The sequence below is a fragment of the Dermacentor variabilis genome, chromosome 4 (genome assembly GCF_050947875.1).
Source record: "Dermacentor variabilis isolate Ectoservices chromosome 4, ASM5094787v1, whole genome shotgun sequence".
NCBI classification, from domain to species: Eukaryota; Metazoa; Arthropoda; class Arachnida; order Ixodida; family Ixodidae; genus Dermacentor; species Dermacentor variabilis.
The window spans coordinates 177842036-177969680 of NC_134571.1; the positions used below are offsets into that span (position 1 = coordinate 177842036).

Below are 127645 nucleotides of genomic sequence, written 5' to 3' on the forward strand. Positions count from 1 at the left end.
TATCAATTTTACTATTTGGCGAATGGATACAGCATGTACGCTGCATAACTCGCTTGTGCATACTGCATACGTGAGTCGAGTATGCTCTTGGTATAAAATAACTTGTATGCTTTAGGTAGTACGATTGTTTGCAGTTTGGGAAATGTGTCGGAATGTACGCTGTGCGACCTTCGCGCTTTACGGCGGCCTGCCGAGTTCGTGCGGGTGCCATGTGTGCGCATGGAGTTCGCGAAGCGCCCTCGCAGTTTTTTTTAAATATATATATACATGTGTTCTGTTCGCGCGCTTCGCACAACAGGGCATGTCGCAGTTCTTTGTCCTTCTGCAACACATTTTCCTAGCGTACGTCTGTGTATTATTTGGTACCGGTTTCACACGGGGCTCTTTTAGCCGCTATCCAGTCCGTTACAAATCGAATTTCTCGGTCGTGATGGCTCCTCTGCGCAAGCTACGAGAGTGAGCCAGTCGCATCGATAATTTCGATCCGGATCGGGCTTGATCGCGATCGAGAGTGGTCGTGTGACACCGGTTTTACACATGGCTCCCACATAGGGAACACTTTAAGTTCAATGCTACTGAGTGAAGAGCAAGTGCATATATATGCCAGTGGTGGTATGTGGGCAAGTCTTTCTGGTGAAGCCAATACTTGTGCATTCAAAATATTTCAATTACCAGCGTAGTGCATCAATGTGTCTACTTCGACAAAATGGAAGTGCAGATATCTGAGCATACCTGTCCAGGGCAGCAAGTACGTGTGTCTACATTGAAACCACTACCAGCATGTGCGGCAGTTCTATTTTCAGAAGCGGGACTGCACAATAATCAGTAGGATGCTCTCAAGCTGTTTATCTATGAAGCTCTGCCTGGACTGTGTGCCAAATATTTTTGGACGTGAAAGTGGGGGTGAATTGGTAAACATCAGTGGAACTGTGCCTGGACTTTGTGGCAAATGTTTTTGGATGTGAAAGTGTGAGTGAACAGGCAAAGAATTTGCTCTGGGCTACATGTGTTAAACGTTTTTCTCATTCAGAGTGCTTTTTTTTACTTTAGGAGACTGGAGATGTGCGCAAAGTGGGACATGTCAGTGTGCTAATTATTGTATTTGCTGGCTTGCAAATTATTCGTTGCAACTTTGTTTTTGCCAGAGAGGTACAACTTTGCCTCTTGTAAAGGGCTTTTTAGATAAAACACTTACTATTTATTATGACCATTGCTTCCTTTGTTACACAAATGCAGCTTCCAGTGCATTCCAGTTTATTTCCATGTTTATGTAAGTTTCTAATATGAGGCTTGCATATTCATTTCTCACGTTCTGGAGTGGCAAGATGCAGCATTACTGTCTCATCGTTCGCTGTACTACAGTAGTGTTCACTTAATTGTTACACTGAATCCCTCGTTTAAGTATTCTGTACTAATTTCACTTGATTGCTTTTTTGTTGTATGGTTATTTTTTTCTCGCCATTACCTTCTTTGATATATCCTAAAGGCAATATTTCCAATTTTGCATTGTTCCCATTTTTTTTTATTTCTGTCACAGGATTGTTTTATGATGGTATGCGGTGGTATTTCTTTTTGTGCTCTTTTCAAGCTTCTAGATGATTGGTAACATTGCTTGGAGGCAGTCACCATCCAATTCATACTCTTGCATTTTTCAGTCTACTTCTTCCATTTGCTCCGATGTCACTTCTGCATAACTCTAGTCCATCTAATAGCACGCGCACTTTACTATGATAAATTATACACTTTAGTACACTCCAGGTTTTTCTGTTCATTTTTGTATGTGTACTTGGAATTTTGTTTATGTGCTAGTGAATGTTCACTTTCGAGTTCATTACGAATCCTTTCTGCGACTTTTGTCATTGTTGATGTAGTTTTATTTCTATTTGCATTTCTCACACAGTTTGTTCGAACCTTGCATAAGCATTACATTTTAATAAAGTGTTCTTGCTTTGTCACAATGTTCTCATTTCATGCACTCTTGGCATGAAGGGCTTGGTCTGGCCACCTGCCAAGACGTGGCCATTTGTTCTTTGCAGGATGTCATTCCCATTGTGGTTGTAAGCATCGTAGGTTACTAAAGGCGGTATTAAGGACTTCTTATTCCTAACAGGCTCATTTTCGTGCGACTTGGTAGACGATGCGCCGGCCATGCGGGGAACAGTGCTTGGCACTGCGCCATGGCTCTTACAGTCAACACGGACGCTTCTACTCATCTGGGGCGCGATTGGAGATCGTTGTTCGAAACACCCGATCAGTTTCACCTCACGCGATTGGCCTAGGCCGTGCCAACGGGTGCGGCTGACGACGTCTGCGCGGCATAGGCCAGTCGCGTGAGGCGAAACTAAACGCGTGTTTTGAACAACGATGTCTCATCGCGCCCGTCACCCGCGAAAATTAGCTTCAGATGATCGTAACCCTTTCAAGAACGCTTCTAGACCAGCTTTTTGATAACGTCCTAAAAACGTTTAGAAATTGGTTACGAATAGTTTTGGCAAAGGGATTACTTGTGTCTTTCCCAATCCTATTTCTAGACCAGCTTTTCGAATACGTCTTGCAGACCTGTTCTAGATCGTCTCAAGAAAGCAATTAAGCCGGACATTAGCAGAGATATCCGACGTTTTCCCGCCGAAGTTCTCTCATTCGTGCCTTCTTTAACCCGTTTTTATCGTCTTGGATAAACGCTACGAAAACGTTACGTATCTCTTTTGTGCTACCTGGGAGGTAGAGGGGTAGAATACCACCAGTACCACTGGCGCTGCCGTAAAGCAGCCGCCAGATGATGACGGCGGTCGTGCCCTTTGACCTGGCGTGACCACAAAATAGAAACAGCTAACCAATAAAAAAAGCAACTAATAAGAAAACAAACGTAATAACAAAATTCTGGCACAGGGCAAAATTTTGAGCACAAAAAGGCGTTTTTCTCTCGCGCTCCCCCCCCCCTCGACCGTGGCGCTGCTGTTGTAGCTTCGATAAAGCCTTTAGCTTCGACGGTAGCTTCGACGCTTGAGCCAATGCCTTCTTAAGCATGGTGGCAATGCGCAGTTGCCACCATGATGGCGGCAACTGCCATCACCCCGTTTCAAAGGGGACGCTCCTACCTTCCATCCATCTATCCATCCATCCATCGAGTGTAGCAGACGTCCTTTTGCAGAGTGAATGCACGCCTAGCAAAGCGGTGCCTTAAGGGCATAGAGTTTCTCTCTATAACACATTGTGAGAAACTCTATGCTTAAGGGCAACTCCGGCGATTTTTCGATGTCCACTGATCCTAAAAAAAATTTTTGAATATACATTCTCTTTTGCACTCTGATTATATGTGCCTAACAATATGGCTGCAAGTCATTTAGTTTTCCTGAAAATGAATTTCAAAGATTGGTTGTGTTCCCGACTCATGACTTTTTACTGGCCACCCTGTGTTTGTGACATCAGAGACTACACCGCCGCTGTCGCTGAAATCGCCGCTGCCTAGTTAGGAAAATCTGTAAAAGCTGCTTGTGCCATCAGGAGACATCAGCTTCGCTTCTATCGCTTCTTTGGCATTAGCACCACGTGTACTGCTTGTTTACATTATCGTAGTGCAGGATATCTGCATGACGTCATCAACTCGTTGTGACGTCACACGAAGCAACTGCTCATAACAAACTACTACAAGCAAAAAGGCGAATCTACCCGCCTCCAAACGCAAGCCTCACGCGAGCGCAAGCCTCGATCCTGCGTCGAATCCAAACTAAGTCGTTCCCCAGCCCACATTGGCTGGCCATAAATACCAACGGGCAATGGACCCCCCCCCCCCCCCAATATGTCAAAACTGCACAAATCAAACATTGGCTACCCAAAATCACATTCTTTGGGGTGCGAGGGCTTACCCCCTCCCAGGTCGCTCCTGCCAGCTCCCTCAGAACAGATGTGGGACGAGCTGCTCATAACGCCGGATGAAAAACTACAAAAAGCCCTGGTTGCCTGGGCCGAAAGGGTCGCTCCTCGTGAGGGGCCATCCTAGGACTCGGGCCTGCCAGATCATAACTGAGCAGAATCTCCATAAAGTTACGACCACCACCACCCCATCTCGTTTATGGTTATTTCAAATTATTGATGAATTTTTAAGCCTACTGATGACAGGACTGTCAATGCCATTTGAAAATGACACTATCCTAATATGGTTAAAGATATGGTTAAGATAGTTTCCCTTTAATTAACTAGCTCCGAGTAAATTCAGGTACAGCATAGAATTTCTTAGGGAGGGTTATACAAATTCAATGATGGCAGCTTTCTTTTTTCCTGTTTCGATAGCTATTTTTAAAATGTATCTAAACGAGCGCCATGACGACTCCAAATGTATTGCGTGTGCTACAATTAGGTATGCAACAATTGTCATGCGCGTGTCACAAGATCTTGTTGTGAATGGTTGTAAATAACACATTTATGATCGTATACCAATATCCTAGCCTCCAGCAAGGCTTCATTAACCTAAATACACCATGCCGTCCTTACCTCATACTTATATATATGAAATACCTTACTTATATATGTGAATTCGTGGCACGTATCAGCTATGACGCACAAAGGCTGGCTGGGGGTATGATCACTGCTCTGAAGGTTTGATAGAGTATTACAAGCTACAGTACTGCCAATGTGCGTGCTTGCCAATCTTCTAAGCACACGTAAGGGTCAGGGGTGGGTGCTGGCGCTATTATGTTTCTCGTGCCTCAAAGTCGAAAATACACTTGACCGATCATCCGAGTCGGGACTCTGTGTACATAAAAAATGTCAGGTTTTTAGTATTTGCTTGCGAAGCGAGGACGTGGTAACAGCGCTTCATTCAAGCAAAAGCACAATGAGCTTGTGGCGACGAGCGACCACGTAGACCGTTAAAGTCTCGGGTTCTCGCAGGAGAGGAAGAGCCGACAGTCCGTCTCTTAGCGTAGCATTCTTTTTTAATGATCTCTTTCGGAACGCTAGCCCGTGCCGGAACGCCAGCCGCTCGAGCCTCGTGTAGACGCGAGCGTCTACGTCATCCCTCGTGCGACGCCGATGCTGCTGCCGCTACAGAGGGCTCCCCCCCTAGAGAGGAGGAAAGTTCGACGAACGATGGAAAGTCCACGTGACGCGGCGTGTCTTGGCGTTGGTCTTGGGTGTCACGTGCACTGGCGGTGGCGAAGGATGCAGCAGGGTCGCGTCGCATACTGGTGGAGCTGATGGCGTGGGTGCTTCTATGTAGGCGGGTTTGAGACGTTCCAGGGCAATTGTGTCTGATCGGCCGTTGACATTCACAACAAACGTCGTCGGACGACGCTCTAGAACACAATATGGCCCGGAGTAGTGTGGTTGCAAAGGCTTCCGCACGGCACAGTTACGCACGAAAACGTGGGTAGCAGAGCTGAGTGCGGGAGAAACGTACGGGGACCTTGCTTCTTGTGAACGTGTAGGCACGGGGCGCATCTGGCTGAAGAAAGCTTGCAGTTCGGCAACGTAGTCTGCAGGTGATGGCATAGGCGTTTGGGGGGTGGCGACAAAAATCGCACGGAAGGCGTAGGTGGGTGCCGTAGACTAGCTGAGCACAGGAGCAACCCAGGTCACGCTTGAGTGCGGCTCTGATGCCAAGTAAGACAAGGGGCAAATGTAGGACCACTTCTGCGGTGATTCATGTGCCATAAGGGAGGCCTTGAGATGCCGGTGAAAACGTTCAACTAGTCCATTGGACTGAGGGTGGTAAGCAGTTGTGCGAAAACGTGTCGTTCCGAGTAGTTTGAGTAGCTCGTTGAAAAGTGCTGAGTCAAACTGCCGACCCCGATCTGTGATTATTGTGGATGGGCAGCCGAACCTTGCGATCCACGTAGACATGACAGCTGCTGCAACAGTGGGCGCTGAGATGTCAGATATAGGTGTAGCTTCTGGCCACCGTGTATTACGGTCGATGCATGTCAGTATGTAGCAGTAGCCTTTCGAGGGTGGGAGAGGGCCGACGAGGTCCAGGTGTACGGTGTCAAAACGAGCATCCGGTGGAAGAAAAGACTTGGCAGGCGGAATGGGGTGACGCTGGATCTTCGAGCGTTGACACGACAAACAGCAGCGAACCCAATCGCGAACTTGCGCGTTTAGCCGAGGCCAAACGAAACGACTGGAAAGGAGCTTCTGTGTCGCGCGTATGCCAGGGTGCGACAGGTTGTGCACGGTTTCGAATAGACGTCTGCGAAGGGATGCCGGAATGTGTGGTCTAGGTTTGTCGGTAGAAGTGTCGCAGACGACGGACGTACCATCTGGGGTCACAACGACGTCTTCCAATTTCAGGGACGTTGACGAATTCCGGAGTGTACGAAGTTCAGTGTCGTCACACTGTTGACTGGCGAGTAAGTCGGCCTCGATGATGAAAGGTTCCGATGTCAACGTGGAAACGACATTGACACGACTGAGGACGTCGGCTGGAACGTTGTCGGTGCCCTTGATGTGGCGGAACGTTGTTGCAAACTCGGAAATGTAGGAAAGGTGGCGAACCTCGCGGGGCGAGTAACAGGACGCCGAACGATTCATTGTGTGCACAAGGGGCTTGTGGTCCGTCAAGACAGTGAATGCACGGCCTTCGAGGAAATGGCGAAAATGCTTGATAGCCAGGTAAACAGCGAGTAATTCACGGCCGAACACGCTGTAGCGGGACTGCGCAGGCTTCAGTTTCTTGGAGAAAAAAGCGAGTGGATGCCATGCATTGTCGATGAATTGTTGCAGAACGGCACCAACGGTGTTGTTGGAAGCGTCGGTCATGATGGCAGTGGGTGCGTCTGGCTTTGGGTGTCTAAGCAGCGTGGCGTCGGCGAGGGCAGACTTGACTCTTGTGAAAGCGTCGGTGGCCTCTTCAGTCCACTGAAGCACTTGTTGGCGTTTGTTTACCAGGAGGGCGTCTAGCGGAGCCATAAGTCGTGCGCACTCGGGAATGAATCGGCGGTAGAAATTGACGAAACCGAGAAATTGGCGAAGCTTGGTGAGTGTGGTCGGTCGGGGAAGGTTTTCGATGACGCGAATCTTGGAAGGCAGTGGTCGAATGCCGTTAGCGTCGACGATATGACCGAGGAACTCGAGTTCAGGTTGACCGAATTCACTCTTGGCGGCGTTGATGGCAATTCCTTTACTGGCAAGGCGTGAAAACAACAACCGCAAGTGGTGAAGATGTTCTTCTGCCGAAGAGCTTGCGACGAGAAGGTCGTCAATGTATGCAAAAACGAAAGGCAAACCTCGGGTGACGGAATCGATGACACGCTGAAAGGATTGGCCCGCGTTCCGTAAACCGAAAGGCATGCGGAGAAATTCGAAAAGACCGAAGGGTGCGGTGATGGCGGTCTTGGGAATGTCTTCTTCAGCGACCGGTAGTTGATGGTAGGCGCGAACGAGATCGATCTTAGAAAAGATCGTCGCACCGTGCAACGCTACCGTGAAGTCCTGAATGTTCGGTAGAGGGTAGCGATCAGGAACGGTGACGTTGTTTAGTGCCCGGTAATCACCGCATGGGCGCCAGTCTCCCGTCTTCTTAGGCACCATGTGAAGTGGTGATGCCCAGTTACTGGAGGAAGGGCGGATGATGCCAAGTTGCAGCATGTGTTCGAACTCCGCGCGAGCGATCTTGAGTTTCTCCGGGGACAAACGCCGGGGTCGGAAGTAGACCGGTGGGCCGGAGGTGACGATGTGATGGCACACGTCATGTTGTACCGGTTGCGTCCAGTCCGGCAGGCGCGTCAAAGTGGGAAACTCGCGTAGGAGCGCGGCGAAAGGTTTGTCCAACATGGCAGAAATAGGCGCTATGGGCGATGTGCCTGATGATGGGACGCCGGGAACGGATAGCTGGGTCACGGAGTCGATGAGGCGGCGTCGTTGGATGTCCACAAGGAGTCCGTAGTTATGCAAGAAGTCTGCTCCAATGACTGCATGACGGACGTCTGCAACCAGGAAGATCCAGCGGAATGCTCGTCGAAGGCCAAGGTTTAGCATGATGGAGCGTGACGAGAAAACTGGAATCCTGGTGCCGTTGACGGCTTGCAAAAACGACACAGGAGTCGCTTTTCGGTCGGAGCGCTGGGCGGGGAGAATGCTGACGTCAGCACCTGTGTCGACTAAGAATCGTTGTCCCGTAACTCTGTCCGTCACGTAGAAAAGGCGACTTGTGTGTTGGGCCGGACCACTCGTCGCCGTTAGAGGTCGGCCGGCCTGTTTCCCTGCCAAGCGCAGGGACGCCGACAGTGACGAGCGTTGTTTCCAAAACGGCGGTGGTAGTAGCAAACGCCAGGCGTTGTAGTTGAGGTTTCATTTTGGGTGTCCGTGCGTCTCGATCTGCTGGAACTACGGCTGCGTGGGCGACGAGACGCGCGGCGATGTTCCGCTCCACAGATGATGCGTTCCAGGCGTTCACCCAAGGAGTCGAGCGGAGATTGCACTGTGGAAGAGCAGGGAAGAGTTTGCAGAGCGGTTGTATTGTCACCCGGAGACGGTGACGTGGCTGCGATGGTTGGGGTGGCTACTTCCATGACTTTGTCGGCCAAAGCGGCAAGTCCGGTAAGGTCCATGGTAGAGGCTGTCGCCAGGACCATCTGCACGTTAGCCGGGAGTCGTTGCAAAAACAGTTCGCGCAACAGCGTGTCGTCGATGGATCTCGCGTTGTTTCCGAGCAGCTGGCTCATTCGGCGAAGAAGTTGACTAGGGCGTCAGTCGCCGAGTTCTTCAGCGGACAGAAGCTGCTGGATGCGAGAACGTTGTGAAGCTGCTGTGCGCTGTAGCAGTGCTGCCTTGAGATCGTCATAGGCGGCGGCAGACAATGGGGAGTTCAGCAAATCTGCCACCTCGTCAATGGCGGCGGGCGATAGCGCTGCGACGGCGTAATGGAACTTCGAGGCTTGAGAGCGGATACCAGCGACTTGAAATTGCGCTTCGGCCTGAAGAAACCACGCCGAAGGATGCTGGTCTCAGTACTGTGGGAGGCGGACAGCGATGGCGGAACAGGAGGGCTCACCGCGTTCCTCGGATGGGTTCTGGCCTTGAGCTCTCGTAGCGTCGGTCTGGTCCATGGTCGTCTCTACCACAGGAGCGTATGGCAGTATCACGTCCGGAGTCACCAAACTGTGGCGACGAGCGACCACGTAGACCGTTAAAGTCTCGGGTTCTCGCAGGAGAGGAAGAACCGACAGTCCGTCTCTTAGCGTAGCATTCTTTTTTAATGATCTCTTTCGGAACGCTAGCCCGTGCCGGAGCGCCAGCCGCTCGAGCCTCGTGTAGACGCGAGCGTCTACGTCATCCCTCGTGCGACGCCGATGCTGCTGCCGCTACAAGCTTATGTTGAGTAAATTGTTTTTTCAGCTTAGTTGCTCATCACGAATAACATTCCATCTTGCGTTAGCTAGCTCGTGCGTTCACGAAGTGACGTACTTGTCATGAACAAAGTTGCACTAAGGTGCACATACCTAGTCAATTACTTGTTCCTTTCATGTACGTGGTGTTTGAGTGAGCACCATATTCAGTGATAACTCTGTGGTGCCTTTAATGAACAACTGGTTGCCATCGTACTCTATATTGTCCCCTTCTTGTGGTGCCTGAATAAAACATTTTTAGTGTGCATAATTTTTGCATTCTTCCGTCTTCCGAAAGATTCAGGCCATTGCCCTCTCTTTCGAACATGTTGCATAATTGCAAAGTAGCACAGTATGCAAAGACAAACCGGCTAAATAGTGCACAGTGCTAATTAGCCATTGTAGCCACTTGAAACCATTAGAATGGTGTGGCAAAAGTGAATGGTATATTTACATGTGAAGGCATGCTTAGGCATCCTATTTTTTAGGGTTGTGCAGCACAGGCAAGTGCTATAGTAGAGTGCAATATACTCTACTAGTAATCATATTATGATTGTACTCAGGAATGCAATACAATATAATGCAATTGCTGAAAATTTTTATTCATCAATGTAGACCAGCTCAGCTTGTTCTGGGATGGCCATTCTGTTCAAGCAGGGAAATAGATGTTAAAAAAAATTATGTTCCCGTATATTTGGATCTGGATTTACTGCACGAAACGCATGGACTGAACTGCAATGAAGCCATGCTATCCCCTTCAGATGCCAATTATTTCCACTGAAAATTCTGTATCACCACATTTTTTGCATCTCCAGAATCACGAAAAGTGTACTGCTGCAGAATGATTTAGGAAGTTTGGATTATTCGATGAGTTTCGCCAAGTTTACAAACGGGAATGCTGGTAAAACCTCTCCACAAGAACGTCAACTATGTGCTTGGAAGGCACATATCAAGCCACTTGAACAATATGCCTGATGTGAAATATTGTGAAAAACAATGAAAGAAGTAAAACTGGTCGCATGACATGCTGATAATGAGTGCAAACACGCAGCCACCTACCTTCCAACAAAACACAAATTTCTGTTATTCTTTACGCATGAAGAAAAAGAAGAAAGTCTGTCTTGCCGGTGTGGTGCAGTTTACATAGTACATCTGATTTTGCTGTGTCATGGCAAATCAGGTGTAGGCCACAGTGGCCGTTGTATCAACACGTGTTCCTGCTGGTGCATCAGCCAACACCTACGGCCATCAGCATTCTCTCACATCATTAGTTCCAAACTTTCACCCCACTGGCCACATATTCTTGCGCATGTGGGTGCACCACCATACTAATTGACACTGCAGTATTCTGTCGAGACATAATTACACGCTAACATATGTACGGTATATACGTTGTCAATGTCATGCAAGTTTTCGACTGTATAGAAAATGTTTCATGAAAACCAATAACTATAATGGCGTTTTTCACTGGTCGATCTGGAGCGGCCGCCGAAATCCTCGAGCGAGCGCTCGGGTTTCACAAATCCGAATCGGCCAGCGGAGCGCAAAAACGCTCCGCGGCGGATCACGCAGGAAGTCTGCGTACACGTCGCACGAACCGGTTCCGAAAACCATGCCCTACTTCCGTTCTGTACGTTTCCACGGCAACCAAACTCGCCGTCCCCCGTGTGTAATTTGACCGTGGCAGTCGCATAGTCCGTCATTTCCATGTCGCGCCCGCAAGGATTGTGCATGGACAACGTGCATAGAAGTCTTCGTGCAGCACCTGCGTCACTTCGTAATCGCTGTCGTCCGCGCTCTCATCGCTAAACGCGAGCGCTGCAGCAGCACCGAACGCAGCCATTTTGCGAAGCAACACAATGTTGTGCGTACCATAGAGTTGGTGCGTACCAACCGGGTACCGATTTCGCTTGAAAACGGAAGTGACGCGAGCTATTTCCGCCCGAATCCGCGTCTCGGCGGCGGAGCAAGTGAGAGCGATCCGGCGCGGAGCGAGTTGATCCGAAACGACCAGTGGAACGCGCGAACCCGCTCCAGATCGACCAGTGAAATTCGGATTCGTTGCCACGGAGCAAGAAGTTCTGCTCCGAATCGACCAGTGAAAAACGCCATAAGTAACGGCCAGAGAAAGAAGAATTGCGCTGACAGGGTATATCAGAGGCCTTGTAACGTAATGAGCACATATACCTATTTGCCAGCTCACTCGTCCTGCGCCAGAAACCGATTCTGCACAGATTTCCTAAGCACATCTTCAAGCTCTAGCCGTCTACCAATTCAAATCTGGCTTCACAGCATTGGCATGCTGCGACTTGAAGCTAGCCATGGAGGAAGGAAGAAATTTTCCTTCTTCCATGCAGCTGGCAAAGGGATGCACTGCCTCGAAGGTCGACAAAAAGCGCGCCAAAAAATAAATAAAAAAATCATACTATTATAAAGACACTGCTATGCTTTACAGTTGAAGTGAAAATTATATCTCAGTAGCGCATCGCTGGTACTGTGCTTCGTACGAATAACCTTGGGTGAAGTGTGGGCCATAGAGTTGTGTCAGTGCCTCTTCTACGATGGTTACGTGTGCAAGTGGTTCTTTTGACCGTACTGGCGCATGGTAGGATGGTTAGAATAGCATAGAAGTTCCCCATGTCTGCCTGGTATAAAGCTACGGGGGCTGCCGCTGCAGATACGTAATCGCAAAATTAAACGAGGACGGTTCTTGCTTGGTTGTTACTGTTTTTTTTCCACAACCAGCAGCCATTCCGCTGACGCGGCTAGGGTGGCTAGAAGGGGAGGTGTGAATACCGGCGGCGCAAACGTGACCCCACAGCGCACCGATGCCGCGGGGTGGCGCTGTTGACCAAGGCGGGGTAAGCACGCAGCCGAAATGAGCGCCTCGCCAGCCTCGCGTCAGCTGCATCTCTACCACCGAAGGGAAAGGGAGCCCGTTTCGGGTATCGCGCGCTTTCTGCGAGCGTCAAAGAATTAATCTTTATCATGACAACAATGTTATGTCAGCCCACATCGTTACACCTGCGAAATTTTACGGGCCCAGTTCGCACTGTATCGAGATTCAAACGCGTTTCGTCTGTGCGCATTTCGTGAGCTGGCTTTGGGTGTTAGGGGCTAGTGGGGGCTTCGAAATAATTTCGACCACTTCGGCTTCTTTAACGCGCACTGACATCATACGGGCCACGGCGGCCGCATTTCGATGGTCGCGAAATGCGAAAACACCCGTGTACTTAGATTTAGGTGCACGTTAAAGAACCCCAGGTGGTCCAAATTTCCGGAGTCCCCCACTACGGCGTGTCTCATAATCAGAAAGTGGTTTTGGCACGTAAAACCCCATAATTTTTTTTTGACATCATACGGCGCACAGGCGCCTTGCTTATCGCCTCCCTGAAAATGCGACCGTCGTCCTCGTGATTAGCAGTCAATCACCCTATGCGTGCCGTAAGACCTGTAAACTGCAGACATTACCTGATAACGTCTGGACGTGTTTACAAACCACTTTTTGTCTGCGCTTGCAGACCTGTAGCATGTCATTTTGACGCTCATATAAGCAATTTACTATGATTGCAGACGGTGAAGCAACAGATCTGGTCATGAAATCGTTTATTTACAAGTGAGGCAAAAAATTTACAACACACAAGGTTTCAGTGTTTTCCGTTTCTTCTCACTGCTCTGCTGATTGACACCTTTAAGCAAAAAGTGAATCTTTGTGAGGCAATAAAAACGTATAACTGAGGCTGTCAGGGTAGCAGAATGGTCTAGGCAACCAATCTTTGATGTTTAACCAATTGACTGCAAAATCTCGGCCACAGCTTTGGCATGCCAGCGTGTTACACTGAATTAAAAATTATGGGGTTCTACGTGCCAAAACCATTTTCTGATTATGGGGCACGCCGTAGTGGAGGGCTCCGGAAATTTTGACCACCTGGAATTCTTTAACGTGCACGTAGATCTAAGGACACGGGTGTTTTCGCATTTCGCCCCCATCAAAATGCGGCCGCCGTGGCCGGGATGCGATCCCACGACCTCGTGCTCAGCAGCCCAACACCATAGCCACTGAGCAACCACGGCGGGTGTTATACTGAATAAACGAGTGAGTTTGTTTTCAAGGGCATTGTCCAGCTTATAGAACGATTCTGAGGGATATAAAAGGCCCTCAAGGTGCCACTCTTTGGTTGCCTCTGATGGAAGTTCTCTGGGGATATTGCCTTTATCACTAAGACATGCTGCTTTGCAGTCTTCACAATGTGTGGGCAAAACACGCCTTCTCGCCCCATAACCTGCAATGTAATAAACTTTAAGCCGTGCGTCGCTGTGGTGCTCTACATAACTTTTGTGGTCCACAGCCACTTGCACGGCATCTGTTGGCACAGCCTCCACGCTGTCTTCACTGTGGCTTTCATGTTCAGCCAGCACCTCTCCAACAGATAACTCCAGGACATCCGACGACACATTGCCGTCCTTGGGGCTCCTTGTGAGGTTCTAGAAACTAAGACATCTGGATGTGCGCAAGCAACATTTGTTACTTAAGCATGCCGAACTTCTGTAAAACATTGGTACTATTTACCAAGCTTGCACGTATACACAACTTATGACTAGAATGAATTGAGGTGGGGTAGGATGATTGTTTGCCCCACTCGCTTGTCTTACAACGCCAAAACATTGCTCTAGGCGGTCTTGGCTCAGTATCGAAGTCATCATGTACATGATGTCAGCATTGTCGGTAAGGTACTTTAGAAGGTGTTTTGTTGAATGGATAGTCATCGTCAGCCCCTCAGAAGTACTGCTAAGAAAGCCGAGCCCATTGGAGTGAGCCTCCCATTCATCAACGGAAGAGTTTCACCAAGGGTGGCCTCTTTCTTGCTGCCCCATCTGAAATACCAAAGAGAACAATCATGCACCATTTTGAGAGAAAAACTATGTTAAAATAACCTCATGACTTCTGCAGGGAACCTCGACGTCATAGCATCAATGAGCCTGGCCTGACCATTGGGACCACTCGATCCCGTTTGGCAAATGCTTGTTTGCAGGCAGGGGCACGGAAGAGATACCTTTTCTGAGGTCTTCTTGCACCCAGTATCACATCCGGGCACAAAGCTCCGTCTTCTTTTTCGCTGCCGACTGCATCTCGCCCTCGAATTACGGATTGTCGCGAGGAACACTCCAAAAGGGGCGCCGAGACCAACTGACCGCGGAGGCGCAGGCCAGCACGGCTACGAGTCCCCCGCCGCGAGCGGCAGCGCCACATTCCCCCTGGTGGCATCGGTGCGCAAGGGGGTCACGCGCGCCCGAAGGAAAGCGCCACCGGTATTCACACCTCCCCTTCTAGCCACCCTAACGCGGCTGCTGGGCTGCGTGTTTACAAACAAGGAAGGGTGTATCGCCAGTGCCATCAAGGCATGGCCGCTTCTACCGTGGTCTGTTTCCCGCGTTCTGCTAATGTTTTTCGCCCGCGCTACGTTTACCGAACTTCACTAAAGTAAGTACGCTGCTGCTCCCGGCTTCCTGATTTTGTAGCATTGCTCTCGCGAACGACTTTCACTTGCGGCTGGGCTGCCAATAGCTTAGCGCTCTTGGGTAATGAGAGACGCCCCGTTATTTTGTACAACCCGCCAATGTTTACTCCCGGTGACTGCTCGTTTGTGTTCAAGGACGTTATTGTTTGCTTCGCTGTTAGCTGGTTGTCTGTCAACGTGAAGCTTTGCCCTTTAAGGGCCGAGTGACGCGAAGTTTTATATTTTCATTCACAACGACTTTGTCGTCTGGCATTGTGTTCGCTGCCCAGAGTTTCCTTGTTTATTTCCGCTGGTACTGACGTCTTTTGAAGTTGGGCAACGTAGCTATCTGACTGGGTTTTATTCGCTTAAATCAAGTAAACGATCGAGTGGCAGGATAAGACACACGCCAAGCTTGCAACTGCGGAGTGCATGTTTACTTGCCAGCCCCGTTAAACGGGACACATCACGATAGAAAATGTTTTTGCCGCCTTGGTGTGTGGTCCACGTACGCTCATTGGCTTGTTTCGCTAAACGTGAAATCCGCTGTTAGCGTAAAAGTTTACATGAGATGTAGTCCATATTTACGATAGTTCCGCAGCGCAGACCAGCGCCTCCTTTACTGACGTAAACATTACGCGGCAATGCCATTCATCGTCACTGAGCTCGTTGGACAGCATTTAGGTAAGCCGAAACAATACTAAACTTGTTTTGCTCGCTACGCCGTTGTACAAAAGTACCGATTATCGGAGAAAAAAAAATTCACCGACGATTACGATACTACTTAATGCGAAATCGAGCGCATATACTGGCTGGCGCGGGCAATCACTCTCGTGCAGCCCGTTGCAAAACGAGTAACCATCAAGCACAACGATAGCGGCAAGCAGAGTCGACGATCGCCGAGAGTCTGATTAGCTCCTCGGCTTTTATACATAGCTCATCGAATGTCTGTTCCCACATAATCTTAGGTCATCTGAGCAGCTTGTAAATCGCAAACGAACGACATACAAGTGGTCGTGACAATTAAATTAATTAAACTGCATGCACGTAGACATCTCGGTTCGTTGTAATTTAATGTGCACCTGATTGAATATGGCACTGCAAATGGCCGAGTCAAGTACCACAGATCATTTCAGTGAGGCGGCAGTGGTGGTGTTTACTGAGGAAGCAAAACCTAATTTCACATAAATAAATGGAACATGTGTGCTACAATGCAAAAAACAGGGCTGCCGTGTGTTGTTCGCTCCTGGAACAGGCAGCTGCCCTCCCTGAAATGCTGCTTTCTGCAGCTGATGGCAGGTGGCGAAACAAGTTTATGCTTCAGCTGTCGCGGTAGCAGCTCATATCCCCATAAGCGCATGCAAATTCGGACTTTTTTTTCTTAAAAACCAGGCAATTAACTGTGCCGAATGCTATACGTAATGAATTAGACACCAAAATGCGATCATTGTGCAAAATTTGAGCAAGGACAGTGCCGTGGTGAGTGCACAACCTTTTTTCGAGCATGCGCAGTGAAGTATTCAGGACCCTGTATGTATGTGTGTGTGTTGTGTACGTGTGTGTATACAAGACAGGCCGCCATTGGAATCTGAACCTGGCAACGTTTAACATTAGAACGTTATCTGGTGAGGCGAGTCTAGCAGTGTTATTGGAGGAATTAGAGGGTAGTAAATGGGATATAATAAGGCTCAGTGAGGTTAGGAGGACAAAAGAAGCATATACAGTGCTAAAAAGCGGGCACGTCCTGTGCTACCAGGGCTTAGCGGAGAGACGAGAACTAGGAGTCAGATTCCTGATTAATAAGGCTATAGCTGGTAACATACAGGAATTCTGTAGCATTAACGAGAGGGTGGCAGGTCTTGTTGTGAAACTTAATAAGAGGTACAAATTGAAGGTCATACAGATCTACGCCCCTACTCCAGTCATGATGACCAGAAAGTTGAAAGCTTCTATGAAGACGTGGAATCGGCGATGGGTAAAGTCAAAACAAAATACACTATACTGATGGGCGACTTCAATGCCAGGGTAGGCAAGAAGCAGGCTGGAGACAAGTCAGTGGGAGAATGTGGCATAGGCTCTAGGAATAGCAGGGGAGAGTTATTAGTAGAGTTTGCGGAACAGAATAATATGAGGATAATGAATACCTTCTTCCGCAAGTGGGATAGCCGAAAGTGGACATGGAGTAGCCCGAATGGCGAGACTAGAAATGAAATAGACTTCATACTCTGCGCTAACCCTGGCATCATACAAGATGTGGATGTGATCGGCAAGGTGCGCTGCAGGGACCATAGGATGGTAAGAACTCGAATTAGCCTAGACTTGAGGAGGGAACGGAAGAAACTGGTACATAAGAAGCCAATCAATGAGTTAGTGGTAAGAGGGAAACTAGAGGAATTCCGGATCAAGCTACAGAACAGGTATCCGGCTTTAACTCAGGAAGAGGATCTTAGTGTTGAAGCAATGAACAACAATCTTATGGGCATCATTAAGGAGTGTGCAATAGAAGTCTGTGGTAACTCCGTTAGACAGGATACCAGTAAGCTATCACAGGAGATGAAAGATCTGATGAAGAAACACCAATTTATGAAAGCCTCTAACCCTACAGCTAGAAGAGAACTGGCAGAACTTTCTAAGTTAACCAACAAACGTAAGACAGCTGACATAAGGAATTATAATATGGATAGAATTGAACATGCTCTCAGGAACGGAGGAAGCCTAAAAGCAGTGAAGAAGAAACTAGGAATAGGCAAGAATCAGATGTATGCGTTAAGAGACAAAGCCGGCAATATCATTACTAATATGGATGAGATAGTTCAAGTGGCGGAGGAGTTCTATAGAGATTTATACAGTACCAGTGGCACCCATGACGATAAGGTGAGAGAGAATAGTCTAGAGGAACATGAAATCCCACAAGTAATGCCGGAAGAGATAAAGAATAAAGAACGCCTTGGAAGCTATGCAAAGGGGGAAGGCAGCTGGGGAGGATCAGGTAACAGCAGATTTGTTGCAGGATGGTGGGAACATTGTTCTAGAAGGACTGGCCACCCTATATACACAGTGCCTCATGACCTCGAGCGAACCAGAATCTTGGAAGAACGCTAACATAATCCTAATCCTTAAGAAAGGGGACGCCAAAGACTTTAAAAATTACAGACCAATCAGCTGACTGCCCGTTGCCTTCAGAGTATTTACTAAGGTAATCGCAAATAGAATCAGGAACACCTAAGACTTCTGTCAACCAAAGGACCCGGCAGGGTTCCGTAATGGCTACTCAGCAATAGACTATATTCACACTATCAATCAGGTAATAGAGAAATGTGCGGAATATAACCGACCCATATATATAGGTTTAATTGATTACGAGGAAGCGTTTGATTCAGTTGAAACCTCAGCAGTCATGGAGGCATTACGGAATCAGGGTGTAGACGAGCCACATGTAAAAATACTGAAAGATATCTATAGCGGCTCCACAGCCACCGTAGTCCTCCACAGAGAAAGCAACAAAATCCCAATAAAGAAATACGTCAGGCAGAGAGATATGATCTCTCCATTGCTATTCACAGCGTGTTTACAGGAGGTATTCAGAGACCCGGAGTGGGAAGAATTGGGGATAAAAGTTGATGGAGAATACCTTAGTAACTTCGGATTCGCTGATTATATTGCATTGCTTAGTAACTCAGGAGACCAATTGCAATGCATGCTTACTGACCTGGAGAGGCAAAGCAGAAGGGTGGGTCTAAAAATTATTCTGCAGAAAACTAAAGTAATGTTTAATAGTCCCGGAAGAGAACAGCAGTTTACGATAGGTAGCGAGGCACTGGAAGTGGTAAGGGAATACATCTACTTAGGGCAGGTAGTGACCGCGGATCCAGATCATGAGACTGAAATAATCAGAAGAATAAGAATGGGCTGGGGTGCGTTTGGTAGGCATTCTCAAATCATGAACAGCAGGTTGCCACTATTCCTCAAGAGAAAAGTATATAACAGCTGTGTCTTACCAGTACTCATGTATGGGGCAGAAACCTGGAGGCTCACGAAAAGGGTTCTGCTTAAATTGAGGACGACGCAACGAGCTATGGAAAGAAGAATGACAGGTGTAACGTTAAGGGATAAGAAAAGAGCAGATTGGGTGAGGGAACAAACGCGAGTAAATGACATCTTAGTTGAAATCAAGAAAAAGAAATGGGGGGCATGGGCAGGACATGTAATGAGGAGGGAAGATAACTGATGGTCATTAAGGGTTGCGGACTGGATTCCAAGAGAGGACGACGCAACGAGCTATGGAAAGAAGAATGACTAGTGTAACGTTAAGGGATAAGAAAAGAGCAGATTGTGTGAGGGAACAAACGCGAGTAAATGTCATCTTAGTTAAAATCAAGAAAAAGAAATGGGGGGGGGGGGCATGGGCAGGACATGTAATGAGGAGGGAAGATAACTGATGGTCATTAAGGGTTGCGGACTGGATTCCAAGAGAAGGGAAGCGTAGCAGGGGGTGGCAGAAAGTTAGGTGGGTGGATGAGATTAAGAAGTTTGTTGACCACAAAATTTTAGGACTATGGAATCTTACAGGACATTGAATTTCTGAGAAGCCTGAACAGTAGCCAGTAAAACTGTGCACCACAATGGTGTTCGAATATACTGGTAAAGGCTGGAAATGTGAATACCAAGTGGTGTTGTAAGGCTGGGGAGACAAAAATGCTAGAATAAATACCATGTATAGCATACCTGATCATATCAAGCAGGCTATGTGACTGTTTCTTACCGCCCCGCTTTATACACCGTTTTTTCGTAGGCGCCGCCATATTGTGAACACAGTGGCGCCGCCTATGAGCAGCGCCATACTGGCTTGGGTGAAAGCGGTGTTTTGCGTGGCAGGTATATACGCTTGGCGGTAGGTTATGGGGTCTGTTTTCACAGTTGTGCGGTCTGTTTAGTATGACGTGTATCTTCTACATGGTAAACGGTTCTGTGAGACATGTTGAAGTGGTTTAAGGCGTCATGGCGTTTCTGCTGGCGTTGAGGTGGACGGAACACGCAGCGTGATGTGTGCGCATATTTGAGCCTACAATCAGCCTCGGAGATCAGTTGTGTATTTCTGAATGTTCCATTCACTAATGTGACCTTATTGCAGTATTATCCTCTATTTCTAAGCTGCGATTAAGGAGCCATGATGCATATGCGACGGTCGTAACAGCGTGAGTACTGATCTGCTACGATAGGAGCTGTGATGTTTGACAAGCGTTCAAACTGTTTGCTGCAGGTTACATTGTGTGACTACTTGGTTCGATGGATGAGTTTTCCGCCCCTGAATAAAATAGTTTTGGCTAGTAATAGCAGCATACCTTACAGTCTGAATTAAGCTTGTCCAACAAAGGGACTGTTTACGAACTGCGCGAGCGTTTTAAGTGGTGGTAAGTACTGGATTACAGATATCTTTGTTCTATATACCGCATGGTCCAAGCCAATGTCCAAGCATACAGCATGAGCGGTTATTTATCTATAAACGTTGTGCGGCGTGACCATGCGAGGTCGTATTGTGGCGTTAGCCCGTTTTCTCTTGTTTTTTCGAGAAAGAGGATGATAACCGAAATTTTTTTTTTGGTTGTGTTCGTTCTGTTCTCTACGACGCACTCACACATATTACGGAAATTATGTCCTCAAAAATAGCCATCGCATTCTTTTTATGTGATCCCTGTCATTTATTATGGCTGTATACAGGCCAAAAGGGCAATTCCGAAGCACACAGCTTATATATGTATCGTGCTGGTTCACCAACTGCAGTGAATGCTGTGTTGACCAGCGCCATCGGCCTCCTGCAGGGGGGCTAGCTTAGACATATAGTAATTTTAAGCCTACTTGACTTGAAATGCGTGAGAATGATGCTGGTGCATCACAAATATTTGATAGCGCCTGCCGCTTAGATGTTTCGTGGTTGCCTTAGGTTGGCTGTGCACTAGCATGCGCTTTTATGCTTTATGTTTTACTCTCTATGCCAAGCGATCAGACAGTGAGCTGATTTACCATTTAATGCTGGTAATACAGAGACACCGGTTTTCTTTGTTGAATTAAAAGCGATATAAGCAAAATAGTTCACAACACATACACTCACCGCGACTGATAATGTGCATACACCGCGGCTGATAAAGCGCGCCACATTTTTGCGCCCCCAAGACATATTTCTGCCTACTGTAGAGACCGATGCACTCAAAGGCTTCCGTGACGACCTTACATGAACGGACGTGGCGTAAATATAACAAAGTTCGATCTAAAACATTGCAAGATCGTTCAGCAGCAAGCGACAGCAATACTTTCAGGCACCGCCGCGCCGGATCGCCCAAGCCAGAGAGGCTTGCTGTGCGCCCTATCCTCCTTGCCCGATGAAAAGGTCTGTAGGTGATGCCAATAGATCATCATCATCATCATAATCGTATTAAGATTCTTTTTCCAGATCCAGCGGTTCATAAGATTTTGTCGGCAACTGTACATTCAGGTGGGCAGTGCATAATTGAGTGATAAATAAGAGGTCTGTGCAGTTTGTGCTTACAACAATGGAAGTGGATGCAGCTGGAGGCAGATAAGAAATATCTGTGAAAATGTATCATGAAGGTCTGTAGAGCAGTGACTGCCGTAAAGGAACTGAGGACCATTACGGCACTAATGTAGTAAACATAGTGCATACATGAGTGGCTCACATGAAGGGATGTTGTTTTGGGCACAAAAATGAATGTACATAAATAAGTGCAGTATAGCAACTCTGCCATATGCTCTTCTGTAGTTGATGGCCACTTGTGCACTTTGATTTGATGTCATCAAGACGAAAAAGAAGAACTGCGTAAAAGTTCAGTGTGTTGGTATTCCATTTTTGTTGTGGTTGAAGTGCAAACCATCTCAGCCACGTCCAGTGAATACTTGGCTGACACTTAATTTTGCACATGCGATTAAAGCTGCAATTGTGACATTCCTGCTGAGGAACCTGTATTAAAAACGATGCTGATCAGTGTCAGTCAACCTTGAAAGTGCATTTGTGACCAGTGCTGAAAACAGAGTCAACAGTGACCAGTCAGCCAAATACCCCATGGGCCACAGTAAAAGAAAGACGCATAGTCTTGTGTTTCCTTGATATTGTGCCTGTATTTAATCACATGTGCTTGGCTATTACGCTATTAAGGGGTAGCGTGTCCTACTTCGGTTGCTGAGCTCAAGTTAATAGGTTCAATTTCCGGCTAGGACGGCTTCGTTTTGATGGGGACAAAATGCAAAAATGCTCGTGTTGCGTGCTTTGGGTGCGCATTTAAGTAGCTCCTCATTACCACCACCACTATCACGTCTCTCACAACCACTTTGTTGCTATAGAATGTGATAGTATACTACTACTACTACTACTACTACTACTACTACTACTACTACTACTACTACTACTACTACTACTACTACTACTACTACTAATAACCTTTATTTTCATTTCTGAACATTATTATGGAGGGCATGAACAAAATTATTAATGCTTGACGCGTTCCCACCCCTGTACAGCAGGCAGTGGATACAAAGGAATAGACCTTGTCACACTTTGGTGCACAATAATAATTAAAATCATTAATAACATGCTAGAAACAGGCAGAAAAGAAACAACTGGAACTGTAAATATAGTTGCTTGTCAGCAGAGGTCACTGGTTACAGACAAATTACAATAAGTACGATGTAATGCAAAGCAAATTAGAGTGAAGATATGGATGCTTGATGGAGCATTATAAAACTGAAATGAAAATAGTGGGATATTAATGACAAAATGTTAATAAAAATAATTCTGAACCCCGGTCCATCACTCACATCACCTTGTGTGGTTGAGGAAAAAGAAAGTGAACTTTTAATTGTGACCATATGGCGAGCGTTGTCGACCAGCGTGTATCTAGAATTTGATCTAATTTAGGACCCTAATCTTCAGGCCCTTCCTCTTGTGTCATCTGCCTTGGCAATATTGAGCTATTGATTGTGTGGTTGAGTATAATGCTGTAATATTGTGTGGGGATGTTGATGGCAATGGCAAAGCATGCTGTTAGCCCTTAAAAATGACGCAGATAATTGAACACGTCTTTGTGTCTAAAGAAGCAATCGTCACACATTACTACCATGCAGGACCCAGCACTGAGGTGAGAGTCGCCATGGTCCGCAGCCGCAAATCCACCAAGCAGGTCAACATAGGGCCGCTCCTTGTGCGAACGGCCAACGAGTCACCTGACCCGCTGCAAGCAGCAATTGCCGAGCCAGCCGTGTACACCAGGGATGACCTCAGGGTCCGTGCCTTGCTCTGTGTTTTGTGTTCCCTTCTTGAGCTGATCTGTATAACACGAACTGCTGTTGCTAATCGGAAGGTAATGACTTTAAGGAAAATCCAGTTCCCATTGACAAAATACGCTTTAAAGTCTATTTTGATTTTGTTGACTGAAAACATTTGTTTTCTAGTGAAGAAAATTACGGTTAAACTTGGTTCATCTGTATTTTGGACCCAATTTCAGTGCTAAGATGTCAGTGTGACAGTACGTATTTTCTTTTATTTGGGCTGTGTTGCCCAAACGTAATTAGCAGTGCAAGCCCCAGATTTTTTACTTACAAAAGAACCAGGAGCCTGTTTTCCTTGCAAAGCTGTGGAGAAAGCAGTCCATGAAAAGTGGGGGCAAGGTCTCAAGGAGGCAAGAATTTATATTTTTTTTTTACATTGCAAGTATCAGTGGCCTATTTTACATACACTGCAGCAAGAAGGCCTCTTCCAGCAGTCTCCATTTACCCGTCTTACATCAGCATTACACTGCCTTGTTCCTGCCATCTTCGACTGTGTGTCCCTTTCCTTGGCACCCTTTTGTAACTCTAATGGCGCACCAGTTATCTGTCCTATGTTTTAATTACATGGCCATCCGAGCTCCATTCTTTTCTTTTAATGTCAGCTAAAATATTGGCTATCCTCTTTTGCTTGCTTATCCACAGCACTCTCTTCCTGTCTCTTAACGTTGCCCCTAACATTTCTGGTTCCATCGCTCTTTGTGCGGTCCTTAACTTGTTCTCAAGCTTGTTTGTTAACTTCCAAGTTTCTGCCCCATATGTTAGTGCCAGTAGAATGGAATGATCGTACACTTTATTTTCAGGGATAGTCGTAAGCTGTCAGTTGTGATTTGGCAATGCCTCCCATATGCGTTCTAACTCATTTTTATTCTTCTATAACTTTCCTTCTGATGACCAGGTAGCAAGCATAATTGTTCCAGAACCTATTTGTGATTGCAATCATGATTGCAAGCATTTTGATATTTTCAGTTTTATTGCAGTAGCGATTATACAGATGCTCCAGGCGAATGTCCACTGTCACCGTGAGGCTCTGCATAAAATCCCAGTGCGATAAGGTCACGGCAGCCTGTCGTGTGCTGTAGGTGCGAGGGAAAGCATGTGAGGGTGAGGGGTGAGGCGAGAAGGGTGGTGTCTTCTCGCATGGGCAAGTGGGAGGGGGCAGGTTAGCACGCATCTCCTGATCTACTCTGCTCGCGGCTGCACGCAGCATCGTTGAGCGCGGTGGCGCATGCCCTACCTTGGAGGTAATCTGGAGTGGGTGCGAAGGCTAGGTGACCCGAGAAGCCTGATAGCTTTGTGTGCGCAGCATTCTCGCGCACCTAGTTTGCGTTAAAGCGAGAGGCAGCACAGAGGGCAATTCGCTCTCTGCGGCTGCCACTCTGCATCATGCCAGCGTTCTGACAGCGAATGTCTGCAGTCATCGAGCGAGTTTGTCTGCGTGGGCGGACGTGCCACTGTGCTTGTTAATTTTGTTATTAAGTAAACGCTTACAGCAGCTTGTGCGGCCGATTAAACTACTGACTTTGCTTCGTATAGGTGTCTAATATAACTTGCTATCGCAGTTGATGCTTCGCCTTTGGCAAAACTGCAACTCTTTTTGCAAGAACTGCTACTTTCACTTCTCAGTGCTTAACATTCCTCAAAAAGATAGTTTGCGATGCCTCACTCCTACATGTCTCTTTCAGTGAACGAATATTTCTCTGCTCCTTTGAGGCACGTTTAAATAAATTGGACTGCAGGTACGGGTGAGCTGCGTCCGTGCCACAGCAGCCCCCAATGACCTTCGTGAGTGGGCCTTTGACCTGGTGTCGCGCAACATGCGTGACCTCTACGAGGCCAGCCAGTGGGGCTGGAGCGAGAATGCCAAGCGCAAGGAGCTGGGCCACCGAGACGCCTGGTACCTGGTGGCACGCCTAGAGGAGGACGACTCGCCGGTTGGCTTCATCCACTTTCGGTGAGTTCTGGTGCTGTAGTGACTGCAGGAACTGTTTTCTTGGCACATCACACTTTTGGTGCATGTTGATTGTCCATTGATGAAAGTGGAACTCACAGAAGGAATGAGACTGCTCGCCAAGCTCTTTTCGGCTTTAAACAAGTACTGACAGATATTTTTGAAGCTGTAGAAAACTCTAGTGCGCACTTCTCACTTGTAGAAAAATCATGTTTAGCTAGTAAGAAGGTTGGATAAGACTTGTCAGACATCTTTATTTGATATTAAAGTTGATCTCTGAATACTGGACCTGGCATTATTGCTGCATGATGACATGGAGGGATATTTGCCAACATTATGTAGCAATAAGACTAAGTATGATGACACTAATTATTAAAAAGATATAATAAACAAGAGTGCTGTGTCTGTTTCTTCTGGCTGTACTTGTGGCAGTAGCTGTGATTGTGAGAACAGAACGAGCGAGTGTACCATGACGTGATGACGCAGCTACCTTCTGGGCACCAGAACTAAACTGGATTGTAGAAACAAATCTTATAGTAACTTATGTAAAGTACTCTGGCACTTGCCAGTACTTCCTTTTTAGGATTTGTGGGGCTTTGACTTTAATAAAAAAAAAAAGACAAGTAGGAAAAGTAGCTACACTGACATTATGTGGCATCGTGCTGAATGTTTGCATTCGGATATGGAAGTACAGTAAAAGCTTGTTAATCGATCTTCGTTAATTCGGAGTCGTCCTCCGGTCTTGGCAGGCATATGCATAATTGAATTTCCTCAAATTCTCGTTAATTTGGACGTATTTGGCCGCAAACTGGTTACTTCGGACAACCCTCGGAGTGAGGTGGCCTTGGAGCATTGCAAATGTGTGACTCAAGAGAGCAGGAGTGGTGCTAGCGTCCAATCGAAATGAAGCACCAGAGTCCGCATTGTCATAGTCATCAGCTCAAACCGTATGGCAACACCAGGAACTCATGCTTCGTGCTCGTTTGTGCCTTCGATAGCCTTTATTCTTGCATTTATCACCGTGCGTGACACCACGTTGACCGTGTGCCCTCAAACTGCTAGTTGCCACATCCATGATCGTGTCGATAGCGACCACAGTTTTGCCCATAGTGGTTGAGGCTTTCCTTTAGACTCGGTGTGCGTTGGCCATGCACGCCTTCAGTTGTTGCAATCCATGATTCGTCGGCAGCGACCACAATGTCATCTGCGGCAGTTACGGCAAACAGTAGCTTCAGTGTGACTCGGTGTGCGTGTGCCTTCAGAACTGCGTGGTCATTATCCACAATTGCATCGATAGCAATGGCAGTTTCGTCCACAGTGCTTGCGGCAAACAGTAACTTCGTTTTGACTCTGTGCAATGCGCGCAGAATGTCAAATATTGCGGAAGCTTTCAAGGATAATGAGCGATTCTACAGTGGCCCGGACGCTGGTGTCAAAATTGGTGGCTGTGATGCGATGCTGTTGCTGAGGAGCTCACTGGTGAAAAAATATTTGGGATGTATGCGTGGTAGTGAAAAGTATATCTTGGATGAAGACACAGGTCTTTTACTGCAGCTGTATTGCGTAGGAAGTCGCGAGACTTTTGTACCTGCGACACGACGACAATTGCAGCACCTGCACTGCTTTTGGTAAAAGTAGGAACCGAATTGGCTGATTCATTCAGCAAATATAAGTGTGTTGATGTAATAAGCATTTGCTTCTTGTTCTCTTGGTACCCTCAATAATTCGGCATTCAGTTAATTTGGATATTCTTTTGGGTTCCGTCAAGCCCGAACAAGGTCTTACTGTATTACTCAAAAGTGATCAATCTGGAAAATGGCTTCGGGGGTCTGCTGTTTGAAAATGGTGCCCAAGCAGAGACTCCTTTTTCAACGATTGTGCCCGTAACGTTCGCAGCCACAGAAACGAGGATGTTTCTAGTTTTTACAGTATAGGTGACCAACATATGAGGTCACTTATATTGGTCTTGCATAGAAGAGTACAGGTACAGGTAATTGTCACAAGTAAAGGAAAGAAGAGTCAACAACCATAGAAATCAGTATACTTTGAACTTTACGTGAGATGCAGTGTTGAAGATCGTGTGGCCGGCAGAGTTTTGGAGGCACGGCACACTGAAATCGTAAAGGAACCTGCTGCACAGGATGGCTGCAGGGTGAACTGCGTGACATCTCGCGATGTGGTGCTTGTGGTCCCTGACTGAACTATGTTCATATGTTTCTTTGGGCGAGTGAAACCACCTGTTTAGTTAGCAAGCAAATGTTCACTGTAGTTCGTTCTGCCCATAAAGCTATGACCCTTGCTTTGTGTAATGCATATTCTAACAGTCTGCTGTTCCTGCCAATGCTTTGCCTTTCAGGCGAAACCAAATCTTTTTATCCAGCCATTAGTTAGCTTCCACTAGTTCAGAGTTCTTTTGCTCAGACAAAGAAAAAAGAAAATTGTATGATAGTCCATCACTTGCTGTGGCCGATGTGCTTAGGCACGCACACTCCTGGTAAAAAGTCGAATTTGGCCAAGTCTTACCAAGGGCTAGGGATGGATGAGGACAAGAATCTGAAGTAGAGCGAGGGAAACCAAAAAAACGAAGGTGTCCACCTCTGTTACTGGCACCTTGTGTGACACGGTTGAACATTTTTTTCATTTGCAAGTTGGCTTATGTGTATGTTATTTGTGTTGTATATCGGAGTTGGAGGCAACCCATGTATGAAGAAAGTTCAACAGGTTACCTGCAGTGGTGACTCAGTGGCAGTAGCATTCAGCTACAGGGTATGATGTTGGGGATTCCGCTTATAGCTGCATTCCAGTGGGGGAAGAATCTAAAAGAACCTTCGAGTACTTAGGTTTAAGTGCATGTTAATGAACCCCAGTGGTTCGAAATGAATCCAGAGCACCAGCCCACATTGCGACACCTCTTACACAGTGTGTCACTTTTGGACATTAAATCTCAGCATTTGATTTGATCTAGCTTGCACACAGAATTCGTACACCTCCTTGAAATCCTTGAAAAATCCTTGAATTTACAAAATATAGATTTAAGGGTTATTGAAAATAAATGTGCTCCTTGATTTCTTTGAAAAGTTGCGTTGGGGGTGACTTCTGAACTTTCAGAGTAACAAACTCTGCATCGGCAACACTGTCTGTTGGGAAAAGATCCTGTACATTCTTTTTTGATAGTTCTGCAAAGCAGTTGCAGTCTGCCATGTCCCCAGCCACTGGCGACAGTCTTGTTTAAATCGCCATTGCCACCGTGGTGCTAGACGAAGCCGTATAAAGTGACCAAGCTGTACCGTCATATTTGTTGTATCGCTATTTGATGTACATTGCAGCGGTCATGGCTCTGTTTTTCGAGGCCTGTGCTCTAGAAATGCCTGGATGAAAGTAATACCCATGCCACATGGACGAGGTTAATGCCATTAAAAATGTAAGGCCTTAAGTTTCTTCATGTCATGTATATAATGTGTAATGTAATAATAATATGTATAATGCTGCTATGTATAGTATGCACATGCTTAATGACATTGAATAAACATTGTGATGGCGATAGCTGTAGTGAAATAGTCCAGGTTGCTTGCCAATCGTAATGCAGTTAAAAAAAATTATTTTGGGAGCGAACATTTAAGAAATGGTGTGAAACACATTATTAGGCGTATTTTATGTAGTTTACTTCAGGAATGTCATTTTTGCACCCAGCCACAAACTGTTTGAAGCCAAAGCTTTCCATGCATTCGATGGCCAAGTGGGTTGTGATGGTTGTGAGAATGCACTATGCCGTGAGAAAAGAGCTCTTTTTAAGAGAAAGTGATGAACATATTGATTGTTTTTCACTACACATTCGTCTAGTAATGTCTGAATGCGAAGACATTGGGAGCGAGAGCACGCATTTGATGGCCAAGTGAGTTATGAGTGGGCACTACTCTGCGAATGGCATTAAGCTTTAATGTCACCAAGCATGTCCGTGGGGCACCTCACAATTGGCACTAAAATTTAAGGCATTGGCAAAAGCGTGGCAGTTTGGGCGAGTTGGTATGTCATAACTGTTTAAGGCTATTAGCGCAGCTCAGGACGAGCAAAAAAGGAAAGAGGTAGGGGTAATCAAAGGGAGCGGAAAACAGGGTGGCAAGTTAATGCCAAGTTAATGTTAATTAATTGGCAAGTTAATTGGCAAGTGGCAAGTTAATTGGCAAGTTAATGCCATTTTCTGTGCCCATGTGGCACAGGCATAAGTTTCAGCCATTTAGCTTGAACGTGACGAGTATGCTTGGTTGAAGCCAGGCACTACTAACTCTCATTCGAGTGACGTTTGTGATGTGCCACAAAGCCATTGACATTGGCACTATGGCAAAGTCGACTTCAAAAAGCCACCTGAAGAGCAATTCAAGTGGCTGCTTAACTCTAAAGAAATGCAGCTCAGAAGTAGGAGATATGAATATTGTTCAGCTTATGTGTATGACTGAAGTTTGATCCAGCCTCCTTGAATCTTGGGCAACCTGGAAATCCTTGAATTGTTCTTGAATTTTGTGTTGGACGTTCTGTACAGTCCCTGTACAGGCCACACCTCAAAGTGGGTGTTTTGCCATTTCTGCCTTTGCAACTAGTATGCCCATCTCGTTCTGTGCATTGCAGTTTTGACATGGATGGCGGCATGTCAGTGCTGTACTGCTACGAACTGCAACTGGAGTTGCAGGTGCAGCGGCGGGGCCTGGGCTCACACCTGATGCGCCAGCTGGACCATCTGGCGGCCCACTTCCGCATGTGCAAGACCGTGCTCACCGTCTTCAAGAACAACACGGGGGCGCTGGCCTTCTACCAGAAAGCCCTCGGCTATCGCACCGACGAGACCAATCCGTCGGGGGATGCAGCCGACTACGTCATCCTCAGTCGCCGCACTGGGGTTCCCGCCAAGCGCTGACAGATGTCGCACGTCCATCACGATCATCCTTGTGCGCTTATCGGTTTTCACGGTGCAGGCCTCGACTGGAGAGCACTTGGTTAAGACTGCTAGCCCTCTGCTAGAAAATGCTCGGTTGTTATGTTGACAATATCCTGCCTGTTGGACAGCCTGGTCACCTGTCGCCCTAAATCATCGCAACATTCCTGCCATTGTTCAATGCAATTACATGACACCTTCATCATCTCGCACCTTTTACACGGAGCTGAAGCACGGAAAAGGTGATGGAGTGACCGTCTGGCTCATTGAGACTTTTTCATCATTCATTGTGTTTCCCAGCGATTGTGCGTAAGTGCAACAAGTCATGTCTTCACTGGCTGTACCATTGCTCTGAAAGACGCAGCTTCCAGTTACGGATTTGAAGCAGGCTGTGACCCAAGCTGTCTGTGTACGACTCCTATGCTCATTGAGCTCACTGTAACTTCTCACTTCTGCATATGCACATCACCGTTCAAAGAAAAGTGTGTGACATTGTGCATGTTTTGCGAGGAAGCACTTGGCTACAGCTGCAGTGGGTGTGGCCTGCTGGCTAATGGATTTTACTGTGTCATTAGCGGAAACTTCTGAATTTCACTATTCATTACAGCCAGCTTTCTTTGCTTGTGGCTCTCAAGTGCTGATCCTCGAAACCTATGAGTTGCCTGTGAAGGCAGTCCTAAAGACTTCGAAGCCCATGCCTTTTATATAGGCCTCTGTGACAGTGTGTGTACAGGTAATGTCCGTTTTGCATTGTACCTGTCGTGTCTCTGCACATCCAGAGACGACTTTTCAGAAGATTCCTGCAGGCAGGGCAGTTGTGGTAATGAGGTCAGAATTTTGCATTGTCAGGGGAGTCCTATATTCTTTGAAAAATATTGATGAAAAGTGGTTTGATGTCCCAGAGCAATGCAGGGGGCTACGAAAGACGCTCCTGTGAAGGGCTCCGGGGTAATAAGGGCTGTGTGAAACACTAGAACTACATTTCTGCACACTATTGGGCCACCCTACACAAGGTGGCCAACCTCCTGCTTCGTGGCACCATTGAGCCGACGGTAGGCTTTGCAAACAGCGAGAATGTAGCAGTAAAGAGATGGTGGTGATGATAGCAACACCAACTTGTGCGGTCCTGAATTATTTCCAGTCCTAGGGCTATGTCTACCATCGTGTGGGGGGAAGTACACTTGTGGAACTTGGCATGTTCCTCACTACGACCACCTGGACCGCTCTAAAGAGAGATATGATTTCAGCCGTATTTGGAGGTAACCCTTTTACAGCACCAGAGCAGTCGCTCTCACCATGAGAAGACGCTTGGTAAGCCAGAAGAGGTGCAAAAAAGAAAAAAACTGGTGATGCCTTGCAGCAACTCATCATGACATCATGCATTTTGACAGTATCTGCTAGGATGTAGCTACCGTAATTGTTTCTTGGTAAAAATACACTGCATTTTGCCCTAAAGGAGTGGGAGATTGAATCTGGCAAGTTTCAGAAACTTTTACTAGGCCAACGCGGCCCAAATACGAAGAAATGCTTTAAAAACCGTAACAGCATGCTGGCATGGCGGCTCTGGGATTTTGGCACGAAAGTCGGACAGTAGAACTTTGCCCTTAATTTTCTTTTCTAATAACCAGCCTGTTACGGCAAAGTTAATGAAAATGCAGTTTTAAAAGAATGCATTGTTTGCCTAAACTGATTTAGTGTTTACGTTTAGGTGTAATCAAAGCAGGGTGCACACAAGTGCCTTTTCATTCCATCCGCAACGTGGCCATTGTGGCTAGGAATTGAAACCACGAGCTTGTGGTCAGCAGCGAAAACCATACTTGCCAAGCCATTGTGGCAGGTCAGAGAGATAGTAGGTGGTTGGGTGCGCAATAGGTACAGAATATGCGAATAGGACAGAGTAAGCTCTAGCTGCTCGCGCAGTATTTGATGTGTGCTGCCTCAAAGGTCTGCAAGGATTCTAATGGCCAGTCAACAGGGTCGTGAAACCTTAACACGAATCAATGATTCTTCTCCTGATGCTTGGCACGTTTCAATTACTAATTCAGCTTTGCAATGCCGTGTGAATTAATTGGTGAATCTTAACGGAACAGTGATGCAAAGTACTGTGGATGGCTACTTTGTGCATGCTGCTACACTTGCAAATGACTTTTCCTTGTTATGAATGCAAAGGTATAGGGCCATAGTCGTGCATATAGTAATGCACTAATCATTTCGAGTGAGCTTGGCAGTAGTTTTAGTTTCTTTGAGGTTGCTACAGTTGACCGTGACTCCCGCACTTGACCCTTTAAAGACGGAAGACTAGCTGAACTCGTTAAGCACATTCCTGAAACAGCTCGTCCAGTGTTTTTTTTGTGTCGTTTTTTCACACAGGCCTGAAGATGATTTCAGCTCTTGTGTTGCTTTGTGCTTCTTCCAGATAGCGTGTGTTTATTTTGGGCTTGTTGTAAATAACATCAGGTTGCACAAGGAGCTGCTGAAGAGCAAAGCTAGGAGCTTAAACTCACTTGTGCGCACTCGAGCCCACCTTTGTTACAGTGCAAAAAAAAAAAAAATTCCTACTAAACTTCATCTCCCTGACAAATGTTTTGCATGGTCTTACTTTACATGATCATCAGAATTCCTTGTGTGAGAAGTTGGGAGCATAGACTCAATTTGAGTTCAGTGAAGCTACCTTTGTTAGTGTAAAAAAATTGCTCGCCCTAGTGAAATTCACCTTTGTGACAAAACATTTTGGCACGGAAGACCATGCAAGAACATGCGACCTTGCTTTGTACAATCGTAAGAATTGTTAGCATGCAGAAAGAATTGGGTCTTTTTGGCAAGTTCTTTTCATTTTTTTCACCATCCTTCAACAGGGTTCGTTAACTTGAAAAAATGAAAAAGGAAATTCAAGGACCCCATGGGGAATTTTCAAGGCCCTGTATTGGGTGCTTCAGCCCATACCTATAGGTAGAAGCTCAAAAATTGTTATTCAGTTTGAAAACATGCATACTGTTGATAAAGATGAAAAGAAGGCAATAGGGAGAAGGGAAGAAAAATAAGGATGACAGATCGCAAGGGCTTAAGCATAACAAAAACAAATAAAAGAGAGCGGCAAAGAGGACCAGAAGAATTTCTTATATTTAGTGCAGGTTGCACCAACTACAAAAGAATGCTAAAACAGATTTTTCACTTGCGAAGAAAAAGTGCATACAAATGAGAAATCAAGTCTCGCAGCGTGATGAGCGTGGTGACTTCAAAAAAGAATGCTGCAAGAAAGTCTAAGGCATTTTTATTGCACAAAGAGAACAAGCAACAAAATTACATATATTGCACGGATAAAACAAAAAATAGTACTACAAAACTGTTCATATTGCACTAGACCCTCGCGCAGTATTGTCCAATACTGCTTTAACTTCGCAAAGCTGCAAAAAAGCTTGCTTGCCAAGCTCATCATGGAAACTTCAGGGGAGCTCCAATAGCTTTTGCCAAGTTTGGTGCTTAATAGAGTAGAGCTGATCAGTCTTGGCTTTCGCAGTCGTTCTGAGGTTGTTTGAGTTGACGATGTGTGTCAAATAAGTTTCTGCTAATTCAGCATAGGCATCTGCTGAAGCCACGAGTTTGGCCATTGTTAATTCAGGCTTCTTTTTCTTTTTTTCATCGAGTCAATATCTTGTCCAATGAAGCGTCTCTATCCCTGCTTTGTAGCTTCCAGCTGCTGTTTTCTCTGAGTTTCCAAGTACACTGAACTTTCTGCCGATGCTGCAAACCTCAGTCGTTTGGTGATCGAAATACTTGGAACACGACCAGCCTTGTCAGCCGCGTTGCACAAAAGCCACTGTGTTCCTTCAGATTCTCTACACAGACCTGTTGATTCGCACTGAATCCTCATTCTACAGTTGCCTGGCCATGGCTGAGGACAATCAAAAGCTTAAGAACCTTCTACAACTCGGTGTACAATGGATTGAATTCAAATGAGCTCAGGGTAAGACTCATCCACTCTATCAGTACCCTTGTCAAATCGTCGATGCTGGTGTTTTTGTTCCTCCAAGAGCTTCGTGTACTCGGACAGTACTGTGTCCTGCACGTGATCTGCCATACTATGTACTTGCAGTGATGTGAGTGCCCAATACTTTTCTAAAGCTTGCAAGGCATTTGTCTCGCTTTGCAGACATCTGTCACAGGTCTAGTGAGGAAAGGCCTCTAGCTAAAGGAAACCTCAAAGGGCTTCTCTCCAGGACTTTTTTGTTGTATTCAACAAGAACTATTTAACTCCATCTGAAACTGAAAGATATCCTTTGGGCTCACTTTGTAATAGTATTTCATTATTTGTTGTGCCTTTTCCCTTTTTCCACTACTTCAAGTGATCTGTGATTCTCTGCATTCTCAATGTCTACTTTCAGTAGGTCCAAGGTTCCTTTTGCAGACAGGACTGAACATTGCAAAAACTTGGTCAGATGCTTCCCGCCAACAGTTTCCAAATCCTTGGCAAGAAAAAAAGCCGTTCGTTTATATCTGGTACTCTGTCAGGAAAGGCTTCAGTACCATTGCTACGCCAAGTGCAAAATTCAACTTTGCTGGTGGCAGCAAAGCGTCGCTGTATTCACACAAGTTGTTTAATGATCCACATTTTGGCAGTCGTCTTCCTTTGTTCTAGTGGCCTCATTGTACGTTTCTATGCAACGCCACAACAACTCTCTCAATTACAGGAACATATTCCACCTACCGGTGAGTGACAAACATGAGAGGAAAGCATTCTTGGCCTGGAACTGTTGGAAAGTCTTCTCTTTGCTGTGGAGCATCTTCAAATAGAGGACTCAAGAACAGCCAATCAAGTCCCCACTTGCGTGCTGCAATGCCTTCCCTGTAGGCATAATGTGGAGGCCACACGTGCCCAAGTGTACGCACTGAACTTGGTGGTTTTGTTGCAAATGTTCTTGGGAGGCCCTTAAAGAACTTAACATTGGGACCATCCATGGATATCTGAAGAGCGCTTGCAAGAGATAAAGGTTCGGGGGCACCCAACAGCTTTTCAGTGCCCCATAAACACAGAGGCATACCCGGTCCCCATTTTGCGGACCGAGTTCCAGCACTATACGTGCACGTCCATTTGCTTATGTTGCCGACAGTCGTTCGCCGATTCATCAAAAAGCACGACATAGATCTGAAACTGCTTCATCTTTCGACACAATACCGAGAGGAAGAAAGGCCCAAGACCATGACATATCACATATGCGCATTTCGTCTCCCCACAAGAAAGTGACTTCGGCACTTCACTGTCCGGGAACATGCATTGAAATAACTGATCTGCGTGTTATGATGGTAGGTACGAAAGGTGGGATGTCATGACTTTTATAGCCAATAAAATTTCAGTGCCTGTAGCAAGCCTGTGCTTTTTCCAAATGTAGCTTATGCTCGGCGACTGAAACGAAGCTGGAGTTGTGGCTTGGTCAACTGCGATTGGCGTCAGGTAGCTTCTCACTGAGCTTCCTGCTGCTATCTTCACACCAATATGCTTGGTGCTTTTGATATGACTTTTCAATGCCGATTCACCCATGGCAGCAATATTGAATGTTTTACTGCAAGGCTTGCACTTCGCCCCATTTGGATTTGCCGCGTTTGACATGTTCCACTCCATGGTGTCTAGCAAGTTGACATTTCCAACGTATAATGGTTTCCAGCAAGTACGGACGCGAGCACAGGAAGTAGAAACAGACGGGACAACGCTGGACTTACAGTTGTAAGTCCAGCATTGTCCTGTCTGTTTCTACTTCTTGTGCTCGCGTCCGTACTTGCTGGAAACCATTATACGTTCACCATGCACCAACTGGCCCAGCAAACTACTCTACTAAATTGACATTTCCAAATTCCCAGAGTTTTTCCAGGTTTTCCCCGAGTGCCTTTGCGAAATTCCCTGAGTGATGCAGAACTATGTTTTATGTCAAGACGGGCTGAAACCATATCGCCCAATGCTGTCACTCTCTAGTAAGCATATGAAAAAAAAAAGCCTATTTAATCCATATTGAATACTAAGGAGCATTGTTTGTTAATCAAAAAAAGAATAGAAGGGAGGGGTTAGTAAAATGCACTGCAAATAAAATGTCTTAAAAAAAATCGCAAATCGAGTCGGACATCCCCAAATACAAATAAAAAGGAGATGCATACAGAAGCAAATATTTTCGAATATGAGCTATATCTATCAACTGATAGCAAGCTCAGTGGTATGAGGCCCGAACTTGGTGAGATTCTCTCTCAGCAGCTTATAAGTCAACGTCAACTGTCCTGACATGCTCTCAGCCCGCGCAAGACGACTTAGTGTTGTGTTTCACTGCTTCATACGAGTTTATTTTGGTCTGCATGAGGGACACCTGCATCTCGGCATCAGCCAACGCTTTGTTTCTTGAGCTCAAGTTCCTTCAAAACAGCGGCAGCTCGCTTCCTTTCCCTTTCATTCCTCAATGCGTAGGCCCTTTCTGTTCTCGTCTTCCTTTTTGCCGCTCGTTCGCCCCATGGACCTTTTGAAGCATCTTTTTGGTCAGTTGTACAGTCAACATAAGATTTTTCGAACTCCCTATGCGCCAAGAAAATGTCTGAAAAATCGGCCAGTTGGAAAAGAATGCATGTCTTTACTGCCCTTGAGGACTCAAACCACCACAGGCACACCCGAAAAAGCCCTCGAGGCTTGCCAGTACATGTATTAGGCATATCGGTGCTTATACTGTGACAGGAGATACCGGGTGCACGCGTGTATAATTAAGGAATACATACTGTGTCCCGTGACAACAGCCCCTTCACATGCTTGTTATGCTTCACCGCAACACTTTTGCGTATGCTTTACAAAGTAACATTTCTGTACACAGGCCAAGCTGACTTTCGGAAACTGGCATTATGCAACGCACCGTCTTTTCCGAGCTTCGAAGCCAATCGCGAGGACCACAAATGCGGAGTCGGTGCCATTGCTGACAGCGGCTAATTCTTTCAATAAAAAACACGGCACCCAACAGCAAGAAGCTTCATAGCGAATGTCGAAGCAGTTAAGCCTAGCGTTGCCGCAGTAGTGGCTACGGCTGCCACCGGATCTGCGTGCGCTGTCATGGCAAAACGACTGTAAAATAAGATGGCGAAGAGTTCTTGCATCCGAAATTTCAGACGTTCTGGTACATTGACTCTATGGGGTACATGGTGGTGCCGCGAAGCTGTCCAAATTATCGGGAATGCGCAAAGTCGGTCGTTTTTGACTGTACACTGGCAACTCCTCCAGCCGACGACAGGATGTCAAATACGATTCATAATGATACCTGTCTGTTACTCGAGCCAGCGTTACCGCGGCTTTCGACCCTTGAAATAATATAACAGCTAATTTTCCCTGATAGAGGCACTAATTCCCTGAGATTTTACAGACTACTCAAAATCCCTGAGAATTCCCAGTTTTCCCGGTTGATGGACACCCTGCGTGACTCTTGTATAGTCCTCATGGTGGAGCCACACACCTTGAAACATGCCTTTTCCAGGCATTTCATCGTCTTTCCACACATAACTCAGACAGTCAAACAGAAAAAGCCGGACTCATTGCAGAAATCACTGACGGAGAAAATGAGAATGCTAGAATCGCTGCATGGAAACAGTGTCTGCATTACTCGGTGATGGCTACGGGATGGCCAGCATGTGGCCAGGCCAGAAGTAGCAATTCTAGTGTAGCCAGCCGTCTACCAAAAATTGGTTAAATTGATTCATATTGGTACCCAGATGTCAAACACTCAAGGGAAAAAAAATAAATCGCAGGTTCTCATGAAAAGAAATAGCCATTCTAGATTTGGTTTTCAAAACAAGAATTTTCAAGCATCAGTACATAAATCCAGGACTTTCAAGGGCCTTGAAAACAAACTTTTCGAATTTGAGATAGCAGCAGCTTATGTTGCGCCCTGTTCAAGGGTTAACCTTGTATTCTACAATGTACCTCGACTCGAAAAAGTGGATCGCAGTGCCAAACCTCGACAGGAGTGGTCACTGCGCTTCTATGACGACAATTCTTGAGAAGCGTAGCATTTTCTTCAGCCGAGTGGGTAACTGTGCTCAACTTGGTGAAGTGAAGGAAGAGCGTCGAGTGGACTCATTGTAATGTTGGAAACTTGCCGTACATACAAATAAAGTGAAAAGCATGGCGAGTTATGGCTAATGGAATGCTTGACGTCGCAAAGCTATGTAATATGCAACTGGTCACTAAATGTGATGTAGCATGGAAGGTTTAGTACAAGTTATTGTTTGCCCCAACTTGTTCAAAGTTTGCAGTTAGTGCTGATTATCTGTACAAAGTTCTGCAGTGTTCATGTTGCAGCATGTATTGCACCTATGTTTACTGGCTTTTTTTTTCCTTCTGTAAACATGTTTGCCAAAGCATTCAACATAAAAGTGCATTGCAACATTCTTGAGCTTGTTTGTGTGTCACGTCACACATTTATGATTCCATTGCACCGGCCCTGCAACAACCATGAGTGCCAGTGTGATGGAAATTGTGTTGTCTGAAAATTGCGAGACAATCGGAGAGCTACTGTTCTAGACCACAGACATGGTTGTTTTGGCTGTAATCAGTCGGCACAAGAATCGCACCTCTCTCATTGACTCATCTTCCATTTTGTCGCCATTTTCTGTAGCAGTGCCAGCCTTGCCATTAACAGTCTTTAACAAAGATAGCAGAGTGCTTCCATTATTTATTGCCAGCCAAAATGCATCCTGTACAAAAATAGTGCGCTATAACCAGTGAGCAACAGCTGCGTTTGTGTGTAAATGGAGTTTTGGTACGACTATGTTCACTAACATTGTCATGATGCTCTTGCGAGAGTCTCTCAAAACCAGGTATTATGGGTGAGCAAAGCTGCACTTGTGTGTGAATGAAGGACTTTTGGTGAAACATGCATGTGTTTGACGATGTTCACTAACATTGTCGTCGTGATCCCTCTTGCGAGAATCTCTTGTAAAGCGAGGTATCATGGAAGAGAAATTGCCATCTGACTAACAAAATGCTACAAGTGGTTCCTCATGTTGGAGGAAAAAAAAAAAGAAATCTCATTCCAGGAATCAAGCCTGGTGCCAGGGCAATTGCTCTACAGTCTGAGCAAATTATATGGCAGTGCAAGGCTGAATTAAGGTAAAACCTTGAAGCACTGGAAGTGTGGATGAGTGCATCATCTAAATAAGCTTTGCAGAAACTGTCTGCCTGGCTGCATTGCAATATAAGTAGTGTATACCACTGCATCACTGGCAAAGTTGCAGAGCAGTGCACCTAAGCAATGTGCTCTCTCCCAGAGAGCAATTGTAAGACAGGATTTTTCTAAATGCAGTAAAGAAAAACTTAAGCTGGAACGGCAGTGTGGTTGCATAAATCAGTGGTTATCACATGCATCTATTACTGCATGTGCACACAATAAATAAAAGCTCTCGCTCTGTATGTGCTGCACTGCCGAGACACTTGTACTCCATTTAATAAATAGTAGGCAGTGACGAAGAAGCAACACCAACCAGGGAGGCCATAGAACTTCCTGTGCACTTTGCATTAGTTTTGAATCTGCAATGCTTTCTACGTAATAACCACTTCATATGTTACAACTTGTAGAAATAAGGTTGTGAAATCGCATGTGTACTTTTGGGCTTTACATGTGGGCAGGGCACTGGTTATTTGGTGCATGTTAAAGAACCCCAGATGGTCTGAATTATCCTGCCATGGCATGCCTCATAATCATGTCGTGGTTTTCACACAAAATGCCTGAATTAAGCTTCTAAATTTAAACTAGGCCACTGATGGTAGAAACGTATCACTCTGCCCATTTGGTGATAAATTTCATCTGCAACACCTTCAATGTCATAATTTCATCAAATATTGCAACAGAAAATATGCAGCTTAATGTTACACTGAAATACATGGTGTAACATGTTCATGTGTGACAAACACAATTTACCAACACAAGTCTGTCTAGCCATCATGGCGTTCCCTGCTATGTATGAAGCTTTTATATAGCACTCGCATGAGCTACTAGGCTTATCTAATAACACTTATGAAAGGTACCCGTGCTTTCCCCCACCTTTCTTTAATTAAAGGAAGGCTGTTGAATGTGCTCAACAGACCTTGTGAAAAGAAACACCACCACCATAGTTACAATGAGCCAAGTTCGAGCACTTTACTTCCAATCAAGACAATCCAGGTGGCGTCACCGACGTGATGAGAGGGACGCATGATGATAAGACGATCACACAGCAAACTCCCCGGCACTTGGCCACTCTGGGCACCTCCTTACAGCTTGAGCTTGGTACGGCGCCAGTGACGCCTCTTGGCGTTGTAGCTGCAAGGATGCAAGAAAGCTTTAAATTGGAAGCTCACATGGAAGCCATTCGGCATTTACAGCCCAGTGCATAACTTTGTCAACCTGTGAAGCGATTTGCAATTCTACGAACAAGGCACCCAAAAGTGAAACGGGGGAACAGTAGCACGCTTTAAGAAGAAAAAAAATTTGCCTAGAGCGCACGTTTCTGGAATACATGCTTCATTAATGATGATTTACCTTACGACGAAGAGCACAAACGTAAGTGAACTTTTAACAGCACAAACTGACAAGCAACATACTGCAACTGTGCTGTTGCCAACTTCAGAAAAGCTTGCTCAAAGCAGACAGCCTACTGGTGTTCTTTCAACATCAGAGGACTTTCAGGGGTATTGGTAAGATACTGAGGAGCGATGCTTTATTCATATTTTTCATTAGCTTTACCAAAAATCTGGGAATTTGTGGTTATGCCAATGCCGCCAAGCTTAAATTAATGGGCATTGCATGAGCGTAAACAAGCATATACTATGCCGCTGGGTGATGCCAGGCATGGAGCTCCCTACAAAAAATTACTAGAGGGAATGCAAGTGTGCATGGGGGATGGCAGTTCAGTCAGCACGGTGAGTAGTACATACATTTGCCTAAACTCCCCTTCTGGCTTGAAAGAGCTTTGAGCCTTACAGCTTTCAGTGAACGTACGTATGCAACATAATGTTTTCAATGCGTTACGGTTGAATAAAGCCATGACACAATGTTCATCATGGGGCTTCATAGTGCTACTTCCAATCAAGCAGCCAGAATACAGGGTAGCAAAGTGCCAAGGGTTGATGAATACACACACAGTCGGAACGCCTTTCAAACAAAGTGCTTGGGGCCTTCAAAAACCATTCATCGTACAGGTCACATTATTGTAAAGGCTACATGCCGCACAGCCTGCAATATAACCAGGACAGAATTATTCCTTCATTATACAGGTCACTTCGTTGTAGAGGCGCTTTACTGTAGATTACTAAAGTAAAAAGGCAGGAGAAACCTAGCCATAACAAAACAGTGTGCTATAGGGGTAGGACAAGTATAAAGTGTGTTGTAGGAAGGAGTCGTTTTTGGGCATGTTCTGAAACTTAATGTTGTGTTAAAAATCTCAAGTGCAAGAAATCAGTCGATGGTCAGTTGGAAAGCTAGCTTTAGATGCACAATGTGTAACTAGAAATGCATCAGTACAGGGGAACACCGAGCTGTCCTTTAAGTGCAAAAGCAGCTTCGACATCATTTGATCAGTGGGCAGCTACGGCATCAATACCTGCTTTAGGTAGAATGACAGTAAAAAAAATGGCCAGGTACACTAATCTATTCCATATGTATAACGCATTAATGGTGTTTAAGACACGCAGAAACAGCGTTGCGAGTATGCTGGCACGTAGGCGATCGCTCGGTTTATTGAATGATGTGGAAAAAGCACGCAGGTAACCGTGCCCCTGGTTTCATTGACTGCAGCCCTTCCATCACTCGCACTGACAATTAGTATACAGGGCAGCATGCCGTCGTATTGAAGGTCACAATGAAACATGCAACCAGAACGCGTGGTATTTGACAGGCTGCAAAGAAGGGCTAGGGATCGCGATGAGCCTAGCTCCAAGTATCGAACCAGTCTTGGTTTACAGCATGGTGCTCACCACCAGCATCACGTATCCGCCAATGAGACCTTTGCCGACAAGCAAAGGTATCGGAGTCTCCACAGGCGTCGACACGATAAACAAACGTAAAAGTAAGACATTTTAAAGAACTTACCGGATGGTGTTGCCGGTCTTCATCCTGATCCACTGTGGAATCGGCCGGTTCTGTTTGAGCTTCTTGGCGAGCTTCTGTTTTATCCGGAACGTCTTGTGGGCAGCCTGGAAATATCAAACCGCTGGGTTAGTCATCAATGGTCGTAACAGCAAAAACAACAAAGAATAACATCTCATTTCCCTCAATCTAATAATATTTGTGGTGTACCGCGCGTGCACAATTATTAAATATGAATCAAAACACCTCAACATACCATGTCGCCGTTCGCAAGATGGCTTGAAAAAGAGGAAAAGGAAGTGAGTATCGATAGTTTTTGTGGAACTGCTTCAGCCTCAGTTGCGAATTCCTCAATTACTAAACAAACTTACCCAATAATTTTAATATTACAGATTTATGAAGAATTAAAATAGATTTATTATTTATTGTTATTATGTGTAGTGTAATTGCCACTAGCTTTAGAATTAACAAAAAGAGAGCTATACACGCTGATCCAAGCGTATCCAAGTCTATCCGTTCGCGTCTTCGGGTGATTTGGCGCGTGATTTTGTGTGAGACGAACTTGTGCGTGCTAACGGGTTGAACAAATATGACGTGACAGCGCCAGCAGCAATGGAGCTTTTCGATGCCTCATCGCCTGGTCGTCATGGAGGCCAGAACTGTGGTCACTCGTCCATCAAAGAACTGCTGCAGCAGGTGTACAGCGCACACATTGGCGTAACTCAAGGTACGGCAGTGCCGCTGGGGCCTGTCATGCGAAACTATAACGCTTCAACCATTCTTCTATCATTTCTATTCTCTTTATATGTATTTTGCGCTCGCGCCATACGATTGCCATGGAAGTAATCTCGGCGCAGCTGATCGCATTGCATGGGGAAAGCGCCAGCGCAGTGGGTGACCGGGAAGTTACTCCATTTTCTCTGCGTAAGAACATGTGATTTGTATCTCTGGTCAAACTGAAACATGCACCTTTGTGTCTGCCAAACGAAAGCAGCTCAGAGCTTTAAGGCTGAACGAAATGCTCTGTCCCTCGACACAGTGCGCGTCTGTAGGCATTTGTCCGGACGTCCACCTTAAATGCTAGAAACGTAGAAACTTTCAAGAATGCGACAGTGTAACCGCTGTTATCAGAACACGAGTGGTGGCTATTCAAGTTACCTTTTGGGACTGGTGCACTCATGTCCAGCACTGAACGCACCGCTAGCCAATGCGGTTCTTATAACTTCGTTACGTCTTGTCGCTGGTTAGTGAAACTGTTAATTGCTGAACGGATTCGAGTTTTGCGATGAGTTGCCCTTCGAAACAAGCACATTTTCGAATTTGCTAGAGCATGTTTAAAATGGGATTGTTGCGAAAAACGCTCATCGCGCTGACTTCCAACTAATGTTAATTGAAAGACTATGGAAATAGGTACACATGGAACTCGACGCCCGTGTACTCGATGAAGCAATGTACTTAATCTGAATGAAATCTACACTTTGTCGGCACCCTTCTCTTCAGCTTCATTAATGCATGGCTTCAAGTCAGCTTCCTGCCAGGCGGTGTTTGTAGGACCATCTAGATTATACTCAACAGGAAACTGCACTGAAAAAAGGAAAACGGCTATTCATTCAGCTGTCGTTTACAATAACCATCCGATTAAACCATCTAGTGAGACAAAATTTCATATTATCGATAACCATTTAAAATTCCGCCTTCATGTGCGTTCCGTAGTTCAAAAGGCTTCATATGACTTGCATGTGCTGTCGAAATGTCGAAACTATTTCCCTGCCCACATACTTATCAATCTTTACTACGCATTTGTTCACTCTCACATTAGTTACTGCTTAGCGAGCTGGGGTTTCACATACAAAACTCATCTGTCACCAGTGTTTACACTTCAAAAAAGAGCTCTTCGCAATATAGCACCCAACAGTATGCATATTAAAAGTGAAGATTTATTTAAAACCCTCAACATCCTCAACATTTACGATTTAACAACATACAACATCGCCTCCGTCATGCATCAAATAGTTGAGGAAAAACTGGCCTTGACAACAGTCTCGCTCCATCCCTCACTTCGCCATGTTGGAAACGCATCTCGCTGTCGTTTTTTATTGCCTAAGGTAAATACTAATTACGGTCGCTCTACACTACAGTTTACAGGCACCTCAGTTTGCAATAAGCTTGATAGTGACCTAACCACTCTAAGAACATTGCATACATTTCTTAAACAATTAAAACTCTCACTTATTAACAATGCGTAACACTGCACATGCTTGCACATGCCCTCACTTTTAATTTTTTTTTCTTTTCCTGTGCCGATGTTTTTGATGACGTAAAAAAAAAATTGTTAGAAAAATGTATCTCATTTGTGAAATGTTCCCTACTGCTGTATTTTCTTGTTTTACTTATTCAGCTATCTCAGTTTTATGTGATTTTGCCGTATAAAAAAAACAAAAACAGCTGCCATAGAAGTGTTTTTTTTCCTAATAGCAATCGGTAGGGACCCTTTAACAAATTTGTTGGGTCCCAACAGTGTGTACTTTGCAATTGTATACGTTCATTATGTTAAATAAACTTTAAAACTTTCAAAAAATAATTCGTGAGCATTCACTTCATTTTCCATTCTTTTGCTATTATCACTCGCACCAAATGGTGCATTGTGGTGATGAGGTCGGTTCGGTGCTATTTGAGCTAATGACTTTGGACCAAGAGAATGGAAAATTAAACTGATCATTGGGTTCATATGGATGGCTACAATGCTTTCTTTGAAGAATGCAATGACACATGATTGGCATTTAAGTTTGGTGCAGTCAACAAAATTTCCTGGGTATCAAGTGAAGGGGACCAAGGTATTGTTTCTTGTGGTGTAGCAGTTCATGTGAACACTGGTGGTATAGCCAGCTGTTTCTTCTCCTTCTGCTTAAAACATTTAAATTTGAGCTCTAGAAGCGAAATGGTGCATTAGTGACTATACGATGTGTGTAATAAATCTAAAAAATGATGTAGGTTATTTACCTATCATGTATATATATAAAGGTTACTGTAATGTTCCTTTAATAAGGGTGGCTGGCCAAGTCTAGCAGAATTTGGCAGTTACCATCACTGAATGAGACAGCTACAGTCATCAGCAGGCTTGCTGATTCATTGCCGCTAAAATGTTTCGTGTTATACTAATGTTGAAGGCTGGGCTAGTTGGTAGCTGTCGTTGTGATGCATGTTTACAGTGCTAGGGAAGAAGAAGACATATACATGTCCCTGTGGCAATCATTTAGTGGTAATGCCATTACGTTGCTGAACTTAAATTTGCAGGTTCCATACTGGCTGCGGCGGCCACATTCTGATGGGGGCAGAATTACAAAGGTGCTTGTGTTCATTAGTTGTATGTTAGGTGTCAGGTGCATGCTAAAGGACCTCAGGCTGTTAAAATTAAACCGGAGACCCCACATGGCATGGTTGATAATCACATTGTGGTTTTGCCGTGCAAAATCCCAGAGTTGACGGATACATGAGGTGCACAGGATGGGTGCTGGCTTTACTGTGCCAAGGTTACACATGCACGAAAGACACACTCGCATGAAAATTCGAGAGCACATATATATTTCAACTCTCCCATCAAATCAATCTTCCGAATTGCCCATCAGGCACGTGTGCTAAGGTTGCAGTGAACATTAATGAATGCCATGTGGTCAGAGTTAATTCAGAGCACTCCTCTAGAGCTCCTCACATATAGCTAATGTGTTGCTCTGTGACATTAAAGGAACACTAGATAGAAACTCTATACCAATTTATACTCATAAAGAGATCTTTCACAATTATCTCCATTAATTTTGCATTAATAGGTTGGTTAAATAATTGTGGCAGATGCCATTGATGAAGGTTGTCAATGGCACCGGTAGCTTTCGTGTGTGACCTGCTGCATATTCCCATGCCACTTGTGTATAATGAAACCTTATTGGCACTTCGGCAGATGCATGAAATGGCAATCTCACTGCACAAAATGCCAAATGATATCACAACAGGGCGTATCTTGTTGCAGTCACAGCATCCCAGTTGAAATCCTATAGCAACCTCCACTATCCCTGGAATCTGGGCTGCAAACTTGTTGTAATGACTGCCCATCATGTAGCCACGCTTGTCGCAAAGCTGCCTGTTGTGGATGGGGGGCTAACGATTTAATATGTTTCGGGCTGCATATCCCTTGTGTCACCTTGGCACATCCATTACGGAGGATGGGCCGAGAATGAGCACATACGGATATAGCACGTGCACTACTGAAGTTGTCTATTTGGGCATGTACCCAGCGACCCAAGCTGTCTGTTCAGGTGCTTACCCAGCGATGGGTGGCCCATGTCGCCTACTTGGCAGAACAGCAGCCTACACTGAGAGGCCCAAGCTGACTCCACTCCTTTGAAAAGGTGGAAACAGACAAACCGCAAAGTGGGGGGGAGAGCCGAAGAAAGCTATCACTTAAAGTAGTGAAAGTCTAGGTCCTGCTTTTTGAATTTCACGTTGAGGGCTCATTGCTGGTACATCAGTTAGGACTTTCATACCCCTGTCACACGGACGCGGCTGAAGTCCTTTTAACTCCCTTCAACCAAGGATGCCTTTATCTCGAGGGAGATGCGCGCCGTGTCACACGGCAGTCCTTTAGCAAAGGAAGTTTAAGGAAGTTCCTAGCGAAAGGAGATGGAAGATCTCCCTTGGAGACTGAAGGGAGTACTCTTGTTCCCAGCGTGCTTGAATTTCGCGTCAAGAAATCACCCCCATTTTTTAAAATTTCACTTTTACCAGCAATTATAACTGTTTTTATTGCATATAATATAGTATTTGAGCACTGACAAAGATATTTAAGTTCAGCAGCTACATTCGACTCTCGAACCGGGCGTTCTCGGAATGGCTGCTGCGTTTGCCCTGACTGCGCCATTCTTTGTTGTTTTGGTCAACGTGATCACACATCTCGCGCATGCGGGATGAGTGATTCACGTCTTTCCCAAGAGGAGCAAACATTTTTAGCAATATATAACGTGTTTCTTTCATGACTGTGTACAAGGCGAGCAGCGCCTAATGGGCCCCCAGCGGCAGCTTTCAAAAGCTCGCTTATAGGCCGTGTGACACGGAGCTAACTCCTTTGAGGTGAAACTCCCTTGCGGTCCTTTAGGGAAGGAAGTTTGAAGGAGATCCGAGTTGCTCGTGTGACACGGGTATCAGACTGACTCCAGCCAAATAAATGAATTTTATTAGCCCGATGTTTTGGAGCCTGTTTGGCTCCTTCTTCAGGGTATATCAGTGTGACATCGTGGATTTCAATGTATTTTTTCGTCATTCTGGCTTAGTAAAAGCTCTTGAAACCTGTTATAGTCATGGCACTCTTTGGCTTGAGACGTCTTCATGTGAATCAGCTCCATTAAAAAAAAAAAAACTATGAAGTTTAGTGTCTAGTTTTTTTTTAAAGTACAGTGTAGTTCATCTCTGCCAATGAAAAATTAGCTAGGCTAGAGCAGACACATCAAAATGCATCATGTCCTGATTAGGCGGTGTGGGAACGTTGAAGCGGCGTTGCCACCCACCTTCTTTTTTCGCACTTGTTCTGGTTAATGCTGCAATAAGAGTGACTTTTTTTTTTGTATTGAGGAAAGGTAAGTTACTAACGGAGCTGAAACAACTTTTCTCTATAGTGTCCTTTTATATTAAGCTCCATCTATCAATCGTCCATCTATGTGATGTTTGTGTCATTAACTAGGCAGTGCATGACTTGTGGTGCTTACTTTGTTCTGACCATTTTCAGGCCTGCAGAAGCAAGTCTCGTCGTTGACTTCACTCCTCTGCGAAAAGGATCGAGAGTGAGTTGCCATTGATGAATGTTGCTCCACCTGTGTTTTTTTCTGTGTGTATCTTTCTTTGTTCTTTGTTATTACACACTGACATGCACAAGGGTGCCTGCAGTTTGAAAATTCATGCACTTCGAAGTACAAGTGCCTTCTTTTCAAGGAGTAAAGTCAATTTCAACTTTATTTTTGCTTTTGTCTTGAACGAAGGTCCAAATACGATAAAGCCTAGAATAAATAGTGGCAAGCATCAGCGCGGCCTAAATTATTTACTATAATTTCATGTTTCTACTAACCAGTTTCGCCCAGGAGGTAGGCGTGTCATGAGCATTACATAATATTACATGCTGACTCAGTCCAGTCTCGTGATAGCTGTGGCTACTACACGAATGCAGCCACAAGAAACATGCACATTAGTCTTGCTTATATACTAAAGAGAAAAGTTAGTTGAGCAGTATATTTGGAAATTGTGCTTCCGCAATATAAAAAGAAAAAAGTCGCAGTTTCGCCCGAAATGCGAAGCATCGACTGCAATAGCAAATTAGAAATGCGAAGCATCGATTGCGATAGCAAATTACTAGACAGCTATACGAAGTGAAGATACTAGTTTTATTGGCCATATAAACTTGGAAACATAAGTTCACAAGCTAAATTAACAAGCATGGTGTCAGTGCGCACAGGCAAACATGAACACTTCACACTCGATGACCACAGCGCTTGCTGGCAAAGTGCTGGCGTGCAGAAGTGCAGTAGCAGCAGCGAGCAAAGTGACCTTCATGCTGTCTGTTGCTTCAACACAAACTGAGCGGCGAGAACACAGCGTGCACAAAGGTATGCAGGTCGCTTTCAAGATAGGGCGTGCACGGTTGCGCAAAGTATGCATTTGCTGCCAAAGTAGAACGCTACCCGCCCTCCATCCTGCGCTGCCTCCCTGCTTTGCCATGCCATGCTTTGCAAGATTAAGCCATGGTCGTCGGTTCCCCTTGCACGCGGTCGCAAAATATGCAGTTGCTGCCAAAGCACACTGCCCCCCCCCCTTCCTCCCTCTCATCCCCCCACGGCCTTTGCGCCACGGAAGACGGTGCGTTTTCTCTCAGCTTTCCCCCCTTGTGTGTGCCAGATTGAGCCGTGATCATCAACTCCTCTCATGAGCTTTCACTCACACGTACAGCATACGCTGCGCAGCGACGGTGTTATTGCCCCTGGACTTTATACGGAACATCACGGCGATGTTGATGGCAAGAATGCGCTTGGAGTGTCCATATATTAATCCGCATAGACATAGGAAAGAATGCTTTATCAGTCTAAACTGACTGCGAAACTGAAGCGAGACTGAGAATGAGGTAGCAGGTTTTGATTTCCAGTCATGGCAGCCGCATTTTCATGGAAGTGCAATGCAAAAATGCTCATGTTCTTATTAGATTTCGGTGCTCAAGAAAAAGAACTCTGTGTGGTTCATATTCATGCCTAGCCTCCACACTATGGTGGCTCTCATAGTCTCAGTTTTGCTTTGGAATGTTGAAGCACATATTATTGCGTTAGCATTACAGGGTGTCAAAGTGGGAAAAAGTGTGTGTGTATTGTGAGAAGCTGGTCTTGTGGTAGTGAGGGGATGAGACAGCTTTGAAGAGAATGTGTGTATGTGCATTTGCGTGTGTGAATCTGTGTGTACATTTATAAAGGTGTCGAAGGAAGTTCACCTTAGCAATTTCAAGAACTTTTGCTGGACTAGCATGGCCTAGCATGCATACATACTGTGGGATCTCTCCTCCCGTACTCTTGGGACAAAGGAACGACAACACAGTAGTGCAAACAATCACAAGGGCATTTATTGCACCTTTCATAGATCAATGCCTGCTAGCCGAGTTGCTATCCACAAAACATGCCGATGGGCGCGCGACAAATCTAGAAGTCCGACTTACTGTGACCGCATAGCGAGCGAATAGGTTCGCCCCATGCTGGATCCTAACGCCTGGTCGTTCGCGTGTACGGTCACGCCAACGGTGGCGCATTCCAAGGCGGCCACGCGAGACGGTCTCACAGAAGCGTGGGTCGGCGCACGCGCAGCACGGCACGTCCGTCCCGCTTGCTTCCCGAATCCAAAGAGAGAGCGCCTTCCGCTCCCGCACCCAAGTAACCCCGCCGGTAGCAGCGCAACACTCGCGCCATCTCTCGCGATGCGCTTCAACCACATCGACCGCCGCGGGCGTCACGCAGGTCACGCGGCGAAGCGGGATTGCAGGAGATGGGGGAAAACAAGATATCTGGGGACGCGCGTGAGTCGCGCATCCCCACAATACATACACACAATACATACAATACATACATACATACATACATACATACATACATACATACATACATACATACATACATACATACATACATACATACATACATACATACATACATACATACATACATACATCACTCATGTATAATCACGTGCCTGCTCTTCTAAATTCACCTGTTACATGACGCAATCGGACAAAAAAGAATGTTCCACATCCTCCTGCCATGGCTCTGAGTGGTGCTGGCTAACACTCCCACGGCTAGAACTAGTACACGTAAATACCCAAGTTAGGACGGACTGATGGCCGTCGCTGTAGCACAATTGGTAGTGCAACGCACACATAATAGAGAGGTTGTCGGTTTGTCTCCCATCGCTGACGAGTTATGTGTTCATCCACTTTCATTTTCCCTTTTCTCATTATTTTCTACATTTCAATCTCAACCACAGCTAATTACCTTTATGCTTTCCTTGACTTTATTGCCTGTCAGCTTTGGCTTTATGTGGTCGTAATATATATATTGTAATGAAGAAGAAGAGCACAAGAAACAAGGACAGCCAGATCGTCCCTCCCATGCCTGCAGTGCAACCAGTGGGCCAGCTGGATTGCCAGTGCTTAGCACGACTGTGAGCCGTTCGGGCTACCAGCTGTTCCTGCTCTGCGTCACCTGCCTTCTCGGTTACGAACACTCGCTACCTGTTCAGTACACCCATTACAATAGATATATATATATATATATATATATATATATATATATATATATATATATATATATATATCATATCATATCATAAGAAGCCAACAAAGACATCAAGGACAACATAGCACAAATTGCTTGTACTTACTAATTTAATTAAAGAAACTATAAATTAATGCCAATGAAAGTGGATGAAGAAACAACTTACCACAGGTGGAGAACGATCCCACGTATTCACATTACGCGTGCGATGCTCTAACCAATTGATGTTTCCCTATCCACTGTCTTAGGTATTTATGTTTTTGCTACTAGAACTAACCTTTGGAGTGTTAGCCAGCGCCACCACTCACAAACCTTGGTGGCGGATGTGGAACATCCTTTCTGCCGCAGGTGTCACAAGTACGTGATTTTATTGGGTGAAGGCAACTGGTCAATAAACCCACACATGCTACCTGAAGGCATCAATATTGCCGGATTTGATACCCTCGATCGTTATGTAATGAACGAGAGGAAAGGGGGTTAACCAAGGGGCCCGATTTTTATTCATCATATCATAAAAAGCCAACAAACAAAGACACAAAGGACAACATAGCAGAAATTACTTGTACTTACTAATTTAATTAAACAAATTATAAATTAATGGCAATGAAAGTGGCTGAAAAAGCAACTTGCTGCAGGTGGGGAACAATCCCATGTCTTTGCATTACACGTGCGATGCTCTAACCAATTGAGCTACTGTGGTGCCGTTTCCCCATCCACTTTCTTGGGTATTTATGTTTATACTACTAGAACTAACCTTGGGAGTGTTAGCCAGTGCCGCCACACACACACACACACACACACACACACACACACACACACACACACACACACGCACGCACGCACGCACGCACACACGCACGCACGCACGCACACACACACACACACACACACACACACACACATGTGAGGGCGAATCAGAAAGTCTTTGCCCTTATGTTTTATTAGCCAAAATAAGGTGCATACAAGTAATTACACATATACATACTATTCTACGTACCTTACACTATTTTTCCACATAGTCCCCACACCGGTTCAGACATTTGTCCCATCGCAGCACTAAATTTGAGATGCCCCTGTCGTCAGCGACGCACGTGGCTCCCCCGAAAGCTCATTGTCATGCGAGTTTTCACTGCCTTTGCGAACTCACATCACCACCTCATGCTTCTCAAAGTGAAACACCTTTCCCTATATGTGGGCTGCATTTCCCCTTGGATTTCGATGGGCGGTCGTCCCTTCCTCCATAGGAAACGAATCACACTTTGTTGTTCATACACCGTGGACGTCTGAAGCGCAACGGCCATCTTCAACAACTGACAGCAGTGCCGTGCCAGGGAGCTACCAGCAGATACGGCTGGGTTGGTCCAAGAAAGATCTACCGCTGGGAAAGGATATGTTGACTTCACAGTTGAAGCTGTAATTTGGCTTAAAATATATAGGCAAAGACTTTCTGATTTGCCTTCATATACTATATAGTGTGACTGACAGTGGTCTGCCCCTTGGAGACGGAGGACATGCGCCAAGTGATCTCCTGAACAACACTTTGCAAAGTGGTGGACGTCGAATTAATCATGGTTCAGAGACCTCGCAGAGGTGTGACGTAATGCAAACAAATTTTTCCCGCATTTACCACTAAATTGTCACTTAATTTTTTTAATGTAAGTGTCCTTTTAACAATACAAGCTGTTTGCCTGCGGGGCTTAGAGTTATGTATAAGGTTATAACTGTAATGGAGATAATTTCAGCATTGAGGTTCCACTTCTACTGCCCTTTGCCCATTAACATGCATTAAATATTTGCCCATTAAATGGCAATGAGATACATTTTGTAACATATACATTAATAATATTACACATACGCAAACATTTAATAATAGCTCAGTGGGAGTGGCTGTTCAGTGTTCTGCTGCTGACTTGTGGTGGTACTTTCTTTTGAATAGGCTGCGCAATGCTTCCTGCCAACATTGTGCGTCTGTCAAGGACACCTTTGAGCGCTACAAGGCCAGCTACCAGCAGATCATCGAGAAGCTTGAGACCAAGATTAGCCTGCTTGGTACGTCTGATTGACTGTGTGGGGTTACCTGACATGGCTGGATTTGTTCTGATTGTGGGAGGATATCTTGGAGTGCATTGAAATAAGCATGGAAGCACATGACATTGCAATTTTGGAAGCTTACTGGCATCCTTGTAAAGTCTATGATCTGTGCCTTGTGCCAACGGTAATGTAATGCTCTGGAACTTAAAGGACAACAAAGAAACTTGAAAGGAGCCTAAGGGCATCACTATGAGCTGTAGGATAAAAACTGACAGGTAGGGTTAAGAAATGCAGACAAACGAACTTATAACGAACATGATAATTCTGCAATAAAAGTGGTCATTTTAGAAAGAGGACAGTGTGTATCACATAAGAGATGACCTAGCCGAGATCAAGGGGAAGAAATGAAATTTGGCAGGTCCTGTATTGAGTAGAACAGATAACTGGTACAGCAAAATGCATTGATTGGTCAGTTGGTACATGCTATTCACAAAAAATTTTAGTGCAGACAGGATGACATTAAGAAGCAGACAGAACAAGACACTGCTCTCAACTGACATCTTCATTATGTCACAGCCCTACTTATAAGAAAACAGACCTAAGCACCGCACACAGAGAAGACATTATGATAGACAGATCAAGAGAACAAATCATACAAAGGATTCTAAAAAAAAAAAAAAAAAATCCGTGTTGTACAGAGTAATAACATAAGCAGCACTTACATATTTCAAGTGATCTCAAAAAATGCTTCTCATAATTCTCGAGCGTTGGTATCCCAGCTCCTTCTCGATATCACGGTCTTGGTGAAAAGAGCTTGACACGGGCACAATTTGCATTCTCATGCTAAATGTGAGCTGGTTCCTGTTGGCAAAGACGGCTGATGCTCTCGTGGGTGCTCGATACAGCAGCCAGTCTGGCCGGCGTATGCTATGCCACACGTCAAGGGAATCTACATGGAGACAATTTAGTAGGGAATTGACATGTGTCAGTTGAGGGTAGCACCTCGTCCTGTGTCCTTCTTGTGTCATCCTGTTTGCGCTAAAATTTATTGTGAAGGTTTATTTGAAGAGGGTACGCAGCTGCATGGCACTGGACAGTGCAGTGAACTACACCATGGGTGGCATGTCAAGTTGATGACACTCCTCAGTAGAGATGCCTTACACAGCACAATCAGCATTTTCCCCTGTGATTTTAAAAAGCTTAAAGCTCCGTTTGTGCTTTGATGAGGGAAAAGACTGACATCCACCAAACCGATTGCAGGCTTACAACATCAAGGTGTGTGACCGAAGCATTGACATTACAACATCAAGGTGTGCGACATTGACATTGGAAACTTTCAGAGCATCGCCTGTTTGGTGATTTATGCAACTGGATCTGTCTTTAAGTAACCCAGCCTTGCAGTGCTTTATCTCGATGTGCCTTCAGGAGCAGCAGCCTGTGGCCGTTTGCCGCTTTCCGCTGGCTGTGGGTTTACTACATTTCAGTCGCATTGTGAATGCTTTTGTAACAGCGTTCATTGGTTGGCTATGTCTTCATGGGCACAAAAGTCAACAGTAAGCCTGCACATTACTATCCATTGTTTCAAATACTCGTTGTTTTGCCTGAGTGCCTGATTCACTGTTGGCAAGGTTTGTTCAACTACACCAACTTACCTGAGATAGTTTTGTTTCTCCGTGATGTTTCACTGGTATGTTATGTTCCTTCCTGCTGTCATGGTTCTGTTGATAATCTGCTTGCCTGTTCCACATTCTGATCTTTTTTTTTTTTTTTGCTTCATCACTGTGACCATGGGTATTTTAGTCATTGTGGACTCACACAACCCTTTGAAGAATCGTTTAGTGCGCTCTTTACAACCAGTTGGTTAATCCTTCTGTGGTTCTTATCTATCCCAGTGTTCATCCAGCTCAGTTGGATGTCATTTTGGTTCTGTGTATTTTAGAAGAATTGCTGTGCTCTGTGTGTTCGTGCCAATCAACTAAAGAATAAAGATTAAAGTTCTCAATTACTTTGATATCGCCAGGGGCACACGAGGAGGATGCTAATGGCAGTGCTGTTATGATTTGATGCTTGCTGTGGCTTTGGAGTCTCTTCTGCTCGCTTACCTGCTCTTGTTCTGTTTGCAGAGGGAAAGGTTTCTTCACAAGAGAAAGAGCTTCGTGAAAGGTAGGAATTCATTCCTTGCTTTGGCTCTATTTTCATTCTTTTCAAGAACATCTGCATTTTTTCAAGGACCCCTAGACCATCACTGATAATTTTGAAAACAATCATAGCATGCTCCTCTCTAAGCACTTCTGGTCTTCACGCATTGTGGCACCAATTGGTTCATATTTATTTATTTTATTTACGTGTCCTGTAAGCCTTGCTCAGGCTCATGCAGGAAATGTGTACAGATAACGTCTAGGCTGTGCAGAAAATCTCAACACATTCTATAAAGAAAAGGCAAGGAGAAGAAAAAAAAACGCTGAAACCGTGAACATGTGGGAATAAGCATGCCATAAAACCAACACCATTTATCAAGCAGCGATTAAATGAATGATTCACCTTTGTGAACGAACACATCAGCGTTAGTGGAATTCGCATCAGTATTTGGCAGTATACTCCACACTTCTATTGTGATAGGAAAAAAAAGAAGAATGCTTGAAAGTGTCGTACTATGCTATAAATAGCCGGATGCAATTGTGGTTATTTCTACCAGAATGCTGGTATGATGGCTTCAGGTAGACCTTCTTCTCAATCTTTATGTTTCTATGATAAAGTAAGGAAATAATCATTACAGCGTCATCCTGCCGAAGGGACAAAGTCGGGATGCGTGCTTGGATGCGCAAAGCAGTTACATTAATGTGACACGAGCATTTAGTGTAGATAAACTTGAATGCCTTATTCTGCACCTTTTTCGAAATTTTCAACTAGGTAAACTTGGTTAGGATCCCCGCTTATGCTTGTATACTCAAGAATAGGCTTTACTTAAGTTTTATAAGTGTTTAGTTTCACTTGTGGTGGTGACAAGTGAAAGTATGACAAGTGACAAGTATCCAGTGAAGAAACCCAGCTGCTTCAATGCCTTAGTCCATGTAGTCTTAACATGCGCTACCCATTCTGTGCAATTGTGACACTCACCTACTTCAGTTGTGCTAGGTGTGTGTGGCACAAAAACAGTCAGTTGATTCGTATACGAGGGACACCAGTTCCTATCGGTCTTCTAGCAGGCCCTTGCCATGAAGTCGCATGCCTGCTCTTTCTCCTTCTCTTGCTTGCCTGTTGTGCGCACAGTCAGATGATTTAACTTCGTGTCGAGTGTTTTGCACTGCACGTGTGACGGCAATGGCGTGTCGCGTAAAAGTGCGAAGTGCTGTGATAAGTGGAAGTTGATGCGTTTTTCAAGCAAGAGTGCTTCTCTAGAAGACACATGTAGTTTCCATGTGTCTTCTAGAGGAGCATGTGGTGAGGAAGAGAGTGGCCATGGGGAGAGCAGCGAAGGCAAGAGAGAAATTTCTGTGTTGCCTTTATGCTCAAAGTGGTTTAGGGGCCTTCTAATGCTTTTCTAGAGCAAGACTTGTGTGCTGTTTGTGGGAAAAGAGAAGGGAGAGAGAGAAAGACAACAGACTTTTGCTCACTTTTGTAGTGTTTGCAATTTATAATTCATAAAGTTTTTTAGGAGAGTGATGCAGTTTCTACTATGGTTGCACTAGACTGCAACTTTGTGATGGAAAATTCAAGTAATTTGCATCCTGCCTGCATCAGGACCTTGCTCCTGTTGTCTTTCAAAAATGAGAATTGGATCTTGAGGCATAAACAGTGCAATGAGATGCAGGCAACAATAACCTATGCACACATGACTGGCGCTGTGATATCAACTGAAAGTCTTAAAGGGCCCTTACTAGGTTTAGCCATTTTAAACAAACAAGCATAGTGCATACTTATGCACTGACACTCATGCCTGAATAGTATTACACTGCTGCAACTGTGAAAACACCTGAAATTGCAAACCAAACGCTGCATGCCCTCTTTCTTGAGGGAGCCCCTCTCTAAGTTGAAGAGTCGCAGTCAGACGCACAGGTGCATCTGCGTAATTTGCATTGCTGAAACATCACTAACCATGACACATGACTTCGAGAATTATTCAAGGCTACAGCAGTTATTTGTTCTGTTGCTTCGGTGGGCAATTAAACATTTAGGGAAAAAGTAAGACCTATAGATTTAATGTCCGCAAGTTCTTGTTTTACTCAACGCAATAGCAACACAGATATACTTCCACTTCATCTGCTTGTTCCCATGTCGTGCAATCACCCATACGGAAAGCAGAACTCTCCAATTGTGCACACATCGAGGGATCCATTTCAGTGCCTTGCAGAAGCAGCGAGACAACAATACACATGTTCTCGTGCCCAGCTTGCAAAATTGTGCACAGTGTGAAATGAGAAAAATGCAACAGTTTGCATGTTAGACTGTCACGTGAAGTGCGTGCGGCAAAAGTGCGAGAGAAAAAAAAATAGAGAGAAAGGCAGGGCTCGTGACATATATGTGATGCAATCCTTTGACTCCAATGTGGAGAATGCAGGGAAGTAATTTCGCTTGCGAAGGCTGGACAGGGGCGAGTCGAGAAAGTGTGTATGTCGGCAGTGAAGCTCGCTTCCAGACTTGGCGGGTTTGCTACACTTCCAATATTTATATCTCTGCCATTAATGAAACAGTCTGAAAAATTCTTGCAGTAGAAAACTCCCTGCAGGGCACATAATGACTTCCAGCATGTAACCAAAATTTGCTTTAGTGCCTGGTGAGGGGCCTTTGAAGACCAATGTCTGACATGTTTGCAACTCCTAAGGCATGACTGTCGTAAATGAGCAGGAGAATATGCCACAGGAAGGTGGAGTCTAATCAACTAATCTCAGCATGCTTAGAGCATATGCTCTGTGGCCTTGCCTGTGCCTTCGTAATTGTAGCCCTTGCCACTTTTCCACTGCACTTGGTTTCAAGGCAACCTTGCAGGCAATGGTGAGGACAGGAATTGTAGTGGGAAGTTGGGGCATGCGTCTGCTCAACCTCAATCTTATTGGACAATCTTTTTATTCTCGCTTCCCTGCTTTTTAATCTCAAGAGCTAAGGGGGTTGGTCATGGTGCAAACACAGAGCGTTTTCTTGTCACGGTTGTCCTTCAGCCCGCTAAGAACTAGTACCATTGACATGCTTTGCACCTTTGGTGGCGGGGCAAAACTTGTCATGGAGCCAGTCTCTTGATCGGCAGTGGACAAATAAAGGGAGTCAGGGCAGAGCCAGTGCTTCAACAAGAGGACAAGATTTCGTCAGGGCAATAGTCGTTGAACACAGCAAGAAAAAGCTGTTGTCCTGATAAAGACGAACCCCCTTTTTATTGCATTGGCTCCGAGCTGAGATTTCTCTCGTTCGTCCTCTGTTGATTATTCTCTTGACACACGGAGTGAGACCTAAAAAAGTTGAAGAGCACCAATACAACAGCACGCAGCTGCGTTACGCTGTCTGTCCAACCAGGGATAATGCCGGCATGCCTCATAAAGTGCAGTTCAATATAGCAGTATAGCATATAATGATATATCGCTTATAACAATGAGCCGACTTAAGAGTGTCAGCTTATACATTAGGGCTATGAGAAAATAAAGCATATATAACATGTTATTCACTCCATATTGGATATAATGATCAAAAGTCTGCCTTCTGGATGGCATTTTCCATGCAGAATAATCGTGAAATTTGCATTCCTAAGTTTCCTGTAAATGAATGATGGCGAGATGGGGCGATGCGTTTGCCTATGTGCGTTTTTATCTGCCACCATTAACCGTGCAGTGCGTTCTGACTGCGCGGTACAAGATGGCGTGAGCCATCTTGAGTTTCCGTTGTCCATGATCGACCCACGTGTGAGGAGAGAAAAGAAATACTCAGTGCCCTTCCGCTTTGTGAAGAAGGATGACCAGCGAAGCTGTGTAATGTGGGCCCCTTAATGGCGAACTGCACCTCTGCCGCGCGTCGGCCCGACATTGCACTATCATCGGGATCAGTGCATGTATAGGGAGTGCTTAATGTCTGCTTCACCTCCGCTGCGGCTTGGCCCGGTATTGCACCATCTTTGGGACCGGCCCATGTAATAATGCTTTATTCTAGTAGGGCCGCGTCGATCACAGCGCGTACTTGACGGCACGAACGCAGGTGGCGTCTGACGTGGGTGCTGGAGAAGAAGGCTCGAGTTTTGTGTTGACACAGGGACGCGATCCTGGAGGAACTAGCTCAGTATGAAGCGAAGTTGCACCCGCCCTTTGCCCCCCTCCCAGCATGCATGAAAATTCACCACGGAAGCAGAAGTGGACAGTCCGGTTGATAGAAGACGTCGCCAACAAAGTGTAATATTGTATCGCTTGAGATGAAGCTGCAAATTTTGCAAGGCCCAAAGTGTAAGCCCATGCAGAAGTGTTGCGACCATGGCGGCTGTGATCAGGGGCCATGGCTATCAACGGAAAAGGCGGGTTTTGTGCGCCTGGGCGAAACCCCTGGATCCTACAAGGTGGAAGCCACTGACATTACGGAGCTGTGGAAGCACGTCGCTACTGACGAGACACGTGGTGCTTCGATGGAGGAGTTTCTGAGTGCAGATAGTGCTGCCTCTTTATGTGAAGAGATCGCCGACGGGGCGATCATTGTTGCGACAGACAGTGACATTGTGCGACGGGGGCGACAGGATTGACAATAACTCATCTTTGACACCGACTCCGATGTTCACATGAAGTGCACTGTCGTCGATCGAATCGCTCATTGATTTCGTGCACGCTTGATTATTGCCGCTAGTGTTCGTGCAGCAGCTGGACACCGCAGTTGTGAACCTGAAACTCCCTCGAAAGCAAGTGCGGATATCTGACTATTTCAGCGTGCCTAACGCTTGATATGCTGTTTAGAGGTATAAATAAGCATTTTATTTTTCACAGGCTTCTTTATAAAGGTCCATCTTTTAGCGCAAGTGACAAATTTGGTTTCAGAGCTGCAAAGGTATGTTTGGCAGCTTTCTTTTACGGCGGTCCAGATATAGTGATGATCGGTTATAACAGTTTTACTTTTTGTTCCTTTTGATATCGTTATAAGTGGACTGCACTGTATTCAGATCATAGTTCTGGCACTTAAAACCCCAGAATTTAATTTTAATTAGGGATAATGCACTTGTCTTTCATGTGTTGATGTAGAAAAATGGCTGATTCACTTTTATTTTTCGAGAGAGAAAAAGGTAGTGCTACTACTAATACTGACAAGTGTGTATGTCCATTGTGCGCAGTTGGTAAAACTTGGGTTGTCAGTAATCACTTGTTCCTTTATTTTCTGTCGTCCTTCCTGATTGCATTTTTCAGAACTTGTAAACTTGGCCATCTTTTCTGTGAATAATGTAGGGTCATGCATGTGCTTGGGTTCCCATCCTGAGAACAGCTGTACGCACGTCCCCTAAAAGTAAAATATTAGATAAGAGACACTGAATAAAGTGATACAGTAGATGAGTTCATGTTGATAGAGCACTTCTTCAGAGCTATTTGTTAATATTTCAGAGCTATTTGCTATTTGCAGAGCTAATTGGACGAAGCTCGAATGCCAGCAAGGAAAATGAAAACCAAGCCTTCCTTCCTTGTAGTGCATGCCAAAATTACAATGCTAGTGTGTCAGTGTGATGTCACCGATTTGCCTTTCCTTCCCTTTCCATATTCAGCTACTTTGCCACAAAAAAAGTTTCCATGACATGCTAAGTTGAGTTGTTGGTACCTTTGCAATGTAGGGCACTAATCCTTCTTTATTGAAAAGAAAATGAGCTAGTACTGAGCAAACACTCAAAATTCACCAATTGCAGTAGCATATTGGCTATGGCATTCTCCTTTTCAGAACAAGGAGGCGGGCTTGATCCTTGGCCGTATTGGCGGCATCTTAAAGGGGGCGGTGTGTAAAAGTGCCCGTGTTGCGCTCTTTAGGTGTTCATATTTAAGAAAATTGCAAGCAGTGCGAAAAGATCAAGACAAAGGGCAGAGAAGACAGACCGGAAAAGCTCTGTCCTTTGTCTGCGTCTTTTCGTGGTGCTTGGAACTTTCTCAAATATGAATGCACACCAACTGACCCAACTTTCGGTACTTCTTTAGATGCACATTTCAAGATTCCTAGCTGGTCAATATGACGGTGATGTTAAACGCCATCAGTTCACCTATTGTCATGATTTGGGATTTAAATTAAATTAAATTAAATTTATTATTGCGATATCGATTTTTTTAGTACTCTAGGTGCTTTTGCATTGTCTCCATTGGCATTGCTGCCATCGTGCTGTCCTGGTATCACTGGTCCGTACATGGGCCACGTGTTGAGAGTTAAGAAGCCTCCAGTGAAACGCAGTTCATTTGGCTGCGAGAACAACAGAGCCAAGTAGTCATATTGTTGCGTTTCGCTCAGTCGGCTCTGCTGAAACTTTCGCTGCTGGCTTCCGCTGCTGGCATGAGCGTTGTGCACATATACATTAGTGTTCCTGCTGAGGAGCTGCGTGCATACCACATAATGGTGCACACTCTGGTCTGAGCAGCACGGGTCTAAATCTATGTAATCCTTTCATAGGGAGCTGGCAGCTGCCAAACTTTTTCTGTCGGTATCGTCTTGTGCACCCTTGAGCTGCGACGCTGGTAACACTGCTGCTGGCATCCCTCACTGCACTAGCTTTGTGACGTATCTCGTATCTGCTAGCGCGCTGTTCCTTCTGTGCAGCATCAGCTGTCTTGCGTGCTGCGTTATGCCAGATGGCTTCCGCATATTGCTAGAGCACTGCGCGAGGAGTTCATGTGCAACGTTAAACCTTGCCATTACTTTCGATGCTTCACCTTTTGGTGAAACTTGCCATTTTTTCTTTTTGGCAAGCTTCCTGAAAGCAATTATGGGTAAACAGTAGAATCAACTGCACTAGGAGGTGCATATGCTCTCACTAGGCAGTGAATTATTACATGGCTGTGACAGTGCAATGAGAATATAGGAAGAACGTGTAGCCGTAAAACAATGAACGGAATAACAAAAGTAGGCAGAGGGAACTTTTGTAGGAACTTCAGCGTAGTGCTGTCACCTGTCTTTTGTATTTTTGCCTCCGTTTGGCCTTTGGTCTACAAAAGCCTCTGTTCTTGGTAAGAGCAAAATTTTCGCTATTGTAAAGGTTTACCTTGAAGGGGCCCTGAACCACCCCTCGGGCTTGGTGAAATAGTGTAGTCTGCGGATAGCACACGCTGCTGTGAACATCTCAGCCAAGGTTTGGTGTCGTATGTGGTGCATGCAGCTCGCAAGTGGATCGCGAGGTCGCCTTTATCTCAAATGCTCTCTTTTCAACAGAAGGCCCTGTCCTCACTCTGTTGTAGGCGTATTATTTCATCATTGGACGCACTATGTCGTCATTCCCTTAAACGGCGGCTATTGGACAATAGCTGACATCAAGCTATGGTTGGTGACGTGCCCTAGATACAGCGGCCGCCGGGGGTCGCTGTCACGAGTCCACTGGCTAAGCGCGCTGTGGCTAGCTGCGGACAGCCACGTTTGTCTTATGTTTAGCGCGTCGTAGGCACCAAAGGCAGAAGTCGTGGCATCTACGTTAACATCCAAAATGAAACTTGAACTGCGTGCCACGGTGACATTTAGAAAGCTGAGCGTTGTGGGCACAACTCACTGCGCCACAGCCTTCACAGTGCAAGGCATTGAAGAAGGAACGGGAGCACAACGGAGGCTGCGTTTGATTGCCAATAACACTGCTTTTGCTGAATGCATTGAAGTACTTTTTGCGGCAAAGTATTTTTGAAATAGCCTATTTTCACTTCAAATGCCTTTCTCCACTTTGATAAAAGGTGGTTCAGGGCCTCTTTAACAATCCAGTTTAGCTTATTGCTTGCTGTTGTTTCTAACTTTACTATTATTCTTAGATATTCTTTTAAACTAGAGATGTGCAGAAAAGCCTGATGGTAGGCTGTGTGCACATGGGAGCAACAGTGATTGATGCTCACCTATGACTACTTCTGTGGAGTGCGCGATTCTGGGCAATGTGATAATTATAGCAGAAGTCATTTAAAATGGACTTTCTTGAGATAAATTCTGGATGTCTTTGTTTAGTTCCCAACAGTCCCTGTGCACTTTTGTTAAACTTAGTTTCTAATAAGATTAACAGATGTTCGTGCTAAGCATGGTCTATAATATTTGGGGAGGTCAGTTGCAGAAAACAATACGCACACATGTGCATGCAAACAAAAATGTAACTCTGTGTGAAATAACAGCAGTAAGTAAGCACACAGTCTTCAGTAAATAGGAGTGCCATTAGGGGCTCTTCAATGTAAAAATGTGGAGCAGCAAGTCTTGGCAATACCCACATCATGCTTTGCCGAGTAGGTGCCAAGCATTTTATGTGGTTTCATGTCGGACAGTGAATGCAGCTATTTACGATTTTCTATTTTAAAGGGTCTGTCAAAAAATGTGGGTGATATTGAAAACGCTCGCCTTGGGTTAGTTTTTTTCTTATTTATGGCGAAAATGAATCAGAATCTGCTTTTAAGCAAAGCAGAACTTTTTACAACTATCAAAGATTGGTAGACATTTCTTTTAAAGGGAAGCTTTTTCTGATGTTGCAAAAAAGGTATTTTTTGTTGGTTTTGGGATTACATTATTTATCACTCTAGTTGACCACTGCACTAGCCTCTGTAGCGTGCCAAATTAGTCCTTTTCTTTTTCTTCTTTGTGAACAGAAATGTCAGCCCCGTTGTCAGTGACACTCCACGACGGGCAACCAGGAGCGAGTGTAGACGGCAGTTGCTGAACTGCTCGGTGAGCCCCAAATTGTGGGACTCGGTTCTGCAAGAAGACTCGCCAAGGGACACAAGCTGTCTTGTACCTCCCTCTCCTACCGCCACTGACGAGCCTGCTGAGTGCGAGGAAGCCCTGGAGGCAGCCATGTGCACGGCTGTGATAAACGGTAAAAGCAAAAAGTTGCCACCCCTCGCGGTGCAGACGGTGCCAGAGACACTGGAAATAGAACTCTACTGTGGTGGTGTCGATAATGAAATTACGTCGTACCAGCCGCCGCTTTCAGCAATCGCCGAGAAAGAGGAAAGCAGCGGTGAGGATTCCGTTCGATCGAGGGGAAATGCACCTACCGAAGTTGCAAACAATCAAAGGTTCATTGATTGTGCAAAGGAACAAGAAAGAACAGGTGCTGAAGCACCTGAGAGTGAATCAAGCCTGCTGGGTATAGATGAACAGGAAGACAGAATCACCGATGCTGAGTCAGAGGGGTCTCCGAGTCTTCTCCAGCAGGACAAAGTTGCACATCCTGTGCCGCCCCGTGAGACATGGGACGATGATGAGGTGCCACCAACAAGTGTTGCGTCAGGCACGACTCCTGCACAATCTCTGTCTGAAGTGTCATGCCACAAGATACTCAATGTGATGGATGATGGAGACAAATCGCCCAGTCTACTTGATGTGTTTGCTGCACCAAAGAGCACTGCGGCCCCTGTTACGAGTGAGGCGGCGGGGAAAGTGGTGGGCTCCTCTTGTCTACCTGCCACTGAAGTGACTGTGTGCGATGATGACTTGGATCCCAAATCAGTGTTGCCGAGCGGCAGCAAGCTTTCTCTGTTGAGGAAGCGGCGTGTGTCACCAACCGAGGCTGATGATGTGTCCATTGTTCAACCTCCGAGCAGAGCAAAGCGGAAAAAACAGACCAAGCTATCTGACAGGTGAGCCCTAGTAAACTGTTTTAGACAATGTTCTTGCCCGTATGTGTTTTGTGTACAGGCATGTCATGCTGGCATTGTGTTGTCTTTGCAGCTACAGTGAAAGTAATGAGCCTGTATAGACCTTCCAAGTTTACCATTCTCTACAATGCATTGTGCAGTAACTTTTGGCATAGACAATTGTGGCTTGATGCTGTACAGTACGTTGGGCTTGTTCTCTTAAAAAGTGTGTGCTATAAGGTCCTTTAGGAAAGCAACTGTGCTGCACTTGGAACAGGGGTACACCGATATCCACCCTGTCTCCATTGAAGTAGTTCCTTTGGGAAGCAGCCCACTGCCATGGATGTGTCTGCCATGCTCTGGTTGCTCCATGCTAGTGGGCTCAAGTGTCACGTCATGGTTTGTTGGGTACTGCCATAAAAACGACCTTTCATGGTGAATCTTGCTTTTAGGAAAAGAAAGAAGGCAGTCATCTGATCGCGCGAGTACAGAGGTTTTGGAGCCATGAGAAATCTTCGTGCCAGCCTCAGCCCCCTCCCCCCCCCCCTCACAGAGAAAAAAAAATGATAGCAAAACAAACCAAAAGCTTGTTGTAGTGCATTGTCACACATGTAGTATCATCAAGGTGTGGCATATGCGAGTGGCCCTTTGTTGCTTATTGGCTTTGGCATCGAGCTGCTAAGCATGAGGTCGCGGGATCAAATCCTGACTGCAGCGGTTGCATTTCGATGCAGGCAAAATGCAAAAATGCCAGTGTATCATGCATTAAGTGCATGTTAAAGAACCTCCAGGTGGTCAAAAATTCATCTGCAGTTCCCCACTATGGTGTGTCTCATAATCATACCGTGGTTTTGGCACAAAAATATGCTAGAATTTAATTAATTAATTAATCCGTGAGTCAGCATTATCTGGTCAGACATGTCAGATTTTTGGCAGTGCTTGCTGCACATCACACTAAAAATGGTAATTTAACCCCACCTGGAGGAATTCACAACACAATATTACGGTCTTGCCAGTCCATAAACACTATTTCAAGGATCACTATTTTTGCAATGTACCTTGCAAAGGGCTGTTTTACTTTGTCTGGTGGTTAATTAGAATACAGGTGAAGTTACAATGTGCATGCAACATTGAGGAACACTATTATGCACTGTGTGATCAAAGCTTCTTGCGCCTGCCACGGTGGCTGCGGTGTTCTGCTGTAGCCTGTGAGGTCACGGGTTCAAGTCCCGGCTGTGGCAGCTGTGTTTCAATCATGGCAAAATGCGAAAAGCATGTGTACTTAGGTTCAGGAACACGTTGAAGAACTTCAGGTAGTCAAAATTAATCCAAAGTCTTCTATGGCATCCTTCATAGCCCATTGTGCAGTATTGAGATGTATAAGCATTGCACTTTATTATTTATTTAAAACTTTTTGGTCTTTATATAAGTTAAACCTCGATATAACAAAGTCCGTAAAACTGGCACTTTACTTCGTTATATTGAAATTGGATCTTTTATGCAAATAAGTATAGTTGCTGACGGATTTTTGCCATGGAAGAGGCTGTAAAGTTTTGCAAGTTATCATGCCATCATAAAAACATGAATTTCATTAAGAGAAAAAAATATTCTTGTTGACATCGAGAGTTGGTGACCAAAGGTTCAGTTTCATGCAGTGTCGACTATATCTTTACAGCAGTGGTATAAAGCGAAGCTTTTGCATCCACTTTGCTGCTGTGACTGATAGCGTCACCCACAGTGGGATGATGCAATCAATCATTTTTGATACCCCCCCCCTTCCAAGCACCCACAGCAGACAGCGCACGAGGCGTGATAGGATCTTATCAAAGTTAGACTTTATACAGAACAGGAAAGATAGACGGTCTTGCATTTAGTACAACTATACCGCTACTCATGTTATCACTGTTCACGCCACACAAGGCAGTAATAATTGGCCACAACAAAAACACCAAATTGGGTGCTGACACAATGCAAGCTAAGAATACAGAACTAAACGCAGCCCCCCCCCCCCCAAAAAAAGAAAACGTTGGCCGAGGCAAAAGTTACTTCAAGTGTTCTTCGATATCAAATGTTTGAGTGGCAAAAAAGCTGTCAAGGTGTGCGTGCCGGAACACAGTAGGCAAGAAACACTGCTGCACCGTTTGTCGTGTTGCTAAACAACTTGCGATATTGCAGAGGCTGCAGGGTGCCTGCGGCATCTCGCAGAGCTCTGAGAAACACTAGAGCTGATGATTCCTTCTGTGCAAGGGGGATGGGCTTAGTGACAAGAGACTATCCCCCAGGGATGCTCCGGGAATTCGTGAAGTTGTTCTTACAGCTAAAGCTTTAAAAACTTGCATTAACAAAATTTGTGTTTTAACAAAGTTTTTTCGCTGCAAGTACAACTTCGGTATATCGAAGTTGGACGGTAGTTTGGTACATTGCAAACCGCCTTGGCAGTGGCAGCTCGTGGAATGTGACATGTTGTTTGTTGAAGTCGGTAAGCGTGCTCCTGAGATGCACATTAGGATGCACTTCCTTGAACTTCAGTCGAAGTACTGCTGGCCGGAGTTTTATACCAATGCAGCAAAGTCACAAGCCAGCGTGTCTTATGCACCAGTTGGTCCATCCTTCTCGGAGTCCGGCATTCTGCATGTGCTAAGATGTATCTTTAGGACTGACGGCTATGCACTGTTATCGGCTGTGAAACACATCATACAATTCAAACTACAAAAGGCACTTAAAATTGTAGACTCTCTGAGCATTGCCAAGGCTTTAGTGTCACCACAAAAGCATAAAAATCCTGTAATTATTGACCTTTATACATTCCTGTGCACTGTTTATGCATGTAATGAACGGGTCATAATATGCTGGGTGCCTAGACACACAGGCATTAAGGGTAATATGCTCGCTGATGAAATCACCACATCCACAGCAACAAAAGATTTCAACTCTTTAACAGCTGTACCCACCATAGATATGAAACTTTTCATTCGAAAAAAATGAAGAGCCTGTTGGCAATGCTTGCTGGATGCCCAAATTTCGAATAAATTTCATCTAATTATGCCACAGTTAAGCACTTCCCGATCAGTGATAAAGTCATGACAAAGCAATGTCCTGTTACGTCTACTAAAAATAGGGCACAGGTACGGTACACACAACTTCTTGTTGATTGGTAATGAAGCTCCTAAATGTGGCAGATGTGGTGAAAGGCTGACCATCATCCACGCCCTTGTGGAGTGCCGGGAGGCGGAAATCGAGATGAAAAAAAAAGCGCTTTCCTTTAGCATTTCCTTTAGTTTCTTGGCACGAACCCTTTATTCGACACCAAATCTGTGTAAAATTTTTTCGGTGACACTCTTACATAGCAAATTATCAGTCCAAAAATAGGCTGCATTAGGTAGACCTGGTATAGCACATGCCTCGAGGCCCTTGTACTCAAGGGCCCTGATGAGGCAGTAGTGCTACTGTCATTTATTCTTAGTGTATCATCCTCTCAATGTAGATCCTTTATTTTGAGTATATCATCCTGTCAACGTACATGCCTTAAGTTCATATTACGCCTCACAACTCATTGCTATTATTTCACTACATATATATTTTATGCAGTTTACAGCGACTGTATTTAGGCTCCTTTACAGCCACGTCACATCTACCTCTTATAATTCATTGCTCCATTGCCAACTAATTAACACTTGCCTGGTGCTCTTTGGCCATACTTGACCCTTGCACCACAAAACATTACATTCATCAGTTTGTTACATTGCCAATTTCGTTAAACCGAGGTTTGTTGTGTCAAGGTTTGACGGTATACGTCTGCAATCTCAAAAAGATAGAAGCCATTTCATCCTTGCACTGCCAATCTATGCAAGACAGTTGCACGTAGCAGCTTTGACTGCGCATGGTCTCTGTGATAGCAGCAGCGTGCTGCGTAGCACTCTTCCGCGGCCGCCATGGGGTGCTGCGACAAGCCCTTTTACCACCAAGAGCCACGTATCAGTGCGATAACTCAACTTGAAGGATTCTAAACATTTTGGAGCACGAGGTTTGTGAGATGACATCCTGTAATAGTGAAGCCGTTCTATGGTTAGTTAGATTAATGTTTCAGGGCCGCTTTAAATGCACACTGCAGTGAAATTTTGGTTTGCATAAAAAGCATAGTTTAAGATAAATGTAGAGGAGCCTCCCTGGGGCAAAATTTTACATTTGAAGTATGAGTAGATGCGCCGTGAAAAATAGACATTTCTGATACCACACTGGCAAAGCAAGGCCATTACTGCTTGGTGAAAGGGATGCATGACCCAAAACATTAAGCACCAGCATGGTTCCTTGGCATCACCTTTGAGATTTTGCACTGCTAGTGGGGCGCTGAAAAATTTCAGAGGCAGCATACACAGATTTACGTCGCATCTGCTAACACACCTTCTGCTTACTTGCTGTTAGAGGCTGTGAACAAGAAAACTACACAGTTACCAGCCCTGCAGCTTTGCCGAGATTGCTTTAGTTGTTTATGCTACTCATCTATAACCAATTTAGCCAAAGTGTAATCTTGTTGCAGTTGGCCTTAATCTGTCTTTAAAGTAGCACTGACATGTCATTTCTTATTTGTCCTAATTTTTTGCAATAAATCAAGGTCCAAGCCATCTAAAACATACAAAAGATACTGGCAAGTGTCGGAGCATCACAACAAATTTACTATAGTATATTTCTATGTTGCATCTTAGGTTTCAGAACTCGAGGAGGTGAATGCGCCATGATGGTCCGATACGCTGCCTCACTTTCTGTGATCACTGAGACAGCCACACGTGAACACGGCTACAGTGAATGCATACAGCAGGCTTGGGAACTTTTTATTAGCAACGTCACCATACCTAACGTTATGGCTACACGATTTCAGTTAATTTTTCACTGTGTGATGTTGTAATAAGTCGATGATGCCACATCTGGAATTTTTTGACCAACTTTATACTCTGTTTTGTACATAGCAGGTAACGCTACGAAAGCTTAGGAGACTTCTGCCACTGCTTGCATCCACGGTCAAAATTTGTTTCACATATGAAAGAAAAATATCTAAGTACATGCGATTCAATTCAATGTGAAGTTGTCTTGTATACTTTTATATACCAAAATATGACGTATTTATTACATGGAAGACGTTGGGGGGTATCTGAACTTGTTGACCTCCAAACAAGCGGAGTGACGTGTTTCTGTTACTAGCGACCACAGTGCATCGCTTGTTCTCTTGACCAGAGCATAGTATGCCACATACTGGAAGCACAAAGGTGTGCTAGTATTATTTAATCTGCCATAAGCTTGTGTCCACAAGTTGTAGTTATTCAATGAAGTGGCTATTCCATAGAAAGTATCGCAGATTAAGAGCAACAGCAGTGGGAAATGTGCAGAGGGAGACTTATAAATGGCTGCAATACTTGTGTAGTTTCTGCAGCGTTGCCTGCTATGTATGAAATGAAGTGTATAACACCACATTAAATTTTTTTTTAAAGTGTTTCTCAACCTTTATTCTTCCTAAGTGCCACACTTTTAATGTGAGAAGGTTGTGCTGGGGTCTCTACAATGTCGGAGATGTGCATCAGTATTCCTTTAAGGAAAGTTCACGTCTACCATCGTCTCTTGTTTGTGCTTTCTCGCAGGTACTTCCTCTCGATAAACCGTACGACAGTCCCTGCAACCAGGTCCTCCAGCAGATCCACAAAAAAGGAATTGTCGCAAACTCACGTGGACACTCATTTCATGGAGGACTCACTTTTCTCGATGCAGAGGAAGCAAGTCGACCCAGACGAGACATTTGTTTCACCCGGACTTTTGCAAGATTTCAAGACGCCACCTACGGCCACAGTTTCGCGCTTGCCTGGTGCTCTGGAAAATGGTGGAACCCCTGAAGTTAAACAAGGTTAGTATATCACACCTTTCAGCTGACATACTCTAAGTACTAGTTATGTTTTGTTCTTCACAAAAGTGTTATAATGTATTTATTATTATTTATTATAAGTTGAAGCTTTTAATTAGTTCTTGCCCAGGTTGGTGCACTGGAAAAATATTTCACTATAAAACTTTGTCGGGATGTTAGTTTGCTGTCAACCTGTGGCAACGGTATGTTGCTTAAATCCACTTTCAAAGTGAACTTTTCTCTGGCTGTTCCCTCCACTTTGCGTAGTCAGCTATTTATCCAAGCAAAGTGGGCAGATCCCACAGACAGTGTAATCAATGAAGGTGAGTTGGTGGGCCAATACTGATACCAGCGCACAATACAACTCCTCGAAAGGTTTTTAATGTGGTTTGCAATGTAGGCCAAACCTGGTGGCAGTGTAACATGGCAACATCTCTACACGTCATAATATTAACCAATAGAACTACCCCACAGGGGTGTCTGCATCAGCGGACGTTTGGTGTGTTGCGACACCACGTACCCGAGCACACGAGGGTTGGACCCTCCCGCGTGTAGCCGTGCGTGGCTTAGCCATGTCTGGGGAAAAGGGGATCCTGGAGGTTGAGCCGATGCTGGGTGTTTGGACCATTAAGACCCCCCGGCGGAGGCGACACACCTCTTCGGCCTCGGCTTCACACAGACGGCACCTCCAGACTGACCCACCTGGAGGAAATCGGCTATCGCCTTTTCCTGTCCTCCTCTCCAATCTTTGTCTTTCTCTCCCACTTTTCCATCTTTCCTGTCTTCTCTTCACTTCTTATTACTTCCGTATTTCCTGGTGGCAAGGGTTAACCATGTGTAATATATCCAATCTTGGGTATATATATTAGATTATAGCGGCGATGCATGGCTGGCGTCTGCAGGTATTCTTCCAACCTTGTAGTGTCCCCTTGTTGGGCTCGGTGGTGGGTGGCCACCATCGCCGCCGAATTTTCTTGCTCTATATGGCAAATAACTTTCCTCCACTACCTGATCGCTCCCTGAAGAGGGGGCGCACCGACGAAACATTCACTTTCTTCATGCAGCCAAAACAATCTTTTCCAAAGTGCCACGTTGTACATAGTCAGCACGATAAGAAAACAGTCAGAATGATCTCACCATTTGTTGTAGCGAAATCTCTCAATGAAGCAGTTGGCCCAGGCTATAAAGTAACGGAGATAGGAAGTGGCGATCATCTTCTCGAACTCCACGACAAAGTGCAGTATGACAAACTCTCGAAAGTTGTAGCATTTGGGGAAATTCCCGTCTCAGTGGGCCCACACAGATCAATGAACACAGTGCGCGGGGTCGTCTAAGATGGCCTCCTCGAACTGAGCGAAAGTGAACTGCTTGAAGGATGGCAAGACCAGAACGTAATCAAAGTACAAAGAATAACATTGAGGTGAGATGACAAGCAAATACCTACCAAACACATAATCATTACTTTCGGAACCTGCAACCTACCTGAAACAATAGAAATTGGTTACTGTAAGCTTCGCGTCAGGCCGTATATCCCAAATCCGTGTCGATGCTTCAAGTGTCAGCACTTTGGGCATGGGTCGCAGAACTGCAGAGGATGTGCTACTTGTGCCAAGTGTAGTTCTTCTGAACACGCTTCTGACATCTGTAAATCAACAAACCACTGTGCCAACTGTGAAGGAGATCACCCCGCCTACTCGCAATCAGGCCCTACTTGGAAAAAAGGGAAACAAATCATAGAACTGAAAGTAAAACTTCACCCATCTTTTCCAGAGGCACGTAAGCGTTTCTCACTCCAAAATCAGTCCAGTCCTTCCTACACCGATGTGGCACGCCGGGGGGCAGCGCTACATCTTCTGGCGGCTGCGCAAGTCACACGGAGTGTGACGGCTGTTACGCCATCAGCCCACTTGGTGGGAGCTGCCACTGCTCTTCTGCCCCCTACCACGAAGGGCCAGCAGACCTCCGAGCCTGCCGGTCTCAGGGCCACTGCTCGTGCAGAAAGGCCAGAAAAACCCCTGCGCTTGCCTGCTGAGCGGGCGTCATCCAGCGCCTCTGATGAGGCGATGGATGTAACAAAAACTTCTCTGGCGTCTCAGACACCAAAGGAACGGCGTTGCTCCCTGAAGCGCGGCAAAAGAAAAATAAAAAAATACCCCGCATCAAGGGGCCTGAAAAGGTCCCTTGAGCCAACCTAATTGATATCTCTTGACACACACAATAAAACACTTCCAATATGGCCACACAGGTAATGCATTGGAATATGAGAGGTCTAATACACAATCTTGATGGCATTAAGGAACTCCTTCGCAAGTTTAATCCAAGGGTGCTGTGTGTGCAGGAGACACACCTCAATCCTTCACATATTAACTTTCTCAAACAATATGCCATTTACCGCAAAGATCGTAGTGACGCCTATGCCTCGTCAGGCGGTGTTGTTATTATAGTTGATAAGGGTGTCGCCTGTAAGCATGTGCATATGCAAACGCCCCTTGAGGCAGTGGTAATCAGAGCTGTGCTATTTGATAAGCTAGTTACAGTTAGCTCTCTCTACATACCTCTGAGCCATCAACTTTCCAGAACAGAATTCGAGAGCTTTATCGCAGAACTCCCCGAACCTTGCATTGTAGTAGGCAATTTAAATGCACACAACACCCTCTGGGGAGGTTCTCGATGTGATACGAGAGGGCGCTTATTAGAAAACTTCCTTTTATCTTCCAATGCATGCCTACTAAACAAGAAAGAACCCACATTCTACAGCGTGGTGAACAAAACGTTCTCATCTATTGACTTAAGCATAACATCAAGTACACTAGTGCCATACCTAGAGTGGAATGTGATCAAAAATCCATATGGGAGTGACCATTTCCCAATTATCTTAAAATTAACAAAAAGCGATAAGTTTTCTCCACATCTGCCCCGTTGGAAGGTCGACTGTGCTGACTGGAAACAATACAGAGAGCTGACACATTTGACCTGGGATGACATCTGTACTCTCTCAATCGATGATAGAGTATCATATTTGACAGCATTTATATCTGATGCTGCATCAATATGTATCCCTCAAACGAATGGATCACCCTCTAAACGACATATTCCTTGGTGGAATGAGCAGTGTAAGTTAGCCCGCAAAAATCAAAATAAGGCTTGGAGTCGCCTTCGTGACTGCCCAACTACTGAGAACTTGATCAGCTTCAAGAAAATAAAATCAGAAGGTAGAAGAACGCGCCGCCTTGCCAAAAGGGAAAGCTGGCAAAAATACATCTCTAGTATTAATCCATATATAGACGAAAGAAAAGCCTGAAACAGAGTAAACAAAATAAAAGGCCGCGAAACTCCATCCTCTACCATTAGTAAACACGCAAACAGATACTCTTGAGGACCAGGCTGACTGTCTAAGAGCACATTTTCAGTACATCTCATTACACAGATACATTCCTAAAATTCCGGCGACAAGCAGAACAGATGACTCTGGGTGGGAAAGGCACATCCAATGAAGTATACAATTGTCCATTTGGAATGGCTGAGTTCCAAGCATCACTGAACTGTTGCAACAAGTCCGCTCTAGGAAGTGACAGAATAATGTATGAGATGATCAGACACTTACACCCTGAAACCCAAGAAACACTACTGTCACTCTTTAATTCCATGTTTTCTGCCGGCTACATTCCTTCTGTCTGGAAAGAAGCAATCGTAATCCCTATTCTCAAAGAGGGCAAGGACCCTTCCTCACCCAGCAGTTATAGGCCTATAGCTCTGACTAGTTGTCCATGAAAATTATTTGAGAAGATGATTAACCGTCACCTCATCCATTTTCTTGAAAGCAACAAGATACTTAATCCCTCTCAGTGCGGATTTAGGGAGGGTAGATCCACTACAGATCACCTTGTCCGCATCGAGACAAATATCCGTGATGCCTTTGTCCACAAACAGTTCTTCCTGTCAGTATTTTTAGATATGGAAAAGGCATACGACACAGCCTGGCACTTTGGAATCCTCTGTGACCTGTCTGAAATGGGAGTTTGAGGCAACTTGCTGAACGTGATTCAGAGTTACCTCTCCAATCGGACGTTCCGTGTTAGAGTTGGTAACGTTCTGTCTCGTACATTTACGCAAGAGGCTGGTGTTCCACAAGGTGGTGTGCTGAGCTGCACTCTTTTTATTGTCAAAATGAACTTGATCCAGACTTCCATACCACATACTATGTTTTATTCTGTATATGTGGGTGACATCCAGATAGGCTTCAAATCATGTAACCTAAGTATCTGCGAGCGACAAGTACAGCTTTGCATAAATAAATTATCTAAGTGGGCGGACCAAAACGGTTTCAAGCTAAACCCACAAAAAAGTATGTGCGTCCTGTTATCTAACAAGAGATGCATACTGGCTGACCCTGCAATAGATCTAAATGGAGAACGGCTATCTGCGAGCCATGAACACAAATTTATAGGAATCCTTTTAGACAGTAGGCTGACATTTGTACCACACCTGAAGTATCTGAAATCAAAGTGCCTGAAGTCTATGAACCTGCTGAAGCTCTTGTCGCGTACATCTTGGGGAAGCGACAGGCGGTGCCTTTTAAAGCTGTACAAAAGTCTAATATTAACACGCCTTGACTATGGAGCAATAGTTTATAATTCTGCCGGACCTAGTGCTCTGAAAAGGCTAGATCCTATTCACCACTTAGGTATCCGCCTTGCTACAGGCGCCTTTAGGACTAGCCCTTTGCAAAGCCTCTACGTCGAATCAAATGAATGGTCACTGCACTACCAAAGGACATATTTAACTTTCTCCTATGCCCTAAAAGTTAACTCAGATGTTAAACATCCTTGTCATTCTACTATATGCGACTTGTCCACTGCTAAGCTGTTTCGTAACCGCCCAGCCACTAGGCCTCCTCTGTCCCTCCGGTTGGAAGCACTCTCAGAAAATACAGGGGTCCCTCTTTTACACAATGTCCTAATGGCTCCTACACGGCTTCCACCGCCTTGGGAGTGGCAGACTATCCAATGATCCAATGTGACATCTCTTTCTTAGAATTATTGAAACGAGCCCCGGAGGCACACATATATTCACATTTTTTGGAACTCAAAGAGAAGTACTCATGTGATGAATTTTACACAGATGCTTCGAAGTCTCCAGCTGGTGTTGCTTACGCAGCTCTGGGACTCTCACTTTCAACATCTGGACCAATAAACCCACACACCAGTATCTTTACAGCGGAAGCATACGCCATTTTTAAGGCTATTCAACTCATACGGCTCACAAATATCGCTAAGGCTATTGTCTTCACAGGCTCATTAAGTGTAGTGAGAGCCCTAGTTAGCTTACGAAAGCATAAAAATTCGGTTTATAATGAGCTGTATAGCTTGTTAGGCTCCGCATATATGTGCAACCAAGCGATTATCCTATGCTGGGTGGCCATAAAGGTATAAAAGGCAACGTAGCTGCTGACGAAAATGCTACGTCAGTAAGTTTTAGCGCCACAGATGGAAATATCCCCATTCCTGCCACAGACCTAAAGCCCTTTCTGCGCCGTAAATTGAGGAAACATTGGCAAGCAGAGTGGGATACACAAGCATTGAAGAAGTTACACATCATAAAACCAAAACTACGGAATTGGATAAGTGAGAAAACAACGGTACAAGGAAGTGCTTCTTTGCCGATTAAGAATAGGACACACTTACAGTACTCACTCCTACCTCTTGACTGGCGAGGATTCTCCTACTTGCAGTAGGTGCGGCGATAGCTTGACAGTGCTCCATGTTCTTATCCAGAGCCCTGCAATAGAAACAGAGAGGAAAAAGTATTTCCCTTCTGCATGTCAGGAAAATATACCACTTCACCCTGGATTTTTTCTTAGTGATGAACTGCTTTTTAAACTGCAAATAGTCTTAGATTTCTTAGCCGAAACCGACATTCTGAAACTAATTTGGCCAGGAAATTTTAACACGTGATTACCAGCCCTTGTATTCGAGGGCCGTCTTGATGCTTTTGTGTAACTGTTGTTTTGTTTTCGTATGTTTTTTATCAAAACACAACTGCCATCGTCCACGTCCATAACTAATCAGTGTCATTATTTTAATAGCTATATATTTACGTCATTTACAGCGAAAGTTTTTAGGCCCTTATACAGCCATGTCACACCTACCATAATAAATTCACTGTCCACGCCATTCAGAATAATTTCTTTAAATTACCATTTGTCATGGTGCTCTTTGGCCATAACTGGCCCTTGTGCCTTTAAAAACCACATATCATCATCATCACCAATAGAGCTAACCAATAAGCAGCATCCCATTGACAGGCTTCACCAGCTTCACTTTCACTTCACTTCACTTTCACTTCACTTCACAATAACTTCACTTTGACAATCATCCTCCAGTGTTTCTATCTTATGCTGACTCATGGTGTCTGTGCGTCCCGTAGTCTCGCCATGCATCGAGGTGGACGTTCAGCCCTCCTCGTAATAAATTTCAGCCAGGGACATCGGCACCTATTTCGTCATACTGCTATCGCTTTTGCTGAGCCCTTAGCAGACGTTGCTGAATGCTTTGCGTCTATGACAACGGACAGCCCAGCCTTGGCACTCAGCAATATTGACTTCAATTCAGGCCCTTCAGAGGAAAAGCAGAAAGTGCTGCACAAATTGCTGCTTCGGTTCAAAGAGTGCTTTGCATCTTCCTCTCAGGTATGCCAGATGCCTATCACAAGACACTGTATCATGTATGACAATTCTCGTGCTATACAACTACTTTGTCGCATTTCGGGGAAAGAGAGCAATGTGATTAATGCACAAGCCAAAGAAATGCTTGACGATGACGTTATACAACTGTCCCAAAGCGATTGCTCGTCGCCAGCAGTCCTTGTCAAAAAGAAAGACTGAACACTTCAGTTCTGTGTTGACTGCAGAAATTTTAATGACACCACAAAAAAGACGTTTATCCGCTTCTGCCGGTTGATGATTCATTAGATTGACTGTGGTGAACGAGGTCTTTTTCATCCATAGATCTGAAGAGTAGATATTTGCAAATCGAAGTTGACGAATGAGATCATGAGAAAACTGCTTTTGTTATCCTGGATGGACTGCATGAATTTAAAGTGCTCCCATTCGACCTGTATTCTGCACCAGCGATGCCCCAGAGAATGATGAACACTGTTCTGACCAGCGTGAAGTGGTACAGTTGTTTAGTATGCCCAGATGACGTTGTGTTTGCGGTGACCTTCTAAGATTATCTGAAGCGTTTGGAGGTGGTACTTGAGGCGCTCTGCTCCGCTAATCTCATGCTAAAGCCAGAAAAGTCTCACTTCGGTTACGAAGAGCTAAAGTTTCTTGGGCATGTTGTGAGCGTAGATGGTGTCTGGCCTGACTTCGACAAAACATCTGCTGTTGCTGTTTTTCCAGTTTCTCGTGAAAAGAAAGTACGCCACGTTCTCAGTCTGTGTGCGTACTATTGCCGCTTCCTCGCCAATTTCTCCCTGATCGCCAAACTGCTCAGTTGCCTCATGCGAGTTGACACACCCTTCGTTTGGACTGATGAGCAAGGCACAGCTTTCACCGAGCCCCTGCAGGAACCACCTGTCCTTGCTCACTTTGATGAGGACGCTGACACCGAAGTGTATACTGACGTATGCAACATCGGTCTTGGCGCTGTACTTGTTCAACACCAGGATGGCTTTGAGCGAGTGATCGCTTATGTCAGTCGCACTCTTTCACGAGCTGAAATCAACTACTCTACCTCCGAGAAAGAGTATTTAGCAATTGTGTGGGCTATCATGAAATTTTGGCCTTATCTCTACGGTGGCCATTCCAAGGTGGTGACAGAGCACCATTCTTTGTGTTAGTTGGCCAATCTGCGAGACCCATCCGGGCGACTGGCATGATGGGGTCTACATCTGCAGGAGTTCGATGTTGCCATTTTCTACAAATAGGTCGCAAGCATGGAGATGCCGACACGTTGTGTGGTCCCGTCGCACCTTGCAATAATGACATGCACGAAGATGATGGATTCCTTGGGGCCCTCACCGCATCTGTCCTGACCTTACGGCAGCACGAGGACACTGAAATGTATCCTCTCATCGATCCCTTAGAAGGCAAGAATGTTACAATACCTCAACACCTTTCTCACAGTCTCTCAACATTCTGCCTTCGCAAGGCAGTCCTGTGCAAGAAAAACTCAAGTGCCAGCGACAAAAAGTATCTCCCGGTTGTACCCGTGAGCCTCCGTGATGACATTCTCCTTGCTTCCCATGATTAGCCCATATCTGGACACTTGGGATTTTCATGTACTGTTGCCAGAGTACGCCAGATGTACTACTGGCCCAGACTTTCTACCATGGTCAAGCGTTACGTGGAAAGCTACCGTGAGCATGAATGCAGAAAATTGCTGGGAGTTGGCGTTTCTCCAACCCATCGCGCCACCTAGCATGCTGTTTGATCAAATTGGCATTGATCTGCTGGAACCCTTTCCCTTGTTAGCTAGCAGAAACAAGTGGATTACAGTTGCCACAGACAATCTAGCATGCTGCACCGAGACAAAAGCTGTACACTGTGCCACAGCCTTCGAAGTTGCGCAGCTTTTTATAGGTTGCATAGTCCTCAGACATGGTGCCTCATCACATGTCATAATTGACAGGGGAACTGCCTTTACAGTCCAACTGATACAGTGGAATCTCGATGATACTACTCTCACGGGGTCACGAAAATATTCGTATTAGCCGAAATTCTTATCATTGAAACAATTTAAACTAGCTAAATCAAAGAGCCAGTGGTGAACTCACGCAGGCACACGTACGTAAAAAGCATTTATTTCTTGAAGAAAAAGTCTCTAATGTCCTTCTGCTTCTTTTTCTTTGTCAGGTCACTTAGCAGACTTTGTTCAAATTCATAAAAACGTGTGCACGTGTCGTCGTTGATTTCATCCGCGGCCATAGCACACCTCAGAATTTCGAGCGTGTGCAGCGTTTCAGCCGCTGGCGGTGGTCCTTCGCCGTCGCCCACGTCTAACACAAAGAACGCGGCCCGAAGCACAGCAGCTACTCCATCCGATGGCACGCGGAAAAGGCGGAAAAGCACAAAAGCAACAAAAGCGCCACCGCTTCAAACACTTTGCGTCCAGTCGCGGCCTCCGCACTGTCCGGCGATGATAGTGATCTAAAGAAAGGAAAGACACTTGATTCTGCAACCCGTGAGGGAGCACGGCGAAGTGTCGTCAGGGGAGAGAAAATGGGAAGTGATAGATGACAGAGAAAGAGGGAGGATGTGGCCTAATAGACAGGTGGCAGTCCTCAGTAAAATTGCCAGCGTTGTAGCGCGCCTGCGTACCAGAAGAGAAAGGGAGAAATCGCGTGACTGCGTGTTGTTCTCTTTCGCGGCCATCGGTGGGGCGGCGCTTATTAAGGTGAAATCCTTTAATGGCTCATGCCCGCGGTCGCGTCCGTCTGTGCACTGGAATTTTGCCAACTATGGCCTCTCCTTCACGCAGTGGTGCAACCTCCTCCTCCCCTCCTTAGCAACTGGCACGCAGTTGTGCATAGCAACCGTGACGTCACAGAGTAGCGGTAGAATGAGCGCGCGCGCGTGTCGGCGGTGGCAGCTGCACTGCCGCTCCTTTGCCACTCGCCAGACGTCTCATTGCAGTCGAGTGCGTGAGACGCATGGCTCCAAAGCAGCCCACTGATTCTGCGCCAGGCGGTTCGGAGAAGCGGCAGCGCGCACTGCATTTCCCCAACACCAAACGCCAGAAGAACAAGGAGCGAATGTGCATGCGACGACTGAACATGTCACCAGATGCAAAAGCAAGGGAGGCAGAACGGAAATGCCAACAGCGACTGATTAGATCGCCGGGTGCCAAAGGCAAGGGAGCAGAACGAAAGCGGCAGCAGCGACAGGCGATATCGCCAAACACCAAAGCGAATGAATTGGAGCACAGATGGCAGCAGCAACTGGCTATGTCACCGAACAACAAAGCCAGGGAAGCGGAGCACAGACGGCAGTAGCGTTTGGCTTTCGCCAAGCACACTTTAGATTTCCAAGGTGTCTTCGGTAATTTTCGTATCAACCGACACGGGTTGAAAATTGATTTGTAACAACCATTCTCTAGCACGTTGCAAAGTAATGGGGCTCGGCCGTGACCGCAGTAAAATTCGTATCATCCGGAAATTCGTATTAGCCGTAATCGTATCATCGAGATTCCACTGTAGAGGAAATCTTCAAGCTGAGCTGCACACAACATTGCAAGGTGACTGTCTATCATCCTCAGACCAACGGACTGACGGAATGGTTAAACAGAACCATTGCTGACAGGCTGTCTGTGTATGTAGACGTCCAGTATAAAACATGGGATCAGGTCCTGCCATACATTACATTCACGTACAACTCCACCGTTCAGGAAACCACACGATTCACGCTGTTCTATCTTGTCTACAGGCGCGAGGTCCAGACCACGCTAGACGCAATGCTTCTGCACGACATCGACGCTTCACTTACTGCCAACACTGAGCAAATTACTGAACACACTGAGGAAGCTCGCCAGCTCTAGTGCATACACATCACAAAACAGCAGGGTACAGATGCATGGCACTACAACCTATAGCATTGGCAAGCCGAATACCAGCCAGCTGTCCAAGCCTGGGTGTGGACTCTGTTCCATCGCCAAGGGTTGTGTGAGAAGCTGCTTAGTCGACACTTTAGGCCTTTCAAAGTGCTACGTTGCATTAGTGAAGTGAACTACGAGGTCATTCTGGATGGTGCCGCGTCACCTTGGCGTCGACAGCACCACTCGCAGATAGTCCATGTTGTTTGCCTCAAACCGTATTTCGTGCATTAAGGGGGCGCAGTCCCGACCCCCCTCACGCGACTTCTACACTTTCACTTCGAATAACGTCCAGTGTTGTCCGCCACTTCATGTGCACACACTGCTCTTTTGTTCTGTGCTCTCTAGTTTAGTAAGCATTGGGCTGATGCTTTTCTTCTGCCGGGGCAATAATGCCACCAGGTCAAATGCCAAACCTGTGCCCATTTCTTTTATTTGAAATATAACAAGCAATTGGCCAAGGGGCGAGACCTGTTCCAAGACACATTAGACCTGGGCTTCACCCTCATCACAGACCCGACTGATCCTACAAGGATTGGGAACTCTGTGTCCAGAGATACGACGCTGGACCTCACGTTCGTGAAGAACGACGAGAAGGGGAATATCTCCTGGCGCAACACGGGGTCAGAGCTCGGCAGCGACCACTACATCGTAGAGGTCAATATAACAAGCAATTGGCCAAGGGGCGAGACCTGTTCCAAGACACATTAGACCTGGGCTTCACCCTCATCACAGACCCGACTGATCCTACAAGGATTGGGAACTCTGTGTCCAGAGATACGACGCTGGACCTCACGTTCGTGAAGAACGACGAGAAGGGGAATATCTCCTGGTGCAACACGGGGTCAGAGCTCGGCAGCGACCACTACATTGTAGAGGTCATACCGAAAGAGGTCAAGGCCTCGGAGGACACCAGAAAACAATTTTACGGATTGGGATGCCTTCCGTAGCCTGTTACCAACGGAGATGGAGGAAATCGAGAACATAGAAGAATGGTCCGCCCATATCATGGGGAAGGTCAAGGAGGCGACCAAAATCATAGAAACGGATGAGCAGGTCGACAAGGTTGACAGCCGCCTCGCGCACTTATTCGAAGCAAAGCAATCTATCCTAAACAGGTGGAAGAAGCAGCGACTAAATCGGCGCCTAAGGAAGAAGGTAGCGGAGCTGAATCGCGCCATCGAAGTTCATTGTCGGCTGCTCTGCACGCAACAATGGAACGAAATCTGTAATGCTGCGGACGGGCAGATGCATTGCGGCAAAACCTGGAACTTGATGCGGCATCTGCTCGACGAGACTAAAACAAAATCCCACCAACGCGACCGCCTCGCAAAGATCATTCACAGAGCAGTCAAGGAAAACGGGGAAACCGAAGTAATCAGACGCATAAACAGCAAGTACCTTCCGGTTACACCCACGAAAAGGCATCCTGACTACGGCGGTCAAGCCAACGAGAAGCTCGACCGCGATATCAGCGTCGAGGAGGTGCGAGCGGCCCTGCACGAACTAAACAGCAAGTCGGCGGCCGGCCCGGATCACATCTCGAACAGAGCACTCAAGAACCTCGGCGATGTGGCCATCAAAAACCTCACCGGTTACTACAACAAGTGCTGGAGTGCGGGGTCACTGCCCCAGCAGTGGAAGACTGCCAAGACCACACTCATCCCCAAACCAGGCAAGCCGCCGAACACGGACAACCTACGGCCCATCTCGCTCACGTCCTGCATGGGCAAGGTGTTGGAGCACGTCCTCATGTGTAGGTGGCAGGATTACCTGGAGGAGTCGGGACTATACCCCACCACGATCATCGGGTTTCGGCGTTCCCTCGGCACCCAAGACGCGATGATTCTGTTGAAGAAAGATATCATTGACGATGACACCCTAACGAAAGAGAACAAGGCCATTCTGGGACTGGACCTGCAGAGCGCCTTCGACAAGGTGAAGCACTCTGCGATCCTAGCCCAGGTGTCCAGACTCAACATGGGCGCAAGAACGTACAATTACATCAAGGACTTTCTGACGGGGTGGACTACCGAGCTCTGCGCTGCCGATCTACGGCTACAAGAGAAGAGGCTCGGCAGTGTCGGGACCCCCCAAGGCTCGGTCATCTCACCGTTCTTATTCAACCTCGTTATGATCGGGGTGGCCAAGCGACTCTCTCGCGTCGAGGGCGTCTGGCACACCATCTACGCCGATGACATCACGCTGTGGGTTCCGGGAGGCAGCGATGGTCACATTGAGAGCACGCTGCAAGAAGCCGTCGACGCGATTGAGGACCAGCTGAACGGTTCCGGTTTGATCTGCTCACCGAGCAAGTCAGAACTGCTGGTGTTACCACCGAAGTACGTCAGACGTAAGAAGAGCGAAGCGAGGGATTACGAGGCCATCAAGATCGTGACGAGGAACGGCCACGTGATCCCGGAGGTTGACAAAATCCGGGTGCTCGGCATGATTATAGACAAGCGACGGGGCAACGGTGAGACTATTTCCCGCCTTACAGCCAAGATTACCAACGCCACACGTCTCATCAGACGGGTTGCCAACCCCAAGGCCGGGATGAAGGAGGAAAGCTTGATTCGGCTTGTGCACTCCTTCGTAATCAGCCACGTCACCTACGTTGCAGCCTTCCACAACTGGATGCAATGTGAAAGGAATAAAATCAACGCCCTGATACGCCGAGCTTACAAGGCGGCGCTCGGACTATTCGAGTGTACGAACACCAACAAGCTCCTGAGCCTGGGGGTACACAATACCCTCGACGAAATTGCGGAAGCGCAACGGACCGCCCAGCTGGAGTGGCTCTCTATGACCGAAGCCGGCAGGCGCATACTTCAATACTTGGGCTTTACGCCTGGAGCGAAAGCAGCGAGTAGCGACGTTTCTGTCCCGGACGGAACCCGGCGCCGGATTCGGGTGGACCTCATCCCGAGAAACATGAACCCGGAGTATAACAAGGAGAGAAGAGCGGCGAGGGCCAAGGCCCTCATCGACTTTCACACCAAGGACGAGCACGCAAGGTTCGTGGATGCGGCAGAATACCAGGGAGACTGCGCGGCGTTCGTAGCTACCGTCATCGAGGCGTCGTCCGGCGCGACGAGGGCAGCGGCGAGCTTACGGGTCCGCGAGGCGTGTCAGGCGGAGGAGGTGGCCATTGCCCTGGCCATTGCCGACCCCGGGTGCCAGACGGTGTTGTGCGATTCGCAAAGTGCAGTGCGGAATTATGCAAAGGGTAAAGTGTGTGGTGAGGCTGTGCGCGTTCTGTGCTCGGCTGACCTGAAACGACAGAATCAGTATGTTAGAATCAAGTGGTTCCTGGCGCACGCGAGCAACGATGCGTCCAAGAAGCATGATAACCACAATGAGACGGCACACGCAGTGGCGCGAGCGCTAACCAACCGTGCCGCTGCAACCGACTGTCCAACGTGGTGCATGACGACGTTCAATGAACTTACACAGTTCCACCGCCTGGCTCGAAGGACTTTCCCACTCCCGCACCTGGGGCTGAGCCGAGCGGAGGCGGTGCTGTTCAGACAATTGCAAACTGGTTCTTTACCCACCCCAGTGTTAATGACTCATCTATACTCTAAATTATATGTGAGTGATGTGTGCCGCGTGTGCCAGCGGGAGAGGGCCACCCTGACGCACATCCTATGGGATTGCACCAAGTTCCCCAATGAGGCTTCGACAAGTACAATGATTCTGCCACGACTCGCGGCTGCGGCGGAATGCTACAACCACGAAAGTCAAACCTGGGCCGTCCAGCAGGTCTCGGCGGCTCTTGAAAGACAAAGGCCGAGCGAAACCGACGGAACGTTGCCCCTCAGGGCGACCGACCGCGGGAGTAACACACGCTAGAGTTGAGTAGAGACCATCTGCTGAGAAGACGTCAGGGCCCGCGTCACGGCGCCATTTAGTCATGGTGTCGTTCTGCAGGCGACTACATGAAGTTGTCTCTCTCTAGGAGGAGGGAAAAAAGTTATTGAGAATATGTAGCGGCGTCTAAAATGTATAAATTCAGTACTGGGCGGTTGACTATGTGGCCAGTTGTTGCAAAATGCATCGAGCAGGCTCATCCAGGATGCAGCGAAGTCACTTGCCCAAGTTGTTAGAATGTTGATGAAATGTTGGGATTGTGCACTATCACAATGTCGCCGACGTGAATCTATGATGAAGCTTAGTCCGGGGCGGTAATGGGCTGATCTGAAGAGTACAGTTGAACCCGGATATATCGAATCTGAAAGGGATTACAAAAAAGTTCGATATGTAGGTAATTTGATATGTAAAATAATAGGCCCTGAGACAAATAGCGGCTTACCGATTGGTGCGTCTGAAGGCCGCTAAGTTACTGCACGCAACTCTGGAAAAAAATAAAGCAAGCACACTTTATTTTCGTGCGAAAAAAATTTTTGATCCTAATTTGTTTCCTCTTCCGCGAAATGAAGTTGAAGGTGCTCATCTCGAGCTTGTCAAGTCTGCTAAGGTGTGAAAGCCCTGTGCTTTCCATACTGCTGCATAATGACTCCACGAAAATCGGAAAGAAGGAACGGGGACGTTCGAGGTAGCATGCGGGCTAGCCGAACAGCTCGACGGAGCTCAGCTGACTGCACACATGAGGCGTGCAAGAAGTGCAAAAGAAAAAAAAAGTTACAGTGATGTTCCACTTCGTGAACACAGGTGATGCACAAGCTCATCGGTCACTGTGACGCTTCGCCTCCTTTCTCCTTACCCCCTTTGCTTAACGCCACCTAGACTTTCCTCCAGGTGGCGTTGCTTTGCCACACGCTTTAGAGTCACTGGAAATAGCGTGCTCTTCCATACTTTCCCCCCGCGTGATTCTTTTCTCCACCTCCTGGTACCAGAAGTCTTTGTGCACTTTGAGGTCTCTGGCATGCTGTCGCTTTCAATATATTGAATATGCTGGTGAATGGGAATTCTATATAAGCGTGCACCAGCCCTATACATTTGCATGGGATATTCAAGGGAATTTTACAGCTGTTTGATATAGACAACAATTCTTTATATGTGGGTTCAATATATCTGGGTTTGACTGTAACAGGTATGCGCATTTCAATCTCTGGCAAAGTTTCATGATGGGATGCTTCCAGTACTAAGCACCTCGTAGCTTAGCATGAGTCTATATCTATGCTGTAGAATCACTTTCCGTCATGGTGGCCACTCGTTTTTCCAGCAGAAAGTGCGCTGGAGTTAAAGGCTGCAGCGCGTTGAGGTTGGTCTCAAGGTATGTAATGGGCCTGCCCTTTATGACGACCTTAACCTCACATAAAATCGTCATGAGGCTTTCTGTGTCAAGGCTACTGTGCCCTAGAGACTGCTTCAAAGCGCCGTTGAAGGTTCGAATAAGGCATTCCCACCATCTGCCCCACCAGGGAGCTCATTCTGCTATAAGCTTCCAGTGTATGCACATTGTGGTGGCATATAGCATATATTGCAAGGACAAGTGCCTTGAAGCTCTGCACATAACGGCATGTCTGGTCGTTGTCCGAGTACACCATTGATGGAAAACCTCGCCACGCGACTAACCAATAAAAGGAAAGCAACGTGGATGCCGCACTCACATCTGACGTTAGCTTGAGGTGGATAGCACATGTTATGGTGGATGCAAATGTCAGAGTGAAGGCCTTGACCGAATGGCCAGCTTCACAAACATACAGGGGCCCACAATAGTCAATGCCGACAACTGAAAACATGTGTACCTGTTATCCGCTCGGGCGGTAATGGTGCCGCTGGGGCACACTCTACAGTCAGCGGCCGTCTTCTGCACGGTGACTTGTGATAGGTCTTTATGGTCTTCCCTTTCGTCCCTTCAACACCCAGAATCTTTCCCGAAGCTCAGTCAGTGTGACCTTGATGCCACCATGAAGAGTGTGATGAGCAGCTTGCATGAGCAGTGCGGTGAACTTGTGATTGGCAGGCAAGAGAATGGGATTCGTAATGCCAGTACAGGCATTTAGCAGGTCCAGTAGCTCACCAACACGAAGTAGTCCATCTGCGCCCATGAATGGAGCCAGGCAAAGGACTGGTGATGTTGCTGGCAGTCCTACCTGGATAGCTCGGATCTCTGTTGTGAAAGACTGTTCTTGCACAGTGCATAGCCAGTAACATTTGGCTAATGTTTCACAAAGGGCGAGGAGAACATGGCTGCATGAATTCTGTCGCTGCTAGCAGACACTGATGAAATGCTAGATGCATGCTTTGACATTGTGTTCAGAAAGTCAGCCTTCGTAGTTGAGTGGTGGGTTTGAAAAAAATTAGTGTTGTTGCTTGCCTTCCTCTAACACTTCGACCTGAATTCGCAAAAACAACAAAATGTCTTTTGCCTGGTGTGTTCTTGCTTCAGGAGTCGTGCTCAGGTGTCGTATCCTGGGTACCCTCCTCGTTTTATTGCGATAGCAACTATATGGATACTCCAAGCGCATTTCTGCCGTCACGATAACATCGTCGCCGTGCTCCGTACAAGCGAGTGAAAGCTTGCGAGGGTCAGCTGACAATCGGGGCTCATTCTCGCGCGTGCGAGGAAGGAAGGCGTAGCGGGAGCGCACCGTCTTCTTTTGCGCGCGAAGCACGGCGGGGCGGGGGGGGGGGCGAGGAAGAGTAGGGGGCGCATTCTTCTGCGGCGCGGGCGCCGTATCTTGAAAGCGATCTTCGCTGTGGACAAAGTGCGTGCCCGCGCGGGCTTCATCTTCAAAGCGATCTGCGATGTGGACAAAGTGCATGCGTCGAGTGCCGGTAGCTTCGTATGCACTGTGCTGTCGACGTTTAGTTCGTGTTGAAGCGAGAGACAACACGAAGGTCAATTCGCTCGCTGCTGCTACCGCGCTGCCTTACTCCAGCATTTTGAAAGCGAGTTTCCGCGGTCATCGAGCGCGATGTGTTCATGTTTACCTGTGCGCGCGGGACACCGTGATGGTTAATTTAGTTAGTAAGCGCATGTTTGCAACTTCACACGGCCGATAAAACTACTATCCTTACTTCGTATAGCTGTCTACTAATTTGCTATTGCAATCGATGCTTCGCCTTTCGGGCGAAACTGCGACTTTTTTCTTTTGCCGGTACAAAATTGCCATCTCCTTAAGCAAGCACCTCATCAGGATTTTGTTGGAACACCACAGTATCCTGATTAGGTGGTACTCCCAGGCCTTCGAGCGCGCTTACGCTCTCTCAATATCTTGACACCGATGTAGTAGTTGCTATCGGCAGTAAATACAGTAAACTTCCGTTAATTAGATACTGAGGGAACTAAAAAATTCGTCGAACTATCCGGCGGTTGAAATAAAGAGCAGAAAGAATGCCAAAACATGCTGTTAATTCATTTGAAAGCATTTGCATTCAAGGTTAGCTTTGCTGCAATACAGCCGTTTTATGCGGTGAAGCATACCAAGCGGGGGAACGGGGCCATTGTTACTCGACATAGCAAGTGTTTCTTATTTACACACGCGAATGCGCCATCTACGATCACAGTACCAGCACCGAGACGCCTGGTAAGTTTACCGGCAGGTTTTCAGAAATTTAGAAAGACCTCTGCTCTTTTGCTGACATTTCATCGTTTCATCTTACCGCCTTCCCTTTTCGCTAAATTTCCCAAAACACATATGGTCTTTCTGCGCTGCTCGGTGCACGGCGCGTGTGCACGCGTATAAATAAGGAACGCGTATTAGGCATCATTAGCGGTCCCATATACGGGACACGCGTAGAGGGCGAAACGAGAGCTCAAATCACCACAGCAACGTCAGAAACATCACTGAATAGCTGCCAGTATGCTTATTAGGCCTCTAGATGCCCATGCTGTTACTGGAGAAGGCGCGTGCGCGCCTACACGTATTATGGCCCGTGATAAAGGCCCCTTTTCATTCTTGCTATGCTTCACCACATAACAAAGCCGTATTGCGACGAAGCTGACTATTTAAGTTCGAATTATCCGGCGAAGGTCAATTTTCAGATTGAAGTAACGGAAGTTCGGGCCCATAGAAATGTCTGGGCACCGGCTGGAACCATATGTCGGGATCGAATTAACCGAAAATCGAATTAACCGGAGTTGAATTAACGGAAGTTCACCGTACTTGAATTTTTCTGTAAGTGGCACCTTGTGGTTTTCGTGGGTCGTTGCACTGTAGTGATCCCAGAATTCGTGCCACTGACGTAAATCACCAGCATACATAGGCACCTGTAGCCTCGGAGACGTGACCAACTGTTAATGTGGTGCACCGACCTGGCCTTGCAACACAGCAGCCTGCCCGTTGCTACTCTGACTGGTGGCTGCCTGGTGGTTGGACTGTCTGCTCGTAGATTGGCCGCCGATGTTGGCAGACAGTTGGTGTTGCTCAAGGACGAGTGGGCATCAGAGATTGTGTAGAGGATCTTCTCATTGTAGTCAGCAACACCCGCAAGTTTGTTCTCTGCAGCATCCTCTTCAATAAAGTCGAGGATATCCTTATTCAGCTTGCGGAGCTCAGCTTGCCTGCATTTGAGAAAGTTGATGTGCTGGTTGACATCATTTGCCTTGGAATCGGTGTTCTGCAGAAGTTCTGTCAGCAGTGTAATATTTCGAGACACACTGGCCCTAACAATTCTACACACCTTTCACTGGGTAGTCACTGGGTAGTCCATGGTTGAATAGGTAGTGCATCAGGCTGCTGTGCTGAGGGAACAAGATTCGAAACCAACCATTGGACCAACTTAGGTCACTGAATATATGGCATGGCAGTGTGTACATATGTTAAATGAACCTCTTTTACCCCGACATGGGTCACTGCAGAGCTGTTCAATGAAACTCTTTGACAGTGACTTGGAGCACTAGGCATGTGCCTCTTGGTTTTTGCCACTCTTCAGTGATGTCTTTGACGCCAACATGGGTAGCTAGATAAGCGCCACTGGAAACGTGCCTCTCTGCAACGATGAAAAAGATCCCTTAAATATCTTTGGTGCTGAGCAGAACAGAACCCCCATCACAAGGATTTCTCAATGTCATCAACCAACGCTTTAGCAAGCTGCATCATAAATGCACTAGATATGTGCAGCTTTTCAGTTAATGTTTTTCATGCCAATGCTTTACCGAGCTTGCGCCATGAATGCACTGGGCATGTGCCGCTCGTCAGTGAAGCTCTCACCAACTTAGGTCACTGATCGAGTTTGTGCCTCTGGGTGTGCGGCAAGTCAGGGAACAATTCTCAGCATTTGCAGGCACCAGTGTGCCACGCTTCTCATCTTGGAGGCGACACATGGACTTCTCAGCGACGCCTCTAGATGACGCAGCATGTTTACAAAGATGCACGAGAGAGGAGTCCGATTGCTGCATGATGCATTTCTCAGCATTTGCATGCACCAGCGTGCCATACATTTCAAAGGCCATGTGCAGGCAGCACTGGCTTTAAATGCTGCTTAGTATTCCTGAGGAACTGTGAAAGAGAAGTACTGCTGCATACATGCTTCATACATAACTCATTCGATGGTGGCAATACATTGTGTCGCTATATTGATTCAATGCTCAGCACATTACAGTCGACAGTCATCGTGAGGTAGGTTCTGCCAAATTTTCAAAACAGATTGCTCATAGGCCTAAGTGGGGCAGGGGTGCCAAAGAAAGAAAAAAAAAAACCAGTCATATCATTCTGACTGTGTTGGTCCGTCTTGCAAATAGAGGGCCAGGAAATAATCCCGAGTCTGAATCTGCTGAATAATTCATTCGTCCAGTGTTGGTATGGTGACTGCGTACGACGAGCACTGTTGAAATAAAAATATGTGCATTAGTTTTTATTCTTTTTGTATTATTGAACACATGACCACAAACAGCTTGCTGGCTTTAGTGTGGTGTACTGCAGTACATACTGAATGGTGTCTGTAGCTGCAAAAAAAGCATAATAAGCACAGAGAAAGAAAATACACACACAAGAATACACATAATAAACAATGCATGGAACAAAACAACGGGAAAGAAAACAACAGTGTTTAAATGGCACAGGCCCAATTCACATAAACTATATGTATACATATATACACTTATGAAGGCATATGTATACATTTATACAAAAGAAAAGTAAATGAAAGGATGGAGAAAAAAATGGTAGAGAAAAGATAGGTTGCATGTGACTCAACACAGAGCTCTACTCTGTAACTCAACTCGGGGATGAGCCACACTGTTCATAACATCCTCGGTGAAGTGTTTAAATCACTTGAAGATATCTACGTAGCCCATGTCAGGGAAGGTGTACATGATTTGCCACTGGTTCAATGGGCTTATGAGGAGGGTGTAGGATGTGTAAAACAGGGAAGACCTGTTACAGTGGGCAGGAAGAGGAAAACTGATTGCACTTAGCAGTGTAGTTGAGTCTGTGGCCTCATGCTAACTTATGCAGGGAGCCTGTGTCATGGACAAGTAATCTCCGAGATAGGGAACCAGTATCAATGATCACTACAATGCTGTCATACCTGAAACAGACACGTTGGTGTAGGTACCGATTGTAATATATCCAATGAATTTTCTTTGAATACATTCTATCGAGGCAGTGAGGTACTGCCGTTTTAGCTAATCTGAATTTTCCTTTCAATGGGCATAATGCATAGCTTACCTGATGTGAGAAGTTGCTGGCTACTTCACGCACAAACTACTTTCAAATGGTGTTGGATTCTGCCATGTGTGACGTATAGACATTATAGCTTCTCAGTGTATACCTTGCTGTCATTGCTATGCGCACAGGCGCACTGAAATATTTGGGGAACTACTTCTTGTGTTCGTGTTGCATTAGGAGAAAATAATATATCAAGATATAGTTTAAAAAAATACAAGGCACTGCTCTTTCTATTAAAGGGGTCCTGAACCATACCTCAAGATTGGTGAAAAACTTTCATTCTGTGAATAGCATACACTGCTGTGAACATCTCATGGAAATTTTGCACTTGTTCGTGGGGCTCACAAGCAGAGCACGAAGCCACCTTTTTCTCAAATATTCTCTTCAATGGAAGCTGTCTCCTCACTTGTTTCGGGGCTGCCGGCTGCTGCCATATTCCATCATATAGCGGATTCCCATACATGGCTACTATTGGCCAACACTTCTTGATTGATGTCGGCTCTTGGGCAATAGCTGACCTCAATCAAGAGGTGTGAGCCTACTATCATCTGCTCATTCTTGGCCGTGCCCGCCAATGTAGGAATGAGACTGTGGCCGTTCTGCTTATCAGTGTCGTAGTCTCATGTTTCGCTAATTTCGACTAGTCTGAAATACTCAACTAGCCTCGAACTATGTGAAGCTTAAGCCCAGACCACACATATGCCATGCCTGCTATGCCCCTTGAGGAATCCGGTTAGCTTCTCTATAAGGAACTCGTGCCAGTGGACGATCACTCCTGGTTGCTCCTGGCTAGAAGTTCTTTGTACTGAGTGCTACAAAGTAGGTGCAATCAGGATTTCTCTGCTATCCGTGCAGGACAAAGCCGGTCCGCGCTACGCAGCACGGCCCAGCTGGAGCATGTGATAGCTGTGCCTGCTGCACAGCGTAAATACTGTGGCCACTGTATGTAGGATGCAGCGACGAGCCCTCTTGCTGTAATGCCGTAGGCAGGGCATTGCCACTCTACCTCCACCGGCGTTTCTCTGCTCCTTCGGAACAGAGGAAGTGGAGGGCGAATGACAAATATAAATATAGTGCTCGAAATGTCTACGCTTGTACTAGGTCCTTCTGAAAAATCTTGTTGGTAATATAGGTATTCCTGGGAGGTATCATACTCCTTCCAAGGCGTTTTTGAGGCTTCAAAGAAATGTGGTTCAGGGCTCCTTTAAGGGAAAAATAATTTGGCAGTTGCTGAGTCAGTATTAGCACAGATTTTTTTTCTTTTTCATTTGTTTACTCTCAGGGCCATAAGGCGTTAAAGAGAGGAGTGGTAACAGAATAAATAACCTATTCTAATAGAGCAGCACAGTGTCAAAGACAGCAGATTATAACTCTTCTGGATCAGTGATGGAGACCATGGAAGTAGGAAGATGATTTCAGTGCTGGCTTGTTTCTGGAATAAAAGGTTCATCTGTAAAGAGTTCCCTAAAATAAATGAAGTAGTGGCATCTTTTCTTGTCTGCCTTTTTTTCTTTTGAAACAAAACCACCAGCACCCTCTAGAGTGTGTAGAGGGAAGCTGCAGCTTTGTGTGCTGTCCCCTTAACTCTTACACTATCGCTCCCTAGATAACTCAAGCATCCGCCCTTGCACAGCCCTACCCCTGAGTACTGTACCCTTTTTGTGTTTTTAGCAGACTCCCTCGTTCTCTAGAAATAACTTGTGCAAAAAAACAAACAAACAAAAACAGAATGTTGCCTAACTGTTGTGCTATCTATAGAGATGTAATCTAAACACTCAAAACATGCAAGTTAAATTCCTGACAGCAGTTGGAGCAAATGTCTCAGTACTCTGTTGCTCTGTCTCAACAGAGCAATCATGATGAACCAGTGTGGCATGCGCGTGCACACTTCAACAGAAGAAGGGTTCTAGGAACTGGGTATGAATTCTGAAGTGGAACAATGCAACAATAAAAAAAGTTTCTATGTAGCATAATATGTCTGCTTAACTAAACCCCTAAAAAAAAATCTAGTAGCTGAAGCTCAGTGGGCCAACAATGGCCAATCAGTGTAGCAGGTTCTTGGCACTTTGTCAAATGAAGGAATTATGAACAGTTTGATTTCTGAACTGGTAAAGAAAGCGATGACAGAGAACCAGATTCAGTGAGCATGAAATGTGTACTGAATCAACATGAAAAAAGAAAGTTACGACAGCGGCTGAGGAGCAGTTGGGAAAATAAACCAGCAGTGAAAGGTTTAATCGTTCACAAGTCCCTGTTATGAGCCTGCTTTGCCAATGCCAATGAATCTTTCCTCCACTTTGGGCATTTTCATCTTTGACACAAAATAAGCCTGCTTCTCTGTTGTCGCTTGTTGGAATGTGGAGCTCTCTTTCCACCCCACTATTGCTGCACATAATACTTAGTAATATCCTTCACTTTTGGTGAGGAGATGACAATGCAAATCACTGCATTGAGCTGACCTATCCATGAAGCAGCAAGTAATACAAAGGAAGAGTGGACATTCAGCATGATGCTCACTGTCATGTGAATGCAGCTATCAGTGAAACAAGTGGGAGAGGAGGTGGAAGAGTCTTGCCGGAGCCATCACTTCCATTGCTTGTGCATCTCTTTTCGTGGCTAGTCAGTCATCTTTGATGCCACACCTGTGCAGCCACTGTGACCTGCTCTTGATGAGCAGCATTCTGTTCTGCCATCAGCTGCTGCCTGAGTACCATGTTTGCTGCAACTGCAAAATGAGCTCTGCTGCAGCACTCCACATTTGTAGGGGTGTGTGAACGCTTGAAACTTTCGTATAACGAATAAAATATTGGTTTATTTGATTTGGTCTTCCAGTTGAGTAGTCACTGTTTATAAATGTCATCATCATCATCAGCCTGGCTACGCCAACTGCAGGGTAAAGGCCTCTGCCATACTTCTCCAACTACCCTGATCATGTGCTAATTGTGGCCATGTTGTCCCTGCAAACTTCTTAATCTCTTCCGCCAACCTAACTTTCTGCCGCCCCCTGCTACACTTCCCTTCTCCTGGTACCTACAATGGCACCCAATAAGCAAGGGTCCATTACTAGCAATGTCATTCAATCAGATAACAACTGACCATGCTGCCTGTATGACTGCTGTTATTCTTTTGCAGGCATGCCTTCACCCAGTAAATAATTACAGTATTCAAAGACCTTTGTCACTTGCCTGGTTGCCTGTACCCATGTGGTGCCATTTCTGATCACTATTGTCAGTGCTATTATTTATTTATTTATGTATTTATTTATTTATTTAACTATTAACATATTTAGGTCCATGGAAGGCTGAAGGCCTCTCCCAGTGATTCTTCATTACCCCTGTCTTCGCATCATCATACTCCATGCTATGCTTGCAAATTTTCTAATTTGGTCAATCTACTTAGTCCTCTGGTGCCTTGACTGTTTTCTGTCCTTTGTGACATGACCTGCTAGTCTGACAGACCATTTGTTATATCTGCTTTACACATTACAAGAACTGCTCAAATCCCTAATCATTCCTCCTAATCAAAGGATCAGCTGTCTGTGTTTGCACTCTAATTTACACTGCCATAACCCTATCTCCTGATGTTATGCCTATCATATCTTGTTCCGCTGCTCATACCACAATCCGTAGTTTCTCCTCAAGCTTCCTTGTTATCCTTTTAAGAGGAACCCTTAGCTTGGAGGCTCCTGTCTGAATACATGGGAGTAGAGAAATTCATTTTCTCGGCAACCCCTCCACCACTTTTAATGAGCTTTATTGCATTTTAATGCTTTAACTGCCAGCAAAAGATTCTGAAAAATTGTTCAAAAAATGACGTTCTTTTTCGTTGCTGATCTGGATAGAAAATGTTATGCAGAATCAAAATATATACATGGGGGTAGTCAATTCGGAACTTGTGTCTGAAAATACAAAGTAACTAGAAGCATTTACATTCACTAGAAATGCCAGAGTTGATAGGGTTTCATCCTCTCGATGCTAAAGGGCATTTTAGAACAAGCATTTTCTTCGAAAAACTTGCAAAGGCAAAAATTCAAATTTCCCAAAGAATGGCATTGGAGAATTAGAATAGTGCTTTTGTATTATAGATCCCAAAACATGATACAGGGCAAGTTCCCATACCACGCTCCTTACACCAGAAGCGTGTTACTTTTTGAACTTTATTGCCAGTGTTGCTTCGACCTTGCAACAGACAATGCACCAACTTGTTGGATGTTCTTTGACTGCTGTAGATGGGATAAAGTCCACGAAGTGCAGCGCTTTAAGACGGGTAAGGCTTTGTTCTGAAGAACATGCACACTTGAGGGGGCAGCAACATGTGATTGGCAGCAGCCATTTTTATAATCCCTGCTGGAAGAACTGGAGTTCGTAGGCACCTTAGTGGCCAAAGAGAGAACTCGCCAGAATGTCAAAATGGGTTGGATAAACCCGAACCACTACCGGTGCTTAGAAAAGGTGCCCAAATACGTTGAGAGAGACTCGTTCTTGGCACTTTCTTGCCAAAAAAATTGTAGCTGAGTAAGACTTGTCCATAGCACTTAAAGGTTCAAAGAAAAATCTTATATTTAGTGACTGCAGGAAGCAGATCTTTATTTAGGCTGCCAATTTTTAAAAAAAGTTATTGAAAATTGTGAAGTTTAAGAAAAATTAGTTGTCAAATTTACAACTCTAACTCTGCAATGAAAAACTCATAATTCTGTAATTTGCAAATAATAATATGCCTAAAGCAGACAAAATTGATGTATTATACACCACTATAAAATGTGCCACTCATTTGTGAATAGAGCTTTTTCAAACCCCCTCTTAAATGTCATAAAAATTTCACATAGGCTGCAAATTTATATGTCAACTTTGTCCACATGAGGTGCTCAAACAAATGCAGTTTACAGAACTACGATGTCTGTTTTTGGTGCAGAGTTATCAATTTGTAAAGCATTGTGCTTCAGTCTTTCTTAAGTTACCAATGTTGAGGAAATTTAGCAAAAGATTCCATGGCTTAAATAAAAATTTTGCATCCTAGTGTCACTAGAATTTATCTTTCAAATACAGCTAATTTCAATCGAACTAGTTGAACAGTTGTCGCATAAAGCATACCTGCATTTTGAGTGCAGTATTTGTGCAGGATAATTGGATTTAGCCCCAAGCTAATCACTTAAGTTTCAGCCTTACAGTCTACTACCAGCAGGAAGTATAGATTATACACCTTCCTATTCAAATATATGTTTGAAAATATATACCTCGCACCATTCACACCTGGACACCATTATTTCAGATTCCGACAATGCTGGAGCCAACCGTGCTCAAGAAGCCAGCAGCAGCAGCAGTCAAGAGTGAGTGCTTTGTTGTTTTGTCACAAAGTTGCATGGCTCTATTGAAGTTAGGCATAGGTTTGTTTGTTCTTCAAGATGACACCTCAATCGTGAAGATCATCGAGTGAGAAGCTGCCAGACATAGAAAATAAGCTTCTGTGCTCAGTCTTACGAGTGCAGAAGTTTAATGTGTTGTGGTATTCTGCAAACTATTCATTGTTGCCGTTTCATGTGAGGCATTGGTAGCATCGTGCTTTTAGATAAGGCTTCATTTACATCATGCTAGCTTTGTGAGGAAGGCACGGTTACACACACTGTTTTGAGGAAGCCAGTGCTTAATTAAACATGAGACTGAAGTGAGGGGGGGCAATGACTAGCAACTGTTGGTGTTTCATGATGAGGTGCCACATTAAATATCAAACTATGAAACAGTATTGTAGGAAATGGAATAACACAAAAGGACAAGGCTGTTTCAGATGCTAATATGGTTCGGTAGTGGAGTTTCTGTGTAAACAGCGTAGCAGAGAAGTGACCCATGACATGCCCCTCCCTGTTCCTTTATCTATGGCGAAGGCATCACAGATTGCTTATGCATGCCATGCATGCATGTGTGTCATGATTGCATTTTAAACAATAAAAAGGGTATAACCGGAAGACCGAGATGAGTTGATCGGTGAACAAGGAAGGCCGCAACGAGGACCCTATGCTGAGGTTTCCTTCAGCACCACTACCTCAGTGCCATTCATGGCCATGGCTGTGAGTGGTGACGCTGGCTGACATTGCCAGGGCTAGTCTTGTGCACATACACAAATGCCCAAGAGAGTGTACGGGAGGATAATACAATTACACTAGGCTAGAAACTGAATACTTTTTCAAGGTTGCAATGTACAAATAAGTGAATGCACCACGACAGCACAATTGAGCGCAGGAAAGTACGTGAACACAAAATATGACCTATGCCTTTTGTTGCGAAGTCTTAGTTCAAACTAGTTTTGATAGCGTTCTTAGTTTTTTTAGTCTTGTCCTCCGCTTTTCGATTTTTCTTTTGCATGCTGGCGTATTCTCATTGATACGTAGTAGTGCAGCCTATTAGCCATAATCTTTTCCTTGTGATCAGAGAGCATGCAAACGCAAACGTACGTACATATATATATATATATATATATATAGGTTAACACGACAACAGTACTTTTTGGAAGACAGTAAATACTCTTTCCGCATAGTTGTACATGCTAATAAAGAATGTTTTATTGATATTGTAATAAGGAAGAAACAGATGTACTTGATCGTGGACATACCAATATGATACTCGTTTGAAACGTGATTAATTTGACAATGACGCATTATTCACCACATAGTTCTCAGAACCAGTCTGTATCTAGCAAAATAAAGCAATAAAACAATCAAATAAACAGGGAATAAACGACGTGTCTGAAGTCACGTGTAAATCCGCGCAAGAAGTCCGTTTTAATCGACGGTAACTGTTCAGTGTGATTGAAGATCTGTGTGGTGCACGGCACTACGATGCAGAGCTCTTTCTGAAGCGTTGGGGACCTAAAAACCTGTGGGCACTTTGCTGAGCTAAACTGCGATAGGTGAAAGTCTATCTATGAATGCCTCTTTAGCTGTTTGAACTGTTCTGCGAACGGACGCCGCCGTGGCCGCGAGGATGGGATGCAATCACAGCCATATGGCTGCAAGGTTTGTCGCCGATGTGCGCACATCCCCATGCGCATGTCCGTGCTCTCCCACGCGCCCACTCGCACAGCGCTATGGCATGGTGCCTTCTCTTTGCTCCCCTCGCTGGTGGTAACTCCTCTCCTTGCTCCCCTCGCCGATGATCACTGCTTTCCTACGTCCACCATGGATTGCGCCCGGACACTCATGAGCCACTAAAGGCGTACGCCTTAAAGTGCAGTTCGAATGCTCGCGATGCCTGCCGGCTTCGTAGTTACAAGTACGGTGGAGCGGAGAAATGGGCCCATACTACCCCTGCTGCCACCTGACGCAAAGCGGCAGCAACTCGAGAGCTGTCGCGTATTGCGTGGCGCATTGGTGAACCGGCGCCGTTTGACCACCTCTCCTATTCTACCACCCTGGCCTGGAGTGTCCATAAATTGCCATCGCAATAATATGATAAGAGTATCCGGCAACTGAAAGATCCCGTGGTCCACAACTTTCCACAAAAGAAGTAACAGAATCGAACTTTCACCATGCGGCAATTCACTGCTCCACAACAATGTCTTTTTTTCTTTTGTGGGGCGGGGGCATCGAAATGAAAAAAAAAAAAAATGGAAAGGAAAGCGTGTTGGCCGCAATCGAATGCATACTTTGGGCACCTGATGTAGCTACTCAAGGAATATCGAAGAAAACGTGAGACGCTTGACCCACAGAGACCCATATGCATACTGCTCAGTATTCTACACCGGCGAGAGAAAAGACTCCGGAGAGGTTGCGATAACATCGAAGTGAAGGTGATGACCTCAGGCATTGCAATCCTTCGAGTCCCCAGTGATGATGGCGGCGAGAGACCATTGCTACTTTTTCTCGTCTGCTAGCGAGAAAACGTCCAAAACTCTGCCAGGTCAAAATCCACTCAGCCAGAGAAAAACGAATGCGCACCAAAGTGCACCGTGCGGTGGTCGGGGCAACACGAGCAAAACGCGTGCGCTCTGGCTGGCTCTTGCAGCCCGCGGGTAGCGTGAACAAGAAAATTGAAGAGGCTGAACGTGTCTTCGTGAATGAAAGCCAAAGTAGAAAAAATAAATAAGAACATAGTTACCTTTGCTGGCTTTAGTGTCTTGACATGGATGCTGTGGCACAGGTCATCATCATCAGCCTGGTTACGCCCACTGCAGGGCAAAGGCCTCTCCTATACTTCTCCAACAACCCCGGTCATGTACTAATTGTGGCCATGTCGTCCCTGTAAACTTCTTAATCTCATCCGCCCGCCTAAATTTCTGCCGCCCCCTGCTACGCTTCCCTTCCCTTGGAATCCAGTCCGTAACCCTTAATGACCATCGGTTATCTTCCCTCCTCATTACATGTCCTGCCCATGCCTATTTCTTTTTCTTGATTTCAACTAAGATGTCATTAACTCGCGTTTGTTCCCTCACCCAATCTGCTCTTTTCTTATCCCTTAACGTTACACCCATCATTCTTCTTTCCATAGCTCGTTGCGTCATCCTCAATTTAAGTAGAACCCTTTTCGTAAGCCTCCAGGTTTCTGCCCCGTAGGTGAGTACTGGTAAGACACAGCTATCCAAGGCTCCAAGGGTGCCCCAGGTTCCTTCAACGTTTCAAATCCTTGTGGTGGATCACCTGTTATAGTTGGTCCAGGTACTACAGGCAAACGATCTCTTACATGTGAATGAAGTTCTAATGGCTTCCAAGTCATGTCATAAGAAGCCAACAAACACTGACACCAAGGACAACATATGTTGTCCTATGTTGTTTTTGGTGTCAGTGTTTGCTGGCTTCTTATGGTATGATTAATAAAAGTGGGCCCCTCGGTTAACTCCCTTTCTTCTCGTTTACTGGCTTCCAAGGTGACACGGGTGTCCCAGCTCCCTTAGATCTTTGAAGTGCACGAGCTGACCGATTTCACTTATAGTCAGGCCAGCTCCCACAAGCAAGCAAGCTCCCAAGTGCAAGTGAAGTGTAATGAGAAAACAACGTCACACTGCCCTGCTGAGTCCTTCAGGCATTTCAGGGCCTGCTGGTGTCCCATTTCAAGTCCCATAGACACCCTGTGGCCTGTAAATAATGCTGTACATTTAAGCTTGTGGAGTCCCATAAAGCATTTAAACGTCACAAGAGCTGTAAATATTTTGTGTCTCGTAAATGCCCAGTCGTTTGTAAGTGTTCCAAGTACTGCTAACGTCGCATGACCTGGAAATGACCCAGTACCTCTAAGCTTCTTGAGTTCTGTAAGTGTGTCATGTTCCGAAAACATGTTCAGTTCTTTTAAACCCAATACCTCTAGGTGTCCGAACTCTCGCGGACTTTTAGAAACCTGTGAGTATCCGGAGTTCAATAAATGTCCAGTCTTCACAAAGCTTCCTGACATCTGTGCACATTCCAAGTGCCACAAACGGCTCCTGACCAATCATCCAATACCTGTAAGTGTCTTGAGTCCTGTAAGTGTTCCAAGACCTGTAAACGTCACGAATACAATCTGGCCTGTGAATTGATGGACATCTGTGAGTGACTCACGTCCTGTAGACAATGTCACACAGATGTCTCGTTTGTATATGCTCTGAGACTTGCAAACATACTGAGTCCCACAAGCTCCCTCTGGCCTTTAAGTGTGTTGAGTCGCGCAAACATCTAATGGCCTGTAAACAACCCGAGACCTGCAAGCATCTTGAATTCTGCAAATGACCTGTGGTCTGTAAATCACCTAGTACCTGTAAGTGCCTCTACTCCTGTAAGTGTTCCTATTCACGCAAACATTGTGTGCCATGTAAGTACCCAGACACCCGAAAGCATTGCGAGTTCTGTAGGCGATTCAAGGCCTGTAAATATCCTGATGTGTGTAGACTTCCAGAGTCTCACAATCATCCAATGGTCTTTAGATGACCAATTATCTGCAAGTGTCTTGAGTCCTGTAAAAGTTCGAAGCTCCGGAAACAGCATGAGTACTACAAGCTAGCCCGCAAATTGCCTGTAACATGCAAGTGACTCGAGTCTTATAAGCGTCCCGAGTTTCGCAACAGCCCCATGGCCTGTAAACGACCAGAGACCTGCAAGCGTCTTGCATTCTACAGACATCCTGCGGCCTCAAGATGACCCGAGACGTGCAAGCGCCTTCCGTTCCACGAACGTCCTGTGTCTTCTCGACAACCCGAGAACAGCAAGCGTCTTTCGTTCTGCAAACGTCTTGTAGTCTGTAAACAAAATTAGATCTGCAAGCGTTATGGTTGCAGTGGGTGTTGGGCAGCCATTTTACTAAGTGCCTGCTGCTGTGGGTGACTGGTTGCTGCTACAAGTGTTACAGCTGTGGCTATCTCCGCTTGCTAAGAACATAATGAATGGTGGGCGTGTTGGGAGGACATAATTTCTTTTCAGGTGAGCCCTGCATGCAATTTAATTGTTCACTGTAGCATGGAACCAGCTCAATCTAGTAGGAAGAAAAAGCTGCTGTTGCATTAGGCCATGGCTCCAGGCTTTAGTTCCCATTACATATTATGAAATCCACGAAGGTATGTAGGGGAAGGAAGGTTGAAGCTTCCACAGCCAGGGTATGAGTTGTTTCACGACAGCACCTGGAATGTGAAAGAAGCAGGTCGACGTGAAGGTCGTACATCTGACGTTGTGATGTGTTGAGAATGAAGTCACAGTGGAGCGCAACCTGGGATTGTTGCTGTGTTGATGTAGCAACAACACTGATGTAGCAGGACGACCAGTGCCATCGCTGGTCTTCGTCCGTGGCTTCCTCTGCAACCTGCAGGTCGTGGAGTAAACTGATTTCTGCATCAGAGTCTGACAGCTCAGAAGCGCTCAAAGGTAGCGAACCTTCTGCACTGCCAGTACATGTCAGCCATTAGCCGTGATGTGCAGCCTACAGGCAAAGCTCGGCGCCTCAAGTGGACGTAACATGGAACCTCAAAGCACACCACTAGATACCGTTTAGACAACAGAAGATTGATTGTTAACGATCGTGAGACCTATAGAGGAGATAGCTGTGTAGCAGAGCTACAATATCGGTTCTAACACAATAGCGCGCAAGCTTTAAGAGTAGTAGGGGATTATTGATTTCGTGAAATACTTTGCTGAGGTCACAGTTGCAGAGGTCACACCATGCTTGTTAAATTAACAAGCGTGGTGTTAAATTAACAATTGCAATTGACAATAGCATGCTTGTTAAATTAACAAGCATGGTGTCACGCGCGCACAAGCAAACATGAATACATCTCACTCGATGACTGCGGAAAGCCGCTGTCGAAACGCTGGAGTGAGGAAAGCGAGCGAATTGGCCTCTGTGCTGCGTCTCGCATCAACGCAAACTAAGCCACGAAATCACTGCGCGCGACGGACTCTGTCCCCGTCGCAAATGGCTTTCAAGATGCAGTGGCCCCGGACCTCCCGGAGTAGAAGTCCCCGCTTCCTCCCTCGGGAGCCTTGCGCGCGACGGAAGACGGCACGCTTCCTCCCCGTTTTTCTCATTTGCGTGCGCGAGATTGAGCCGCGGTCACCGGCTGACCCTCGCACGCTTTCACTTGCACATACAGCATACTTTCGCGCGGTTACGGTTTTATCGCCCTTGGACTTTAAAGGGAACCTCAGGGCAACGGCAGAATTGCGCCTGGAGTGTCCATATAATTGCTATCGCAATAAAACAAATGATTTAGGACGCTTAATTGGGTCTTTGGGAAACAGTTAATTTCGATTCACTAGAAGCACGACTGAGGCAGGACTTATACTCTTTTTTTTTTTTGTAGTCTCAATGGATTTCCGGTCAACACCGTCACAAGGGTTGCTAAAAACAGCAACCCGACGCATTAGCAGGCTGCGCCGCAATGCACTGGGTATGTGCAGCTTTTCAATGAACGGTTTTACGCCAACGCTTTAGCGAGCCGGGTCACGAATGCACTGGGTATGCACCGAGAACCTCGCCAAATTGTATCAAGTGTGCGGCAAGCGACGGAAATATTCTCGGCCTTCGCACGCACCGGCGCGCAGTGCATTTCGGAGGCCACGCCCAGGCTTCGCGGCGCCGGCGCCTGGATGGCGCCGAGTTAGGGATGCGCGAAAGAGGAATTCCGCTGCAGTAGGCGCCTCATATACAGGGTGTTTCAGCGAGCAATTTCAAAAATATTTAAGCGTTGCCTGTGGCAGATGTCACAATTCTAGTTTATGAGGTGGTCTACTCAAAGCGGCGAACAGTACTTGCACAAATAATTGAGATCCAAAATCGGCTAATTGATAAAAATTAACCAATTAAGCTTTTAACTAATTTAATTATGGCCTCTATTGCAATTTACAAATTCTAGCCGTGGAATTTGCAAGGCGGATCCACTTTGAACGAATTTTCAAGATGTCACCAGTTTAGAAATAAAAATTTCCGAACTTTGCGGAGAAATCATTGGCGTTCCAGTTAATTTGTTGACAAAACGTTGTTTCATGCACTGAAGCACACAAGTAACTGGAACGCCAATACATTTCTCCGCAAAGTTCGGCAATTTATATCTCGAAACTGGTGTCGTGCTGAGAATTCGCTCCAAGTGGATCCATCGCCTTGCAAACTCCACTGCTAGGATTTCTAAATAGCAATATGGGTCATAAGATAATTAGCCAAAATGTTAATAATTGCATTCTTGTTAATTAGTCGATTTTGCATTTCATTTTCTTGCGCAAGTAGTGTACGCCGCTTCGAGTAGACCGGCTCATAAACTAGAATTGAGCTATCTGCCACAGGCAACCTTTAAAAAATATTGAGTGTTCGCTGGAACACCCCGTATAACTCGTTTTGACAGTGGCAATTCGTAGTGCCGCTATATTGATTGAATGACTGTCGACTATATTGAATGACTGTCGACGGTAATGCTGAACGCATTACCGTCGACAGTCAACGTGAGATGGGTTCTGTCGCAATTTTTCGTTCGTGCTCTCCGACATATCAATACTTAGTTTCCCATGACGTCACATACAATCACCACAAGACTTCTCGTGTGGCGAATGTCGCGCGGCTTGGCTTCTGGGAGGTGGCGAGATGTGCTCGGCCTCGGCGTGTCGGTGTGGCTGGCCCCGGTTGGGGTGGCCACGTGCGCTGAGCGAGCACGCACGCTGCCGGTGCGGTTGTGGGCTTAATTGTAAGATGCCCGAGTCTCTCGAAAGAGTGGCAGGTCACGGCTGGCCCCGAGCTGGAAGCGCTTTCGTGCTTCGCGGATCTCGGGTAGGTGAGGGGCCAACACAACACACTACCACAGGTTTTTTTTTATAGCGTTATCATTCTTAGGGTTAAATTATGGTGTTTGACTTGCCAAAACCACGATCGTATTATGAGGCATGCAGTAGTGGGAAACTCCGGAAAATTTCGGCCTACTGGAGTTCTCTAACCTGCACGTAAATTCCCAGCGCACATACGTGCTACTGGGAATGTGCTGCTATATTGGTTCAATGCTGACGCATTACCGTCTAGAGTCAATGTGAGACGAGTTCCGCCGCAATTTTCTTTCTTTTTGCTTGGTACCGGAGGCGTACTTTGAATTTTGCCGATGCTGCGACATGCGAGGAGAAAGGAGCGGATGAGAGGAAAAAGAGGGGACTACTAACTACCGCTGATGGACCTCGAGTGCAATTGGCGTGCATGTGGTCACGTGACCAGCCATCCTCCAACCACGCGACTGGTGCTTTGGGTTCGGTATAAGACGGCGCATGTTTACAGCCGTTGCACTGAAGGGACACACTCCCTGTTTCAGCCAATTCTTTCTTCTGCGCTTCTTTCGTTGGAAAGTAATTTACGTTTACAGTGCCATTTGGTGCTAAGAGATTATTTAGCATGTGAAAAAAAAGAAAATACGTACCGGCAAGCGGAGGTCTCAGAAGAGCACATGAGATTGTAAAAAAGCGGGTGGTGCACAAGTTGGGACCGCTGAGGCTGGAGCGAGGCTTTTCTGCCTTTTTTTTGTGTTCACTTTGGGTGCCTGCTATGCGAAAAACACAAAATACAGCATGTTTGAATGTTTGTACTACCGTGCATTGCGGGACGCATGAGACAGAGACAATGCTACGCGGCAGGATGCGGGAAATTAACGAAGGGTGCAGCCATACTGAATGACTTGCGTTGTACGAGCAATAAAACGCAGACGCTACTGAAGTTCAGCCAGCAAAGATTTGCTGGTAAGTGGCAAAGGTGCTTGAACCACAACGTTATGCAGACCCACATTTCACGGTGCATAGACGGCCACAGCTACTGAGCTGCAAGGTACGATGGCTTCTTGGGTTTCACGTGCCAGAACCACGATATTATTATCAGGCACACCGTAGTGGGGGATTCCGGATTATTGGACTAAACTGGGGCTCTTTAACGTGCACCTACGAGCTTTTTTTTTTTTTTTTTGCCTGTCTTCCCCATCGTAATGCGCCCGCCACGTTCGGGATTTAACCTGCGACCTCGACCTCAGCAGCGCAACGCCATAGCCACTAGGAATCACGGTCGATGTCACGGTATGTCCTCGCCTAAGGCTCTCGCGCCCAGTACTAAATAATGACACAGCAGAAAGAAAAGGCGAGCCCCCTCTTCCTTGAGGAAACATTGGAGGAGGCTGGTGATGGGGCTCGGCTCCTTTCCTCCTCGCCTTAGCTTTCACTCTCACCTGTGTGTATCGCCGGAACTCAAAATACGCGTACCGGACATATATAGTGCAAACACCCGATATAGTGCGAAATAAGGTGGCTTGTGGCGTCAAGCGATTGATGCACGCGAGCTCAAACACCGCGGCGTTGTCATGCCGTCCTCATTCCATCGCTTTCGTGCCACTGGGATCATTTCTTCGTTGTCTTGTCACCGTGATTCTTCCGCCCTTTTCACTCTCGCTGTACTGCGTTGTCATGATACCGCCATCTTCATACCACCGTGGTCGTTATACTGTGATTCTATCTTGGTCGTGCGTGTTACGTGCATGCATGATGGTGCGCAACAGGGCGAGCTAGAGAAACAAGGAAAGACAGGGAGGTTAATAAGGCGGACGTTAGGCTTGCTACCCTGCGCAGGGGATAAGGCACGAAGGATTAAAAGGAGAAGGCAGAGAGAGAGAGTTCAACAAATTTATGTTGAGCGAGGTGGCTCTCAGTGGAAATGTCAATCTGCGTCGTGTGGTCTCCACTTGCGAATGATCGCTAAGCAACAATAGCTTTCTACGGAAACACCAATGGAAGTTTTGCTTAAAGCCATCTCCACGGCCCCGGGGATATCCGCAGATGTTTTACTCGTTTCTTTTCTTTTTTTTTTGTATACATAGCGAGCTTGCACGTGATGTCACATCCGTAGTCCGTTCTGACCATCCGCCATCGCTGTGTACCTCGCTTGTATGGCGCTGTGTGTTCGCCGTTCGATTCGATGCATACGCGCCGCCGCACGCTTATGGTCTTATAACAGCTGTGCATTTACAAAAGTTCGAAGCCCCAAATTTGGCCCTTCGTACGTGGACGGACTTGTGATGGGCAGCGCGGGCTGGCTATGAAGACACGTCCACACCTTGTCCGCGCAGACGCGTACAAAGTGCGCGTCGGTGTAGACGCGAATTCAGAACCCGAGGTGCTGCCAGCCACGACGCACAAGGATATGATCTAATTACGTCGTGTTGTCTGTGAACTACGTCACTCTGCAAGAAATGAAGGCCCGCAAAACGCTGTAGGTTCACAATTATTTTGGGTGAGGAATCTGGTAGCCAAGCGTCTGGGTCTTGTAACCGTTTTCAGCGAAATCAGTGAAAGCAAGTTCCTTCGCGTGCACCAGTGAAAACTTTCTTGACTCATTATTATTCGAGTTGCTCCGTTCACAGACGGCCTGCTTCTCAGACAGGTTCAACCATGTGGGCACAATTGTTTTTTTTTTCTTCTTTTGTGTGCGTGTGAAACACAATTCAAGTGTTTGCTGCTTTCCGCGAGTTTTGGTTTTCGAGTGAGTTGATGTTCACCTCGATGGCTGTGAGGGAAACTTGAAGATGTTGTGGGTGTCGCGAAGTCACATTACCGTAGGCAAGGTAGTGAGGTTGATTGCAAAGGGGTTAACTGTTTATTAAGACAGGATAGGCAAGCGATAGAATGGAAATTATTTACACGGACATCAAACTACGAGTCAAAGGTTAGAATTTTGGTCTTCTTTCTTAGCCGAATCTCCACAGAATCCCTTCCAACGGCCCCGCGCGTACCTAAAAGTATCCCCAGCAACCCTCTCGCCCCATCGTTCGTCCAATCACACTGCGGGGCGCGCAGTGTGCTTACAACGGGGCTCCAGGGTGACACTATCAAGAGTTCCAATACGTCAAGGCCGTTGCCACAAATCCTTTGCAGTGCAACGAGTCCCATTTGTCTCACAACCTCGCAAGACACACTTCCCCGAAGAAAACACTTCCATGCCCCGTTGGGGCATCTGGACAGTTTGCGGAATGTCTCGGCATGGTGCAGGTCAGCGGCGAGGGGTTGTCTTCAAAGCCAGGGCACTACTTCCGCGAACCGACCGGCGGAAGCCCGACTCACAGTCAACCCGCTTACGCGCTCTTCGTAAACCGCGGGTCCCCCACCCCCGATGGCTATAAATCTCCGCCGCCGTCTTGGTGTCGAACCACGCGTCTTTTTGACCACCGCGCGCGACCCTTGCATGTAGCCGTCCGCGCAAACAACGCCGAACTCCACTCAGTGCCTTCGCTTAAATCTGGAAAGAAAGGTTCGTTCGTGTTCTGGAACTGATCCCGATTTATCGGAGTTTCCGAGCTAGCCCCCGGCATTAGCTTCTTTTTTTTTTCCCCGACAGCACAGGTGTTCGTGCTGCCCTGCTATCACTCAATAAACGGTGCACACCTATACATACCTGGTGCTGCAATAGTTTGGCTTCTTAGCAGTGTTACTTGTTGTGCGGCAACCAAAAAGCTTGCGCAGAGACCGCGACACGAGAAGCGACGGCATATCAACGCAGCAGCGCGAGTGTATGCCCGTACGACGCTGTAGCTGCGTGCAGGTACCCAGCATTGGTGGAGGCGCTCGCAGAACTGACAGGAAGGTGACACGCTTGCAAACTATGTACAGCGCAGTGTGGGCGATCGCACTTTGTGCCGGTGAGCACCTGTACATTTGGATAAATAGAGCTGTAGTATTTTTTTATAACTTAACGTATGGGCACATGCGTGCCGCGGGATACCGCTAACCGTTAATTTTAATTTGTAAAAGAAACCACATTTCATTTAAAACGTTGCACCGAGACTATACCGTCACGCAGCACAATACATCACGGGCAAGATGAGCTCGTAGACATTACTAACTTATTTCTAATGCACTCAAAATTGCTATAGCGTTAGTAATTAGCTAGTAACGAGCTAGTAACTGTCCGTCAGAAATATTGTTACTGCCGCCGTTACTAACAATTTGTTTTCGATTACTACCTTTATACTCTTTTCAAGGAATTATAAAGGTAGACTCAGAAGCGAAGGATACTTCATTAGGTTGTCCAGCCATGACCCTCAATTTTCCACATCATATAGGTGCCACTCGCCGCTCCCGTTCGCACAATGAAACAAGGGCGAATCCCGAAGCAAAACAACACAGATGGCGCTTTTTTATCCCGGTCACTCTGCAATAGCATCCCGGCCAACTTTTGCGATAAAAAAGTACACCTCCTTGAAATCGTTGCAATTCCATCGATTTGGAAGGGGGGAGGGGGTATCAACGTGTCCTTAACAATCCGTGAATATGAATGTGCTCTTTGAATTCCTCGAACACCGGGGTTGGAGAGCAACTCGTGCGTAGCAGCACATTCAAAGTGACAAAGTGACATGTCTGTTATTTTGCTTGTTTGCTCTCGTCGCGGCCATTGTTGCTCTAATTTGAAGCCTTGGGGCTCTAGAAATACCCGAAGAAAAGTTTAAAGTTTCAGCCATTTGGTTGGGGCGGTGCCCAGCATTGTCACTGGGTGAAGCTAGACCCTGCTAACCATAATCGAAAGATGCGTGCGATATCCAGGCCACTAAAGAGATTTTGCGCCAAAACAGCACACACAAGAAAGACGACAACGTAGAATTTGTTAAGAAAACGTCGTTTCATGCACTGAAGCACACAAGTAACTGGAACGCCAATGCATTTCCACGCAAAGTTCGGGAATTTATATCTCGAAACTGGTGTCGTGCTGAGAATTCGTTCCAAGTGAATCCGCCTTGCGAAGTCCACTACTAGAATTTGCAAACTGCAGTATGGGTCGCGAGGTAATTAGCTAAACGTTAAGTGGTGAATTCTTGTTAATTAGTCAATTTTCCATTTCAATTTTCTGTGCAAGTAGTGTCCGCCGCTTTGAGTAGACCGGCTCATAAACTAGAATTGAGCTATCTACCACAGACAACCTTTAAAAATTATTGAGTGTTCGCTGAAACACCGTGTATATGCCTGAAGGCTATTATAACGTCACTACATTGGGCAAGCCGACTTTGAAAGGCCAGTTGAAGAGCGCGAAGCACATGTCCAACTCAGCAGCAGCTAAGCTGCAAAAAAAGTGCAGCTAGAAGGAGATTTGAATAGCCTTCCTTGAATTTTTAGCCTTTAGAATCCTTGAGTTGCTTTAATTATACTTACATTTTGAACCTAGTCTCTTGAACCCTGTAATGTTATCGAAAAATTCCAGATTTTCGGACCCTGTTTACAGTTGTATTGACGCGAGTAATTTGGCGATTTTTCATTCATTTTCATGGTATAGGGAAAAACTGGTTTCAAAAGATTACAAAGACTGTCGCGTACCGATTTTACAGAGCCTGATTTTTCGGACCCGTCGATTATTCGGACCTAGCTGCAGCAGCGAAACGAACTTATAAAGTCAATGTATAAAGGGAAAAGTAATTTTGGTTGCTTTTACGTTTATAAATAAATGTCATAACCATTTCTGTTTGAATGGGGCGAAGATCATTCTTGTTGAGACTGCATAAAGCGGTATAGCTATCCACAGTTTCCTTACACAGAACAAAGCCTGCGAAACGTTACCAATCAGTATGTTAAGCAATCAGTCAGTTAGTATAATTAACCAGATTTTAGTATTTTGCTTCAACTGTAGCATTCTTCACATTCTAAGTTTGGCACGTCTGCAGTTGTAGTATACAGTCGGCACACTTGTACGTGACGAATTGTTTGTTATGGATTGACCCGACTTGTAATCAGTTACATCATTGGCAGATCTGTAATTGATCGATTAGTTTCTTTACTCGGTAACGCGCACTGTAATTGACTTCATTTCTTCAGTAACCGATTACTTGTAACCAGTTACGCTATTGGTGAAAGAAGCTGTAGCGGGCAATGCAGTACTACAACAATGCAGAACAATGCAGAACTACAACAGAACGCCCGCAGTCGTTTCCACGCAGCAGCATGAATACTCGGCATGAATAGGCACGAATACTCGGTACTCACTATGCTCATTCTAGCAGCCATCGTCATCTTCCTCGGCCGCCTTTTATATGCAGGTGAAACTCGATTTAACGAAGTGATGGCCACGCTCGAGTTATTTCGTTAAATCGGGAAGTTCGGAAAATAGAGTAAGACATTTTTCGGTCCTTCGAAATCTAAAGTTGTAACGTAGCGACACTCAGAAGGTACCGCGGCGTAGCATTTGCCGCTAACCCACGCATGCGCGTGTAAAAAGTCCGCGAGGGCGGCCCAACTACCGCCGCCCCTGTAGCGCCGTCTAGTACGTAAGAACGCTAGCAACTGCCGAGTCCGTTGTTCCGTGCATGGGCGCAGCCTCGGCAAAATAAAGCTAGGGTCGTGACTATGGCGCCCAGATGTTATAACGCGATAGCATTATAGCGCACACTCGAAGAAAAACCCGTCTGCGTCAAAATTAGAAAGAAATCACGGGTTTTTTACTCATTTATTTCTAGAAAAGGTTTCTGGAATAGCAGCCAGATATAAGAACAAGTCGTCCAAAAAGTCAGGCGGGTTAACGAAGATGTCTCATCGGTGAATCTTTTTAAATATTTTTGAAACCTCGAAAAGCCAAACGCAATGAAATTTTGGACCTCGGAAAGAGCCGAGTTTCATATAGTGCACATATGGAGCGGCCTCCTTGTAGAACTCGACGTTTGAAGTACGAGTGGGAATGTCACGGAAAGCTCGAAAAAAAAAAAAAAGAGAGTCGGTTTTGATAAACTTGAACGCTGTCATACTGTTCGCCGAAGATGAAGCAGAGCCCGGAATTCAACATGGCATCCGAGATCGGGTGGCACTCGCGATGCGCTGAATATCTGGGAGGGCGTGTTCTGGAATTTGCGTTACGTATACTAGACTCATGCACAAACCCTTTAGCCAAAGTAAAAAAATTTTTTTTTCACATGGCTCTTAAACTTTTATCATATTTGAGATGACCAATGTATATGGGAAGGTTTGAGAGTTGGTCTAGCTGGTATGCGTTCATTTTGGTGCAGTGTGCGCCACACGAAGTAAACCTGCGTCTTGCATATGTCTCGTGACTACGTGCAGGGAGCCTGTCAAGTACCACAACAGCCCCGTGCGCAAGAAGGCGGATCGCCAGCGGCTACCGGCGCATGATTGCAAGGAGTGCCAGGAGGTGAGCCTTGCCCTGGCGCGTGTTGCATGTGTGCCTCTCGTCTGCTCTCTCCATGGGAAGGCGGGTGGGGTGGGGGGGGGATGGGGAATCCGCAGGTTATGTTAGCTTGGTAGTGGTTGGCGACCCGTAGAAGGGATTAAAAAATACGGGGTCAGGAAATGGCTACAATAGAACATCTGCCGGCCATCGCCTGGAAGCTTATTCGGGAGAAACAAGCTGACTCCTGGTGGAAGCATCGTTGTAATTGTTTAGCGCTTCCTCGGTATCGGGGCCCGCACTCACACACGAAGAAATTTTACGCTAGAATTGTGCGTACGTGCAAATGACAGCCAATCCTGATGCTGGACGCATTATTACCGATGATCACGGGCCAATGACAAAGAGCACCGACGAACGAAAAGCTTTGCAAATTCGGCACCAGATATTCACGTTATGACTGTGGCGTAGTGATGCCTTTCTTGAAAACCGTGCATTGGAAGAACCGTGATCGCTCTCGCCGTAAACTGTATTCATCAGCACCTCCTTTCCCTCCTTGTTGACGTACGTCCTGTCGTATAACTTCTCGCGTGATGTCGCAGACCATGTTTCTTTTGTATATGCGGTATTGAATCGTTGGGTGTTTAGGTAATCGGGTCCGCCGCGACAGTGACTCAGAAATTCATTTAAAAGATGCAAGTAATTCGAATAATGCCTTGCCCACTTATGTATTACTTCTTACAGAATAGCGGCGGAGACGTACACGTCAACAGCAGTGTCGGTGGCGCCACCTTGCGATGTCAAGTTAAACCAGAGCGCATAGAGCTACTACAGCAAGACGCTGCAATGCACTTTAGCTGCTTGTTTAGTCAAAGTCTAGTGAGTTTCCTTTGTCAAAAAAAAAAAAAACGCCACAAGATATCGCCACCGTCCCTGTGATGCCGTTCATGGCCCAGGTGTTCCGGTGCTCCGTAAGGAGGTGAGATGTAAAATCGCAAAGGCTGAAATGCATGCTTCCGGTGCCCGACCGATGTGCCTTGCTTGCTCTCCGTGCGCCTTCACGACGAATTGCCTACGCTGCTGATCTTGGTCGCATGGGTGCCTGACTGCAATAATAATTTTATATAAATATTTATTTCGGATTAATCGAACACGTGAAGTAGCTATGTCTACTTTTACAATTTCACAATAAAATACTATATATATATATATATATATATATATATATATATATATATATATATATATATATATATATATATATATATATATATATATATATATATATGTATATATATATATATATATATATATATATATATATATATATATATATATATATATATATATATATATATGGTAGCGTGGTATTATTGTAGAGTAACACGTATATGGGCACGCCGAAGTTTTATTATTATACCCGCCGTGGTTGCTCAGTGGCTATGGTGTTGGGCTACTGAGCACGAGGTCGCGGGATCGAATCCCGGCCACGGCGGCCGCATTTCGATGGGGGCGAAATGCGAAAACACCCGTGTACTTAGATTTAAGCGCACGTTAAAGAACCGCAGGTGGTCAAAATTTCCGGAGTCCTCCACTACGGCGTGCCTCATAATCAGAAAGTGGTTTTGGCACGTAAAACCCCAAATATTATTATTATTATTAAGTTTTATTATCAAATCTCGGTTCCTACTATGGCGCTAAAGTGTGCACGCCGTGCGTTCGCAGTTCTACGGGCGGCTGGCCCTGCCCGAAGCCCAGCGCAAGGATCTGCTGCGCAAGTGTTCGCGCCACCGGGCCCACCACGCTCCTCCGTCGACGCCCGAGAACTTCTGGGAGCTCGACTTTCCCGACACGCAGGAGTGCCGCGAGAGGGGTGCGTCTTTTCCCCATTATCCGATTTGGCCATTTTTGATCTGCAACGACACACACTATACGTGTGACATCGACCAACAGCTTTTATGTCGCTGCTGCACCGACGCGTCGCCCTACCCTGCCCGTGCAGTTGGCGCATGCGAAGACTCCCGGTTTTGTAAACCGTCTGTCCACCTTTCTTGTACGGCGAATCTTGTTTCGTTGAATTGAGGTTAATCTTCTTTAAAGGATTACTGACGCGAAGCTTTCGAGTACCGCTTACTTGCTTTTTTGGAGGTGGCGGTCGGCTGGACAATTAACTGTGCGATTCATCAATTCAGTACCTTTCGTACGACCCGTTCAAAATGTGCACCAGGTGCAGTGCGGCGTCGGACGTAAAAAAGAAGTAGGAACCAAACGTCACTGTAAGTGGAGGTGGTCACGTGTTATCGCAGACAAGTTAAGAAGCCGCCAGTCAGCCTAACGCAGCGGTTGAATGCCATACGATGACCGTGTCGCCGAAACCTGTCGAATGGGCGTTTCTCTTGGAAATGTAGGGGGACACGCTTCCCCCTCTTTTTCCATCGAGTTGCGAGTGGCTTTTGGCAGCACGGGCGTAGAGTGTTTACGCGTCAGTGGCATTTCTCGCTGTTATTTGGTGCACGTGACTATAACGAGACTGCCACAGCGGGACTCAACGACGTGATTTTTATTTCTAAGGCTGATTGCTTTAGAAATACAAAGTATAATTATTTATTTGTTGCTCTTTTAGGCAGGGGGACGACGGAAAATATACTATTACGATATCATCGTGAGATGCTCAAGAGAGGCGCCGCCGCGAGGACGACGATGAAGTGGGGCGGTGCCCTTGGCGCGAGGGAGTGGCGGCCTGGCTGTCTGGCTCCAGTGTAAATAGCTTGTAAATAGCTTCTTTCGTCTGTGTCTTTCCACACGTAACATTCTGGTGGAGGTTAGCGATCCCCGTTCTCACCACGGAACTCCGAAGTGGTCGGTACATCGAGCTTGTCACCATGCCTCCCTGTGACTAGACCGCCTCTGCAACGGCTTCGGCTTGCCCAATTGCTCCAATCGTCACGGTTGCCCAACATCGCCACCCTGATGTGCTCTCTGGCCTGGAGAGACAGGACGTTGACAAATGGATCAGGCTGTATGAACACGCCAGTGCTAATACCGACAATCAATATCACGATGAATTCCGATGCTGATGCGTTTAGCATTGAAGCAAAATATAGCGATACCGTATTGCCGCCAATGCCTAAGCGCGTCACATATGAGACGTGCTTGCAGCATAGCGGGCGACACTTGCGCTTGTCGTAAAGTTCCCGCGCAATCGCTTATTGTCGCTGATCCTGTTGCTTCGGGCTGTCAGTAGGCGCTGACATACCGGTCGGTCGACGCTTGCGCGATGGTGTTAAAGAATTGGAAGGCTGTACGCATCTAGATGTCCGTTCTGCGGCGACCTCGCTTCTCTGCGCCAGACCTTGTGGAGATTGAGCCCGGCTCCTTTGCGCGGGCAGTAACCTATTCTGTCGTCCCTGTACATCTTCCCCTTTCCAATCGCGACGGTTGTCAGTGGTGGCGCTCCACTCTCGATCGTTTGCGGTCCATATAATATGGACACTTCAGCCAAATTTCCGCCGTCGCCATGATGCTCCGTTAAAGTTCACGTCCGATAACACCGCGCCTGTGCCCCTCATGTTGTGGGTGCGAGTGAGAGCGTGCGAAGGTGAGACGAGAAGGATGGTGGCTGGACCTCGCGCGCGCGAGGGACCAAGGCGGGGAGGGAGCGCGCCGTCTTCCATCGCGCGCAAGGCAGCAGGGGGCATTCTGCTCCTTTGGCGGATGCATATCGCGCTACTCGCCGTGGTGGCTTAGTGGCTATGGTGTTGGACTGAGAAGCAGTGGCAGAATTCCCGGGAAAACCAAGAATTCTCAGGGATCTTTAGCAGTTTGGAAAAACTCAGGGAATACTCAGGAAATTTGTATCTCTATCAGGGAAAATTAGCGGTAATATTGTTGAAAGGGTTGAAAGTCGCGGTAATGCTGGCTCGAGTAACAGACAGGAATCGTAATGAATCGTCTTTGACGCCCTGTCGTCGGGTGGAGGAGTTTTCAGTGTACAGTCAACGACCGACTTTCCGGATACCCGATAATTTGGACGGCTTCGCGGCACCACCACCACCACCAGTCAATGTGTCAGAACGTCTGAAATTTCGGATGCAAGACCCCTTCGCCGTCCGATTTTCCAGACTTTTTGCTGTGAGCGCAGGTCTGAAACGGCATTAATCAAAGCCACCACCGCTGCCATTTTGATTACCTCGCCGCCTCGAACCGGCGCTCTCGCACGCAGATCCGCTGGCAGCCGTAGCCACAACTGCGGCAACGCTAGACCTAGCTGCTTCGACGTTCGCTATTAAGCTCCTTGCCGTTGGGTGCCGTGTTTTTCATTTAAAGAATTCGCTGCTGTCAGCAGTGGTACCGACTGCACCTTTGTGGTCCTCGTGATTGGCTTAGAAGCTTGGAAAGCACGGTGCGTTGCATAATGCCGGTTCCCGAAAGTCAGCTTCGCCTCTTTACAGAAAGTTACTTGCTGAAGCATGCGAAAAAGTATTGCAGTGAAGCATAACAATTGTGGGAAGGTGCTATTGCCACGGGACACAGTATATATTCCTTAATTATACACGCGTGCATCCGGTATCTCCTGTTACAGTACGAGCACCGATATGCCTAATACGCGTACCGACCGGCCTTCAGAGCGTTTTAGAATGTGCTGTGACGGTTTGAGCCCCTTAAGGGCAGTAAATGACATGTATTTATTTTTTCCAGCTGGATGATTTTTCGGACGTTTTTGTGGTCCCTAGGGAGTTCGAAAAATTGGACTTGGACTGAAGCAACCACCGCTGAAGCAACCACCGCTGAGTTTGCAATTGGCCAATGAGATGCTTCAAATGGTCCGGCCGTGGGGCGAACGAGTGGCGGAAGGAGGACAAGAACAGAAAGAACCTACATATTGAGGAATGAACAGGAAAGGCAGCGTGCTGCCGCCGTTTTGAAAGAGCTTGAGCTAAAAAAATAAAAAGACATGTTGGCTGATGCTGAGATGCAGGTGTCCCTCCTCCAAACCAAAATAAACTCTTTAAAGCAGTGAAACACAACACTGAGGCGTCGTACGCGGGCTGAGAGTGTCAGTATTGTTGACGTTGACTTACGAGCTGTTGGGAGAGAATCTCAATTGTGGAAAAGTTCGGGCCTCATACCAATGAGCTTGCTATCAGTTGATAGAAATAGCTCATATTCTAAAATATTTGCTTTTTATGCATCTCCTTTTTATTCGTATTTTAGGACGTCCGACTCGATTTACAATTTTTTTTCGAAGACATTTTATTTGCTGTGCATTTTAGTAACCCCTCCTTTCTATTCTCTTTTTGAATAACATAAAGACTATTGCTTAGTATTCAAACGGAATTAAGTCGTTTTTTAATTTTTTTCATATGCTTACTAGAGAGTGACAGCATTGGGCGACGTGGTTTCAGCCCGTCTTGACATAAAAAAATAGTTCTGCGTCCCTCATGGAATTTCGCAAAAGCACTCAGGGAAATCCTGGAAAATTCAGGGAATTTGGTAAAGCACGAGGTTGCGGCGTTTCGAGCGAAACTGCGACGTCTGTTTCTCTCTTCCCTTGCGTGCCGCAATTGAACTCGTCTTGGAAACATGCTGGCATCAGGTTGGGAATCTGGTGGAGGCGCCGGTGGGGAGCGGAGATTTCTTGCCTTGACTCGTTTGCTCGCTCTGTACTTTACGTTGTTGTGAGCGTAACCACACATTACAGGTAGGTGAAGCGGCCGTTGACCGGCTTGCTGAACTAGAGGAAAATGGTTGGTAGATGGAGTTCGAGCGGCAGTTTTGCTTCGAGGTCTGCGAACTTGTGTTGTTCTACTGTATGCCGCGGTGACCAAACATTTAGTGGCTTTGTGACTTTCCTGGACTATGCTCATTTTCAGGTTACCTGAACGCGACGCAAAAGTACGTCTTCGGTTCCAAAGGTCTGCGTAAGGATGGCCGGAAGTGAGCGTGTGGATCTACCGAAGTTGCTGCGGTTGAACAAAAGGAAAGGAAGAGAGAAGTGCTTTACCGTCCACGACACAAGCACATGGTGCTGGTTCATCGATTCCTTATCATAACATGAGATAGGAGAGATGTGGCTACTCGTTAGGCTGTCTCTGGACGAGCAGCTTTACTTTCGCTGCTTGCGTCACTTATGAATCAAACCTTCGTGCGTTATCTTTAGAATGTCACTTCGAGGAATATATATTATGCTTCCGTCAAAAGATATTCCGATATATGTTGTTGACAACAGCGCTACTGACCATTGGACTTATGTAATATACTGAAGTAAATTTATTAAATGTCATTGTGGTGTGGGCACGTTGATGTCGAATGGCTGATTACAGTAGGAGTCATGCCTTGCAAGGCACTATGACTCGCGGTCGCGCGGTGCGCTTTGGGACGGCACCCGGCTCCGATGGTCGGCATAATGTCACGTGATTGCTTGTCACGGGATGGCACAACGAGGCTATGGACGTGAACGCGGAAAGTACGCAGTTTGCAGAGGCGATCTGAAAGTACGCTTTTTATGTCAAAGTATTCGAAATCGTGTGCCTCCTTCAGACGCGCAGAGCGGGGAACCTGGTGCTGTCCATAGGCGAAACCTGCAAGCAGCCCTAGGGGTGTCGGAGTAGGCGTTGCGAGGCTTTGCGGAAGTCCAACCGCTCCTGCTGCGCCTCCTGGCCTCCCTTGCTCTTCTGAAGTCGCTTACCTGCCTTGGGTTAACGTGGGCTACTCCATATCTTCCGGAGTTTTCAGCGGGGAACAGAATGTAGCCTTCCCGAGGCCTTTGTAGACAATATGCAAAATCGGCAACTGTGCTTCTCTGAATATCTCGTCTAAACAAGTTGGCGGACCTTAAACTAAAATTTCAAACCAGGCGCGGGGCGTGCTCTTTCCACCGTCACAGCTGCCATTCGTTCCCTGCACCATCCAAGCTCAGTAATGTGGAAGGTTGGGCGAGTTGGTGATTAATCATCGTACCGTGTTGGTGAAGCAGAGCACTGACAAGTACCAGGTGGAGAGACGTGTGTTCTTGTCTCTCTGCCTTGCCCTGGTCACTGCGCTGCTTCACCAACACGCTATGGTGATCACCATCCAAGCAATCAGAACACTTCTCCCATCTTAAACATTGATGTCAGTGGGAGCTCGGCCATTTTGGTTATTGCAAGCGTGTGAAAGCCTGTTTACGGAATTGTGCATGTCGTGTACTGCTCCCTTGTACCGCTACCCAAGATGTCTTCCCCAGCGGGATACATCCTCGCACGCGAGACACTGTGCTGCCATTAAGCATGCTGTGAAGGTGGTATAAATTGGTGACTGCTCTTGCTGAGGCGAACCCGCCGTGGTGGCATAGTTAGTGGCCATGGCGTTACACTGCTAAGCGCTAGGTCGCGGGATCAAATCTCGGCCGTCGTGGAAGGCGAAAACGGCCGTGTATTGCGCGTTGGGTGCACTAAAGAACTGCGAGTGGTCAAGGTCAAACCGGAGTCCCCCACTACAGTGAGCCTCGTAATGAAATCGGGGTTTTGGCCGGTAGAACCTTAGATTTTCAGTAATTTGTAATCTTGCTGAAGCCAGATGCTTTGGAAATGAAGCACTCGTACAGTTAGCCAGGCTAACTACCAGTTTTGGCTCGGTCAGCAGGCATCAATGACAGGGTGTCTACCAACCGGGAAAACCGGGAATTCTCAGTGATTTTGAGTAGTCTGGAAAAACTCAGGGAAAACTCAGGGAATTTGTCCCTCTATCAGGGAAAAATTAGCTGTAATTTTATTGAAAGGGTCGAAAGTAGCGGTAAAGCTGGCTCGAGCAAGACAGGAATCGTAATGAATCGTCTTTGACGGCCTGTCGTCGGCTGGAGGAGTTGCCAGTGTACAGTCAACGACCGACTTTCCGGATACCCGATAATTCGGACGGCTTCGCGGCACCACCACCACGTACACCATAGAGTCAATGTATCAGAACGTCTGAAATTTCGTATGCAAGAACTCCTCACTGTCCGATTTTCCGGACGTTTTGCCATGACCGCAGGTCCGAAACGGCATTAATAAAAGCCACCACTGCTGCCATTTTGATCACCTCGCCGCCTGAAACCGGCGCTCTCGCACGCAGATCCGTTGGCAGCCGTAGCCACCGCTGCGGCAACGCTAGGCCTAGCTGCTTCGACGTTCGCTATGAAGCTTCTTGTCGTTGGGTGCAGTGTTTTTTATTGAAAGAATTCGCTGTTTTCAGCAATGGCACTGAATCCGCCTTTGCGGTCCTCGCGATTGGCTTAGAAGCTTGGAAAGCACGGTGCGATGCATAATGCCGGTTCCCGAAAGTCAGCTTCGCCTCCGTACAGGAATGTTACTTGGTGAAGCATACGCAAAAGTATTGCAGTGAAGCGTAACAAGCGTGGGAAGGGGCTATTGCCACGGGATAGAGTATGTATTCCTTAATTATACACGCGTACTTCCTGGCACAGCACGAGCACCGATATGCCTGATACGTGTACCGACAGGCCTTCAGAGCGTTTTCGAATGTGCCTGTGTCTGCTTGAGCCCTTAAGGGCAGTAGATGACATGTATTTATTTTTTTCCAACTGGCCGATTTTTCGGACGTTTTCGCGGCCCATAAGGAGTTCGAAAACTAGGACGTGGACTGTGCAACTGACCAAGAAGATGCTTCAAATGGTCCGTGGGGCGAACGAGTGACGGAAGGAGTACAAGAACAGAAAGGTCCTACGCATTGAGGAATGAACGGGAAAGGACGCGTGCTGCCGCCGTTTTGAAGGAGCTTGAGCTCAAAAAACAAAGTGTTGGCTGATGCCGAGATGCAAGTGTCCCTCATCCAAACCGAAATAAACTCTTTGAAGCAGTGAAACACAACAATGAGGCGTCGTGCGCGGGCTGAGAGTATGTCAGGACAGTTGCGGTACACTTACGAGCGGTTGAGAATGAATCTCAATTGTGACAAAGTTCAGACCTCATACCACTGAGCTTACTATGAGTTGATAGAAATAGCTCATATTCGAAAGTAATTTCTTTTGTATGGATCTCCTTTTTTATTCGTATTTGAGAATGTCCGAATAAATTTGCAATTTTTTTCGAAGACATATTATTTGCTTCGCATTTTACTAACCCCTTCCTTCTGTTCTCTTCTTGAATAACATGAACACTTCTCCTTAGTATTCAAATTGGATTAAGTAGTTTTTATTATTTTTTTATATGCTTACTAGAGAGTGAGCGCATCGGGCAATATGGTTTCAGCTGGTCTTGACGTAAAACAGTTCTGCATCACTCAGGGAATTTCGCAGAGGCATTCAGGGAAAACCTGGAAAACTCAGGGAATTTGGAAATGTCTACTTGGTAGACACCCTGCAATGAGCTTTCAAATGGCTCTGCCTCAGCAGAGACCACAGCTAAAGCAGCTACACTCAAAATGGCCTGCTCGCTAGCCCGCAATGCTGTGTTCGCCGCATCGCCTTCCTACCGGGTGCTTCATTACAACGGACTTTCGTCTGTGTCAATGGCATGCTCCCGAAAGGTGTTGCGAGGAATTTCGAATGGTGTAATATCGTACATAGTAATTTGTCAGAAATGAGACAGATGACCGGGCGGTTCCAAAGGTGTCCTCATCTTCAATCGATTAATAAACTTCTGATGTAACCTGTGTGAAATGTAGCACACACTCATTTGCGCCCTTTGCGAGTTAACCAAGCCCGACAAGAGGCCTTGCCAGAGTCGAGATTATTTTCTGTCGTCTGCGGGCTTGATAGGATTGCATGGCTATAAAGGTATGTAGCTTTTTTTTGTCTCTGTCCGCATTAAAATGTTGCGAGACCGCTCACTTCAGCGACGCACGCGTTGTCGTCGTACACCGCGGTGCATGTTTGTTCAAGGCTATGCAGTGATGACCTGATCTGAAAAGCTACGGGGCACTATAATAGAAGGTTTGTTGAACGCTTTGCAGTGATGACCTGAGCACGAAAAGCTGCGGGCACTAAGATAGCAGGTTTGTTCAAGGCTTTGCAGCAGTGACCTGACCGACAAAAAGCTGCGGGGCACCAGGATCGCAGGTTTGGTCAAGGCTTTGCAGCCATGACCTGTCCACCACGAAAAGCTGCTGGGCACTAGGATCGCAGGTTTGTTCAAGACATTGCAGCGATGACCTGACCTCCATAAAGGCTCCGGGGCACTAAGATCGGAGGTTGGACAATGCTTTGCAGCGATGACCTGACCTCCAAAACGCTCCAGGACACTAGGATCGGAGGTTGGTCAAGGCTTTGCAGCAATGACCTGACCTCCATAAGAGCACCGGGGCACTAGAATCGAAGGTTTGTTCAAGGCTTTGCAGCGATGACCTGACCTCTATGAAAAGTTCCGGTGCACTATGATAGGTTTGTTGAACGCTTTGCAGCGATGACTTGACCACGAAAAGCTGTGGGGCGCTAAGATCGGAGGTTTGCTCAAGGCTTTGCAGCAATGACCTGACCACGAAAAGCTGCGGGGCACTAGGATCGCAGATTGGTTCAAGGCATTGCAGTGATGACCTGACCTCCATAAAAGCTCCAGGGCACTAGGATCGGAAGTTCAAGGCTTTACAGCGATGGCCTCCACGAAAAGCTGCGGGGCACTAGGATCGGAGGTTCAAAGCCTTGCAGCGATGACCAGACCTCCATAGAAGCTCCGGGGCACAAGGATAGGAGGTTGGTCAAGGCTTTGCAGCGATGACCTGACCTCCATAAAAGCTCCGGGGCATTGTACTGGAGGTTTGTCGTTCATTGCGTTGCAGCGATGACCTGAGCTCCATGAAAAGCTCCGCGGCACTAGGATCGGAGGCTTGTTCAAGGCTTTCCAGCGATAACCCAAACAATACACACTTTAGAGATCTGTACAGATCGCTCCGGAACAGGGTAAACGCCATGATTCGGTCGGCAAAGCGTCAGTATTACACCGAGACCTTTTATGAAAGCAAACACTCCCCCCAAAAGACATGGTCGTCTATTAATGAAGTATTCGGACGAAACACCAATCAACCTTTAGAAGATGTATTCGCAAAACATTTCAGCAACCTTACGTCAGCCGTTCAAGAATTTAATTACTCTTTTTCTATTGTGTCTTCACATCTTCAGCCTTTTGCTCCAGACGCGTCTAGCGCTGTTCCTAATATTGTAAGATCGGCATTCTTGCCACCAGTTACTGCAGGAGACTTGCACAGCATCTTATTTAGCTTTAGACCTAAGAAACCACCTGGTATAGACGGTATCTCCATACATGATATTCAACGTAATTTTTCTGTGCTTGAATCCGTCCTTCTCTTCATTATTAATGGGTATATGGACCATGGCGTTATTCCCGACGATTTAAAAGTGGCTGTGGTTAAGCCGCTCTATAAGAGTGGTTCTCATAGCAAAGTAGAGAACTACAGACCGATTTCCATTCTGCCTGCAATCAGTCAAATAAATGAAAAACACCTGCTCGTAATGATGACCAATTTCCTGAATAAAAATAATGTTCTGTCATAAGCACAGTTTGGTTTCATCCAGGGGAAAAGCACTATTTCACTACTAGAAGAATTTACGGACGCTATCTATTCAGCTTTTGATAATAATGAATTCGTATGTGCTCTTTTTTTAGATGCAATTAAGGCTTTCGATTCCGTTATTCACACATTACTTCTTGATAAGCTAGAAAGAATTGGCTTCAGGGGCCCATTTATAAAGTTATTGTCTAGTTATTTTAGCAATCGCTCTCAGGTGGTGCGCATAGGTGACTATTCCAGTACAAAAATAATGTTAAAATAGGGTGTTCCCCAGGGGTCTGTTTTGTCTCCACTTTTATTTAACCTATACGTCAATGATTTGCCTCAATTTGTATCAAAATGCCGCATATTCCAGTACGCCGACGACACTTTCCTATCAACTCATGCATTATTTAATACATGCGTTTATAACCTTCAAGCAGATGCCACGCTTGTAATGGATTGGTGTACAAGTAACGGAATTGGAATTAATAGACAAAAGACAAAACTAGTTTGCTTTCATAATCCCCATAAAAAAATTGATCGTCCTGTGCCATTTTTTGTTCACGACTCTAATTGTATAAACTGCAAATGCATACCATTAGAGTTCGCAACTAATCTAAAATATTTAGGCATCATGTTTGATTCTCATAGGACATGGAACACTCATTTTACAGGTATTAGCAAAAAAGCTACGTTCAGTATCCTGTCTTCTGTATAACTCTAGATACCTGTTCCCGTTTTCTGTCCGGAAAGTCATTGTTCACGCACTTGTGTACAGCTATCTTAGATACGGAATTACCATATTTTATCACTGTTCATTTACATGGCGCGCAAAATTGAAATCTATTCTGAAATCTGTTCTTCGCAACGTTGCATACAATGAGACCATTCCTCCTAATAATAATCTATTTCCCTTCTTGCAGTTACCCTCATTTGAAGCTTTATTTTTTCAAACTGTGGTGATAAAACATTTTTGGAACAGTGATTTTCTTTTTCCGTTGATTCCTGCCAGACCACTGAGACACCATAATACGTTCACTACCCCGCGGTGTTATACCCGTTTTGGTCGTTATACCAGAAAATATTATGTTCCTAACGTTTTTAATTCTTTACCCACTGAAGTGTACTCTATCTCATCAAAACGGACACTCAAACTGTACCTCAAAACTAATTATTCTTTTGTTTAGTTGTCATTCATTAGAGCCCGTCCTATAGTTTCGATTAGTTTCGTTTGGTTTAGATTGGTGTGTATCCTTGTCTATTTCACTTTGTATCTTTTCTAGCTTGCGTTTGCTCGTAGCTAACGTTTTGTTTGTGGTGCTTTGCTTTTGTATTGTAGCCTCCTTTTTCGTTGTAGTTTGCTTTTTGTTGTAAATTGCTTCAGTTTATAGCTTGCTAATCTTGCTTTATTTTTATTTTTTTTAGTACTTGTCGCTGACTGCCGAGTACAGCCCGACAAGCCTCCATGGCTTGGGCTGACCGGTTTTTTGAATGTGTACTATTTTCATGAAATAAAGGATATTGTTATTATTATTATTATTATTATTATTATTATTATTATTATTATTATTATTATTATTATTATTATTATTATTATAACCAGATCCCCACGAAAAGCTCCAGGAAACTAGGAACGGAGGTTTGTTCAAGATTTTGCAGTGATGACCTGATTTCCATAAAGGCACCGGGGCACTCGGATCGGAGACGACCCGTTGTGAGTCTGCGGGAAATTGCCCATACTTTGAACAACATTGGACTGATATTCGAATAGCAGCGTGGCCTGGCGTTGTTTGCGATAGCTGCATGCGGGTTTGTCAAACGGCGGCAAGCCTTTACCAAGACCAAAGGTACACTCTTGATCAAAGGTTCAGGGCCACGTGTTCCGGGAAAAAGCTGAATTTTTTCACAGCTTGGTTGGGCATACGCGTAGCCTGAAATTGAGTACCTTCCTCCAAAGTTTACTATACGCACATCAGAGAGCAGTCGTCAAATTTCAGCTGTGCAGGTAAAAAACTTATTTCCTTTTTTTCTAGAAAGGTGCGGGCTGTGCACGTTTGGTCAAGGGTAATGTAAGTGAACACAACTGTGGCATAATGGCAGTTAGGGCACAGCGCCCATGTTTCAGTCACTTTTGTCCGCGCTTGTGTACTTGGTGGTTTTTATCGGCGACGTGCTGGAGAACGCTTTGAGCGGTGTCTGGGCTAAGTCCCCGGCATCCTACTCACCTTTCCGGCTAATGATGTGTTATCTCCCTGTTAGTGGTCTGCCAAAATGGACCAATAGGCGCTTTCGCAGCCAACAGTGGCTTTAGTCTCGCAAATGGACCGATCGCGTTCTTTCGACGCGCTTTAATATTCGCGTTGATAAAATAACACTTGCGCTGGCATGCCGCTGGGATCGAGCGGCTATCATGCCCTTTCAAGCAGGGCTCCCTACCATTGCTTCACTGTTGGCTTTTGCCAGCGAACAGGTAAAATCACATGTTAAATCGTTCTTCCATAAAAAAAGAAAAAAAAAACGTGCAGAATGCGCAAAATGAATATTTGAGCAAATTTATGTTTGTTTGCACTTGTCTGAGGCAGAGAATATTTAGAACTCAGCGAACAACCTTGCTTGGGCTAGAGCCATAAATAGCAACCGATATAAGTATGTTCGAAACGTTACTCGATGAATGAAGCGAAAAGCGTGTGCAAGGGTTCCTTGAAAGTGTCGGGCATAACAGTTCGCAGCGTAGTCAAATAGATCAAATAATCTCCGGAGTCTAATTTACTGTGTGCGTTTCTGTGGCAGCCACTCTCAAGATAGCTGGATTTTTTTAAGTGCACGTTCCGCGTGATAAGCGATTGTAGGGGTCATTGCTCGTGTGCATTGTCTATCCCATTTTGCTTCGATGGTGCGCTATTCTAAAAAAAGTTTGCACCCTTTGAGGCTTATCTTGTTAACTCTGCGCGCCCAGTACTTCTAGGTCGCGAACCGCATGCGCGTCATCAGCGTCACATAACATTCTAGAAAGGGAAGTAGGGAGCGCAGAGAGACAGAAGAAAGGGGAAAGGCAAGGAGGTTAACCAGATGGGTAGATCCTGTTTGCTACCCTACGCTGGGGAGAGATGGGAGGGGTAGGTAAAGTGATAGCAAAGTAGAGATAAAAAAGAAATGAGCATAGACATATAATCACAGTCAAATGTCACCGCATACCGTCACCACACAGCACAGTAGCACTTGCAGCTTTATAAAAATCTGGTCAGGCTACAGATGCTTGTCCAATTTTGTTGCCCTTAAAAAGTGCAACAGTGCCCTCGTCCTCCACTGCGATGGCTTGTGATGTGGGCATTCTAAAATAAGTTCCTCTGTTAGAGGTCTTTGGTCAAATCGCGATTTGGAGCGATCGTCTCTGTAAATTGTAGCGAGGACAGCCAGAGAGATGTTGAGTTTTCTCGTTACCACAGGCATCACGCGAGGCGTCGTCGGCCCATCCGATTCAGAATGCAAAAGACTTAGTGAAGGCCACCCCTATATTAGGCAAAGCAGGGTAGCTTCGCGACGGCAGAGTCCAGCTGGAATTCAAAGGCATAGAGAGGAGTAGGTTGCGCAGCCGGTTGGGGGGGGGGGGGGAGGGTTGAAAACTTCCTGCGTTCCAGAAGGAGAACGTGATATTACGGGTGAGCATTCGAAGTTTTCTAGCGGTATCTGTCCTTGATAACGGTTTCGGCTCCTCTTCATCGCCTTGAAGAGCCAACCGAGCAGCGTTATCGGCGTGTTCGTTCCCTATGACACCGCAGTGACTTGGAAGCCATTCAAATATCACGTGTTGTCCTTTCTCAGTCACGGTATGGATTA

The 127645-nt window shown here is 46.0% G+C and overlaps 2 protein-coding genes and 1 long non-coding RNA gene across 5 annotated transcripts; 2 read left to right on the top strand and 1 right to left on the bottom strand.

Moving 5' to 3' along the window:
• Window positions 1-14668: 14668 nt before the first annotated feature.
• Window positions 14669-40298, top strand: Naa40 (N-alpha-acetyltransferase 40). Of its 3 annotated transcripts, XR_012827514.1 has the most exons (5): window positions 14669-14805; window positions 22955-23112; window positions 24895-25109; window positions 29730-30766; window positions 34722-40298. XR_012827514.1 is itself a non-coding variant. In XM_075690651.1 (4 exons), the coding sequence occupies exons 2-4, from the start codon at window positions 22981-22983 to the stop codon at window positions 30013-30015; spliced, it is 633 nt and encodes a 210-aa protein (XP_075546766.1). In that variant the 5' UTR covers window positions 14669-14805; window positions 22955-22980; the 3' UTR covers window positions 30016-40298. The 3 variants fall into 3 exon arrangements, 2 of the variants coding, with proteins under 2 accessions (XP_075546766.1, XP_075546767.1); XM_075690651.1 differs by having other exon boundaries at window positions 29730-40298; XM_075690652.1 differs by lacking the exon at window positions 14669-14805 and adding an exon at window positions 16226-16300 and having other exon boundaries at window positions 29730-40298.
• Window positions 40299-42634: 2336 nt separating this feature from the next.
• On the top strand, window positions 42635-118621 carry LOC142579964 (uncharacterized). Its single transcript, XM_075690653.1, has 10 exons — window positions 42635-42837; window positions 47881-47935; window positions 52887-52999; window positions 55105-55144; window positions 63727-64719; window positions 70347-70606; window positions 97047-97104; window positions 112261-112348; window positions 114050-114197; window positions 118198-118621. Exons 1-10 carry the CDS (start codon window positions 42723-42725, stop codon window positions 118263-118265), a joined length of 1938 nt encoding a protein of 645 aa, XP_075546768.1. The 5' UTR covers window positions 42635-42722; the 3' UTR covers window positions 118266-118621.
• On the bottom strand, window positions 60221-72032 carry LOC142579965 (uncharacterized). The gene is made up of 3 exons (XR_012827515.1): window positions 71741-72032; window positions 70460-70591; window positions 60221-60433 (listed from the first exon to the last, which is right to left on the bottom strand). It is a non-coding gene; the product is annotated as an uncharacterized LOC142579965 (long non-coding RNA).
• Window positions 118622-127645: the final 9024 nt, after the last annotated feature.

Coding starts and splice junctions, on each gene's coding strand:
- Naa40 (XM_075690651.1), top strand. CDS start 22,981: ATGGTCCGCAGCCGCAAATCCACCAAGCAGGTCAACATAGGGCCGCTC. Junction 23,113..24,894: donor ACACCAGGGATGACCTCAGG/GTCCGTGCCTTG, acceptor ATTGGACTGCAG/GTACGGGTGAGCTGCGTCCG. Junction 25,110..29,729: donor GTTGGCTTCATCCACTTTCG/GTGAGTTCTGGT, acceptor TGTGCATTGCAG/TTTTGACATGGATGGCGGCA.
- LOC142579964 (XM_075690653.1), top strand. CDS start 42,723: ATGGAGCTTTTCGATGCCTCATCGCCTGGTCGTCATGGAGGCCAGAAC. Junction 47,936..52,886: donor CTCTGCGAAAAGGATCGAGA/GTGAGTTGCCAT, acceptor TCTTTTGAATAG/GCTGCGCAATGCTTCCTGCC. Junction 55,145..63,726: donor GAGAAAGAGCTTCGTGAAAG/GTAGGAATTCAT, acceptor CTTTGTGAACAG/AAATGTCAGCCCCGTTGTCA.